The sequence below is a fragment of the Schistocerca serialis genome, chromosome 6, assembly GCF_023864345.2.
Source record: "Schistocerca serialis cubense isolate TAMUIC-IGC-003099 chromosome 6, iqSchSeri2.2, whole genome shotgun sequence".
Classification (NCBI taxonomy): Eukaryota; Metazoa; Arthropoda; class Insecta; order Orthoptera; family Acrididae; genus Schistocerca; species Schistocerca serialis.
This window is the reverse complement of record NC_064643.1, coordinates 261,761,769-261,905,947: the sequence shown is the minus strand read 5'-3', so window position 1 is coordinate 261,905,947 and position 144,179 is coordinate 261,761,769.

The following is a 144,179-nucleotide window of genomic DNA, read 5'->3' as shown; positions in this document are numbered from 1 at the left end:
GCACACACTGACATAATCGTATTTCCACCAGCTGGACGACCTGGCAATGAGAAGTCCATTAACTCAATCCATAGCCAACCTCATTATGGTGAAATTTAAACACTGCTTTGGTCATGGCTCCAGATAAGCAAAGTTACTTTTATCATTACATTGATGACACTTTTATCATCTGGCCCCTTGGATCTGAAAAACTGGGAGAGTTCTTAGACCACCTGTACAGCATTCATGACCACACTAGGTTTACAGTGGAAGTGGATATAGATGGTGCATTGCCCTTCCTTGATGTCCTCATTCACTGGAAAACCAATGGATACCTCAGCCACAGTATGTACAGGAAACCTACACACACGAATCAGTATCTGCACGTTCTTAGCCACCACCATCCAGCACAAAAATGTGGTGTTCTGAACATCCTCGTCCACTGTGACAAAGTCATCTCAGATGTTGAAAATCTATGACTAGAACTAATCCACCACTGAAAAGTCTTCTAGGAAAATGGCTACAATCACTGCCAGGTATCAGCGGCTGTTTCTGGTGAGACATGCAGGAAAAACACCACTGAAAAAGAGAACAAGAGACTTGCATTTTTGCATTTCCATGGCACAGTGTTGGGAAAGTTTAGCCAGATCCTGAAGCGACATGACATCTCAACACTGTTCAGGCCACCAACAAAAATACAACAGCTCAAGAGGCCCGTGAAGGATGATCTTGGGCTTAGAATGCCTGGAGTGTACAAAATACCATGTCAGTGCGGCTGCTGCTACAGTGGACAAACAGTACAAACTGTGAATCAACGCCAGAAAGAACATCAGAAGTCTTTAAGCCTCTGAAGAACATGCCTGACAAGAGTTGGAAAATAGTGATCGATAAAGATCGTCTGCTGATTGGGCAGCACATGCTACAATGAACTGGCCATGGCCATGGTCATGGGTGCTGACGCCACCACCCCAAGGGACATCGTTCTGCGCAAGCACGATGACTCTGTCACCCGGATCGCAGACATGCACTGCTATTATGATGCTCTAGAGTATCCCATTATGTTTTGGAAAGGGGAAGAAAGATATCATTTTAGTACTCCTCAAACAAACTTGGTGACTTGGTGACTGAAGCCAAACAAAAAAGTGACAGGCATGGATTTCTATGCCTTTCACCCGATGGTCATGAACACAACTTCATCTTGCATTGTGGTGCAGGACACTTCTGTCACAATTTTTGGTAGACATGTACACTGAGATCAAGAGTGAGTATATAAGAGTCATGGCATTAAATCAAATTAAGCTGCCACCAGAGAATTATGTCCACTTGCAAGACGCAATTGCGAAATATGGCACTGTAAATCCAAATTACTTAGGTCAGATGGCCATCCTCCCATGCGTTCTCCTTTATCTGGAACTATGGTCGGCCAGATTTATTTATCACCTTCATGTGCAACCCAACCTGGACCGAAGTCAGGGAAGAACTGATGGTCAGGCAGAAACTGACAGACTACCATGACACTGTTGCATGCCTTTTTAAGGTTACAGAGCAAAAGCTGGTGGCCCACCTTACGAAAGGGCAAGTTTTTCGTGAAGCACAGTGCTTCATGTACTCTACTGAGTGCCAAAGATGGCTTGCTCCATGAGCACTTGCTGCTGTGGTTAAAACAGAAATTGCGGCCTAACCAAAATGATGAAGTGATATCAGCAGAGTTGCCAGACTCCAATGCAGACAAACAGCTGTACGACACTTGCAAATACATAAACAAAGGCATGACCAGGTGATATTTATTGTGCAACAGCAGGGCTATGCTAACATTTTCAATAAGACAAAGTGCAGATGTTTTAAGCATGTTGATATGTGAGAAACAATGAAGCAGTGTGATGGATATTGGGCTTGCCACTTCACGAGAGGCATCCAATAGTGACACATCTAGCACTGCAATTTTCCAACAGTGAGTGCATGTACTTCAAGGAGGCCAATTTGCATTACTGAATAGTAACACTGCCACCACCACCCTCACCACATTTTTCCGTCTGTGCCAGATAGATGACTTTGCTAGAACTTTGCTGTACACCAGTGTGCCAAAATATTACACACAGAACACATAACTGGCGAAGCGTGAGGGTGCCAGATGCCCTGGACATGATTTACACCCAAGCATGTAACAGACTTTGAGTGTTACTGTGTATGGTTGCTTCTGACCTGTGCCTGGGGTCCTCATTAATTTTCAGGCCCTGAAAACATATGACAGAGAAGAAAAAGGCATGTTCTGGGAAGCATGTGAAGTAATGGGACTTTTAGAAGATGATGGCCACTGGGATGCTACAATGGAGGATGCCATACTGTGCCAGTCATTAATCAAGTAGAGAGATCTGTTTGTAGTTATTGAGGCCTGTGGACTCCTGAACCCTATGGCACTTTGGAATAAGTATAGAACAGCATTATCTGAAGAAATCACACATCAGTACCAAGAGACAGTACAGGTCAGTGGTGACATATATCTTAATGAAGTGCTGAAGCTTACTGAGGACAAAGTTTCCTGATGGTGGGAAAATGACTGACTGATTTTGATACAACTACCCCACACTGAGCGGCAGGGTTGTCCACTGAGTTGCTCAGGGAACTCAGTTACGACATGGCACCCTTGGAGGCCAAGGTGGCCAGAATGAGCCCCTGCTAGTACCAGAACTAAAGCACATTTCAATGAAATTTTGAGCCACATGGGGACTGGAGACTTCAATTCTTGGATACATCTGAGGGCATTGGCAAGACTTTCCTGTTGAATTTGCTGCAGGCTCACATATACAAGGATGGGAATGTTGTGCTAGCTGTTGCATCCCCTGGGATAGATGCGACCTTGCTCAGCAGAGGAAAATTGCCCAATCAGTGTTCAAGCTTCCTCTCAACCTTGCGAGTGAGGAAATGACCAATAGCAATGTAAGCAAGAGCAGTGGCTGTGCCGCTGTGTTGCAGCAGTGCAAATTGTTTGTGTGGGATGAATGCTCGATTTCATACAAGCATATGATCGAGGCGCTTGACCGAAGCTTGCAAGGTATCAGTGGTAACTGAATGTTAATGGGTGAAGTAGTTGTCCTACTCACAGATGACTTCCAACAGACACTGTCAGTAACTGAGCAAGGCAGTACACCACTGTGGGCACATGTAGAAAGTTTACAACTAATAAGAGAGTCCAACTCCACAATGACCAAGAGTTTGGGCTCTTTGCTCAATAACCACTTGAGATTGGCGAGGGCTGCATCACAATGGATGCGGAACACCTAATAAACTTTGAAAGCCGCTTTTGCAATGTTGCAAGCTTGTAAGATAGCATAATTAATAAGGTTTTTCTGAGCTTATATGAAAACTTGAGCAATGGGAAGTGGTTTTATGAAAGAGTTATCTTGGCACCTAACAATGAATCGAACAATGAATCGGTGGGAACATTGCTAAAGTACATGGTGAGGTGATACCTGTATGTCAATTGATACAGTGATGACAAGAGATGACACTACTTCATACCCTGTACAGTTTCTTAACTCATTAGAGCTGTTTCAGGTGCTGTCCCACAAGTTGAAGCTGAAGGTGGGTGTGCCTGTCTTACTAATGCATAAGCTGGATGCACCATGATTGTGCAATAGCACCAGGTTATGCGTCATAGACCTGAGAAGGCATATCATGTGGGCCTCCATCATCACTGGCACAGACAAGGAACAGACCGTATCATACCACAAATTCCTATCATCCAAACAAACTTACCATTCCAGTTTAAATGCTTGCAGTTCTCAATGAATGTGGCCTTCCTGACCACTATAAATAAGAGTTACGGACAAACATTAAAGGTAGCAGATATTCATCTGGGTATCCCAAGTTTCTTGCTCGGAAGGTCTATGTCGGCTACTCGCCTGTATTGACAGCCAGAGATCTCCTCGTATACACAGAATAAGAAGTTTTGGGGTGTTGTTTACAGAGACGTATTGCAGTAGAGTTCTGGCTCTCCATACATACCAAGATAAGTATGATATTTTCTGTGCTAGCCATGTCAAAAACAGTCATGCAATGATTTACTCCCCTTCCTGACACATTTTGTACTTTGACACTCAACTGCATACAAATCTTTTCCTTAAGTAAATGAGTAAGTTTTGAGGGACCAGTATTCTCTTTAGGAAACAAATGGAAACTAGTATGAAAATGTTGACAAGGACTGTCATTGTTTAAAAGAAAATCTTAGTATAATTCATAAAAATCATCACCCAGAATGTCTGAAGTTAGGTGGGTGATGGAGCCCCTTAGGGAAATAGCATACAGGGCTGGAAAGAATTCCAACGTGCACTCAGTTAGTCTGCTGGCGGACGTCATCCAAGATGTGGAGGCGGCCTTGCCTGCGGCAATCGAACATACAGGGTGCAGTCGTCTTCAAGTAGTTGCTCACTTCGGCATCAATGATGCCTGTCACTTGGGTTCTGAGGCGATCCTCAGTTTGTACAGGTGGCTGGCGGATTTGGTGAAGACCGCTGGCCTCGCACGCGGGGTGCAAGCAGAGCTCTCTATTTGGAGCATCGTTCCCATAGTGGATCGAGATCCTTCGGTTTGGACCCGAGTGGAGGCTCTCAACCAGAGGCTTCAATTGACACTGTGACGGTCTTGTCCGCAGATTTCTAGACTTGCGCTATTGGGTGGGGAATTGGGAATTGTAGGACACCCCTAGATAGGTCAGGGGTGCACTACACAAAGGAAGCGGTTACTCGGGTAGCAGAGTACTTGTGGCGTGCACATGGGTTTTTTTTTAGGCTGGGCAGTAGTGAAAGGTGTCCTGATGAACACTCACCAGTCGACATGCAGGCAGGGAAATCAGGACGTGCTCAGTGTAAAGACACTTCAGCTATCAAGATATTAGCAGTAGATTTTCAGTGTTCAGAATAAAGTTCCTGAATTTACTGCCCAAACACTGAGATAGGACGTTCTGAAATATTTAGTGAGGGTTGGAACGTGTATCGGAAAGACAGCTTAGACACCGTAGGAGTTGGTCTCTTCATTGGAGTTGACAAAAATATTGTGTCTACTGAGGTCGAAGTACAGTGTGATTGTGAAGTTATCTGGACACGTTTAACAGGGCTAGGAGAAATAAAGGTAATTGTTGGGTGTTATTACCGGCCACCAGGTTCCACCGTGATAGTTCTAGAATCATTCAAAGGGAGTTTACACTCTGTATCGCAGAAGTACCCAGATCATGCTATATTAGTCGGAGGCAACTTCAACCTACCTAGTATAGATGTCTATGGATTCATTACAGGTGGTACAGACAAGCCAACGTGTGAATTACTTTTGAACACATTGTCCGAAAACTGTCTTGAGTAGCTAAATTGACAGCCAACGCGTAATGGAAATATTTTAGATCTGGTAGCCACGAACAGACCAGACCTCATCGACGGTGTCAGTGTTGAGACAGGGATTAGAGACCATGATGTTGTCATTATGACTATGTTTACGGAAGTTAAAAAGTCGGTCAAGAAGGCTAGGAGAGTATTCTTACTAGAAAGAGCAGATAAGCAGTTGTTAGCATCCTACTTAGTAAATGAATCGACTTCATTTACTTCCGGTATGATGGACGTGGAAGAATTATGGGCAAATTTTAAACACATTGTAAATCACACATAGGAGAAGTATGTGCTGGAAAAGTGGGTTATGGACAGAAAAGACCCACCGTGGTTTAACAGTGCAATTCGGAGACTGCTCAGGAAGCAAAGACAGTTGCACTCGCGGTACAAGAAAGATCAGGAGAATGAGGACAGGCAAAAGGTAGTAGAGATTTGTGCTGCTGTAAGAATAGCGATGCACGAAGCATACAAGCACTACCACCGTAATACCTTAGCAAAAGATCTTGCTGAAAACCCAAGGAAATTCTGGTCTTATGTAAAATCTGTAAGTGGGCCGAAGGCTTCCATCCAGTTACTCACTGATCAGTCTGGTCTGGCAACAGAAGGCAGCTAAACGAAAGCTGAAATTTTAAATTTAGCATTTGAGAAATCTTTCAAGCAGGAGGATTGTACAAACATACCGCCGTTTGAGTCTCGTGCAGATTCCCATATGGAGGGCATAGTGATAAGACATCTCTGGGGTTGTGAAGCAGCTGAATGGGTTGAAAATAAATAAATTGCCAGGTCCTGATAGGATTCCAATTCGGTTTTACAGAGAGTACTCTACTGCATTGGCTCCTTACTTAGCTTTCATTTATCGTGAATCTCTTGCCCAACGTAAAGTCCCGAGCGACTGGAAAAAAGCACAGGTGACACCTGTATATAAGAAGGGTAGAAGGACGGATCCTCAAAATTACAGACCAATATTCTTAACATCAGTTTGTTGCAGGATTCTCGAACATATTCTTATTTCGAATATAACGAATTTCCTTGAGACATAGAAGTTGCTGTCCATGCATCAGCACGGCTTTAGAAAGCATCACTCCTGCAAAACGCAACTCGCCCTTTTTTTACGATATCTTGCGAACCATGGATGAAGGGTATCAGACGTATGCCATATTCCTTGACTTCCGGAAAGCGTTTGACTCAGTACCCCACTGCAGATTCCTAGCTAAGGTATGAGCATATGGGAGTGGTTCCCAAATGTGTGAGTGGCTTGAAGAGTTCTTAAGCAATAGAACCCAGTACGTTGTCCTGAATGGTGAGTGTTCATCGGAGGTGAGAGTATCATCTGGAGTGCTCCAGGGAAGTGTGGTAGGTCTGCTGTTGTTTTCTATCTACATAAATGATCTTTTGGATAGGGTGGATAGCAATGTGCGACTGTTTGCTGATGATACTGTGGTTTATGGGAAGGTGTCGTAGTTGAGTGACTGTTAGGAGGATACAAGATGACTTGGACAGGATTTGTGATTGGTGTAAAGAATGGCAGCTAACTCTAAATATAGATAAATGTAAATTAATGCAGATGAATAGGAAAAAGAATCCCGTAATGTTTGAATACTCCATTAGTAGTGTAGCGCTTGACACAGTCATGTCGATTAAATATTTGGGCGTAACATTGCAGAACGATATGAAGTGGGAGAAGCATGTAATGACAGTTGTGGGGGAGGCGGATGGTTGTCTTCGGTTCATTGGTAGAATTTTGGGAAAATGTGGTTCATCTGTAAAGGAGACCACTTATAAAACACTAATACGACCTATTCTTGAGTACTGCTCGAGCGTTTGGGATCCCTATCAGGTCGGATTGAGGGAGGACATAGAAGCAATTCAGAGGTGGGCTGCTAGATTTATTACTGGTAGGTTTGATCATCACGCGAGTGTTACGGAAATGCTTCAGGAACTCAAGTGGGAGAGTCTGGAGGAAAGGAGGCGTTCTTTTCGTGAACTGGTACTGAGGAAATTTAGAGAACCAGCATTCAAGGCTGACTGCAGTACAATTTTATTGTCGCCAACTTATATTTCGCGGAAAGAACACAAGATAAGAGAGATTAGGGCTCGTACAGAGGCATATAGGCAGTCATTTTTCCCTCGTTCTGTTTGGGAGTGAAACAGGGAGGGCAGATGCTAGTTGTGGTACGAGGTACCCTCCGCCATGCACCGTATTGGCATACAAGCTTCCTTTTTCTTCAGATGCAACTTATGAAATAAAAACTTGAGGTTCCAAAACAGAAATATTACTGGCACTGCAAGAAAAGTCTGTCCCAGATACTTGTTTAGAAAGCTGTTGTGTCAACCATTAAAAAAGCATAAATTTAAAAGTGATACGATTAAAAAAATTGCAACCCAACTTAGTGGTCAACACAAGAGCAGAAACAAAGCAATGTAGAATCTAACCTCTGAGATTTCCAGGCTGAAATTATCTGAACTCATTTGTTTTACCCTACATGTTTGTAATAACTCACACATAAGTATGTTGATATTTCCTGTCAGATGTCAGTAAGAGAATCCTAGATTAAAACTTCAAACTGTTGATAAGCTTTGTTAGTTTCTCTCAAATAGATTCTACTCAGTGCTTTGCATTTCAACATTATTTCTCTTCATAACCATCTCTTCTCTTCATAACCATCTCCAATCATTACTAGTCATAGGATGAAGATTTTTTACAGGAACAAGTTTTTAGTGATCTGCTCACTAGCTCAGATACAAAAATATTAACAACTTTTTGACATTTAATTTTATTTTTCAGTTTCAATAATGTCTTCCAACTTTGTAGAAGTTTTCTGGCTGCCATTCAGACTGCAATTTTGCCCAGTTACCTCTGACAGCTGGTAATCAAGAGATACCCTGGATTTCAGTGAGTGAAGAGGTGATTCATAAAATAGAGCAATATTGGCACAGCTGGCTCACCTGCACGTTAGTGCTCCATTGGCTCTATTGGTGGACATGAGCACCTTGGCAATTTGCTGCAACAGTGTGTGGATGCAAATAACCTTTCAGGTCGGGCAAATACAGCTAAAGAACCTGTACATAATGTGGAGGACAATCAAGCAATTTAAAATCAAAGATGGTAAAATAGTCTATATTAAAAAAAGTGAAAGTCCAAATCTGCAATTTCTCTTTATTGTATTTTCCCCTGTATGACGACCAGTTTCGTACCCTGGAAGTATATCTTCAGCTCGTATAAAACTAATACTTCATGTCCCATGACTTCCAAGGTGCAAGTGCACATAAAAACCTGTAACTTCTTCGTAAAACCATGGATGAACTGGCAGATGGGCATCTACTCCGAAATGTGCATGACAGGTACAACATCTCCAAAACTCAGTCAAAAGATGACAGAGGAAGACGTTTTACACTTTTTACTGACCACAAGCCACTAACTTGTTTCTTCCAATGCACATTGGATCAGGGCTCACCGCGACAGTGTAGACAAGCAGAATATATAGCCCTATTTACAACCTATGTATGTCACATTTCAGGTAGGAACAACATTGTCGCAGACTGCCTGTCGCGATACTGTGCCAGCCTACAGGCAGTGCCATGAGCTGGGATAGCAGCCAAGCAACAAGAGGACACTGCTGCATGACTTCTTCCAAAGTGAACACATGGCCCTGCAGCTGCATCATATTTCTGTTCCATCAGCTGCATCATATTTCTGTTCCATAATGTGCCACGAATATTCCTGGACAAGTGACACCCATACATTCCCAAAGAATTTCGGCACGTAGTTTACTGAGCATTGCATAACCCTGCGCATCTGGCATTGGCAAGGCTAGTGGCAAGCAAGGTGGAGTGACCAGGAATCCAGAAGGACTGCCGAGAATCGGTATTTTTCTGCCTCATTGCTACCGCAGCAATGTTGGCTGATGTGCCTTCACACCACTTGCACATTATCCAATGCTAAAAGCAAGATTTTCATGTAACATGTGGACAAAGGAGGACCCTTAACTGATTCAGACGGTCGTTGCTATCTAGTTACTGTAGTGGATCATTTTATGAGGTGGCCCAAAGCTACTCCCATTCCAGACATCTCTGCTGAGGCAGTAGCAAAAGTACTGTTGCCTACATGGTTTTTGAGACTTGGCATTCCTAAAACTGTTAAGATGAACCGTGGATGCCAGTTCGAGTCACATGTGTTTAATGAGCTTCTTCAATTACGTGGATGCAACTATTTGCCCTCCACTAGCCACCATCCCACTAGTAATGGAATGGTGGGGAGGCTGCAGCAAACACTAACGATGGTGCGGATGCGTTACTCATCAATGTGGACAGCCGCATTGCAGCTGGTATTGTTTGCCAGCACACATCAGTAAAGGAGGATCTGAATGTTTTCCAGCCCATCTGATCCATGGTGAGCAGCTTCATGTATCATGTGAACTCATTGTACCAGTACCAGTTCAGCCAATCATTCCAGAAACAATGACAGAACTTGCATGACAGTTCATCTCCCTGATGAGACATTTGCTTGCAGGCCCACCTGTCAAGCATGTACAGAGAAAGGTTTCCAATCACAAAGATCTGCTTACAGGATCTCATGTCTGGCTCAGAGATGATACCATGTACAAATTGTTATGCCCACTAGATACTGGTCCTTACAGAACACTTTCACGATCGATCATAGTGACAGGCATGGAAGTCTCTACAGAGTGACTAAATGTGGCCTACCTTTACAAGGAGAAACTTCCACAGCCAGTCTTTCCCTCTGGTGCTGTAAGTCTCACATGCCCTGGGGTGCTGCTCGACTTTTCTGAACTCTACCTCTTTTCCTAAACCTCACCAGTCCTTTTCCTTCACCCCTCTTCTTTCCCCTTCAACCTTTCTGCCAGAAGGAGGAACCATTGGCTCCAAAAGGTTGCAAACTGTAATACTTTTTTATGTGTGTTCTCCTGCTGCCGCTTGGTGAGTACGTTTTTTACCTATCCAAATACATTACTCTTATCAACTTAGGAATTCTGTGCTTTTCCAAAGCAGGTTGGTGATCCCCAGAACTTCTGTGTTCACATCCAAGCAGTATCTCCTCTTGAAAAGTTGATTTGATTGCTGTCCCATCTTGATGATGTGTGTCTCACCCTTCAGCATGACTCAACACATGCAAATAAAAAAAAACATGTGGTGTCACCGCCAGACACCACACTTGCTAGGTGGTAGCCTTTAAATCGGCCTGGCCCATTAGTATACGTTGGACCCGCATGTCGCCACTATCAGTGATTGCAGACCGAGCACCGCCACACGGCAGGTCTAGTTTAGAGAGACTCCCTAGCACTCACCCCGGTTGTACAGCCAACTTTGTTAGCGATGGTTCACTTTCTACATACACTCTCATCTGCAGAGATGGCAGTTTAGCATAGCCTTCAGCTACGTCATTTGCTACGACCTAGCAAGGTGCCCTATTCAGTTACTATAAGAACTATCTTCAAGAATGTATTCTGAACAGATAATATTGTGAATCATATACCGTCAAGAGCGACGTTCATCATTAATGGATTAGAGTTAAGTATTAAACTAATTACATCTGCTTTCTGAATTCTCATTCCCTGTCACGTTCCAGACCTCACATCAGTAAAGTTCTTCCCTCCTCATGCCAGCCTGCATGAGCTAAAACACGTGCATTTCGGCCTCCACCTGTAACACGGTGTTGGCTTCTGCTAACACAAAAGAACAAACCTGCTCAGCATTTGTGATTTTTACCTATGGCAACTTATTTCATAGTTTTCATTCGTGAGTATCATTCGTCAGCAAGAAAAAATAGGAACACACACCACTCCTATGGGTACAACAAAGTAATCAGGACATATCATGCAGGACATGCGCATGCCCAGGCATGTGACAGCAAATGATTCATGCATTGAAATGACAGTCTGCAGAATTTTCTGTGATGGGCAGTTCACCTGATCAGTAACAAGGCTCTATTTCTAGTCAGTCTAATAAATATTTTATGGGTCAGTTTTATATTCATGATATAATAAAAATTCAGATCTCAGCTGCAATTGGGCACTGAAATAAATCCAATGGTGACAAGTTAAAACTTGTGCTGGGCTGACACTCACAACAGGATTTCCCACTTTCCCTTTAGTGGTTCAGCTATCCGAGCATGCTTTCCACATTGCTGAATCAAAAAGTAGTGTCTGCCCCTTTGAACGTATCCGAAAGAACAGATGTCACCTATATAAGTAACAGTTTTCCTTTGACAACCCTGTAGTTCTGTAAGCTAGGATAATGTAGTAAATATTTTTCTTTATGTTTCTACTGGCAGTACTAAAAACTTCACATCCAGAAGATAAATACTGACCAGTAACTATATCCCACAATGTATTAATTAATTTTGTTTCTGATTACAGGTTCTTTATAAAAGAGAGCTGTAGTCTGGAAATAATTTAATAAATTTCATTTCAGTTTTTTTAGAAAAATATGAATGTCCAATATTTTGATGCTACAATTTAGTATTGTTTGTATTTTCATCTCTGTTCATAGCTGTGGCAATGATATTCTCTAAAACATATATTTCACCTAAATAAGTTCTATAAACAACAAAAAGAACAGGAAAACACATGATTTAAAGTTGGTGGTCGTAATCTGACAGACTCCGTGAAAACAGTTATAAAAGTCTATGATACCAGATCAAGATACACAAATCTCAATTTGTATCTGTTCTTAGTCCATGTACTTTCTACTGGCTGCTCTCACAAACCAAGATTCAAGGAGCACTCAAATTTATGTGTATGTAAAGCACAGGGTGTTGTTACTTCATTCATAGTGCTGCCAGCAAGAGAAATGAGACCTTGTTGGCTAAGAGTCTCATATTCAACACAGAGAAACTGCCAATATGTAAGTAACACTCTTAATATTCTTCTACTCTTTGAGTGCAAGTTATATTAATTTACCCAATGTGTAAGCATTCTCAGGAGAAACCCTGTATTGAGATCTTTACTCCCTGGATGGCATTCATAGAGTTAGAAACATGAGTGTTTGGCTGAACAGCAGTTTATCCACTCTCATAGCAGTGAGTCAATTAGGTGTACTGGCTGCTATTAGAATTTTGTTGTCTGAAGTATGCCATTGTTGAAAGGGACTACCTATGACTGGAGCTTCCATGGCCACAACAGTAATGCTTTTTGCTGTGTTTCCACCAGATGCAACAGATTTCAGAGTGCACCACACACCAGGCAGTCTCAGCATGATGCCACAAAAAGTATGGTCAGCCATCTCACAGATGATGTACATATCAGGAACTATTTTACACTTTTGCTACAAGACACTCAAGTAGTCCATAGTCTATTCATCCATCAATGGTTATGACTGCTGGCAGAGAGAGCACCTGGATCTATTTGATACATCTGTCAAATAGACCACAGCGGGACACTATTACACCCCGGACAATATTTACATGGCCACAAGACAACTCTCGGCCAGCTCCAGTTGCCTGCAGTGATTGGATAGCTCTCATGTGCTGTCATCAATTGCCGACCAGTTACAGTTGTTGGACAGTTAACATCGAGTGGAAAGATTTGTTGAAGAGCTAGTCAAAGTGTGCATCTACTGGCAGACTGAACTTATAAAACGTCTCTAATTTCAGTCCCTGCTGAACTTCAGGTAGTCTTGTTAGTAATCATCTACTGTGTGGCATCAGGTTAGTTTCAGAACTTTACATCAGTGCTACACCTTCTCACAAAGTAAAAGTTGAGTACATTTTGTAGTTGATTAGACCACTGCAGTGTAATATATTACCCTGGTACGTGTGCAAGTAGGCTGCTTTCCTATACCCTCGGAATTTTTCAACTTGTTGTCAGCTTCCTGCTACCTTTACCTTGGGCACCTAATTATTGGTAAATGCAATGCTTCTACATTTCCTTGTCAGGAAGCAAATCATAACACCTTCATATTAAACCTTGGTCTCACTGGTCGAGGTGGTATCCCCTAAGACCCTCTTGTTATATATACAGTGAAGGCTGCAGAACTATAAAATCAAAAGACAGCAATGGAAAGGATTTTTGCTGTCGATATTGTAGGCTATTCATACAGGGTCAGATGATGGTAGAGCAGAAGTATAATAATGAACATACATGACAATCACAGATGTGGATTACACTGATGTTACATAAATATATGATAATACTAAAGAACTTGTAACATATGTCAAAGGGAATTAGAGTTTATTCATAATGGGAAACTAGGACGCTGCCATTGGTGAAGCTAGAGAATGAAAAATAATGAGACAACTTGCCCCAGGAAGTGATGTGAGAGGGAACAAAGATTAAAGGAATTCTTTGTTATACACACATCAAAAAAAGTTTTGCATCACCCTGATTCTGAGAGTTCCGAAACTTGTACAGAAAACTGGACGAGAGATCAACATAAACATCATTTCTGCCCTTTTTATTGCTAATGAAAACCACATACTGCGTGTAGTATCACCATACATTGTGACCTTCAGAGGTGGTGGTCCAGACTGCTGTTCACACCGATACCTCTAATACCCAGTAGCATGTCTTCTTCCATTGATGCATGCCTGTATTCATCTTTGCATACTATCCAAAAGTTCGTCAAGGCACTGTTGGCCCTGATTGTCCCACTCCTCAACGGCAATTCGGCGTAGATTCCTCAGAGTGGTTGGTGGGTCATGTCATTTATAATCAGCCCTTTTCAATCTATCTCAGGCATGTTCGGTAGGGTTCATGTCTGGAGAACATGCTGGCCACTCTAGCCAAGCGATGTTGTTATCATGAAGGAAGTCATTCACAAGATGTGCACGATGGGGGTTCGAATTGTCATCTGTGAAGACGAATGCCTCGCCAATATGCTGCCGATATGGTTGCACTGTTGGTCAGAGGATAGTATTCACGTATTGTACAGCCATTATGGTGCCTTCTGTCACCACTAGCGGCGTACATCGGCCCCCACATAATGCCACCCCAAAACAGCAGGGAACCTCCACCTTGCTGCACTCGCTGTACAGTGTGTCTAAGGTGTTCAGCCTGATCGGGTTGCCTCCAAACACGTCTCCGGCGATTGTCTGGTTGAAGGCATATGCGACACTCATCGGTGAAGAGAACATGATGCCAATCCTGAGCGGTCCATTCAGCATGTTGTTGGGCCCATCTGTGCCACACTGCATGGTGTCGTGGCTGGACCTTGCCATGGACATCGGGAGTGAAGTTGCGCATCATGCAGCCTATTGCGCACAGTTTGAGTCCTAACAAGACGTCCTGTGGCTGCACGAAAAGCATTATTCAACATGGTGGCATTGCAGTCAGGCTTCCTCCGAGCCATAATCCGAAGGTAGTGGTCATCCACTGCAGTAGTAGCCCTTGGGCGGCCTGAGCGAGGCACGTCATTGACAGTTCCTGTCTATCTGCATCCCCTCCATATCTGGACAACATCGCTTTGGTTCACTCCAAGATGTCCTTGTTGAGAGCCCTTCCTGGCACAAAGTAACAATGCGGATGCGATGGAAGCATGGTATTGACTGTCTAGGAATGGTTGAACTACAGACAACGTGAGCCGTGTACCTCCTTCCTGGTGGAATTGATTGGCTGTTGGACCCCCTCCGTCTAACAGGCACTTCTCATGCATGGTTGTTGACATCTTTGGGCGGGTTTAGTGACATCTCTGAAGAGTCAAAGGGACTGTGTCTGCGGTACAATATCCACAGTCAACATCTATCTTCAGGAGTTCTGGGACCCAGGGTGAGGCAAAAATTTTTTTGATGTGTATAGATGAACTAGCCATTGCAAAAGCACATTCAAAGAACCATTTGAGAAGGAAATGCATATGGAAGAAGCCACCAGATTACAGGTAACAAACTATTTTTGGTAAAACAGAGTTCAAGAATCAAGTTGAAGACTGCTAAAGTTGTGCAGGTGCAGACACTGTCAATCACTAGCACTAATAATATGGCAGTTTAAATTAATTACATTAAAAAGAAAGCAACTGAAGCATTGGTATCTACACAAGTTGAAAGAACGACAAATTCATATTACCTTGAAGAACATGTTGCAAAGCACATGACACTTCAATGAGTTACTGGATGGAAAACAAATGAAATGATCTTAAAAAAGGTTATGTCAATGCAGCAGAAAAAATACTAGGTTTGAAGAAGGCAGGTAATTTTAGAAGTTGCTTATTGAACTTGGACAGGCAACAACTGACGAGGTGAATAAATTTCACTACCTCAGAAGTTCAATAGACAGATGCAAGAAAAACATATTAGTAGGCCTGTGCAAGGCAAAAGGGTCACCTATAAAAATTAAGAGTTACTAACATTCAGAAATATACAACTTACAACGAGAAAAAGACACATGAAGAGTTATGTCTGGCTCACAGCTCTATATAGGTGCAAAACATGGACAACTGGAAAGACAGAAATGAAATTGTTAGAAGCATTTGAAATGTAGAGTTACTAGCAGATTAGAGGGATTAAATGAGTAAGGAGAGAAGAAGACAAAGAAATTCTGCAATGAGAAGGGGAAAGATACAATATCATATTAAGGAATATGATGAACAGATAGAATGGTTGGGCACATGTTATGACACTTATAGTTCCTGAAAACAGCAGCTGAAGGGATGTTGGGCAGAAAGAATCACAGTGGCAAGCGTAAATACGAACACATAAGGTATATCATCAATAATTTGAGATGAGACGATTGTGCTGCAATTAGCTGATAAGTGACAGGAATGAAAAGCTGCAAAAACCAGTTGTTGGGTTGATGACCAAAATACCATCTAGGTAAAGCTCCAAATTCTGGCACTAGATGGTGCAATTGGGCCCAACCAACTGCTGTGTCATCCTCTTCCAATGGGTTTACTGCATGTGGTATGGAGGACCGTGCGGTCAGCACATTGCTCTCCCCATCATTATTGGGTTTCTTGACCTTGGAACTGCTCCTAATTGGTCAAGCAGCTCCTCAGTTACCCTCACGAAGCTGAATGTACCATGTACCAATCCTCCCACTAAGGAAAAATCCCTGCCAGTAACAGGAATCAAACTCGGGTCCTCTGCATGGTAATCAACCACACTGACCACTCAACTACAGAGGCAGACAAAACAACACATAACAAACACAAATTACCTTTCAAATACCTTTATTATTCTAGACATTAACAAAATAAAATGTAGAAACTGTTGTGTAAGTAAATTTGTTATATGATTATAATAATAACTGAGAGAGGTCTGTAAATCATAAACTTTATAAACAGCAACCGCACAAAAGTATGGTTTAAAAAAGGTTATTTAAATCAGACCGTTACCTCTTTGGATTTATTACAAATCCATCTTCAGTTGGTTCAAACAGATTTCGTTATTTTCCTGGCAGGGGTCTTATTTTGCACTTGTTCATATTTTGGTCAACTTACAAGAGATTTTCCTTTTCTTTTTGACTTACACTGGAAAATTCATGACATGATTTTATATTTGATAAAACATGAAATGTGGCAAAAACTTACAAGGTGTACATTTCTGTGTGATGAATTCATCTTGTGTTTATGTTATGCATTTTAAAGTTCATATTTTTATAGCACTCACATAGTGCACAAGTAAAGAATGTAACTTCAAAATGCATAGCAAAAATATAGAATAAATTCATTGCACAGAAATACGCACTGTGAAAGTTTTTGCCTCATTTCACGTTTTACTATCTTCAAAATCATTTCGTAAATGTTTCTGTAAAGCTTAAAACAAATGTTTTGTAATTTTACTTAAACGTCAATGAAAAACTCTCCTTAGGGCATCAAACTAGTAAAGAGTACAAAAAAGGCCCCAGCAGGAAATCTGTAAAAGCCATCTGATGAAGGATTTGTACTAAATATGGTACTGGCAATAGTCTGATCTAAATAAACTTTTTTTAAACCATACCTGTGACTGCTTGCTGTTTAAACTATAAAGATTATAACTGTACTACAGCCACAGTTCACAATATGTCAGCTTTCAACAATATAGCGCTACATGGTAAATCTTCAATAACTTAGTATCGATTTCCATTACGTTACATTACCTGAAAATTCAAGTACTGTGTTTCTGGTAGCAACTGCACAGCACGGTGAAAATGAGTTGATACAAACACATGAGGGCAATTGTCACCACGACTTAAAAATTGCTCCAAGCTACCTACTAACAATCCTAAGCCATCTGATTCAACTGTCCCTTTACCAAATTCATCAATGATGATAAGGGATGAAGGTGTAGAACAGTAAAGTGCCTTTGACATCTATCAAACAAACAGAAATGAAGTTAGAATGAACAGCAGTCAAAAAATTTACACAATGGTATAAATAGAAATGGTCAGCGTAATTTCAGTATATCAAAAAAGGCAATATCCAACTAAGTTTTGCCATGAAAAACAATATTCTCAGCATTTTTCTTACCTGCTTAAGATCAATCATGAAAGCTGATAACCTTGTAGCTATTGACTCCACTGTTTGTATCCTCGTCAAAATATGACTCAAGCATCCAATTGTTGCACTAGTGGCAGGTACAAAACTACCTATGTGAGTCAAATATGCAATCAGTGCCACCTGTAAATGCACATAAAATAAAATGTTTGTACACAAAGATCAGTTTTCTATGTGAAGCAGTATATCACTGACAATAGCTTGAACTTCCATCTTAGAACTATCACAGCGTATGAAGTCTCGAAAGTGAGGGAACATCTGTTGACAGATAACATGTGCTCGTAGTTAAAAAATCTTTCACCATCTGCTGAAACAGCTGTAGTGTGCACTTGATAGTTTCCTTTAGATTCAAAAATGAATCTAAAAAATCAAAGAACTAATATCAAAATTTCACAAAAGGTCATTATGTCTGGCACAATGTCAAAAGGAAATAGCAATATTTTTATTTCAGTACCATACCTGGTACAAGCTAACAACAGTAAGTGACATGATAATGACAATAAACAGAAGAACCATCAATTTATTTTCATCATTCTTGAGCAACATTGATGCATCTTGGAGGCACATGCATTGTCTGATCTTGCCAACATTAAAAGAGTGAATTGTTGTGTCATATATGCACGTTAAACACAAACATCTAAAAAATGAAGCAAAACTTTAAAGATGACGTCATCCTTGAAAAATTAGACAAAGTACAGTACCCATATGAAAAAAAAGGCAAAATTAGAATTACATTTCTATAGCCTCAATATTCAGGGTTTTAGTAGCTGTGAGCAATGTGTAGCTCATGAGGAAGGGAAGACTACATTCAACAAACTCCTGGAGTTGCAAGTAAACTATAATAAAATGTAAAGAAGCAGCTGACTGACTGAGTGATGAATCTACTACACATGTACATGACTACATCTATGTGCATACTCCGTACGCTACCATAAGGTGTTTGTGTGTGTGTGTGTATGTGTGGATAGGTGGGAGGGGGGGGGGGGGTGTTTACTGCTCCTAGTCATTCTTTGTCCTGTTCCATTTGCAAATGGAGAGAGCGAAAAACACCTATTTTTTTGTCACTGTGAGAACCCTAATTTCTCATATCTTGCCCTTATGGTCCTTATGCCAAACGTACGTCGACAGCAGTAGAATCTTTCTGCAGTCAGCCACAGGTGCCACTTTTCTAAATTTTCTAAATAGTATTTCATGAGAAGAATGTGAAATTTAGAACTTCATCTTTACTTATGCTTTCTTCTATTGCCACACCAGAGTAGTCAGTGAGTGTCTGAATAGTAGCCTTCAAACTGCTTAGTGATTTTACATAGGACCAGAATTTTCCCGGGTTCTCAGTGTGATCTTTCATTAACACGGTATGAATGAAAGTGGAAGTAGTAGTATGTTTCATGCATCAATCTTTCGCAGATGCACTAATTTCTACCATCTTTTGGCTGTCGCTTTTTTGCACTCTTCTTTTTTTTTGAACCGAGAATGCACTAATTTCTACCATCTTTTGGCTGTTGCTTTTTTGCACTCTTTTTTTTTTTTTTAAGCGAACATTTTCTGAATTTTGTTATTAAATCACAGCGGGTGTTTTCCACCATTAAACCATTTACTCTGTACTTACTTCTCCCATTTTGAAGGATATCCATGGTGAGCGTTCCCTCTCATAAATGTTGCCTTCAGAGGCAACCTAAAAATTCACCCTCCCAGTTACCATGTCACTAAAGTGCGCGTCATATATCTTGGCAGCCGAGTTTAGGTTCGTTCTGCGCATCTGACGTCACAAAACACAGTCAGCCAATGAACAGAGAACGACGTTGCCAGATCTCGACAGCAGTGCAGAGCACGGACGAGTGTCTCCAGTTTTAGAAACGTTCAGTCATAAATAAAGTAATAGAACAAAAGCAATCTCTTGATAGCAGACTTTCTTTTACAGAAAGTTTGGAAAAAGCATTCTTTATACCAATTGCTTCATATTCTATTAATTAATTAAACCAAACAAGCAATAAGACTCCTAATTCAGGCGATAGCAAGGAAAGGTGTTTGTTTCAATCTCACGAACTGCTTTTTCGCAATAAAGAACAGCGTTAATTGTTTATTTCCTATTGTACTTCGACGAAGCGTGAGTATTTCATAGTCATACCAACAGTGGTTATAAGTAGTTGCGTGAGGTGTTAGAGTCCTTATGGAGTTACACCGTTCGTGAAGCTGAGGTAGCGGAACGGTTAAGGTGTTGGGCTGCCAAGTGGGCAAAAATTCATCGCAATCATCCATAAGATACTAAGTACTGCAAGATCGACAGTAATAATCAATAGTTGGGAAACAAAACTGATAAAACTGGACAGATCCGTGAGGCAAGGCTGTCCATTGTCAATGGCTCTATTCGCTATAGCACTGGACCCACTCCTGCGGAAACTCACAAACGACATCAGAGGCTTCTCCGTAGGAGGCAAAGCAGTAGCATGTATAGCCTACGCTGACGACCTAGGCATCTTTATTGAAGACCAGGAAGATATTGGGATAGTAGAAACCATCATGAATACATTCCAAAAAGCGTCAGGCGCCCAAACCAACCACAGAAAAACAGTGCTACTGCCGATAGGGAATCAACGACTCAAACCAGACAGCCAATGGTATAAAATAGCAGAAAGCCATAAAGTTCTTGGAATATATATATAGTCTTGTCCACTTAGAATGGCCGCATACAACTGGAGGGACGTGCTACACACCATAAGAGGTCTCTCCAGACAGCACGCAAACCGGAAGCTAACAATCCACCAGAAAACAGAACTGATAAACACGACGATCCTGTCGAAAGCTTGGTACCTGGCGCAAATCTTAAGCATCCCGACAGAAATTGCGCGAGCACTAACGAGCGCAGTGTACTACCTGTTGTGGCGTCGAAATATATTCAAAGTGGCGCAAGCAACGTGCTCGCTGCCAACAAAAGAAGGGGGACTAGATCTAGTTGATATAAAGACCAAATGTGCAGCCCTTCTACTGAAACGAACGCTCGCCATCCAGGACAAAAACCCTGACAGCGTCACAGCCAAGATAATTGGAAGATACAAGCCCGCATCACAAGAAGCGCCGGTCGACACGAGACACATTCCCTGCAGAATGCGACACGTCAGGCTGCACTACGCCAACAAAAGTTACGTTCTGGACACCGTGGCGAACCCCAGCCACAGAACAGCCAAGAGAATATACTGGGCCCTCAGGGGGAAGCCGGAAAAAAACAAATTGAACAAAAACTCCCGCAATACAATTGGAAACAAATATGGGGGAACGTCTCTGAAAACGTGTTACTTAAACATGCGAAGGAGACATGGTACAAAATAATTAACAGAACGGTACCAACCAACCAAAGACTGGCGGAGATAAAACTCGTCGCAAGTGACAAGTGTGACGTATGTGGCATGACCGACACCCTCGAGCACCGATTCACGTGCGGGAATGCCATCAACATCTGGGAAGCGTGCCAGCAGATGGTGGCCCACATCAACAGAACAGCGCCGGGAAGCATCACAGTGGAAGCAATCACCGCCCCAGATTGCAACCCATTTCCACGACCCAAGCGACTGGCGACTCTCTGGATCCTCGCCATGACGGCACACGCCATCGTAGCGCGGAGGCAGACCGACCGGCTGGCCTTCCTGATGGACCTCTGGGAGGAGAACAAGACGGCCCAGCAGCACAGGCGATACCACGAGAACTTCAAAAACTTCCTGCAGATTCCACTGCAGACAGCAATCGCCAGAGTCCTCCCCAGCCTGTGACCCTCAGCACCGCCACCAGCCACCTCACCACACTCACCACAAGAATAACGTGTGCAGTGATAGTGAACAAGTGCAACACAAAAGATAAAGAGCTTTCTCTTCTCGCATCAAATAGTGAAGTATAGTAGTATAAAGTGTTTCTTCCTAGTGGAATCAGTGACACAAAGTGCTCCCTAGTGGAAAGTGCCAACTACTCATTATTATTAGATATTTTGATTTCCTTTACTTTGTGCCTATAAAATTCTATTGATTACTCACACTATCCTTTCTGCTTCTCTTATGTAATATGACAAAATTTTCTCTCTTCTTCAATTAGGTATATTCTGTAGTATATGTAAAAAAAAAAAAAAAAAAAATGTTTCTTCCACTTCTGTTCCACCTATCATGGTGACGTTCCTTCATACTGTCCCACTAAACAGTGTAACTAGAGGAAGAGATCAAACCAGAATACACAATGTGCCTGTGTCATCACAAGTGCATCACATACAGAAACATAAAACTCAAATCAATGCAACGATGCCAAATATAAACTGTTATGCCTGTCCTGCAATGTATACCCCCCTCAAAAAAAAAAGACGACAAATGGCCATGTAAAAGGGTTTAAGGAACAAACAATAAGAGAAAAACGAAAAAGGAAAATATAAAAACGAAAACATATAAAATGACAATAATATTAACCATCACTAGGATAATAGATTAATAGAATAAAATGTCTTTTTTTTAAATGTATCGTTGTTAAAATATTTAAATAAATATATATGGTTACAAAAAAAAAAAAAAAGTTCAAGCCTTGTGTGATGCTTAATATTTTCTTTATTAAAAAACAATATTGGAGTGCCTTACTTCACGAATTTTATTCGTTTGAATGAAATTTCCAGTGCTTTGCCTCTTCATTAACTTTTTCGCTGCTGCAGACACGTGCTCCCCGCATTCCGCGCTGTGCGCGATTTTGGCATCAATGCACTTCTCGCATGTGCAGACACGGTGTTCCCACTGCTTTGACACACTTATCATTCGATTTCACAAAAACTATTTGGCCAAAAAATTTGATTTTTACGCGTCTTCTTGCCTGATACCTTCCCCCCATAAATGACTTAATTTTGTTTCGATGTACAGCATTAAATGTAGTAAACCATTGCACAAAATTGTGAAGAGTTTGCAGAGGTAAAAGTCCATAGCGTATACTTTCCGTATGGTCGATTTTAGTTGCCACAATGTTGAGAATGAAATGTGGACAAGATACCTAAATTTCATATATTATTTACTGTATAACAATATCTCATTTAATTTAAGTACCACATAGGTGTCGTATGTAATATTGAGAAATATTCCGTCTTTCGCGACTGTAATAAAAGTTTTATATACATACGGCGCGTTTGGCTTTATTTTAAAGCACTTCCATCGGTGAAAGGTATGGCACATACACAATGGTATTCATGTTCTATTTCTTGTTTTTGTTCCAGAGTCGCAATTTTACCAATGGTATTGAAATATATCCCTCTTCTGCAACTGTAATAAGCGACTTATTTAGACCAGACGCATTTCTCTCTTTTGAAGCATCATAAGAGGACTGTATTTTGTGTACTCCATTGCCGAGTCACCTTTCGTAGTTTTGTGCTGCGGTAGCACGATATTCAACGTTTGTGTTCGCTCATCAGTGTTTTAGCAAATAAATGCTGTTTGTTTGTGCCACACACAAAATTATATTTGACATAGCTCTGAGCACTTCACTGACAGACGGTATATTCAAGTCCTAATGTTTTTGCAAGTCCACAGTTTTGTTTAATGTATTTTGTCTACTTCCTTTTGATTGATTGGATTGATTGAAGTGCTTTAAAATAAAGCCAAACGTGCCCAGTGTAAGTAAAACTTTTGTTACAGTCGCGAAAGGTGGAATATTTCTCAATATTACATACGACACTTATGTGGTACTTAAATTAAATGAAATATATAGGTATCTTGTCCACATTTCATTCTCAACATTGTGGCAACTAAAATCGACCATACGGAAAGTATACTCTATGGACTTTTACCTCTGCAAACTCTTCAAAATTTCGTGCAAAGGTTTACTATATTTAATGCTGCATAATAACTGCGTTGAACATCGAAACAAAATTAAGTCATTTATGGGGAGAAGGTATCAGTCAAGAAGATAGGTAAAAATCTAATTTTTGAGCCAAATAGTTTTTGTGGAATCGAATGATAAAGAGTGTCAAAGCAGTCGGAACACAATGTGTCTGCACAGGCGAGCAGTGCAGTGACAAAATCGCCCACAGCGCGGAATGCAGGGAGCACGTCTTTGTAGCAGCGAAAGGGTTAATGCGGCCGTGGTGGCTTTACTTCATGAACTGCGCGCTCCCCCCTACACGTAAGCTTGCGAACTATGCTATACTATGGCGCTGCTTCTATTGACGCGTGCGTTGTGTGCAACTGGCAACGCAGCAATCTCCCGTGTCTGGGCGGGCATGCGCGAGCTGCCAAGATAAAAGAATTGAACTATAGTTGTGCCAATCTTCATAAACTGCAAATGGCTATTGGTGTAACAAATCAGCTGCACATCAAAGCACACTCAAATAAATCTACTCTGTCAAACTTCAAATAATAGCTAACAACTGTTAGATGCTACTTTAAAGTAGCACATTGTGTCATATTTCTTTTCATTTGCTGAGGGGGGGCTTTCATTTACACTGTGTGGCTGGTGACTGATGCTTGCTGCTAGAGGTGGAAGTCGTCGTCATTGGTACTATAGCCCAACATATGCAATTCAACACTAGGAGGCACTCACTGAGCAACCACAACTGCAAATAAGCACCATAACTGGGCATGAATATCTCTATTATGCTATGTCACAAAACTCATCTCATTGGTATGGAGTGAGAACAATGAGTACAGTTAATGAAGTTATCCCTAAATTTTTTCATAGTCAACAATACATTGTAAATGAGTATGGTGCATAGATGTGGTTTACTCAGAATCTGGAGCACTGTGAGGTGTAAAAACTTATTGAACAGAGTGAAATATGACAGATATTGTTCAGTGTTTTATACTTCATAAACGAACAAAAACTGGAAATGAAAGTGAAAGAATTGAAAAATATGCTACCCACAATGAAATATCACAAGAAATGGATGAGTCAAACTCAAATATATCTATTAAAAATTCTAGTAGTTGTAATGACTGAGAAAATTTAGACCTGGCCAGAACTTATGGCTTGACTGATGACCTCACTGTTTGGTCCCCTCCCCCAAATTAATCAACCAACTTCTGGCATCAAGTACTTTTATGAAAGCAATGAAATATCATAAGAAAGGGATGAATCAAACTCAAATATACCTATTAAAAATTCTAGTGATTGCACTGATAGAGAAAATTCAGACCAAGCCAGAACTTCAAGTACTTTGTCGGAAAGGGTTGTAGTCTCCTGATTGCTATTTCCAATGTTGGAAATTCTTTTGAAGACAAGGAGATTGATGAGTCCCTAAAATATAAGGTTTTACTGAATCTATGGTAATATGCACAAACTGTAATTTCAGGAATGCTGTAGATGGCATAATGAGAACATTTTCATTTCAATGGCTGTGAGGGCATTTTGATTTGACTGGCTGTCATTATATCCATGGTTGATTTATTCTAAAGTAGTTAATGGTGCACTTTTTAAATTATGTGTGCTTTCTTGGTAACATACAACACATAACAGTCATCATGCCACCTTCATAAGCCGTCCATTCACCAATTTCAAAGTTTCACAAATCTGCCAAAATGCATAAAGATGCAGTTGGAAAGTCAAGTAATTTCATCAATATTATAACAAAACAATTAGAAGTGCAGAAGAAATTGTCAGTGTGAATCTTGTAAAATTAGTACAAACTAATCATGCTAAGTTGAAATAAACTGTTTCCTGCATTACATAACTTCCCTTTAAGAGGGCAACCCCCCCCCCCCCCCCCCCCCCCCCCACGACCCCTCAATATTTCTTTCCAAAACTAAAATGATTTGGATTCTGAAACATCATACAGATTTATATTTGCGTTATTCTACAGGCAGAGCATAGTTGAGAAAACAATGTAGTTTCCACATAAATTGATTTGAAAACCAATGTTGAAGCTTATGGTAATGGTTCAAAGTGCATAATGTTGTCTATATTAAATTTTTCTTAGTATGAAAACAATTAAATGACAAAGTAGACTTATGACAGAATGTAAAATCTAAGAATGTAAAAACAATTTTTTCTATAATCACACTGTTAGCTTGTTTATGCTTGTAATATTGACTAGGTGCCTTAGAAAGCAATAGGAGAAAATGATGAACAGATCACAATGCCCTCAAAATTTCTAAATCACATGTATGACGAAAATGTTTTGGCCCTATTGACATAAAAACCCTCAGTGCCACTGTCCTAGCTGTCAAGTAACCATTATGGCTCCAGCAACAGCGGGGGGTTGGGAGTGGTGGGCCAGTACCTTGGCCACCACATTCTTTTCATGTCATTCCCGTAGATTTCTTTTTGTGGGGGAAGATTAAGTGCCTGGTGAACAAGACACCGACAGAACTAATTTAAAAGAACAACATTTTCAGCGGACAACATTCATCACACAGCAGCTTGAACACCATCTCTGAAAACCACTAGCTTCAAAACATTCTTGGAACTCTAGTGGGGAAATGGTGCACTTTACATTTTTGTCACATGAGAAAGTGTTTCTTTTTTATCTCTTCCAAACTCTAAAATGTTGTAAATGTAATTTGTTTCTACCCTGTATATCCACACAGTGTGATTCAGGGGAATGTGTGTTCAATTTTTACTGTGTACAGAAATACAGCTGTTGGAATGTAATGCAAAGAAAACTATATTCCTAAAAGGCTCATATGGGGCACAGACCCTGTTGCAGTTTACCTATCTAACAGCTTCCATGGGCAATAAAAATTTTATTTTCAATATTTCATACAGTTACTGACCAAATTTTAAAAACTGTCATAATTTACTCATTAAGAACTGTAATCACAAGTTAAATGTTTCACACAATAAGTCACGTATTACAATTGGTTATGAACTGTAGATTAAAACTGAAGAAACTGCAAAAAGGTGTGACTTTAAGGAGATGGGACCTGGATAAACTGAAAGAACCAGAGATTGTAGAGAGTTTCAGAGAGAGCCATTAGGGAACAATTGACAAGAACAGGAGAAAGAAATACAATAGAAGAAGAATCGATAGCTTTGAGAGATGAAATAGTGGAGGCAGTAGAGGATCAGGTAGGTAAAAAGAATAGGGCTAGTAGAAATCCTTGGGTAACAGAAGAGATACTGAATTTAATTGATAACGCAGGCAAAAAGGAACACAAATGTGTCAAAAATGAGATCAACAGGAAGTGCAAAATGGCCAAGCAGGGATGGCTAGAGCAAAAATATTAGGATGTAGAGGCATATAACACTAGGGGTAGGATAGATACTGCCTACATGAAAATTAAATAGACCTTTGGAGAAAAGAGAACCACTTGTATGAATACCAAGAGCACAGATGGAAGATCTGTTCTAAGCAAAGAAGGGAAGGCAGAAAGGTGGAAGGAGTATACAGAGAATCTGTACAAGAGTGACGTACTTGAGGGCAATACTAAGGAAATGGAAGAGGAAATAGATGAAGATGAAATGGGAGATATGATACTGCATGAAGAGTTTGACAGAGCACTGGAAGACCTGAGTCGAAACAAGGCCCCAGGAGTAGACAACATTCCATTAGAACTACTGATGGCCTTGGGAGAGCTTGTCCTGACAAAACTCTACCATCTGGTGAGCAAGATGTATGAGATAGGCAAAATACCTCAGACTTCAAGAAGAATATAATAATTCCAATCCCAAAGAAAGCAGGAGTTGACAGATGTGAAAATTACTGAACTATCAGTTTAATAAGTCATAGCTGCAAAATACTAACACGAATTCTTTACGGACGAATGGAAAAGCTGGTAGAAGCCAACCTTGGGGAAGATAAGTTTGGATTCCGTAGAAACGCTGGCACACGTGAGGCAATACTGACCTTACGACTTATCTTAGAAGAAAGATTAAGGAAAGGCAAACCTACATTTCTAGGTTGATTGGAATACTCTCTTTCAAATTCTGAAGGTGGCAGGGGTAAAATACAGGGAGCGAAAGGCTATTTACAATTTGTACAGAAACCAGATGGCAGTTATAAGAGTCGAGGGGTATGAAAGGGAAGTAGTGGTTGGGAAGGGAGTGAGACAGGGTTGTAGCCTATCCCCAACGTTATTCAATCTGTATATTGAGCAAGCAGTAAAGGAAACAAAAGAAAAGTTCGGAGTAGGTATTAAAATCCATGGAGAAGAAATAACAACTTTGAGGTTCGCCGATGATATTGTAATTCTGTCAGAGACAACAAAGGACTTGGAAGAGCTGTTGAATGGAATGGACAGTGTCTTGAAAGGAGGATATAACATGATCATCAACAAAAGCAAAACGAAGATAATGGAATGTAATCGAATTAAATCGGGTGATGCTGAGGGAATTAGATTAGGAAATGAGACACTTAAAGTAGTAGATGAGTTATGCTGTTTGGGGAGCAAAATAACTGATGATGCCGAAGTAGAGAGGATATAAAATGTAGACTGGCAATGACAAGGAAAGCGTTTCTGAAGAAGAGAAATTTGTTATCATCGCGTATTGAATTAAGTGTTAGGAAGTCATTTCTGAAAGTACACTCCTGGAAATGGAAAAAAGAACACATTGACACCGGTGTGTCAGACCCACCATACTTGCTCTGGACACTGCGAGAGGGCTGTACAAGCAATGATCACACGCACGGCACAGCGGACACACCAGGAACCGCGGTGTTGGCCGTCGAATGGCGCTAGCTACGCAGCATTTGTGCACCGCCGCCGTCAGTGTCAGCCAGTTTGCCGTGGCATACGGAGCTCCATCGCAGTCTTTAACACTGGTAGCATGCCGCGACAGCGTGGACGTGAACCGTATGTGCAGTTGACGGACTTTGAGCGAGGGCGTATAGTGAGCATGCGGGAGGCCGGGTGGACGTACCGCCGAATTGCTCAACACGTGGGGCGTGAGGTCTCCACAGTACATCGATGTTGTCGCCAGTGGTCGGCGGAAGGTGCACGTGCCCGTCGACCTGGGACCGGACCGCAGCGACGCACGGATGCACGCCAAGACCGTAGGATCCTACGCAGTGCCGTAGGGGACCGCACCGCCACTTCCCAGCAAATTAGGGACACTGTTGCTCCTGGGGTATCGGCGAGGACCATTCGCAACCGTCTCCATGAAGCTGGGCTACGGTCCCGCACACCGTTAGGCCATCTTCCGCTCACGCCCCAACATCGTGCAGCCCGCCTCCAGTGGTGTCGCGACAGGCGTGAATGGAGGGACGAATGGAGACGTGTCGTCTTCAGCGATGAGAGTCGCTTCTGCCTTGGTGCCAATGATGGTCGTATGCGTGTTTGGCGCCGTGCAGGTGAGCGCCACAATCAGGACTGCATACGACCGAGGCACACAGGGCCAACACCCGGCATCATGGTGTGGGGAGCGATCTCCTACACTGGCCGTACACCACTGGTGATCGTCAAGGGGACACTGAATAGTGCACGGTACATCCAAACCGTCATCGAACCCATCGTTCTACCATTCCTAGACCGGCAAGGGAACTTGCTGTTCCAACAGGACAATGCACGTCCGCATGCATCCCGTGCCACCCAATGTGCTCTAGAACGTGTACGTCAACTACCCTGGCCAGCAAGATCTCCGGATCTGTCCCCCATTGAGCATGTTTGGGACTGGATGAAGCGTCGTCTCACGCGGTCTGCACGTCCAGCACGAACGCTGGTCCAACTGAGGCGCCAGGTGGAAATGGCATGGCAAGCCGTTCCACAGGACTACATCCAGCATCTCTACAATCGTCTCCATGGGAGAATAGCAGCCTGCATTGCTGCGAAAGGTGGATATACACTGTACTAGTGCCGACATTGTGCATGCTCTGTTGCCTGTGTCTATGTGCCTGTGGTTCTGTCAGTGTGATCATGTGATGTATCTGACCCCAGGAATGTGTCAATAAAGTTTCCCCTTCCTGGGACAATGAATTCACGGTGTTCTTATTTCAATTTCCAGGAGTGTATTTGTATGGAGTGTAGCCACGTATGGAAGTGAAACATGGACAATAAATAGTTTAGACATGAAGAGAATAGAAGCTTTCAAAATGTGGTGCTACAGAAGAATGCTGAAGATTAGATGGGTAGATCATGTAACTAATGAGGAGGTACTGAACAGAATTGGTGAGAAGAGGAATTTGTAGCACAACTTGACTAGAAGAAGGGATCGGTTGATAGGACATGTTTTGAGCCATCAAGGGATCACCAATTTAGTATTGGAGAGCAGCGTGGAGGGTAAAAATCGTAGAGGGAGACCAAGAGATTCAGAGGATGTAAGTTGCAGTGGGATGTAAGTTGCAGTGGAGATGAAGAAGCTTGCACAGGATAGAGTAGCATGGAGAGCTGAATCAAACCAGTCTCTGGACTGAAGACAGCAACAACAACAATTACAATTGGAAGCAGTGTAACTCATGGAAAGCAAATTACCTAACTGTATTCATCCAATATTTGAAAATCAGAACTTTTAACAAACTATACTCATCAAGTTTTTCTTGCTGACACCTGCACAAAATCATAAAAGGAATATTTTTGCTGCTCATACAGCAAACTGCAGCATCAAGCATGATGTTTTAATTTACTGCTTCTTTACTATTAACTCTACTCAGACACGTTTTGCTGGCAATATCCATGAAATACCACTGAATGTGGCTGCAAAATTTTTGTCACTGAGTGACACATAGCTCTGTAGACCTGAACACTTCATGCAGAGGAGCTCAGTTCTTTAAAGAATCAGTGTTGGGGGTTTACTGGTACTCACAGGAGGTGTTATGCAAAGGCAAACGATTATGGTGAAAGTCGATTTTCATAATTTCCACCTGTGATTTTGATGCACATTTGATTTCTCTTGATAAAATCTTGTGTAGCTCGTCTGAGGTTGTTTTGATGTTCTTTCATGAGCATTCAAAATCCAAATGATCCTCTCTTACCTTTTCTTTGTAGATTTCACCTTTCAGCTATTCCTGGAGGCAAAAATCTAAATTGGTAATGTCTGGGTACATTGGGGGCCAAGAAACATGACCATTTTGACAACGCATCTTCCAGGGAATGCTGGGTATAGATGACGTGTCACCTGACAGAATGCAGGGACCCCATCTGCAAGAAAATACTTATTCTTGTAGCCAAAGCAACCTTGTTTAAAAATGTCAAAGCTCATTTCAAGAAAGCCGACATAATAGGGACCAGGATGACAATGCAGTAACACAAGAGGCCCCATCAAGTGATTGTCTATTGAACCATACAACGCATTTACATAAACATCTATTCTCTGCAAACCACTGTGAAGTGCATTTCAGATGGTACGTCCTTCTGTACCAGTTATTAGGGCCTTTTCCCATTCCATTGATGTATAGAGCGCAGGAAAAGTGATTGTTTAAATGCCTCTCTTTGTACTGTAATTAATCCTTTCTTATCCTTGATGATGATGATGACGATGAAGTCTCATACTCCTCTACAGAGCATAGAGGATGACGCGGGATACCCGCACCACTGTACTAGGCAAGGTCCTAGTGGAGGTGGTTTTCCATTGCCTTCCTCCAACCGTAATGGGGATGAATGATGATGATGAAGATGACACAACACCCAGTCATCTCGAGGCAGGTGAAAATCCCTGACTCCACCGGGAATCGAACCCGAGACCCCATGCTCGGGAAGCGAATACGCTACCGCGAGACCACAAGCCTTACAGGGGTGATACTGAGGGAGTTTAGTACATTCTAGAGTCATTATTTAAAGCCAGTTCTTGAAACTTTGTCAGTAGACTTTCTTAGTGTAGTGTCCATCTATCTTTAAGAATCTGACAGTTCAGTTTTGTCAACATCTCAGTAACATTCTCCTGTGAGTCAAACAAACCTGTAACCATTTGTGCTGCTCTTCTCTATATATTTTACACATCTCCTGCTAATTCTATTTGTTAGGGTCCCATACACTTTAGCAGTATTCCAGGATGGGTCACATGAGCAATTTGTAGACTGAATGTATTTCCCTAGAATTTCACCAATAGACCCAAGTCTGCTAATTGTTTAACCCATGGCTCAGCCTATGTGATCGTTTCACTTCATGTTTCTACTAAGTGTTACAACCCCGTTCTCTAAGAGTTTACAGATTCCAACTGTGACCCACTAATACCATATTCATAGGTTACAGGTTTTTTTTTCATTTTGAGAAGGGCACAATTTTACAGTTTTGAACATTTAAAGGAAGTTGCCCATCACTGCACCACTCTGAAATCTTATCAAGGTCTAACTGAATATTTGTAAGCTTCGTTTAGACTGTACTTCATTGCATCATTTGCAAAAAGTCTGAGGTTGCTATTAATATTGTCCGCAGCATCATTAATATACAACATGAACAGCAAGGGACCCAACAGACTTCCCTGGGGTACACCCGAAGTTACTTCTACATCTGCCGATGTCTCTCCATCCAAGATAACATGCTCATCCTTCTTACCAAAAAATCCTCAATCCAGTCACATATTTAATCTGATAACCCATATGATTATGCTTCCAGTCATAAGTGTAGGTGTGATACTGAGTGAACAGCTTTTTGGAAATTGAGCAATTTGAAAATTTACAGAGTGAGAAGCATTCTTGAAAATGTCTCCACAAAGACATGTGGGTTTTTGCCAGACCACTGATGTTAGTTATGAGTTACACCATCATGAGTGAAAGTGGCTTATCAGTAAATAAAATTAATGGAATTACTCAGCTGTTTGCAATTAGCCACCTCCTTCTCAAAGATGTTGAATCTGCCCATATTCTTGTATGTGGAATACCCAATATTTGTAGAAATTCTGCATGACCAGACTACCAACTGAATAATATCTTCCACTTCAAACATATGTTGCTCATCTGCATATCAAGAAAGAATATAACTTGGTCACTGTAAAAGTCTCACACAGTTTAGTGAAAACATGAGTTTTGAATCTGGTACCCTGCAGTTAGAAAATAGTCTATCACATTCTCTACACACGGCAGCAGCGTTTTGATAACAAAACTTGTACACAAATACAATATTGGCATATTCAGCATTTGCATACTTTTTTTTTTTTTTTTTTTTTATTTGGACATGATGACGATGAAAAAAGTACACGAAAATTGAGTTCAGCAAAAAATTTAAAAAAGAATGAGTCTTTACGTATTCAGTGTAAAAAAAGTATCGTGGTTTTACCTGGAAAATGTTACTGCTGTGAAATTAAAGCAAAAAATGCAAACGAAATCATTACAAGATCAAAATCTAAAGAAAAAACCATGGCAAATGTAAATTCAGTGGCATCCATATGTAAACACTGCGATGACTTTCGTCTCATTTTAACTATGAAAAACAATGAAATAAGTGAACTTAAAAGGACTGTAGCCTTATTGGAGAAAGAGCTGCAACATCTTGATTATAAAACTCAACAAACAGAGCATCGACTCAACCCTAAAGAAAGATCGGCTACCAATGACATAAACAAAGGAAGAACGACTGTGGAAACCAGCGCAAAACTTGGAAATATAAAAATGAGTGCATCATCAAATAGCTATAATGACAAACGTGTTTCTGCAAACAATGTCACTCAGAAACATATTAGTTCAGATAATAATTACAAACAACAAAAACTGTGCGTCGAATCATAAACAAAGTAACGTGATTAAAAAATCAGTTGATGGCCTCAAGTGTGTAAAAAAGAACTAAAAGTCTTAATTTCTGCTAATAATCATGGACATCAAATAACAGAATAAGTGGCAGACACAAAAACTAGAGCAAGTATCCACGCCTTTGTCAAACCAGAAGCAGGCATTACAAAAGTGACAAAAACAGTGCTGAAATCGTGTGGAAACCTTGATTCCAAAGCCTGTGTTGTAATTTGTGCACATGAAAATGATATTGCCAGAGATAAAGGCAGTGAAGTCATCACTGTTCTTGAAAGCGTGCAACCCAAAATAGACATCACAAATGTAGCTGTTGTAAATCAACTGCACAGATTCAACCTACCTCCTTGGTCATGTGTAAATAAATCAAAAGGAAAAGTGAACAACATTCTGTATGTGAACTTAATTAATGCACACATGTTAGACAGATACATGCATACCAGCCATGGCCTTCATTTAAATCACAGTGGGAAACAATTTTTGGTTGAAGAACTCTATCATTTAGCAAATATGAGTCACAACAGGCATAGTATAGAAGCAGTCCAAAGTACCTTGGGCAAATGGATCATAAAGAAAGATGCAATGGCTTATAAAAAGGGCAAAAGGCATTGTTTAGGGAAGTAGACTGTACCACAAAAAAATTTGATGCAGAATTAAATTGCAAATACACACTGAAGATTCTACACCAGAATGTGCAGTCATTAACAAACTAAGATGGTGAAATAGATATACTTCTCAATAGTGAATGGAAAGCTGTTTTAGTTTTATGTTTTTGTGAGCATTCGTTACAAAATGAGTATTTTCAATCCTTACAAATATTGCATTTTAACCTTGCAAACTGCTTTTGTAGAATGGGATTAAATCATGGGGGAACTTGTACAGGGTTATTACAAATGACTGAAACGATTTCACAGCTCTACAATAACTTTATTATTTGAGATATTTTCACAATGCTTTGCACACACATACAAAAACCCAAAAAGTTTTTTTAGGCATTCACAAATGTTCGATATGTGCCCCTTTAGTGATTCGGCAGACATCAAGCAGATAATCAAGTTCCTCCCACACTCGGCGCAGCATGTCCCCATCAATGAGTTCAAAAGCATCGTTGATGCGAGCTCGCAGTTCTGGCACGTTTCTTGGTGGAGGAGGTTTAAACACTGAATCTTTCACATAACCCCACAGAAAGAAATCGCATGGGGTTAAGTCGGGAGAGCGTGGAGGCCATGACATGAATTGCTGATCATGATCTCCACCACGACCGATCCATCGGTTTCCCAATCTCCTGTTTAAGAAATGCCGAACATCATGATGGAAGTGCGGTGGAGCACCATCCTGTTCGAAGATGAAGTCGGCGCTGTTGGTCTCCAGTTGTGGCATGAGCCAATTTTCCAGCATGTCCAAATACACGTGTCCTGTAACGTTTTTTTCGCAGAAGAAAAAGGGACCGTAAACTTTAAACCATGAGATTGCACAAAACACGTTAACTTTTGGTGAATTGCGAATTTGCTGCACGAATGCGTGAGGAACGGAAAAGCCTTGAACTAAGCCTCTTAGGATTATTGGCTCAACATGTTATGCACACATTCCAAGTTAAAAATGAAGGAAAATGGACAAGAAAGCTGTGGAAGGACATCTCATTGGTTATGATGGTGATGAACACTTTAGGATTTGGATAAAAGAAAGTAATTCAATTGTGCAATTTGAAGAAAAACCGTGATGCTGTACTGAACAAGTTGCACTACCATTTCAAGATATTGAAAAACCCACTGCAGGTCCAGATTATATTAAAAATCAATCAGAGAGTGAGGGAAATGCACACTCAGAAGATAGTTTGGAGCATGAAACTAGTTCAGACAAAGAATCTGATGATGGCATTCTGGACACTTGCAAAGAGGAAATAGGAGTGAAGTTTAGAGATCATTCAACATTAAAGAGACCAAAATACCTCAATGATTACGCAATGATAACAGAAGATTTCTTTGTCACAGCTGAGGTTCCTGAAACCTATGAGGATGCACTTAGGCATGAAGACAGCATCAAATGGAAAGAAGCAATGGACAGAGAAATGGAATCTCTGATCGAAAATAAAACCTGGGAGCTTGAAGACTTACCGAAGGGCGCAAAGGCAATACCATGTAAGTGGGTGTTTCAAATGAAAACAAATGAAGAGGGTCAGATCTAAAAATTTAAGGCTCGACTTGTTGCAAAGGGTTTCAGTCAATGAGAAGGTGTAGATTACAGTCAGAACTTTTAGTCCAGTTGCACAAATGACAACGATTTGGTCTATTCTGAATGTTGCTGCAACTAAAAGAATGTATCTTGGACAGCTCGATGTGTCAATGGCCTTCCTGTACAGGAAACTCAAGGAAACCATTTATGTGGCACAACCATGAGATTATGAAGATGTACCAACAGAGTTTTCAGGTTGAAGAAAAGCCTGTATGGTTTAAAACAAGCACCAAGATGCTGGAACAAGCGATTCAAATAATTTTTGGTCGGTCTAGATTTCAGAGTAAGTGCTTGTACATTCTTGTACATGCTTGTACATTCAAAATAAAATTGGCACAGAAGTTCTGGTAATTATGTATGTTGACGATGGGTTGGTAGCTGCCACTGATTCAAATGATTTGAGCATTTTCTTTCAATAATTGCAAAAGGAGTTCAAGATCACAATGGCACCTGCAAACTATTATTTAGGTCTGCAAATTGAACATGGCAGGGATGGCCGTATCAAGATTCACCAGAAGGCTTATGCACAACGAATTTTACAGCGTTTCAACTTTTCAGAGCGTAAAGCAGTTTCTACCCCAATGTTGAAAGTTACAGATGTTTCACAGTCAGGGAAAGAAGACATGGTAGAACAGGCTTTTCCATATAGAGAAACAGTTGGAGCATTAATGTATCTGATGCTTGGCACAAGACCAGATCTAGCCTTCAGTGTAAGTGTTCTGTCAAGATCTCTAGAGAATCCCACCAAAGAAGACATATTAAGAGCAAAAAGTGTTTTTAGTTATGTATCAGGAATGACTGAACATGAAATCACATACAAATCAAGAGGAAAGAGCACGACTCTGGAATGCTACAGTGATGCAGATTTGGAGGCTGCTCAAAGACAGGCAGATAAACATCTGGAGTAGGCATCAACTACGCAGGATGGGCGATATCATGGCTAAGTCAGCAACAAACCATGGTGGCAAAATCTACAACTGAAGCTGAACTAGTTGCCACAAATGAAGCTGTCAATGAGATTATTTGGTTAACTCATCTATTCGGAGGAACAACAAGACTATCTGAAATTCCAGTCCTCCAAATTGACAATTCAGCAGTAGTGAAGTCGGCAGAGAATCCAGAATTTCATCGCCGAACCAAACATATAGCCGTCAAGCATTTCTTTATATGTGAAAAACTTTATGAAGGAAGAATTAGAGTTCATCAAATCCCATCTGAAGAGCAGGTAGCGGATATAATGACCAAAGCTCTACCGAAGACATGTATGAAGATATTGTGTAATCAAATGGGACTGTTGTAAAACTCAGTTTTGTTTTGTTTTGTGGGTTTGCCTGTTTGTTGATTTCTATTTAACAAGGGAAGATGTTAAAGTAAATTCTTTTTATTAATGTATTTAAAAATAAGTTTTGTGTTAAATTATTAATCAACATCATATACGAGCATAATGTTTTCTTCTTCTTTCCTTTCACTCTCTTTGGTGTATGCTGGATCAGTCATTTCTTTGTGCATTGTTCCCAAAAAAAAAAAAAAAAAAAAAAAAAAAAAAAAAAAAAAAAAAAAAAAAAAAACCTGTCTTCAGGCCACGAGTGGCCTACCGGGACCATCTGACCACCGTGTCATGGAGGATGTGGATAGGAGGGGCGTGGGGTCAGCACACCACTCTCCCGCTCGTTATGATGGTATTCTTGACCGAAGCCACTACTAGTCGATCGAGTAGCTCCTCAATTGGCATCACGAGGCTGAGTGCACCCCGAAAAAAGGCAACAGCGCATGGCGGCCTGGATGGTCACCCATCCAAGTGCCGACCATGCCCGACAGCACTTAACTGCGGTGATCTCACAGGAACCGGTGTATCCACTGTGACAAGGCCGTTGCCGTTCTTTTCTTAGGTTCCAGTATTTCTTCACTCCTTTTGATTTTCTTTTTCTCTCTTCTTCGGAGATGAAGGGTTTGGACTTTTGTGTGGATTTGTCTTGGAACCTTATGTTCAATTTGCAGACCTAAATAATAGTTTGCAGGTACCATTGTGATCTTGAACTCCTTTTGCAATTATTGAAAGAAAATGCTCAAATCATTTGAATCAGTGGCAGCTACCAACCCATTGTCAACATACATAATTACCAGAACTTCTTTGCCAATTTTATTTTGAATGTACAAGCACTTACTCTGAAATCTAGACCGACCAAAAATTATTTGAATCGCTTGTTCCAGCATTTCGGTGCTTGTTTTAAACCATACAGGCTTTTCTTCAACCTGAAAACTCTGTTGGTACATCTTCATAATCTCATGGTTGTGCCACATAAATGGTTTCCTTGAGTTTCCTGTACAGGAAGGCCATTGACACATCGAACTGTCCAAGATACATTCTTTTAGTTGCAGCAACATTCAGAATAGACCAAATCGTTGTCATTTGTGCAACTGGACTAAAAGTTCTGACTGTAATCTACACCTTCTCGTTGACTGAAACCCTCTGCAACCAGTCGAGCCTTAAATTTTTAGATCTGACCCTCTTCATTTGTTTTCATTTGAAACACCCACTTACATGGTATTGCCTTTGCGCCCTTCGGTAAGTCTTCAAGCTCCCAGGTTTTATTTTCGATCAGAGATTCCATTTCTCTGTCCATTGCTTCTTTCCATTTGATGCTGTCTTCATGCCTAAGTGCATCCTCATAGGTTTCAGGAACCTCAGCTGTGACAAAGAAATCTTCTGTTATCATTGCGTAATCATTGAGGTATTTTGGTCTCTTTAATGTTGAATGATCTCTAAACTTCACTCCTATTTCCTCTTTGCAAGTGTCCAGAATGCCATCATCAGATTCTTTGTCTGAACTAGTTTCATGCTCCAAACTATCTTCTGAGTGTGCATTTCCCTCACTCTCTGATTGATTTTTAATATAATCTGGACCTGCAGTGGGTTTTTCAATATCTTGAAATGGTAGTGCAACTTGTTCAGTACAGCATCACGGTTTTTCTTCAAATTGCACAATTGAATTACTTTCTTTTATCCAAATCCTAAAGCGTTCATCACCATCATAACCAATGAGATGTCCTTCCACAGCTTTCTTGTCCATTTTCCTTCATTTTTAACTTGGAATGTGTGCATAACATGTTGAGCCAATAATCCTAAGAGGCTCAGTTCAAGGCTTTTCCGTTCCTACAACTCGTAAGGACTGACATCTTATACAAGTGACTTCCATGTTCTATTCAAGATGTAAATTGCTGTGTTAACCAGTTCAGACCATATCTGTTCTGGATAAGTGACATCTGGATTTGAATACTTAAGTGTCCTGGCCATCTTAACAACTGTTCTGTCATCCTGCTCACAAATACCATTTTGCTCAGGAGTATAGGTAGCAGTCAATCGCTGTGTTATACCATTTGAACTTAAGATGGATCTAACCTCTTTGTTATCAAACTCCTTCCATTGTCAGTCAGCTTCTCTTTAACAGAGTACCTCAATGCCTGTGTACGTGAGAGAAAATCTTTGAGAATTTTGCTCAACTCTGATTTTTCTGCAGCAAAATAACCATAACATAACTTGGTGTAATTGTCTTTGATAAAAACGAGGTAACATTTTTTCTGAAATGGCTCATCAAAAGGTCCACACAGATCAGCTGATATCAACTCAGCAGACCACCTTTCACAATTACTAACCACACTTGTAAATTGCATTTCATCCTGTGTACAAAATATTATCTATGAAAGGATTTATAGTCAGAGAAATATTCAAAACTTGCAGTATCTAATCAGCGAACAACCTTGGTGAGAAGAATATGATACCTCTATTACCAATGAAAGGCTGGGAAATTTTTTTAACATTTTCAAGCATAGCTTTGACATAGCTTTTCCACAAAAGAAAGTGATTTCCAGAAGCACAGATAGATTCAGAAACTGGATTACATCAGGCATCAGAGTATTTTGTAAAAGGAATCAGGACCTTTTTCTAGTCAAAAACTGACAGCAGTCCAGAATTTCTTAGTTATTAAAAAAAAAAAAAACTAGTTTTGAAACTTATCATAAAAGAGGAAAAAATTAAGGAAAATCACAAATATATTATGAAGTCATCCAATAAAACTAAGTCCATCTGGAAAGCTGTGCAGGATCTTACGGGGAAGAAGACAACTCACAAAAATATTGTGATATCGCATGATGGCAATAATGTCACTGACCCTAGGGCAGTTGCAAACAGCTTCAATTCTTATTATGCAACTGTGGCTGGAAAATGAAGGAAAAATTTGGAAATGCGCCTAATACATGATTTAACTGTCATCTATCGAAATAAATAATATATCTATGTTTCTCAGTCCAATAGGCCCAACAGAGCTCCTAAATACCATTAACTCACTGAAGAGTAATTATTCAACTGGTATTGATGATATTCCAGATTATGTTATAAAAATAACAGCAAGACAAATACTCTCTCCTTTATTAGACATATGCAATTCTTCCTTATCATGTGGTGTCTTTCCACAGCAACCGAAAATGGAAAAAGTAATACCCCTATCTAAAGAAATGTGAGTAGCAATGTATGGGTAACTATAGACCCGTGTCTCTACTGTCAGGGTTTTCGAAAATTATTGAAATAGTGTTCCTTTCACAACTAACTACATTCTTTGACAAGAATAATATTATTTCTGGATGCCAACATGGCTTCAGACCACAGCAATCAACTGAAATAACCACTTCCAACCTGATAAACCACGTCTTAAATGCAGTGCACAACCACATAAACATCTCAGCTTTATTCCTGGACCTAACAAAAGCTTTTGATTCTGTGCTCCCACGGAAGCTTGAACAATATGGTGTAAGAGGTGTGCCAAATCAGTGGATTAAATCATATTTAGAATATGACTCCCAGGTAACTGAAATTAAGTACGTGGAAGAAAATGAACTCCAGGTACACTATGTGGACTAATTCGTGGTGTTCCACAGGGGCCTAATTTAGGTCCCCTTCTTTTTTTGGTATACATTAATGTTTTCCCATCACACATTAGGGATTCTGAACCTGTACTGTTTGCAGATAACACTAGTCTATTGATTGAAGGAAATAAAGAAAATCTTACTGCATCTGCAAAAGATATTCCGAAAGAAGTATCTGAATGGTTTACCATAAACAGGCTAATAGTTAATTCCCAAAAAATGGTGCTCATGAATTCCCACGTAGATCAGAATAAAAATGAGGCACAAGTATAATATGTGTCGATAACTAATTCATTAGTACTGTCAAAAATGAGCTATGTAGTAAGAATTCTTAGCAGCAATACTAGTGCAGAAACAGTTAGGGCAGTATACTTTGCTCATGTGCATTTAATACTGAAGTACGGTATCATTTTCTGGGGAAATGTACCAGAGTGTATACGTGGACAAGGAAAAAAAATTCCCGATTTTTCCCGGATCTCCCGGATAAAAAATACACTTTCTCCCGGATGAAAATACACTTTTTCCATGTTAAGTGACAGTACACTGTTATTCGGCACTGTAAAACTCATCAATCCTATGAATGTTTATGGTTTTATATGCCAGAGTAGAATTTCCCGGCACTTTAGAAAACGAAACTCAGGAAGAAAAATAAGTTTTGAAAGACCTTTGATGTGCAGCAACATGTACGCTGCATATTTTCGTATTACGAAGGTATAAATTCGAATTCCACCAAATACTGCATGTCACTTTCCGAAGCATTGAAATCGAGATTGCGATGCGCCATTGTAAGCCAGTCATAGCTCATGTCACGTGATCTCGCCAGCTGATGACAGCACAGGACACGTGATGTAGTCAGCCAATAGCAACATCACTGTGCATTTTCAACTTCTCGCGGCGTAATGAATAATCCATTAAATTTCGGGCATGCAGCCGCGCAAATAAAATATCAGTAGAAGAAATTTTATTTGCACGGCTGCATGCCCGAAATTTAATGGATTAGCAAGATCACTGTTACGTAGCGCGCTTGTTACACTTAAAGATACATCACACAAATTTGCAAGTAAAAATTTTAATAACGACGTAAATGTCTTATCTTCTGGGCTCGAAATTCTTCTAAACAGTCGTCCTCAAAGAGTTGATTTTTAAATGAGAATCAAACGCTTTGTGATTTAAGAAATTCATCATACATTCTCGCACATACCTCATCTTACGTAAAAGGAAATCTGCTTTCAATGTAACGCTTTTCAAACCACCATTCGCAATATTTTCCCGCGACCTGTTAGAAATACGTTCGTTTCAGCAGTTGCAAGAGAGCGCCAGATAACAAGCTTCACCGCACTTGGGCAGCTACGATGATGCAGGAAGCCCATATGTTCGTACGTGTAAGATATTAAAAGATCTTAAATTATGTCATAAAAGAAACAAGACATCAGAGGATACTTCAAGAGCGATGGAATTTCGTGAACCATACTAAAACGCATAGTTTGGCTTAAAATGCACATTAGTATGTAAATATTCTTGGAGTACCAGTACTGTATTATCTCATGTTTGGTCCTTTATTATGGCATAATGCCATACGTGCACTTGAAATGCAGCTAACAGTTGAAACTAGCCAATATTGTCAAATTGAACACTTCATTTCAAATAAATTGACTGCCTCAACAGAAAAGATTAATAAGAGCCAAATCTCTTTAGCAAACCGGCAAAAATAACTTCATTGTTCTGTAAGGCGATTAATATTTGACCGTCAGAAAGGTGAAAATAAAATCTAAAACTAATAACATATTTTAGCCTTCCGTAATTACGCGAACGTATTTTAATTCATTTGATAGCTCCCGGCCACAAAAATCCGTTTTGTTATCATTTAACGTGAGAGCAATAAACAAAGAGGAAACAACAAAAATCACTAAACGTAAACACAGGTCACGTGGAGACGACCCACCTCCCCACCACAACTCAGACTGCTCTGTGCATCAGCCCCTGATTTACTAATTTCCGAACTGGGGCAATATTAAGTAGTGGCGCCCAGCCACACTTCTGTAACGAGAAGCGGGAGAAGGTACTACTCATACGCGACTTAATTGCGCATGCGCAAGAGCCCTCCCGCGACTGCTCAAACGAATCTAATTTAAACAATTATCACGCCACGCTCATCGGAGGCAATTTGTTGTTACAAAGCATTGCATAGTCTTCCTAAAGCCTTTGACACACTTTGCTGTTTGCAGACGCTTGTATGAGTACTGTTTTGTTGTTGTATACGACGCATTTCCTTAGCAACTTAAGTTTTATTTTCCTTTTTCTTTTTTTCTCTCGTTCATGTTTTGTTGCTGCAGTATTATTCTGCAGTAGCGGGATACAGTAATATTCTTTGTTAGAGTATTGGTTCTTACCAGTCAAAGTCACAAAAATTTAACTGAGAACTAAAACAATGAAAAATTCCCGGAACTCTAAACAATTCCCGGGTTTTTCCCAGTTTTCTCCCGGATGAAAAAATTCTCGGGTTTTTCCCAGATCTCCCGGGTCGTATACACCCTGTGTACACCAGGCCTTGACAGTTTTCAGCAAACAAAACGCAATTATAAGAATAATGAAACATGTGAGTAGCAAAAATCCATGAAAACCTTTCTTTATGCATTTACATACTGAAAGTAGTCACACATGTCAAAAAAAGTACACTGAGAAAAGAAAACATATTACCTCAAATCAAAAGTGCCCGTGATTACATGCATGTTAATCATTGTAACACCACACTGTGCCAAAAATGTGTATATCATGCTGGCACAAAAATATACAACACATTACCAAGACACATAAAATCGCTTCCTGAACTATAGAGCTTTAAAAAGCCTGTGACAGTCTACCTTCTGAAAAATTGTTACTATGCAATCTCATAGTATCTCATGCAAGAAAAAATGGAATTTGTATCTTTAATTGTAGAAATAAGTTAAAAATATACAGTTGTAATTATTAACTGTATAGATCCAAGTTGTTATAAAAATTTGGATAATGTAAGTCTGATGATTAAAAAACCAACAGATAAAAAGGTTTTCTGTCCAATATCCTGCGTACGATATATGTGCTGAAAACGAGATTTATATGGACAAATAAATAAATGACATGCTTACACTATAATTGGACAACAAATCACAATTACAGTTCAAAAGTCAGTTATGAAAACTAAAGCACAACTGCATCACTTGAACCTCAAAACAAAAATGACAATCCTTTACTTAAATTTCTGAACCCAGTTGCACGTAACACAACTGTGACAGAAATTTAAATTGGGAATTATCAAATCTAAGATGCTGCTCCTCTCTCAACAAAAGACAATCAGAAAATAACACATAGTAACTGGAATACCAAAAAGTGAAATAACCAGCTATATCTCTGCAACCAATAAAAACTGGATACATGCCATAAACTCTCTCTCTCTCTCTGTGTGTGTGTGTGTGTGTGTGTGTACGCGTGTGCTTTTTTTTTTTTTTTTTTTTTTTTTTTTTTAAGGAGGGGGGGTGGGTGAGGGGGGAAGTTTGTACAGAAAAAGAGCAAAAACTCAAACCATAATGTGATTTAATGACCTGTGTCTATGTACCGCTCATTATTCACTTTCAAATAAGGTGGCTGGCCCCTTCTCTATTAATTTTTGATTATGAAACTGAAGAGAAAGTGTGTCATATGGAGCTGAAGAAGTGGAATACAGAAATTATTCTAAATTACATTACTGAGAACAACTGAAAATAAAATGAAATGGGTACTAACCTGTTTCAAGTACACACTCTTCCCAGATGCATTAGGACCTGTCAGTACTTTCATCAGGCCATTGCACTTACTTGAAAGTGTATCATTTGGAACAAAATCATTAACACACTTTTCTTGTAATGGATGGCGACCATCTTTTATTTTAATTATTCTTTCCTCAGTCAGAATGGGTCGCACATAACTGTTTTCTTGAGCAACAACAGCAAGAGAAATCATACTGCAAAAATTAAAGCAAGTGCCCACACACATGTAAATAACTGTACCACTTAGCAATCTAACTTCAACTAGTTAAATTTTCTTCTTGTATTACCAATCAAGTTCAGCAGCCAACTGCACCACTTTACAGACCAGTTCCAAATATGGCTGAATATAATTTATAAGCTTGATCATTATACTCGTTTCATGCTCTGTTATCTGAACAACGACATCACCAAGAACAATGTCCAACTCTGAAATTTGTAGAAGTTTGTGACATATTAAAGTTTATAATAAAGACGGAATTTATTTGTCAGCATTCTTCTGAATGGTATACTCTTAGCAAAAAGTGTTCAATTGAAGAGTTTACAAGATTAGTTTAACGGCTTGTTGCAGCTGGTGTCTACAGAGATGGAGAACTATGTTAACTAGATAAGGTCCAGAATCATTTGTAGCATCATGTAAAGAACTGTCTTGGCACTTGTTAGGAGTGCTTTAGGCACACTGTGAAAAATATAAATCAGGATACATGGATGGCAATTTGAAGTTCCACTCCACTGTCCAGAAGTTTATACCATAGGACAGAACTGAGAAAAAGTATGGAAAGTGTGCCAGGAATCTCGTCTGTAAGTTAACATAATGAACAAGATTACTAACAGGAGAAACTCTACAATGCACCCCCCTCAGATCCCGACACTAATATATTCTTACCACGACCCATATTCTATAACCAATAACAACACTGTGATTCCTGAAGTTCACTCAGTGTTGCACATCTTCAGCCTGGGCTGTTCAATGTTTATATCTTGCTTCATTTTTCAGAGTTCAGTACACCTTTTCCCTGTTTTCATGCTTGACCTGTGTTCAGTTTTTGATGGGCTATCCACTGGGCCATTTTACCACTAAATCTGTGGGGGATGCAATGGGAAGTTTTCCTTGTAAGTGCAAAGCAGTTGGAACTGAGATTTGTCATTAAATTACCTACGTGCTGGTGATATACCAGTCTTTTATTCATTCAAGTCCTGTAATTTTCAAACACTGAGTTTCATTTAGTGCGTGACCATTATACCTTCTTATGGTACCAGTAACATAATGTAAAATAGTATAAAATAAAATGTACTTTGTTCTATAGCTTTGCCTCAACATATAATATTTAACTAAATAACTGAATAACATATTTTCACTGAATTTCTGGGAGATGAGATGAACAATTTAATTCCAAAATCTAATGAGGTTTAACTGCTGGAACTCAGAATATTTCTAAAGCAGGTAACAACTCTAATGAGGGGGTTGGAGAATAATGTTTGAAATTGAGCACATGGCAGCTAGGCAATTCTGGAAGGAAGAAAGTATCTTCAATGACAGGAACAGGCTATTCTCTCCAATCACAGAGAAAACATTAATCAAGAGTGTAGTAAAAAATAATATGGAAAGAACACTGTAAGGTAAGGAAGATCACATCCTGCAGTGGCCAACTGCAAAAGTGTTGATATCCACAGGTTGGAATCATACTTCCTGTCAACTGAATAGCATCCAATGGAATTCCAGTCAGACCATATACGCAATTTGCACCTAAGATTCTTAATGATAATATGCCACAGATCTCTCAAACAAAAAACTGTACCCAGTGGCTGGAAGAAAGCACAGGTCACATCCACCTACACAAAGGATAGCATAAGTGTCAAACAAAACTACCATTTGATATAACTGACATCCATCTCTCGTAGAATATTAGAACATATTCTGAGATCAGACATAAGAAAGTATCTTAAACAGAATGACATCCTACATGGCACTCAGCACAGATCCTGTAAACCCAAAACACTACCAATGTAAACACTTTTCCTCCTGAAAAACCACTCTTTCAAAAAGCATTTGACTCAATATGATAGGATTGGCTTTCATACATGGACAGAGAAGTGCATGCTTGTGAATAGCAAAATGATCAACATGTATGAAAATTATAACAAGTATGAAGACATGTTTTTATACAAATATTGCTCAAAGAGCAATAGAGGGAAACATTCCACGTGGGAAGAATATATCTAAAAACAAAGATGATGTGACTTACCAAACGAAAGCGCTGGCAGGTCGATAGACACACAAAGACAAAGACAAACTCTTTGTCTTTAAATATGTCTGCTTGTGTCTGTATATGTGTGGATGGATATGTGTGTGTGTGCGAGTGTATACCCGTCCTTTTTTCCCCCTAAGGTAAGTCTTTCCGCTCCCGGGATTCGAATGACTCCTTACCCTCTCCCTTAAAACCCACATCCTTTCGTCTTTCCCTCTCCTTCCCTCTTTCCTGATGAGGCAACAGTTTGTTGCGAAAGCTTGAATTTTGTGTGTATGTTTGTGTTTGTTTGTGTGTCTATCGACCTGCCAGCGCTTTCGTTTGGTAAGTCACATCATCTTTGTTTTATATATATATATATATATATATATATATAATGGTTGTAAAGATGGACAAGGAAATCTTTGAGAAAACCTCATAACTAGAGACCAGATTATATACATCATAAAAACCTTAAATATGCATGAAAAAAGCTTAAAAATGCATGAAAAGTGTCAAAATATGCAAGATCGAAAAATAAAAAAACATGGTAGCTCTGCGTGCATTATATCTCAAAGTTGAACCTGTACATATCAAATACAGGAAGAGTGCCAGCCACACGAAAAATTGGTACATTTGAATGCTGATAACATTTTCTGAACACTTCCTGGTAGAGGTTAGGAAGGAGGCCTTTCTGGGATTATTTTCTAAAAATTTGCAAAATGGGGACACATACCATGTTTCAAGAACTGTTCCTTCATCGCTATTGTTGCCGGTAACAAGGGGATCTGATGCAAGTGAGTAGCAGCAAAACAATTGATATGTACAGGACCAACTTCAAGATATATTGCTTGCAGAGGGGCATGCTCAAAAACTCTGTAATATTTTTTATTTATTTTTTTTTTAAAGGAAGAAACCCATACAATCTGAATTTTTTTGAACAGCATTAATTTTTAATTAATACTATTGGACCAAAGCATCAATTACAATTTATTTTACATTTTTTTACTACTGTAAACATAAATGACCAATTACTGTTCCAAATGTTTGGTAGTAAGATTGTGTCTACAATCTTTCAAAACATTTTTATACTCAGAAAACGACCATTCTACATCAACTGAGGTAACTGGGCAGTATTTGAATTTCGGTGCTATGTTGGCATTTCCTGTTTCTGGTAAAAGTCTACACGTCCCATTAAAAAAACTACCAATTGGGCACAAGGTTCAAAGCCTGGGTTATTGTTTAAAATGTTTTCAAACTTTTCTTTAAGCTTTTTTGGGAATACCTCCGGCAATGAGGACTTCACTAGAATAATTTTATTCATTAACTGAACAGATTCACTCAGTGTCTAACCTTGAGTTTTAAGCTTTTTAATACTTGCAAGTGTATGGGGGAAATGTGTGCTAATCATAGCAAAAAAAGTGTGCAAATCACAGCAATACCGGAATCATTAATAGCTTTCTTGCACTGGCAAACCGACACAGCCTCTGCAATATTGGAGTCATTTACTATCCCTCTAATGGCCTCAAAATGTTCAGTGTAAAACAACACAGCTTTGATCCACATACCCCAATGAGTTACTACTGGTTCGGGAGGTAAAGGCACATTTGGTAGTTTTTCCTTGTAGGTCTTGATGCGAGCAGGGGCCTTTAGAAACACTCCCTTTGTGGATGAAATCAGTTTATTTACATTCACAAATGTGGAACATACTTCTTCAGCAAGGCGACATACTTCATGAGCAAAGATCATCACATGAATCAAATTGGGATAAAATACTCAGAGGGCTTTCTTGCTTTGATCATACAGGGAGCACCTTATGAAATAAACACAAACACCTTTTCATCTGCAGAAGATTCTGGAAATATTTTCTAACACCCTCATTCACCAATCTGGTGATCTTAGAATGATTTACTTTTTCAATTTCTTTGCAGGCCGCTAAATAGGAAGAGGAAGGATCTTCTTTTAAAGCACCAACACAACTAAATTTGCAATGTAATGGCCACAAGTATCTGCAGTTTCATCAACTGAAATCCACATAATGCTGTCCTTGATTTCATTGTGTATTTCTTCCAGAACATTTACGTAGATTATCGGTATGTAATTTCTACGCAATGTTGATTCATCTGGTATATTTTGGTTTAAGCAATATTCGTGCAGGAAGCCTTTGAGGATAGGGTTTGTAAGTTTGTGAAGATGAATATTGCTTGAAATGAATGTTTTACATAGATCCATGTTAAACCGACTTTTTTGGTGACCTTTGGACAAATCTCTGCTACTGCAACTTGCTGTTGTCAGAAGTTGTTGTCATGGTCCTTTATTCTGCACTGCTGCAATATGAAGACTTGTCTTGACATGCTGGTCTCTTTGAAACTTTTTTTTTTGCACGAAATGTTTTTCTTGCAAACTCGACAATATAAAACAATTCCATCATATGTAAATGTTCCAGGATGGTTAGCTATTCATGAAACGTCATTTCTATTTTTGGGCAGCATGGCGCACAACACGTTACACACTACATGTTGTAAACATGTTCAACTGTGTACAGGTAAACAGAAAGCTAAACACTGGATATGAGACTAAAAGCTTGCGTAGTTTAATTTAATTGTTGCCAATGAGGGGATTAATTGGGGGCACGTGTGCAGGAGCATAGACTCTGTCTGCCTGTTCCTGTTCCTCTTCTGTAATGATTTCGCTAGGCAGTGGCCTCTGTACAATAACCGGTGAAAAGGAGCCATATATGCAACTGCATATGCAAAATGCAAACGCATATAATCTGGTCTCTACTCATAACATTGTTTTGGGCACCTCGTTTGTCTGACATTATCTAATGTAAATCCCTAATAAAATTGAAGAACTGGGATTTTTAAATTATCCCAGCTGGAACTACCTCAGCCTATTCCAAGTCTGTCCATTAGTATGTACACACCACCTGTTAACTTTCGCAGAACGTCCTTCATTGTCATCATAGCTCTGTGGCAAACAGTACTCGAGTGTCACTGAGTCCTATGTGATCAGTGAGAACTCAGACTTCTTGCATCTGGTTTTTATCACTGGTTGCTGCCCCACTGCACGTCATGGTTGTGATTATGCAACACAGTGGCGACGAGGTTATAAATGAGTCTGAAGGCTGAGAGGACCAGCTCTACTGCAAAAACATCATATACTATCATCCCATGAAGTTTCATGAGGTTTTGTCCTCCTCTTCTGGGTCCTCACCACACCAACTGTAGTGCAAAATAAAGTTCTAATATTTAATGCTATCTGCCAGTAATTTCAAAACACTTGCCTGCAGCACGCTTGATCCTACTCACTTCTATCAATGCATAAAGCTCCAATCACTGTAACTTTCTGTGTCAGTCCTTCCTGGAAATCTTTAATTCGGTAACGAATTTCCAGTGAGCTCTATACAACATACTTTCATTAATATATGTTAGTATTTATAATATAACTTGAACTATTAATGCATTATGGTGGAAAGATTTATAACTGTTTCTGTGGGCACAATATTAATACTTCATAAAATTACAAATTGCAGATATAAATTAACAACCAATCTTCTTTTTTAAAAAAAAAGAAAAAAAAAGAAAAAAAAAAGAAAAAAAAGAAAAAAAAAAGAACAAGGTCTGCAACAAACATAAGGAAAACACAGTTTCTATCTGTCACTTAACTTCAATGAAATACATTTCAATCAATGCCACATAATCCAACATTAAACGTTATGTCTATCAAAGGGCCAAATGGCAGTGTAATACACGATATTCTTTCAAAAACGAACAGGATACACATGCTAATGCATGAGCACCCAGAATGTATTCAGATGTCACTCAAGCATGCTATAGATGACAAATGGCAGAGTAACTGTGTTTTCTGGTTACATTATTACAATGGATCCATCGCAGTACATTATTCTAGACATCACTTATTCAAAATTGTTTGACGGGCTGCCACAAGTTTCCCCAAGTGAAATTCCCTGATTTCCAGACAAGTTTTAGCATTCTTCCCTGACAAATTCTGAGATCTCAAGAGTAAGCAAAGAAATAAGTTAACCAAAAAATGTCGGGGCTATGTAATTCTAAACATGCAAACAAAAATCTTACATACTAACATCTACATCTGTTTTTATATGGAGAAAGTAAGCCGAATGGTATATGTGCTTCATGAAGACCACTGATTTTATTTTATTTTGACAGAACGAAACATATTTGGTGACAAAAATATGCATTTCATTGTAGTTGCAAGACAAATTCAAAATACGTTCACTGATTTCAGAAATAACCTTAGAAAAAAAATAGACCCCTTGAAAGAAGTGTATAAGGTAGCGCTACACTATAGGTGACCACCAATAAAATGTTGGTTCTACTATGTTCGCTATTGTCAATTATTACACACTGTGTTTATCTATTATTTTACAGGTATTGTGTGGTTTTTCTTTCAAGAAATACATGAGTGCATAGCATACAAACTGCCACAATTTTTCTCCTTTTTGTCCATACTTTCTAATATATAAACTACTTCTAAAGTGCCAAAATGTATCACAATAAATAAAATGTCTATAAAACACCACACTGTATAATGTACATGCGGCGAGACAGTCACAATTCCTGAAACCCATTACTTATGGCCTCTGGCCTGCCGGGGAGCACCCAAGTCCTGCATTCATGGATATACCACAAAAGTCCACCACATTATGCCACTCACAAACAGACCTGGCCTGCTGGCAGATCGGTGAGACTAGTGGGAAACTATGGGCTTCAGATCAGCAGGCCCGATCTGTTAGATATACCCACAGAAATGGCCTGATGTTTTGGCCTGTCATACAAGTCCACTTGTTTTGCCAGCTTCTCACATGTCACAGACTCCTTGTTGAAATGAGACTATGGTGTTCAATCCATTCAACAGATAACTTGCACAAACACTCAGAGAATCAATACTAATGAGGATAGGTAGCAACTCACCATAAAGATGATTGCTGAGCCACAGACAGGCACATAGAAAAGACAGTCACACTCCCACAACAAAATTTTTGACCACAGCCTTTGTCTTGTCAGAAAATGAGAGCGCACACACATTCACACAATCACTCAGACACAGCTCATGCACAAGTGACATCCTTCTCCGACTGCTGCGTCAACAGTCTCTGAGAATCAGATCCAAACAAATGACTCATCACGACTCTCTGCCTCTCATTGGCACCTGCTAGCTTAGCAGCATGAAGTGGTGGCAGCACTGACTGCATGCTGAGGGGAGTGGTAGAAAGGGAAGAATGAGGGAGTAGAGAGGCAGTACACATACTCAGCTGCACCAAGTCAGCAAGGATGCATGACATCTCAGTAAACAAACGATTTAATCTACTGAGACAAAAACAAGATTTTTCCAGTATTTTTCTCAAATTTTCCCCAATTTCCCTGACACGTTTGAAATTCCCTGATTTCCAGAACTTGTGGCAACCCTGTTTGAAATTCTGCATTAATAAATGCACTGATGTTAATGTAGAAACAATATCCAGATGTATCTGCACATAAATGGAATAATTCATTTAAGTCTGGATGGTACAAAATCGGTAAAGTACATAATTTTAATGTAACTCATTGTTGTTTTCAAATTGTAAAACACATACCATGTCTATTTTCAGCAATTACGATAATTCTGGACCCATTAAACTCTAAACATTGGTGAAGCAACAATAAAAACTTGAAAACCCACACGAGACTTATAGCTGTTTCTTACAGTTTGGTGACAGAAAGTTCCAGATGAATTCTATCTTTTCTAAGCCCTAATTCAAATTAAATGCCCCAAGAATTTAATTGGATTCTGAGAGATTCTGACTTGTTGTAGTTGTTGTGATCTTCAGTCCTGAGACTGCTTTGATGCAGCTCTCCATGCTACTCTATCCTGTGCAAGCTTCTTCATCTCCCAGCACCTACTGCAGCCTACATCCTTCTGAATCTGCTTAATGTACTCATCTCTTTGTCTCCCTCTACGATTTTTACCCTCCACGCTGCCCTCCAGTACTAAATTGGTGATCCCTTGATGCCTCAGAACATGTCCTACCAACCGATTCCTTCTTCTAGTCAAGTTGTGCCACAAACTCCTCTTCTCCCCAATTCTATTTAATACCTCCTCATTAGTTATGTGATCTACCCATCTAATCTTCAGCATTCTTTTGTAGCACCACATTTCGAAAGTTTCTATTCAATTCTTGTCTAAACTATTCATCGTCCACGTTTCACTTCCATAAATGGCTACACTCCATACAAATACTTTCAGAAACGACTTCCTAGCACTTAAATCAATACTTGATGTTAACAAATTTCTCTTCTTCAGAAACGCTTTCCTTGCCATTGCTAGTCTACATTTTATATCCTCTCTACTTCGACAATCATCAGTTATTTTGCTCCTTTACTACTTTAAGTGTCTCATTTCCTAATCTAATTCCCTCAGCATCACCCGTCTTAATTCGACTACATTCCATTATCCTTGTTTTGCTTTTGTTGATGTTCATCTTATACCCTCCTTTCAAGACACTGTCCATTCCATTCAACTGCTCTTCCAAGTCCTTTGCCGTTTCTGACAGAATTACAATGTCAGCGGCGAACCTCAAAGTTTTTATTTCTTCTCCATGGATTTTAATACCTACTCCGAACTTTTCTTTTGTTTCCTTTACTGCTTGCTCAATATACAGATTGAATAGTATCGGGGAGAGGCTACAACCCTTTCTCACTCCCTTCCCAACCACTGCTTCCCTTTCATGTCCCTCAACTCTTCTAACTGCCATCTGGTTTCTGTACAAATTGTAAATAGCCTTTCGCTCCCTGTATTTTACCCCTGCCACCTTCAGAATTTGAAAGAGAGTATTCCAGTCAACATTGTCAAAAGCTTTCTCTAAGTCTACAAATGCTAGAAACGTAGGTTTGCCTTTCCTTAATCTTTCTTCTAAGATAAGTCGTAAGGTCAGTATTGTCTCACGTGTTCCAATATTTCTACGGAATCCAAACTTATCTTCCCCGAGGTCGGCTTCTACCAGTTTTTCCATTCGTCTGTAAAGAATTCACGTTAGTATTTTGCAGCTGTGACTTATTAAACTGATAGTTCGGTAATTTTCACATCTGTCAACACCTGCTTTCGTTGGGATTGGAATTATTATATTCTTCTTGAAGTCTGAGGGAATTTTGCCTGTCTCATACATCTTGCTCACCAGATGGTAGAGTTTTGTCAGGACTGGCTCTCCCAAGGCTGTCAGTAGTTCTAATGGAATGTTCTGACTTAACTGTGAAAAAGTTCAGTGAAGATATTCAAGTGTTCCTCCCTGGTCTTGGTGAAAATTGGAATATAATCTACATAAAAGTTAATTTTGTAAGCAGTTCATCATCTAGTACCTTATCCAAAGAGTGATGCTGCTATAACAGACAGAAAAAGGGCACTATTTTAAAGCAATAGCTTCTGCCATAAAGACAAAATGTATATACTCTCTCACTTGTGTGCCAAATTCCAGTTACCTGTAATTAATAGTAAGCTCTAGAATAGTCAGATATCTCACACATTTTGAATGTGTAGCAATTCTTCCGGGCTCTGTGACTGATCCCGTTGAGGTAAAATTATATGATTAATCACTCTCACAACAATGACAAATGTCAAAAGTCAATCTTTCTTTGGAATTACATGAAATGGGCTGGAATTACTGCTGCTAGATTATGTTTCGACATCTTACTGTAGCATATGTTGTATTGCAGCTCCTGTGGCAGATCTTTCAGAGGATGGTACAGAGTTCAATTTAATGTGAAACAGGTCATATTCATGCACTTCAGAATCACACATGCAGCCATGCATTCTTTCTGGTTTCTTCAAAAAGGCTGTTTAATCACACCTCAGCACTTTAGCGAGCTTGTGCCCCTGTGTTCACTCTGTTTTGTGATCTTTTTCACCAATTAGTGTACAAATGTCATCATCACATTTCCCTTCAGATAAATGAGTCATATCTGTAGCCTCCAGCGTTTTCCTTGAATAGTTGACGTCCAGGCAGAACACTCAGTATCTTATATTTGTTTATCTATGAATCCTTTAGATGACATCCTACATATTTATCAGCATCTTTCAGAGTTAAACATCTCAAATATCTGCTCTCACCTTGGTGAGCAAGTCCAATACTTCACATGAACTCATGCTAAATCTAAGTAGAAACTTTTGATATCACTGTTGGGTCAATCCATTTAAAATCACCCAATATGAATAAAATTTGTTGCTCAACATTTTTGATTTTCTTGATTTTTTTATCATGAGTTCCCTATAGGCAGGCATTCACAAAACACTGTTTTAAAAATTTTTATAAGACATAGTTTTTTTTCTGGCAGCGATTTTTACAATGGCGGTTGGGCAAATTTTAGTGGAAATCAACATTTGCGGAAAGTTTAATTGCCAAGTTATTTTAAAAGATATCAGAATAATTCAAAACCCAGTGTGCTCAGCATGAAATGAACTTCAGGCATAATTTTTTTAAATTTTTCTATCATGCAAGAGAGTCATTCAAACTCTTTCTGTAAAGACTCTGAAAAAATTTATCAATCTTCACTTTTTAAGGCCTTCAATTTTCATGAAGGAAGAGAGACTCACTAATAATATGTTATCTCTGTGTTGTGTACTTACATAACTAAATGCAGTAAAAGTTGCAGTCCTGAGAATGCACTCCTGTTTTTTCTAGAGCTTTTCAAAAATGGCCAAAACCCTTCTAACGTAAATTTTTGCAGGTCAATATCTAAAAAGGGACCGAATGAAAACAAGTGAAAATTTTACAGAATGTTCTTTATTCTCGTGGTAATATCTGACAAAAAAATTATGACTGAGACTCAACTACATTGAGAGTAATAGAGCAGCAAATTTCAGTAAAAACCTACCCCTCTACGTGCTCGTGCAGTGCCAAGTTAGCAAACAAGAGCTTGAAATTATTACAGTTGACATTGGTCAAATGATGTTTAAATCATTACATACAATAAATGATCAAGTATTTCTACTTTTAAATAACAATGGGCAGAGATAACAATTGGTAAGAGTTCTAATTCTTAAAATTAACGGTACATTTGTTGTACTACACTCGCGTACAGTATACACATAATAATGTTTCTCCATGTATACAGATTTAAAACTTCAGTTGTAACTACTTGCCAGCTGCAATTTTCATTAGGGAGTTAAACAAACACGATATTTCATTGCATAGTTTATCAGTTATGTTGTGTGTTCTACCAGACACTGTTGTTAGTTCCAGTGGAGTCAGCCTTCGTACTATTTTACTTGCAGTGTCATTTTTGGAAAGTTGAAAGGCAGTTCTTGGACCAGAAGGGTGAAAGAAATGCATTAAAACATCATTGTTATCTTCACTTTTCTCTTCAATTTTTCCAAGCCACCACTTCTCATCATACATACAAACAACAAAATCATTATTTGTAAAAGATGATACATTTGTAAAAAGTATTGAAATTTGATGACCATCAAAGTTGGAGCCTTTGGAAGTAACAAAACATCTTATTTGATTGTCGCTTATGGGAACATATCTGTGAGAGCTTCTTGTTCCTTTCAATGGTAAACAACAACCAAATCTCTGAGTCAGCTTTGTTTTGATTTGTTCAATTTCAGTTGAAGAAACAAATATATATCTAAGTCCAGTAATATTCTGTTGACAGTATTTGAACAAATCGTGTGGAGTCAGGATCTGTTCTGTGTAAGGTCTTTGAGGGGAAGCTCGTGTAACTTCTCTTTTTGTTGTTCCGCCTATCCCGTCGCAAGAATTCTTTCCGTGTGATGAGGCAAAGAAATTCCACTCTGCTGGTAAACCAAAATCATTTTTGTGTTGGCAGATATTAAAGAAGTTTTTCTTATTTTTGTACTGGCTGCTTGCGCCATCACTAAAGTAGATTATCTTTTCAACATTACGTACGATATTCTTAATTTCTCTAATGAGGTGATGTTGAAATGCATACACAGTCGTGGTATTATGTTCTAGGTGGTCACTAATTACACAAATAGATTTGCAACACACGTTGTCTTCTTTTTTAAAGTAGATGACAAACGGATGCAGTGTCGCTTGCGCATTAGTCCAGTGAAAACTTTGAATTTCATCCTGTACTGTAAATGTATAGTTTTCTGCAAAATCACCAATCACTAAACAGTGGGTTTCTTTCAGGTTTTCTTTCGTTTCCTTAAAATATTGAGCTTGAGCTTTTGAGATAAAGTGATCGGATTTTAAAAGCACCAGCTTATCAACAAGAGACTGTAAAAATTCCTCACTGGGCATTACCTGTGTAATAAGCTCAACTCTTATCAGTTTGTACCCATTGTTTGAAAACTACTTCATCAGGCAAGATGTCAAGTTCATTTTTTAAGATATCAAGTAGGGTATCTGCTCCTGGACATCCTGCACATATGTCAAGCATACATTTTTCATTATCAATATCACATACCATGAAAGCTATCAAGTATTTATAATTTGCATTAAGCTTTGCTCCTTCCATCATAAGCTTTGTGTTTTGATGATGCTTGCAAATGCATACAGTACGAGTTCCTGATGAACCCAGAAGAACACACCACTTTGGTAGTAGAACACAAAACATAGAGCAGCCAATTTTGTTATCTGGGTATTTTTGTTTATAGAGGCTGTAGAGCTCATTCAGGGAGAGAAGAATTAACCTTTTCTGCTTCTGCACCTTAACATTGTCAATCACAGTTGAAACACATTCCTTTTCACCAGGACACATGTGACTATTGTCATCATCCTCGTAAAATTCTTTAACACTATTAATAACAACTTCACTTATTTTGTTGGCACCTTGTCTTTTCGAAAGATGTGGTAAGATACCTTGATCCATAACTAGCTGCCTAGTTAACTTCACCATGTATTCAGATGCACCAAATTCCTCGATTATTTTTTTCTTTGACCATGATCTTGGCAAGAGGCTAATTATCTTAATTTTGTCATCTTTACTGGAAACTTTGAATTTTTCTTTCATTTTGGTAATACGTATATCATACTACTTTGTACATTTTCTGTATAATTTCCATTCTGAGCATCTAAGTCATTATGGAAAGATTCTTCCAATTTTCACTTGACAGCACTTATAAGTTTATCAGTTTTTCTTTGTAAAGCTGATAGTCGCTGGTCTTTGTTGAGCTTTGTTATTTTACGTAAAGGAGATAATTCCAAAGATTCAGAGATTGATTCTACTTGATGCAAAGGATCATCCTCAACCAATTCAAAAGGCCCAGGAACAAATTCAGGATCATTATCAACACTAATTGCCACTTTTTCAGTTGGTTTATTTACAAATATTCTTGATGCGCAAGTTGGGCATAGAGCTTGTCCAGGAATTAGGTTAATATCCACATTTTTTTTGTTTAGGTGTTCAACTAGTATTTTATGCAAACCATTTTTAACTGGCTTTTTGTGAGTACCAAATGGGTCACAACACTTTTTACCAAAAATTTGGTTGTATTTGTCTAAATATTTATCTCTGTGGTAATAACAAATATTAGAAATTTCTTTTGAAATTCTTAATTTTAACAAACATTGTTCTTCAGCTGGCAAGTCACTCACTCTTATTAATTCTTGATGCACTTTCTTCTTGTAGGGTTGTTTATGGCACTGTTCACTTATTAGTTCACCCACAAAACAACTCATTTCAATACTTGAAAAATCTACTATTCTTGAAGACAGTTGAAGATGGGAGACTTCAGATCTACACTTACAAAACTCTTATTCACTTGTTTATTGTCTTGGGTCCTGCAAAGAAAGTATATGAAAAGTAACTCCAATGGAATTCACAAAGTGTCTGGTAGAACACACAACATAACTGATAAACTATGCAATGAAATATCGTGTTTAACTCCCTAATGAAAATTGCAGCTGGCAAGTAGTTACAACTGAAGTTTTAAATCTGTATACATAGAGAAACATTATTATGTGTATACCGTACGCAAATGTAGTACAACAAATGTACCGTTAATTTTAAGAATTAGAACTCTTACCAATTGTTATCTCTGCCCATTGTTATTTAAAAGTAGAAATACTTGATCATTTATTGTATGTAATGATTTAAACAGTATTTGACCAATGTCAACTGTAATAATTTCAAGCTCTTGTTTGCTAACTTGGCACTGCACGAGCACGTAGAGGGGTAGCGTTTTTACTGAAATTTGCTGCTCTATTACTCTCAATGTAGTTGAGTCTCAGTCATAATTTTTTTGTCAGATATTCCCACGAGAATAAAGAACATTCTGTAAAATTTTCACCTGTTTTCATTCAGTCTCTTTTTAGATATTGACCTGCGAAAATTTACGTTAGAAGGGTTTTGGCCATTTGTGAAAAGCTCTAGATAAAACAGGAGTGCATTCTCAGGACTGCAACTTTTACTGCATTTAGTTATATAAGTACACAACACAGAGATAACATATTATTAGTGAGTCTCTCTTCCTTCATGAAAATTGAAGGCCTTAAAAAGTGAAGATTGATAAATTTTTTCAGAGTCTTTACAGAAAGAGTTTGAGTGACTCTCTTGCATGATAGAAAAATTTAAAAAAATTATGCCTGAAGTTCATTTCATGCTGAGCACACTGGGTTTTGAATTATTCTGATATCTTTTAAAATAACTTGGCAATTAAACTTTCCACAAACGTTGATTTCCACTAAACTTTGCCCAACCGTCATTGTAGAAGCAGCTGCCAGAAAAAAACTGTGACTTATAAAAATTTTTAAAACAGTGTTTTGTGAATGTCTGTCTATAGGGAAGTCATGATAAAAAAATCAAGAAAATTTTATTTGATTTGAAATGGATTGACCCGGTTCCAATGTCTATTTCTCATAATAACTGTCAGTTTGCTGACAGGCTTTATATTGCGGTGATTACAAAACTGAAACTAACAACAAACTCAGCAGTATCAACCTGCTTATTAGTATGGAGTTGCACCCCCTCTGCCATGGATGAGAAGAGCATCATAAAGCTGTTGTATCCTCACCTGAGGAAAGCTAACCCACAACTGTTTAACTGGTCCTTATTATCTTTTTTTTTTATTTTTTTTATTTATTTTTATACTAACATTGTGATGGAGTTGACATCCAAGCTGGTCACAAACATGTTTTATCAGGGTCAGATCTGAGGATCTTGCTGACCACTGAAGTACCTCAGCATCATGCAGACAGATCACAGAGACGTGTGCCATGTGTGGACATGCACTATCCTGTTGGAAAGTGGCACCACAAAGCAGTCACATGGGAGGTAACATGAGGATCCAGAATGTCTGTCGATACCACTCTGCCATCAGAGTTCCCTCAATCACAACCAGCTGTGACCAAAAGCAATACACAATGGTTCCTCAAACCATGATATCAGGAGTAATACTTCTGTGCTTCCACAAAACAATGGGAGAATGGAACCTCTCAGTGATCACTCAACATCTGATGCTGTTCATGCCCCTTGTACAACAAGCCTGGTAACAACATTAATGCACTCCAGTGGCCATTCTACCTCTCACAGAGAACTGGAACTCTAATCATTTACATACTCGCTGATAGTGTGTATACGTACAAAGTTACATTGACTTCCAACCATGTCATCTGCTGGTGCATTTTTTTGTCATACACTGAATAACACTCCCCTCAGCAGCTCAACTGCTTGAACTACTTTTTATTCAGTGGCAATAAGTTGCTGAACTTAAGTTACTGCAATAAAAAACTTAAGTAACAAACAAGATGTCTGAATGTTTTTCAGAGGGCCAGGTGGTATTATAAGGGGACAAAGACATGTATTTGGTGGTAAGTTCCTATGGGACCAAACTTAAGACATGTATTAGAATCCTAATAAGTGCAAGTTTTTTACCACAGAGGGACAAAGCAGAATAAATTCACATCTTGTTAACTACAAAATAAAACTCATTATTACTGGTACTGAAGGAAAAACAGACAAAATACAAAGACTTGTTTCAACAAAAGATATTCATTGACATCTTTTAAAAACATGAACTACAGTGCTCACATTCTGACAAGGACATGGAAGATCTCTAACGAGTTACAGAAAGTAATAAATGACAGTAAATGCTGCTACCAGGTCATATTGGTAAATCTTAGCACAAAAATAAAGTACACAGTCCAGAATGAAATTTTCACTCTGCAGTGGGGTGTGCACTGATAAGAAACTTCCTGGCAGATTAAAACTCTGTGCCAGACTGAGACTTATACTCAGGACTTTTGCCTTTCATTTGCAAGCGCAGTACCAACTGAGCTACCCAAGCATGACTCATGATCCTTACAGGGTGGTCCACATAAAACTGGTACGTCTCATGTACTGGTTAATCATCTCTAGTATAATTGCTTGTGAAATGGCAGCACTATCTCAAAGGTTAGTTACAATGCATTTTATCGGAAAGTTGAATGCAGCTGTATGTTCGTGCATCAGTTGTTGTGAGAAGCTTGTGTTGTTCATTTGTTGCACAAAGGGGGCATTTTGCATTAGAACAGCAAATTGATATTGTGGGGTACTACATAAAGACAGGCTCCATCAAGGAATGTTAAGAAATGTTTCAAGCGAAGTAACCTGGTAAGAAACTCCCCACTACCAGCACTATTCAAGATCTGTACAAGAAATGAAGAACTGTAGGATGGGTTCACAATGTACAAAGGAACAGGCGACTGACAGTGAGGACTCCTGAAACTGCAGACAGAATTCACATGGAAATTATGAGAAGTCCTTGCAAGCCAATAACAACGTTGTTGCAGTAAGCTGGTGCATCTCATACATTGTGTCACTGTGTACTAAAAGATATGAAATTAAAAGCCTACCATGTGAGTGTGGTGCAAGACTTGATATTTGAGGATCGGGAAGAAAGAGTTCATTATTGTAACCGGCTGTTAACATCAATTGTAAATGGTGACTTGGACCTCTTGCTTTACTTCATGTCAGATGAGACCCGGTTCTGTTTGTCAGGTTACGTAAACTCCCAGAACTGTAAATACTGGTCACAGGACAACCCACATATTATGAATGAAAAAACTCTCCACTTACAGAAGATAGGTGTATGGCGTGTCTTGATGGAATGCACATATTGGCCCATATTTTTCGGTTACACCTTAAACAGTGCCAGATATCTAGAGATCTTTGACTCTTCTCATGCACAATTAACAGATGCAGACATGCTGGAACAACCACTCACACATCCAACCAAAGTATGGTCCACATCACCAATGAGTTCCTTGAAGACAGATTAGGCAGTAGAGGCCTCTGGTCCCAAGGTCCCCTTACTTAACACTGTGTGATTTTCTTTTATGGGACACACTAACAAGCACAGTGTACTGACAATCCTCACACAATTGACTATTTTAAACAGAACGTTACTACAGAAATTAACATCATGCCTGTAGAATTATGGCGTGTAGCTGGTAACATCACCACGTAACGTCAGCAATGCCTAACTGCCCATGGTCAACACTTCCAGCATCTCTTATAAACAGGTAAACATGTTTCTTAATGTTACTATTATCTATTCTTTTTTAGTTAGTTCATTGTTACTTCAATCCCGGGCATGAGGCCTACTGGTTTTATGTGGGATTCCTTGCACAAACAATACACAATTCTTCAGTGGAAAAATTCGGATATGATACTCCTTGTATCCTCACACAGATGGATGATGCCATACTACAGATACGCCACATTATAACAATGTCCAACGGGGCTACTGTGAGCAATGAGCAAACAGCATCTCTGGCCAGTAGGTCACAACACCAACTGGATGCAAGCTTATTCCCACTTTTTTCCCCCCTCCAAAAGCCAATGTGTTCCACTCCACTGCTGATTAATTATTAACAATGACTTCATGGTCTATCTGTTATTCTTTGAATTATTCATGTTCTGTCTACGTCTGTTTGGGATCCAAGTATAATGTTTTTCAGCCTACTGCTATCAAGTTCTACTTTAGTGGACTGTATATTGTTTGGCAAACTGATTGATTTCAGCTGCAGCTATGAATAATTTTTACCACCGTAATTCAAATGGTGTTAATTCTGATTCTTTTACATTGTAAATCCTGAAAAAATCACAATATCAGTTACTCTTATGAACTATGCATCACTTATTTTGTGTTTCAGTGTTTTGAACAAACTGTTAATAAAGGACTCTTATTGGAATAAATTGAGGACTACAAAAGTACAAGAAATGACAAGAGGTAAGAAAACTCTGCTAAGAAGAATAACACATTTGTGCTGAACATATTCTTACAGAACAAAACAAATAGAAAATGGACTTTGCAGGAACTAAATGGAACTAAAGATGAAAATTATTATTTTTTATCAAACAATAAACAAATGGTACTAGATGAGCCATCTTAAATGCTTCAGGATACCAAGTGATCATATGCTAGTAAGGCATAGAGCAAAAACAAAGCTAAAAATATTCAGCTGGTTCTGAAAATCTATCAGGCAGGAAGTCAGCAATGTAAGTTATGAAAAATATTTATGAATTGGGAGATGTACTACATCAAAATAAGCAACAATTTCAATCTCTTCAAAAAGGATGGTTCTGTAGATGTAGACAAAAGAACAGTTATTTAGCAAAAGTAATGATGCAAAATGTGTCATACTAATGAGGAGGGAAAAAGATAATAAGACTTCAAACAGAACAAGTCACCTATTAAAGGGTAGCCAAGAGTTTTGAATACACATTAATCAAAAATTGCTGAACAATACACAAATAATACTTTTTACTATTATTGTTATAAACCAGAAATGTATTTCAATAGATGCCAGAAATTCAATAAAATCTGTTACAGAAACAACTGGAAAAAACCAAGAGCATGAAACAAACAAAAATTCATATCTGGTAGCCACCATGTTCCATCAATTATGGCAGGCAGCATAGCAACTAACAACAAAATGGGTACTGAACAGACATTCTAACATTTCTTTAAATGCTTGTATAGTTAAAGAGAGAAACACACAAAGTTAATGACATTAAGGAAGTACTGCCCAATAACTTGTAAAACTAATGAAGTTTGAAGAAAGGGCAGGTATTTGGAGATAATGGTGTCTCAAAACAGACGGTTAAAGCTGGAAAAAAAGTAATACAAAAACAAATTGTACAATTGTTTAAAGAATGTAGAAGACAAGTTCTCAAGACTGTAGACATTTCAGCCTTGTCACCGCAATACACAAAAATTCATTAACATCACAACCAACTAAATAGAAAAACACTGGATTTTAATCATGAAACAAAAGTTGTCTTTCAAAAAGCTCTATGTACCATCTGACATTAATGTGCAAAATTATGGAATGAGCAGTGTGTGTTTAGTGGAACACTGACCAGGATTCATATGTTTTGAGTCATTTTGAATAAATTCTATACTAATTGCCCTTCAGAAACAAAGCATTGATATTAGTAGAATGAAGAAATATATGTGTCAATGTTTCAACTTCTATTACATTTTATCAGTATAGTGGAACATTTAGAGTGAAAGAGGAATCAAGCATGTGGTTTCCATGCCACTAAATCTGTTCTCAAAAGCCCTATAGCAAGATTTCAGATCCTTTAACTGGGAAAAAGAGGATGGAATTTTGTCAAAGAAATGTATTTAGATCATCTTTGTTTTGCTAATGACTTTTTCCTGTTTGTCTCCAGTGCTGACAAGTTTCAACAATGAATGTAACAAATAATATTTTACACCATGAAACCATTTGTGAAACGGAAAAATAACTTATCAAGCATATAAAAAGCAATAATGAGAGAATGCAAGAAAGGCTAAATGTTAATTTATTTTGCAGTGGTATGCTATAAAGCATAATAAGAATATAATAATTCCAATCCCAAAGAAAGCAGGTGTTGACAGATGTGAAAATTACCGAACTATCAGTTTAATAAGTCATAGCTGCAAAATACTAACATGAATTCTTTACAGACGAATGGAAAAACTAGTAGAAGCCAACCTCAGGGAAGATCAGTTTGGATTCCGTAGAAACACTGGAACACGTGAGGCAATACTGACCTTACGACTTATCTTAGAAGAAAGATTAAGGAAAGGCAAACCTACGTTTATAGCATTTGTAGAAAGCTTTTGACAATTTTGACTGGAATACTCTCTTTCAAATTCTAAAGGTGGCAGGGGTAAAATACAGGGAGCGAAAGGCTATTTACAATTTGTACAGAAAACAGATGGCAGTTATAAGAGTCGAGGGACATGAAAGGGAAGCAGTGGTTGGGAAGGGAGTAAGACAGGGTTGTAGCCTCTCCCCGATGTTGTTCAATCTGTATATTGAGCAAGCAGTAAAGGAAACAAAAGAAAAATTCGGATTAGGTATTAAAATTCATGGAGAAGAAATAAAAACTTTGAGGTTCGCCGATGACATTATAATTCTGTCAGAGACAGCAAAGGACTTGGAAGAGCAGTTGAATGGAATGGACAGTGTCTTGAAAGGAGGATATAAGATGAACATCAACAAAAGCAAAACAAGGATAATGGAATGTAGTCTAATTAAGTCGGGTGATGCTGAGGGAATTAGATTAGGAAATGAGGCACTTAAAGTAGTAAAGGAGTTTTGCTATTTGGGGAGCAAAATAACTGATGATGGTCGAAGTAGAGAGGATATAAAATGTAGGCTGGCAATGGCAAGGAAAGCGTTTCTGAAGAAGAGAAATTTATTAACATCCAGTATTGATTTAAGTGTCAGGAAGTCATTTCTGAAAGTATTTGTATGGAGTGTAGCCATGTATGGAAGTGAAACATGGACGATAAATAGTTTGGACAAGAAGAGAATAGAAGCTTTCGAAATGTGGTGCTACAGAAGAATGCTGAAGATTAGATGGGTAGATCATATAACTAATGAGGAAGTATTGAATAGGATTGGGGAGAAGAGAAGTTTGTGGCACAACTTGACCAGAAGAAGGGATCGGTTGGTAGGACATGTTCTGAGGCATCAAGGGATCACCAATTTAGTATTGGAGAGCAGCGTGGAGGGTAAAAATCGTAGAGGGAGACCAAGAGATGAATACACTAAGCAGATTCAGAAGGATGTAGGTTGCAGTAGGTACTGGGAGATGAAAAAGCTTGCACAGGATAGAGTATCATGGAGAGCTGCATCAAACCAGTCTCAGGACTGAAGACCACAACAACAACAATGCTATAAAGCATAGCGACAGGCCTCACTTTCCTTTTTACTAGACCAATGAAATATGTGTGTGTGAGAAAACAAACTTTCATTAGTAGTAGCTCAAAGGATTTGTTGGAGTTTATGTACATATATGAGAAAGAAAAATGCTCATGGTTGCTAGGGAAGCAGGTACATAGGAACAGGTGGCTGGCCATTGTGGAATCAAGGAGGCAGTGAGAAATAACAACAATTTTATTGATCACAGTTTGTAAAGCAGACAAGGCATTGCCTCACTGTGGTCAGTAGCCAACAGCACGAGCTGGCCCTGGACAGTTGGTTCTTGCTTAGCTCAGCATACAGTAGCAGAAGATGGCCTCTGTACAGACTCACCATGCCAGACATGCATGATAGGGCATAGAAGCCAAATCAGCTCCTCCTGAGGCATATACAGCTGTGTCTGGCATCAATGCATAACCAGCTAACAGCCTGTGGTAAGTCTGGTGCAGGACGCACATGAGCATAACTCTGAACCAAAAACCCCTCAGGTACATTACCATGTCAGCGGCCCACATATACACTCGGCACAAAGTCAGGTGTGGGTGGCACTGGAGCCTGAGCTGGGAACTAAGGACCCAAAGGTACGTACCCGAAAACTGATTGAAGTAAGCAACAAGACGGCCTTAGCCGGAAGGTGCCTGTTCAGCTCCTGGCAACAGACGGCCCCAGCCGGAAGGTGTCTGTTCTGCTCCTGGAAACAATATGACTATGCAGAACCCATAGGCATGCAGCTACAGGAGGCAGTGATATCAGTAGTTAAGCTGGATGACTCACATAAGGTCCATGGCTGGTGTCGAATACTTCTCAGAGCTGGCTGTGGATGATGAGATATACAGTATCTTTGCTTGGCTGGAGTGGGCAGTATTTATGACTGTGTGACCCACCCTGCTGTGACAGGACACCATGTATCTGATCATGTATATCACAGATGTGACACTTGGTTACTTTTCCTACACATTATTATCTGCAACTAATATCCACAATAACACAACATCTTCCATTTGCACAAAAACTACACACTTTTGTTCCTGGGCTACAATACACAATACATACAATTACAACAACAGATAAACATCTTAATACACTCCTAATTTTTTTGTGATCTTAACGCATACGGAAATACGTGCGCAGTTTGTGTGAGGGCATGTGGTTCTCCTTTTCCTTTTTATCTCTTCCCCCTTTCTTGGGAGGTCTGCTATTACTGATAGCAATGAATCTAGTGCACCCCTAAAAGGACAAATACACCAAAATGTGAAATGGTCGAACAAACATGTTGGTAACTGTAGTTTTATATTCACTAGTGTGGTCATTTCAGTAATCTGATATGGACCTTTGCACAAGGTGAATAATTTTTCCATTTTAGCAACTGGGATATTTTGGCTTATTAGCGTCACCAACTGACCCCCACAATATTCTTAAAGTTTACCATTATGTAGTTGCACTCTTTCTTGATGCTTGACAGCCTTAGTATTAGCTCTTTGTACTCATTTCCACATGTCTCTGAAGTGCTCTTGTAAAATTTCTTTTATGTTTTTCCCATACTTTTGGTTTGATCATTCAATTGGTGATGAGATTTTCCGACCATATACCACTTCGCATGGTGATAGGCCTGTACTTCAATGAGTTTTAGAATTATAAGCCGGTGCCTTGTATGGCAATAAAGCATCCCAATCAATGTGATTGCTATTCACACAGTGGTTCGGCATTCTCCCTATTGTTCAATGTGCACATCCAGTTCTTCCATTATCTCGTGGATGTAATGGGTTCATTCTCAATTTGTGACTATGCAGCAAATGGCAAACTACTTCAATAATTCTGACACAAAGTTGGGGCACTGATACACGATTATCATTTCTTGAAGAAAGAATTTGAGTAACTATTTATTTACTATTGTCTGTGCTACAGTATTAGCTTGATTATTCAGGATCACAACAATTACTACACAACATGAGAAATGATTCATAATAAACAGAATGTAGTGGTTTCGCACAGGTCCCGGCTAAAGGTCCTAAAATGTCCATCATTATCATTTCAAAAGATTTACGGGCTTCTGGCAACTTCCACAGTGGCACACTTTGATGATTTAATTATGCAGCTTGTATGCAAGGCACACAGCTCTTAATATACATTTCCACATTTTGCCTATGGATTCTCCTCCTGTAATGTTAGGCTGCTCTACAGTATGTTGTTCTACGCTCCACATGAACTATAACACATGATCAAGTACTTGTTTACATACTTCTCCTTGCAGTCTTACACAATCCACCATCATGAATGGCAAATTTTGGTTGCACTTCAAATAGTTTGCAATCCACATTAGCAGTTTGTGCTCTTTGCCACTCTACTATGCTACAGTCTACTGTCTGTATCACAAGAATCTTTCTGCTAAGGCCATCTGCATTAATGTTCTTCTTACAGGATTTATGAATTATTTGGAAACAAACTCACTCAATTCTAATGCCCAACACATATGTCTACTCAGCTGACCCTTCAATCTCTTTAACTACTTCAATGCTGTGTGATCTATTAGCACATTAATTTTTTTTCCCATCATGCGGTATAGTAAGCTTCACATATCCTTTACTGGGACAGAATAGTTCTTTTCTACTTTGTTCAATTGCTGTGATGCATAAGTGACTTGATGTTCCTTATCTGTACCTCTTGGTTTCGAACACAACCTAATGCATGATTGAATGCATCACACAATAATACAAATTCTTTCACAATAATACAAATTCTTTCTTGTATCCTGGAAAGCCCAATACTGGACTAGTTGTAACCGATTTCTTCAATTTTTAAAATGCAGATTTTCACTCTGGTGTGCAATGGAACTACACACCACGCCTTTCTTTATTACGTGTGTGAGCAGTCATGCTATTTTTGCAAACCATGGGACAAGTTTCCTATAGTAATCTGCTAACCCAAAATGACTAATTCCTTGCTTGTATGAGGTGATAGAAAACTCCGCACAGCATTCAACAATCTTGGATCGCTTCTTATTCCATCTTGGCTAATTGTGGGTCCCATGTAATTTACTCCATGTAATGCAAAATGACGCTTCTCTGCGATAAGTGTTACATATGCTGCGTGCAGTCTCTTAAAAAACGCTTCTCAACTGTTGTACATGCTCTTTCACATCACTAGCAAGCACAATAATATAGCATAAATACACCATATACTGTTTTGGCTTTAATCCACTCAAAACTCTGTCAAAGAACTGTTGAAGCATGGCTTGTGCATTTTTCAAACCATGCAGAAATCACCAAAACTGGTAATGACCCTAAGGAATTGTAAATGCAGTCCTGGCAGGGTCTCTGCCACTACTTCTAGTTGACGATAGCCACTTCTTAAGGCATATAGCAAAGAAATATCTACACTGCCCAAATTATCAAGAATTTCTGTTCTATCCTCACTGGTGCACCCTATTGCTGGTACTTTCCTCAAACCAAAGCATAATTGTTGGTTAATGAATTACTCTATTACCAGTATAAGTAATGGGGCACCCTGTAGGGCTTACAGTACTCATGTGATCTGATTCCCATTTGGGATCCTGTTCAACGTGAATAGGGTTACAGCCATGAGGATTAAGTAGGTCCTTGAATTCTAATGGTAACTTCGCCATTGCTATTCTCTCTGTTCCTTCCAAATGCTTCACTTTTTTACATAATGCAGTTATAGTCATGGCTTGTTCATGATTAGGATCTGAACTTGTCTTTCTAGAAAATTTCAATTAATAATCAATAATTTCTTAGACAAGCCGACACCTTCAGGCCCCATGGTTCTACCACAAGTCTTAACATGTAGTTCCATTCCCCTGTTCGCTCACAGTGGTTTCCCTCTATCTTGCAGTTCTTCATCATACGATTTGGTCCCTAGTGCTCGTACACACAGTTTTAGTGATTCATCTTTCATGAGAGATGAACCTTGCAACACTGACAAAAGTTTTTCCCAGATGGAATAATGTTCCCCTGTGTTGTAGCATGTGCTGTCCAAGGTCAATTTTAGCTTGATGCTTAATACAGGAAAACTAGCCCTAATATCACCTATAAGGGAGAAAACTTCTATGTTTCCCAGAATTGCTTTGTTACCACATGAATCACTGAATCTAATGATTACACATCATTACCCCCAACTCTATGTAACATATGACACAGTGAGTTTAACCGCCTCTTTCCCATAAGGTCCAGACTTGCCATGGACACGTGGGCATCTGTGTGTAACAAAAATCTGTGTCCCTACTGTTCACTATGCCTATCAAGCAACATTCCACTGCTACATATGTGTTTGTAGCACGGAAATTCACTGAGAGCACTGCACATGGGCCTGGGGCTCCTGTTGCTGTTTATCAGTTGATTATTCATATCCTTTCCATTATGTTGTTTACTTCTATAATCTTGCTCTTGGTGTCTCACTGTCCCACACTGTGGCTTACAACAACTTCTACATATGTGATCTGAACATCCACAATGATAATACACTCCTGGAAATGGAAAAAAGAACACATTGACACCGGTGTGTCAGACCCACCATACTTGCTCCGGACACTGCGAGAGGGCTGTACAAGCAATGATCACACGCACGGCACAGCGGACACACCAGGAACCGCGGTGTTGGCCGTCGAATGGCGCTAGCTGCGCAGCATTTGTGCACCGCCGCCGTCAGTGTCAGCCAGTTTGCCATGGCATACGGAGCTCCATCGCAGTCTTTAACACTGGTAGCATGCCGCGACAGCGTGGACGTGAACCGTATGTGCAGTTGACGGACTTTGAGCGAGGGCGTATAGTGGGCATGCGGGAGGCCGGGTGGACGTACCGCCGAATTGCTCAACACGTGGGGCGTGAGGTCTCCACAGTACATCGATGTTGTCGCCAGTGGTCGGCGGAAGGTGCACGTGCCTGTCGACCTGGGACCGGACCGCAGCGACACACGGATGCACGCCAAGACCGTAGGATCCTACACAGTGCCGCAGGGGACCGCACCGCCACTTCCCAGCAAATTAGGGACACTGTTGCTCCTGGGGTATCGGCGAGGACCATTCGCAACCGTCTCCATGAAGCTGGGCTACGGTCCCGCACACCGTTAGGCCGTCTTCCGCTCATGCCCCAACATCGTGCAGCCCGCCTCCAGTGGTGTCGCGACAGGCGTGAATGGAGGGACGAATGGAGACGTTTCGGCTTCAGCGATGAGAGTCGCTTCTGCCTTGGTGCCAATGATGGTCGTATGCGTGTTTGGTGCCGTGCAGGTGAGCGCCACAATCAAGACTGCATACGACCGAGGCACACAGGGCCAACACCCGGCATCATGGTGTGGGGAGCGATCTCCTACACTGGCCGTACACCACTGGTGATCGTCGAGGGGACACTGAATAGTGCACGGTACATCCAAACCGTCATCGAACCCATCGTTCTACCATTCCTAGACCGGCAAGGGAACTTGCTGTTCCAACAGGACAATGCACGTCCGCATGCATCCCGTGCCACCCAATGTGCTCTAGAACGTGTACGTCAACTACCCTGGCCAGCAAGATCTCCGGATCTGTCCCCCATTGAGCATGTTTGGGACTGGATGAAGCGTCGTCTCACGCGGTCTGCACGTCCAGCACGAACGCTGGTCCAACTGAGGCGCCAGGTGGAAATGGCATGGCAAGCCGTTCCACAGGACTACATCCAGCATCTCTACAATCGTCTCCATGGGAGAATAGCAGCCTGCATTGCTGCGAAAGGTGGATATACACTGTACTTGTGCCAACATTGTGCATGCTCTGTTGCCTGTGTCTATGTGCCTGTGGTTCTGTCAGTGTGATCATGTGATGTATCTGACCCCAGGAATGTGTCAATAAAGTTTCCCCTTCGTGGGACAATGAATTCACGGTGTTCTTATTTCAATTTCCAGGAGTGTACGTCACATCTTCATCAGAAAACACATTTCTCCCATCACGGGCTCTACTTACCGCATCTATTTCCTCCACAGCCATAGCTATGCCTATGGTATCAGCCAAGTACTTTGGAAATCCTGCATGCACTGTTCTCGACACATAGGGTGGCAGTTCCCGAATAAATGCCTCTAAGGCCCTCTGTTCCGCTTCCTGCAGAACAACCTCATTTGTTTCATCACTGTCAGATGATAATTACATTACTTTTTCCTATTCTATGTACAAAACTCTAGCCACTGGCCTTGCCGCAATGGTAACACTGACTCCTGTCGGATAACCAAAGTTAAGCACTGTCAGGCTTGGCTAGCTCTTGGATGAGTGACTGTCCAGGTCTGTCAAGCACTGTTGGCAAGCGATGTGCACTCAGTCTGTATGAGGCCAAGTGAGGAGCTACTTGACTGAGAAGTAGCAGCTTTGGTCAAAAACACTGACAACAGCCAGGATAGTGATGTGGTGACCACATGCCCCTCCATACCAGCATCCAGCGATGCCTATTGGCTGACGATGACACAGCAGCCCATCTGTACTGTTGGGTCTTCCAAGGCCTGTTTGGACAGAGTTTTATCTACAAATTTCTCTACAGATTCATTTTGCTTCTGCAAACCCCGATTTAACTCTCCACGATAGCATCTATGGCTATTATATCTGCTGTATCACTGTTTCTGACCTCTCCTAAATTCATTGAATAATTGAGCATTCCTTAGGTCTTCACTGTACATAAGTTTTTGTGTCTCCTGTCAAATGTGTTGGTCATTTGCAGCAGCAGTTCACCTGTCCAAGGTCCAGTTTTACATCTATCAAAACATAAGTTACCTGGTCCACTAAAGATTGCACCACTTTCTAGCTAGTAACTACCTGTGCTTTTGACTCAGATGTTATGAAACCATAATCTAATGCACAAGAATAACAATAGGAAAAACAAAATTGGAACAACAGAAGGACACTCCTTTCTAATACTATTGCAACACTTCTTGCTACAACTAAGTTTCTCCACCTGAGAGGTTGCTCATAGTTAGTACTCCATACATTTCAAAACAAACAAGTGATGACTGAGCCGTGCCCCTTGCTCACAGTAAGTTACACTGTCCATGCTAACTGGGCGCAGACTAACATATGCTCCTTTCTATGTTCAGGTTACAAATCATGGACCACCAGTGAGGCACCCTGCAGCTGGTTGAAATCAGCCAAAAGATGGCCACCAGCTGGAAGGCACCAGTTCATCTCCTGGCAGCACAACAACTAGCTGCAGGCCATAGACCCACAGCTAATGGAGGCAGTGTCTAGCAGTAGTTAGGCAAGATGACCCACAACATGTCAATGACTGGCATGGAGTACTCCTCAGAGCTGGCTGTGAACCATGACAGATACTGCACGACTGGAGTGGGCGGTATTTATCATGAATCGACGCTTCTGTTCTCCAAGGCATCATTTTTTGACTGCTTAGACCAAGGAAGTGGCATGGTTTAATCCAAGTCAATACTGCTATGGTCTAGCTTTTGCACGAATCTGCGTTGACAATATTCTAGCCTTGGCAGCAGAAAGTGGGAATAGTATTGTGGCAACCAGATTTGAGATTTGCTTTAGTGCCAGGACGTAAAGTTTCATCACATCAACTAGACCCCCCCCCCAGCATTCTGCCCACTTGGACACAGGTTGTGGACGCCAACATGAATGGCAGTGGCAAACAGTAGAAATGTTAAACAAAATAAAAGGTTGATTTTGGAAGGGGGAAGAGAGAGAGAGAGAGAGAGAGAGAGAGAGAGAGATGGGGGGCGGGCACACAGGAAACAGTTTCCAATCCCAAAACTGCAATATAAAATATATCTAATGCAAATCTGGAGATCTCTGATGTACTTTTGCTACAGTATTGCAGAAGTTTATAACATGTGAGATTATCCTTCAGCAATTAGTGCGGCAAGAATGCCAACGCAGACAATAATGAGAAGATATCATTCCAAATGTACGATTGAACATGATTAACAGTGACTATAGGACTTAAATAATTTTACTTTAAGTGAATTAAAATTCTTAAGTGAATACTGATCTTTAGCACTTAACATAAAAAAGATGTATGTTATTATTATTTAGATAATGACAGCAATTACTCACCACGACAACGAGTGCTCTTGTAATGTATTACACCATCAACCTGAAACTAACACAACAGTTGTTATGACATTGAAAATGTACAGATTGTGCATGCTTGTGTGTAAGCATCAGCACAGTTTGATGCAGTCATGCATTGTCATCCATAAAAATGAAGTCTGGACTGAATGCACCCTTGAAAAGATGCACTGGTGGAAAATGAATAGTGTCACAATAATGCTGATTGGTGAGTGTATTGTGTTCAAAAATTTGGAGGAAGTCAGTACACCCATGCAACATGATGCCTCCCCACAACACAACCCACAGACCACCAAAATGTCCAACAGTGATGAACATACCCTCATATGGTGAGAGGTGGAAAATGTAATGACAATGTATGACCACAGTGAACTATGTAGATGGAGTAATTCTTGGATGAGAGGATATTCCGTGAATGAATTGGCCTGCCCTTTCTTCTGACTGAAACCCCATAGAGCACATGCAGGATGCATTGGTGAGGCATTTTGCAGCATGTCCACATGCACCAATGACCATCCAGCAGTTCCAAATGCACTGATGGAAGAATGGAACACCCTACCACAAGAACCTCTGCCAACATTGTTGGAGCAAATTGCAGAGCATGCACTGCTGTCCACGGTGATCACGTACCATATTAAGAACCTTCTGTAATGTCCACAAGACCATCATGAACTGCTGTCACTTCAGTATAATTGTTATCTTTGAATAAAAGTGTCATTTCTGTTCGTCTAATTGCATATTTCTTTCAGATACCTTCTGTACTGTGCTGCAGCAGTTGGTTGTATGTATGGTCCAAGTTTCATCGAGCTATGATACTTGGCAGTGGCACATCATGTGAAAGTTGATTACACTCTTACATTTTGCACACCACTGTGATATACTACATTAGCAGACATAATATTGATCCTTATTGTATACTCTGAAAATGTTCTTTAGTTGTGTACACTTCCTGTTGTGTAAGCTCCCTAAGATTTCTAATGTGGCACACTTTATTTGTTTAGTTAGACAGGATAAAAACCAGTTATCAGCAAGTCAGTGACAGCCAACACTGCTGCAAACTGTAAGTTCGTGATCTGTGATTTGTGCTAAATTCTATCAGACATGGTTTTTTTAGGGGCATTCAGTATGTTATTCAACATTTTTTTCTAGAAGCAGGTAAGTTTTATTCAGGATTCCAATACAGGTCAACTTCAGAGCCAATGTCTTGCTGCATCAACCATCATCCACAGACTGCTTCCCACGGAATAATCCTTCATTGGACCAAACAGATGTAACTTGGCAGCTGCAAGATCCAAGCTGTAGGGTGGATAAGGAAGAAAAATCCAATGAAGTTTTGTGAGCTTCTCTTTGGTGCACAGGCCTTATGTGAGGCCTTGTGTTGTCATGGAAAAAGAGAAGCTTGTTTGCGTTTTAGTGGTGATGAACATGCTGAAATCTTTTTTTTAATTTCCTAAGGGTAGCACATTACATTTCAGACCTGATCATTGTACCATGAGGGAGGATATCAAACAGAATAACCCCTTCAGGGTAGTGTTGATGATAAAATATTGATATTTTTTCCAAAAAATATTGATAGGTATTGGTAACATTTTTTTTTTTTTTTTCCCACCAATATATTGATGCTGATGTGATGATATCGAGTGCTGATATTTTCATTTTATATTATTTTTTTTCTGCAGTTTTCAATAAATATTTTAAGTTGTTCTTTTGAAATTGTAGTACAACATAATTTTACTTTTACTGTGTGTAGGAGTCTTATTACTTTTTGAGCTTTCATAACTTCCACACTTTCTCTTCGACTGTGTGAAGCAAGTATATGCCACAAAGAAGAAGTCCGAGCACAAAGAAGAAGTCCGATTGCACTTGGGGATGGCAGTGTGAATGGAATAACACAATATCCAATGCAAAGAAACAGCACACCAGTTATGTTGAAAAACAATTTTCAATATAACTAGTGTGCTGTTTCTTTCACTTCGGCATTCTTCAAAATCAGTTGCTGAAACTGATGAACAAAAACCTAAATAACAAGATTGGTCTTTGCGATGGGCAAAGAGGTGTGAGGAGAGATGCTGATGTAATTGGCATTCGGCACTACGAACAGAAACTGCAACGCTTAACTTCTCTGTGCTATTTTGACACTACAAGTGCTAGGTCGCTGAAATTTGCAGAAATGAAAAAAACATGGAAGTTGACATAAAGTGTTCCAGTCAAACCAATAAGTGATGAAACCGAATGATGGACCCATTGGACACCCTTTATTGTGCCACTTACCTGCAGCTGCCATTGTTGCAAAGTGATTATTGCCATGTGTGATGTGCATCGTTTTCATTTCAGTTCTTGCTCTACGGAGGGCAAGCAGGCTATACTAGCTTGTTGATGTACAGAGTATCTAATAATAAATCAGTACTTAAATATATAGCTCTATAGCTAGCTGTATATTTACAATGTGCAGCTAATATTTTTTTGCCGACACATCTGTATTTTTTTCGTCGATAATTTTTTTCGATTTGTCGAAGGTAGATACTGATATTTTTTAAAATACTGATATATCAGATTCCCAATATTTTTAAAAACATGACTTTACCAGCTGAGGGTGTGGCTTTGAACTTTTTCTAAGGAGGAGAGGTGGTCTGGCACCACTCCACGGACTGCTGTTACATTTTCGGTTCAAAGTGATGAACCCATGTTCCATCACCTGTGACGATGTTCAACAAAAGATTGTCATAATCAGTCTCAAAATGTGCAAGCAATTCTGCACAGATGATCCTTCACTGCTCAGTATGTTATTCTGTCAGGCAGTGAGGAACACAGTGAGCATGCACCTGTGAGTGCCCCAACTGGTGGACATCCAGTTGAGCGGTGAGGCATCTGATTGTAATCTGTCAATCACATCGAATGAGAGTGTCTGCACATTCCAACACAACAGGAGACATAGCTGCATGCGGCCAGCTGGCAGATGGGAATTGGAGTGATTTGTGCGACTTCACTGCTATTATGTCAGATGCCTTACCCAATGGCTCACCATGCTTTTGTTCCTGCCAGGTCTCTGCAGGCATTCTGGAAATGTCCATGAATATTTGCGATGCTCTAGTTTTCTCCCAAAAGAAACTCAATGACAGCTCTCAGCTTGGAACACATCTCCATCACAGATGTCATTTTGAATGCTATGTATAGTGCCACCACCTATCAGGACTTCATGGGACTCCAGGGGCTGAAGAAGGAATATTTCACAATGTCCAACAACAAATTCCGCATTTTTCAACCAAAATTGGCGGAGGAAAAAAAAAATGTATTTCATTACTTATTGAATGCCCCTCATATAAGTAACTTGCTGAGTCTTAAAGTCACTCTTAGTACAAATATCTATGTCCTTAAAGTCCACAAATTGGATTAACTAGCACTGTCAACTTTGTCCCTGTCTTAACTAACACAGCTCCCTCTTCATTTCCCTCATAACACCGAACTAAACCACCTCCCTCTATGAAGCGCTTATGTAACCGCTACCCCATTATTATTATCCACTCACACTAGATGAGAACTTAAGTTCTTTTGCAACATGTAAACTATAAAAGTTACGTTAAACCTAAGTACTTCAAGGTGACGTTGATGTTCCAAATGAAACAATACTAACATCATATTTCTTATTACATCATGTATTTTAGAATATGTTTCATTCCGTAGACAGAAAACAGTAATAAGGGAAATCAGCCTTATCAAGTATCAAAAGATGTAAATCTGATGCTTTATAAACATTACTGTACGGGGTGTATCATTATTAATGGTGTAAATGCATACAGTTGAAAGTACTAGAAGCAAAAAAGTCTTAGTAAACATAGGGTCGAAAATGCATACCTCAAGAGCTACGAGCTATTTTTCATGTTCGATACTGGGAGGCAAATCTCTTTTATTGAAGGCTCTTTGCTTTCCAAGAAAAAAATGTCCAGTAAACATGTGCTCTAGAATGCATACCTTAAGAGCTAGGAGCATTTGCTCATATTTGCTACTTGGAAACACAACTCTTCTAAGGAACAATTGCTCATAACTTTTAAGGTACACATTTTAGAGCACATGTTTACTAGACATTTTTTTCATATTTTGGTCCATGCTACTGCTTTCCAAAATGTGGAAGTATCGAAGATGAAAAATTGCTCATAGCTCTTAAGGTATGCATTTTTGACCCCATGTTTATTCAGTCTTTTTTGCTTCTAGTATCGTGTACTTTCAGCTGAATGCGTTTATGCTATTAATTATGATACACCCTGTGCACAAATAAACACATTGGTGTTTATATTATAAATCACTTCTGAATTAACGACAAACAATCATTAGTGGTATGCTGCATTTGACAGCTAATTCTAGTTTGAATAAGATAACTTCGTGACTGACGGATGGCAGTGGAGGAGGAGGAGGGGGGGGGGGGGGCTGTGTTGCAGGATGATATACAGCAAGCCATTCGCTCATGAGAACAATAGTGTAATGCACACTGCAAATGTAATAAAATGTGTGATTTTGTCATCACTGTCTTTGTTCGCAGTGGGATGGACGCTATTTGTGGTGGCAGTAGGAACAAAAATTGTAGACACTGCAGTCTGTACATTAGTATTGTAACTACATGATTATGCACGAACGACACCAATAATACAAGTGTTCATCCTCAATCAGCAAATGCTGTGAAGTAAAAAAATTTGCCAATCAAACAAAAGAAAATTGCAAGCTGAGAACACAACTCAATATTGGGTCCAACATGTTGCACCACCAAAAGGATACAAGTAGAGAAACACTTGCACTACTGTCTGTGTGGTCACTAGAATAACTGTCAGAATTTAACACAATAATGAGTTACTCAATGTATTTTCCACTATACATTCATTCTTCCCATTCCAATATTATTTTCTTTGTATGGTTCACAACAATATGTCACTCTGGTGAGGAAGTTTTGTTTACAGTGCCTGTTATCAACCATTTTACTTCTGCCAATTTATATTTTTATTGGACTTTGCCTAACATACTTCAATTTGAGGCCTCCTGAATTCTATACAATTAAAATGGTAGTGATAATGGTGCTGCTCTTAAGAGTTTTAGAACAGCATTTTTTGGACTGTTCACACACAACATTAACAGGCCACTATGGTTCATTCTGAGCCATAAGATACCATAATTTTTGTTCTTTTTCAATGTTTTATTTATTTCATTTTAGCCAGTTGCAACTCTCCTGTGTTCTGAAACACCTACAGACACTTCATCAAGTTCTGTAAAATGGAGGCTGTGTTTGTGCAACTGTCCTTAAATCATTGCTGAAACATGTTTTCATTTGCTTCTTTATGTTAGTTGTGGGTTGGAAATGACCAGTTTACAAGCTATCAAATGCTGTTAAAAAAAGTTACAAAACAGTACAGAATGAATAACACAACAGTTTCAAGTATTAATATGGAAAATAAATGCTCCTCAGAATAGACTGACAACCTCATTTTGATATCTCAGACCAAATATGAAAACCATGGGCATTATGACTTATATGACTTGTTCTATGGATAAAGGAGACCATGTATTCACAGTAGCCAGTCTTTAACTGATTTCTAAAGTAAAGAACGTAATCCCGTGTCAACTTACACAGTGGCTGGGAGTCTTACGATAACATGTATGTAAGATATGACAAAAGACATCAATAAATTCGGCATAGTGGGTGAGTATTATTTTGAGTGCACAATGGCATAACAACATTCAACAGATTATTACTCACAGATGAAGCACTGAACTACAGACAGGCACAACAAAAAAGAATGCTACAAGTGTTTCAGATTGTGGACAAAGTCCTTCTTCAGAAGTAGAAAACTCACACAAGAACAACTCAGACACAAGGCCACTGTCTCTAGGCGCTAAGGCCCGACTGTAATTACTTGTGTGTGAGAAGCAATGTAACTGATGTGCAGTAGGAAACAAGTAAAGAAGATGAAAGGACTATATAGTAGCATTGGTGGGATAGGAGGTGCATGTGGTTCTGCATTGAATGCAGGGAATGGGATGGCCAAAAAAGGATAGAGACTAGCAAAGATTGAGGTCAGGGGAGTGACAGGCATGAAGGATTGTTGTACGGACAATTCACACTTACTTTTGCAATTCAGAAAAGCTGCTGTTGGTGGGAAGAATCCAGACGGCACAGGCTACAAAAGAGTCATTAAAGTGATGCATATCATGTTGTATGGTATGTTCAGCAACTGGGTGGTCTAGCTGTTTCTTGGCCACAGTTCAGCAGTTGGGAAGGAGATCGCAGTGACAGAAGTGAAGTAGGTTGTAGTGGTAGCATGTATGTGACACGTCTATTGCCAGGATGTTAGCCATGAGGCAAGGGGTAGTGAGCAGGGGTAGAAGAGGCAGACACAGATATTGCAGAGGTTTGGTGGGAGGCAAAATATGAATGTTTGAAGGGGTGGGGAGGATATTTCTCATTTTGGAGCAGGCATGATGACTGGTCATTGTCATCGATCATCCTCTATACAGTCCCCATATGGCATCATGCGATTTTCAGCTGTTTCCAAAACTTAAAGAATACTGTCAAGAACTTCACTTTTAAACTGATGAAGCAGTGCAAGCTGAGGTGAGGCTGTGATTCTGTCAATGGCGTCAGACATTCTACAGCGACAGCATCAACAGACAGGTCTCTCATTGGGAAAAACGTATTCATCGCCAGTATAACAATCTTGGGAAAGAAGTATGTACAGGAAGAATAAGGATGTAGAATGTTAAAAAATTTGTTTTATTTAAAAAGCTTTTAGAAGTTTTCACACAAGAAATTCAGAGGCATTACTTTTTAGCATTCCCTCATATAAAACAAACACATCAACTTATTACCTCTACATCTACATATATATTCCTCAAGCTGCTGTATGGTGCACGGTGGAGAGTACCTTGTATCACTATTAGCCGTGTCCTTTCCTGTTTACTCACGAACAGAGCAAGGGAAAAACGAGTGCCTATAAGCTTCCGTCTGAGCGCCAGTTTCTTGTATTATATCTTCGTGGTCCTTAGGCGAAATGTATGTTGGCAGCAGTAGGATCGTTTTCTACTCTGCTTCAAATAACAGTTCTCTACATTTTCTCAATAATGTTCCTTGACAAGAATGTCCCCTTCCCTCCAGGGATTCCCATTTGAGTTCCCAAAGCATCTCCATAACACTATGTGTTGTTCAAGCTGGTAATAAATCTTGCAGCTCGCTTCTGGATTGCTGCGATGTCTTCCTTTAAGAGGACTTCATGTGGATCCCAAACACTCAAGCTGTACTCAAGAACAGGTTGCACTGCATTCTGTATGCAGTTTCCTTTACAGGTGAACCACAATTTCTCAAAATTCTTCCAATAAATTGAAGTCAACCATTTACATTCTCTACCACAAATCACACATGCATGACCCATTTGGTATTGCTTTGTAACATTTTTCCCAGATATTTAAAAGACATGAATGTGTTGAGCAGGACATTATGAATGCTTTATCTAAAAATTATGGGTTAGGTTTTTCATATTCATCGTATTAACTTACATTTTCCTACATTAACAGCCAGCTGCCGTTATCACACCAATTAGAAATTTTGTCTAAGTCATCTAGTATCATCCAACAATGACTCATCTCTGACACTTTCCCTCTCCCCACAGCATCATCAGCAAATAACCACAGATTGTTTCCCACCCCATTCCACTAGATCATTTATGTATGTAGAAAAAAATAAATATCTGGGAACATATTCCATAAGGTTATACTGTCACTAACAATTTGCATTGACGTACAGTGTCAAATGCTTTTCGGAAATCTAGAAATATGGATTCTGCCTGTTGCCCTTCAGCCATACATCCCATGTATATCTAGTGTGGAAAGAGCAAGCCGAGTTTCACACGAGTGATGCTTCCTAAAATCATGCTGATTCAAGGATATGAGCTTTTCCATCACTTGGAAATTTATTACATTTGAACAAGCAAACCAATGTATTTTTGCCGGTCGGTTCTTTTAGCCTTCTTATATTCTGAAGTCACCTCCGCTTTTTACCAGTCACCTGGAAATTTTTGCTGGGCAAGAGATTCACAATAAATGCAAGCTAAGTAAGGAGCTAACACCATTGAGTACTCTATGTAAAACCAAACTGGGATCCCATCCTGACCTGGCAACTTATTTGTTTTCAACTCTTTCAGTTGTTTGTCTACACCAGGGATGCTTATTACTGAGTTGTCCATACAGTACTCTGTGTGATGGTCAAACAATGGTATGTTTGTACCATTCTCCTGTGTGAATGAATTCTTAAACACAGAATTTAATACTTCGGCTTTTGTTTTGCCATCTTCAACAGCCACACCAGACTGTTCAAAGAGTGATTAAATGAAAAGCTTAGACCTGCTTAGCAAATTTATATCGTTACACAAGTTTCTTGGGTTCTCAGCCAGATCTTTTGGTATGACTGTAGTAGTTATTGTATGCTTCACACAGAGATCTTTTCACAGACACATGAATCTCTACTAACTTTTATCTGCCATCATTTGTGTATTCTCTTTTGAACTGAGAGTACAACAGCCTTTGACTCCTCAGCATTTTCCGAATTTCACTGCTAAACCAGGGTGGGTCTTTTCCATCCTTAATCCACTTACTAGGTACATGTATGTCCATCGTACCGGAACTAAATGACTGAAATTAATTGTTTAAGTGAGATGCTAACAACTGTTTATCTCCTCTTTTTAGCAGAAACGCTCTCCTAGCCTTTTTGAATGGTTTATTAGCTTTTGTAACCATAGTTGCTATGATGACATTATGATCACTAATCCCCATCTCTATGCTGATGCCACTGATAATGTACGGCCTGTCTGTCTATTTCCATGTCCTGTGGGCTGCTGAACAAGGTGCATGAGACAGTTTTGGAAAATGTGTTCTACAGTGAAGTTAAAATCTTCTGGTTGTTAGGCCATGTCACATTTCTTCAAATAATCGATGCTTCAACCCTCTGCTGAGATTTTCTTCTGGGTCTTGTGGTATCCACTACATTCAACACCATCAGAGATCAGTGTCATCTTCTATTATAAAGGGGAGTTATCCTGGACTTGTATTGGAAAAGTGGGATTATTGGGTAAAAATCTTGGGCTACCATTGATAAGCCATTGTCACTGGATAGTAAGACAAGTTTTCCTGTGATAATGCAGAAGAAGGAGGTTATTGGCATGGAAAAGCTCCCATAAGAAAAGGTGACATTGGTCACTGACAGTGCTCAATCTACAGCAGAGGGGTTGAAATGTTGACTGTCTGAAGAAATATGACACGGCCTAACAACCCAGGAGATTTTAACTTCAGTGACAATGGCCAGGAAAGCCTGCAGACTTAAGTGTTCTAAAGTACTCCGCAAAACTGTCTGACTGCACTCCGTGCAATGAAGCCACAGATGTCCCAGTCTATACTTGGTAGGTTAAAGTTGCCTTCAACTAGTATTGCGTGATCTGTGTATTTACACACTACTGACTGTAGACTCTCTTTGAATGACTCTAGAACTGTCACAGCAGAGAACAGATGGCCAGTAAAAACATCCAACAATTAACTTGGCTTCACCTAAACCTGTTATATACGACTAGATAACTTCAACAGAAGCATTTTTTGGCTAAAATAAACATACTTTTCACATAACTATAAATTTGTAATGTAAGGTGTGGTCAAGACAAGGTTCTGAGCATAAACTAGTTTTTACATTACAGTTATTGCATACCAGTTAAGGAATAGCCACCAAGAAGGACTGGTAATTCAATTGCTTCTTTATTTAGAGTAACCTCACATTGTTTTACTTCATCACTAAGTTACTGGTCTGGGTGCTACCCCTAGAAAACTCCTATAAACCAAACCATGTAGCTTAAAATATTATATAAAGGGTATAAATTCCCCTGGTATAAACAATCAACAAACAAACATTTACTTCTTGTGCAAAAAGCATACAAAACTCTACAAAACGAAGTGAATCCATGTTCGTACCTTTGCCTCCACAAGGCATTTTAAAAATTGGGTTATTTCTTGCTGTTAAACTCATTTTTATCCAGACCCTCTCTGGGATACACTACAGTAAAGAAAAATGGAAATGTAATCCTTTATTTCATTATGACCCTGTCATCAAGCCAAATAAGTAACACTCTTTGAAGAACTAGCAACTTTTGCTACCACACTGCATACCAATGTGAATATGAAATTCTCTAAATTCTCCAAATTGTTTAAATTGAACTTTGAAAAGGCATTTCCAAAAGTATGCATGTTTATATCAACATCTCACAAAAACAGATGAATAACAGCAGGTATTAAGAAGTCCTTCCAAACACTTAAACACCTCAGTTCCATGAAAAAGATTTGCAATGATCCAGAATTATTAAATTTCTATCATAGGTACAAAAAGATCTATAGGAAACTGCTGACTGCTGCAAAAAAGTCATTTAATGACAAAATAATATATAATGCAGAGAATAAAAGCAAAGCAGTCTGGGATGTTATAAGAAAGGAAACGCGGAGAGGCAAACAAATACAGAATAACATACTGCTAAGGGAGGGGGATAAAGTAATAAATGATCCACAGAACTTAGCAAACTATGTAAACAAGCATTTTTCATTCAGAGAAGTTACAGCAAAAATTCCTTCAAACAAATATAATACCTGTAAACAATGTTGCACTAAATACAATGATGTTACTTCCAACCACAGAGAATGAAGTCAGTAAAACAATTCAAAAGACAAAAATTAAAAAGACAGTAGGCTTCGATGAAGTACCAATGTGTGTACTGAAACAATGTATAGGGATCCTTCACATCAGGGACATTTCCAGAGCAGTTAACACAGGCAAGAGTTGTACATTTGCTTAAGAAAGGTAATGCAGAAGACATAGAAAATTACCGGTCCATTTCCCTGCTGTCAGCATTCTCAGAAATAATAGAAGCAATTATGAAAGACAGATTAATGAATTCCTGAATAAATACAATCTTTTAAGCGAATTACAGTTTTGTTTCCGAAGTGGCAAAAATACGGAGTCAGCCATAGTAGAATTCACAAAAGTTGTACTTGATGCTCTTGATAAAGATGAGTGTGTCACAGGCATATTTTTGGATCTTTCTAAGGCGTCTTATACAGTTGACCACACGATTCTATTAAATAAATGAGAAGCATTAGGAATAAGAGGGGTAGCTAATGACTGGTTTCGATCATACCTAACAGATAGGGTGCAAAGAATAGAGATAACACACACTTCAAATAGATCTAAACATTTAGTAAAACACTTATCAGAACCAAAAAGCATTAATATAGGGATTCTGCAACGTAGCATATTAGGACCAATGGGCAATTCCATAGTTACGGGTGTTACATGTACACACCTTAAAATCAGGAAAAATAATGTAAGGACAAATATTTATTGAATTTAATATTGAAAACTTTTAAGGCTTACATTATATTTCATGTTAAAAATGTTGATACTGGAATTGTTTTATTGTTCTCCTGGTTATTAATCAAAAAAGTAGTGTTACGGGTGTTACCAAAAGTAGACCTAGTCCCTGTTATGAGTTAGGGAATTCTCTAATTTCTGCAAACTTGATGAAGCTTTTATTCTTGTAAAACAACTGTCAAGAGGTATTGCCCCAAATTTTATTTTGAAATATAAATTTTTATTTTTTTGGACATCATAACTCAGTATATATATTTTTTTTGTTGTTACGGGCGTTACATTAAATGTTACGGGTGTTACATAGATGCATCAGATTTGATTCTTGAAGGAATAAATCTACCTCTTACAATTGCATAAAAAGAAAAGAAGTATTGTAGTTTATTTGGAATAAAAGTATGTACTTAAGAGAACATATTTGAAGGATAAAGCTATTTATTACACAAAAAATTTTGTTACAATTTTATAGTACAACTAGGCCAAGATATCGTTACTTACTTAACATTTACCTCATTTTGTAGGCCTAATAAATTTATGACAAAAATGTTTTCTTATTATTGATAGGTTTAAAAACTTCATTTAATAAACTTTTCCAGCAACATCCAATTCAAAATTGAACTCATAGTACAAATGGTTACCTTGTTTGATTTCTGGTGCTGTTGCCTTAGATAGTACTTGACTGAATTTCACAAAACAAACATCAGTTTCATCTAGTTTAGAAAGTGTTTTACTTTTTCCTACTGACTTCAGAAACATTATTTTCACATCCTCCTCTTCATCAACCTCACTCTGGCAGATTCCCAAGTAACGGTGTTGAATTTTGGATAGGGTTGGCTTCTTTTTGTCACTTGGAATGTCAACCAAGACAAATAACCCAAATTTTAAATCAGACTTTTCAATTTTATTAGTTAGGCTTAACTCACAAGCACTTCCAATATTGTCTTGCGATTCAGATGGTGAAACAGTCTCCTGATTAGAATCATTAGAACTGCACATTTCATAGAAGTTTATGCATCTTTTTGCATGTAATGTTTTAACTTTGGCATCCTCAGTAATAAATACTGACATCCTTGTCATTAATGACTCTGCTGTTTTTGAACCCAGCAAATCAGTTGTGTTATAAGCCCGAAAGTGATGGCAGCCCTGGATTTGAGGAATTGCTTGTAAATTTTTCCACCTTTCATCCAAAATAGGAATGTTATGCTCCACTGTTATCTTATCAACCCATAGTACCTTAATTTTAGAAAAGTTCTTCAGAGTGTAGTCATAAAAGTCAATTGCGTTGTTAATAATAACTTTCCTAGATCTAACAGCTGTCCACACACTCCTCTTCAGTGCACCTCCTATGCTCCTTTACCATGTGAACTGGCAAAAAAATTCCATTCAACTGTCAATCCAAAGTTTCAGAGCCAATTATATCGGAAACTATCTTTTTAATAACACCAGATTTTTTACTGGGGCTTTTTGGAAGTACCTTCAACACTTTCTTCACAGCTTTACCAAATGTCTGTTTACACTTGTAAGTCCCAATAGGAGAAGATTCATTTGGAACTTTTGATCTTGCGAGTTCTAGTTTTTTCTTTTCTCTGATTGCTCTCTCTCTCTCTCTCTCTCTCTCTCTCTCTCTCTCTCTCTCTCTCTCTCTCTCTTATTTTTCTTCGATTCTTATCTCTAAGACGTTGATTATTTTTCAATTTTTTTTTAACCTGCAATCTTCTTAATTCGTCTTGTTCTTTCTTCAAGTAAGCTTCTCTGTTTTCATGGTTATCTTTAATCTTTTCTTGGTACTTCTTCACTCTTTCCCTTGCTGGTACTGGTGCCACGGTCTCCGAAGACAGAAATCATGATAATGTAGGCATATATATGTATAAACATAACGCTGTCCAGAGAGATAAAAGTAAAAGACATTGTTAAGCATAGGCTCTTATGAATGACTAGAATCTGCCTCAATGAGCTGTTTACTGGGCCTATATAAAATTTAAAACTGAGGTTAGCAATATTGTTGTTCTTGGAAAAGTTAGAATGGAAAACATAAACTATATGTAATCTAATTTTGGGCTTAATTAACGTTTTAGGAGGATGTCAGTTGAGTCAGGTTAATGCCCTAATTAACTTTTATAATGTAGGTGTAGTGCTTAAACAAATGTATGCAGTGGAATAAAAATTTTAGTTTTCATGCTTAAAACTGTTTTCAAAAATGACTCTGAGCACCATGGGACTTAACATCTGTGGTCATCAGTCCCCTAGAACTTAGAACTACTTAAACCTAACTAACCTAAGGACATCACACACATCCATGCCAGAGGCAGGATTCGAACCTGCGACCGTAGCGGTCACGCGGTTCCAGACTGAAGCGCCTAGAACCGCACAGCCACACCGGCTGGCAAAACTGTTTTCATATGTCATAAACATAGTTAAGAAACTTTATTCATTAATAATAATACCATTTGGTTATAATTTAAATGTAGGGCCTAGGCCTACTAAAGATTGAGGTGGCATTAAACCTTCCAATTCAAGTTACGGGTGTTACGCATGTGTTAAGTAACACCCGAAACAAAAATTAGTAACACCCGTAACAGCTCTAAGAGTGTTAAATAAGATTTCAAAATGCCATGTAATGGTATGATATTGTAAAACATGGGTATAACCTCACTTTTACAGAAAGGTATTGTACAGAACAAATTTACTAGATTACAAATTAAACTTTTGTATCTTTTTTGTTACGGGTGTTACAAGCTGCATATATATTATAAAACTAACAAAATAAAGAAATGCAATTAGCTTACCTCAGCAAAATGAATTATTATGAGCTATAACAATGTTGACTTCAATATTCTTTGCAACAATAGAACAATCAGCTATGGATAACACAACTAATATTCATCTGGAAATAGCATAAAACATACCTCTCTTTGGTGCCATAGAATAGTGCACTTTAAACACTTAGTGAAGGTAGAAATTTATTTTTTTCATATTCATGATTATTTTGCAATGAACAAATGTACTTTTAACTTGGCATTTTTAAGGTTATATTTGTAATATTGTCATTTTAATTTTTTTGTCACAAAGTCTCTTTAACATGGAATGACCCCAATACTGTTCCTGATATACATCAATGACGTTCCCAGTAGTGTTACTCATGGTGAAAAAATCCTCTTCGCTGATGACAGCAATATTATAGTCACTGAGAAAACAAGAGAACTCCTTGCCAAGAAAGCAAATGAAACTCTCAAGAATGTTTATGATTGGTCAATAAGTAATAAAGTGACACTGAACATAAAGAAAACTAATGCCATGAATTTCAGTTTGAAGAGGAAAAATGATAATGTTAAATTAAATGTAGATGGCACCTCTATAGACTGTGTAACAAATGCAAAATTTCTAGTAATGAATACTGACTCTAAGTTGAAGTGGTGTGAACACACAAAGGTAACTGCAAACAGGATGTCATCAGCATGTTGTGCCCTTAGAATCCTATTATCAGTGTGTAACACGCAATGTCTTTTAGTTACATATTATTCATATGTACATTCAATTCTTAGCCATGGCATTCTTTTTTGGGGAACAAATGCACAAAATACGAACAAAATTTTCAAACTCCAGAAAAGAGCTATACGAATAATAATCAAAAATACTAGTCGAGCTCATTGTAAAGATCTGTTGAGAACACTGGGGATTTTAACTGCTCCACATGAATACATTTACCAGTCAGTTGTACACATCAAAAATAACATTGGTATTTACTGCACAAACAGCTCTGTACATGATAATGCAACAAGAGATAGACTCAACGTACATTTACCAAGAAAAAATAAACATAAAACTCAAAACAGCATTTTCTACCAATGAATAAAACTGTACTATAAATTACCAAATGAGATTAAAGAAATTGAAAAAATAGACTTATTTAAAAAGGCTGCTAAAAAGTACCTGTTATGCAATACGTTTTATACACTGAAGGATTACTTAGCTAAAACAGAATAGGGGTTTGATAAAATATGTTATACAAATAAATAATAATAAAAATGGTTATAAAATATCCACCATTCCACATTAACACCTTCATTTTGTTTTTTCCTTTCTAGAACTACTTACCCCCAAGCTATGCACAGCACAATACTATCACCTCTTCTTCTTTTTGAGCTCAACATTTCACTCATTATGGAGGGATGCTGGCTCAGTTTTTCAGGATAAATGGGAAGTTGCGGTACAAAAAACAGCCCAGAGATCACCAGTGTGTGTGTGTGTTTGTGTTATGAAACAATGTGTGTATAGTGTGTGCAGTGACTGTTAGTGAGATAAGAGTGAACAATGTGGCATTACTTTATTTAATAAGTTATTTGCAAAAAAATTATTGTATACCAGGAGTAAATCTAATTATCATCTCTTACTAGAAGTCTGTAAATATATGTGTACACGAATTAGATTATTTCAAATTGATCTAAATTTGTAAATACATTGACATGTCCTATATCCTTGTAAAAAGAGATCCATGGATGAAAAAAGCTACTATTACTACTACTTATTATTCCCCACGTCACGAATAGCATACAAAGCTCAGACTTAAAAAACACAGGTAGATTCATCTACTTTGCAGATTTCAAGTAAGCTTCAAAACCAACAGTATTCCACCTTTGAAGGAACCATCAACCATTCACCATTCACTGACACAGGTTTGCCAAACCGTCATTGACTATTTACATGGATAGTATCCCTGTAGATATTCTATTACTTCAATTTGTGTCATCCTTCCTTGGATCCACCCAACCTAGTAATTATGCATATTCGTATATATACATGGGTAAATTATTCTTTATAATATTATATATTTCCAACTCTCCCCCTTTCTTGATATATTTTGAATGAGTCACATCTCATGGCTATAGACTGCTTATCGGATTGCTGAGCTCACTCACCTACTGTATCTTGAGTGTACTCCTTTGTACACGGTTTTTTATTTTCCGTTAATACGCTGCAGTAGCTCCAAATATGGCTTTTTATTTCCCATTAATATGCTGCAGTAGCTCCAAATATCCCTATTTAGGCTGGATGATAGCACATCAATCTCTGTATTACCTTCCCATTCTTTGTCCTGTTCAATGTGATGTCGCTAACAGCCAATCTGATTTGTGCCATAGACTGGTAGCTTATTTGTTGCTCATTGTTTGTTAATCTACGTATTTAAGTCCATGTGGTTATAATAAATAACACAAGGAATTGCCACTATTGTATCATCATTGAAAATTTCAGCAAAACACGAAATCTCAACATGCATTTAACTTTGTATTTGTACTTAACGAAGCTGAAATTACCTGCGAGAGAGTGATCATACCCCATATAGTTAACATACCATTTTTCCATGCTTCCTCTTCTGCTTATTGTGATGAATGTAGATAGGAATGGATTCTTCTGTCATGCTGCACAACTTGTACACCCATTGTATTTCAATTAATTTATGTTTGAAACATACACAGACCTTTAACCATAGTAATCCTAAATTTCATTACACAATATGTGGTTACACTGAATGTCTAAGAGACAGAGCATGTATTCTTCTTGTCATATATTGGATAAGTAACGAAAATATAGTTTTAAAGAATACAATAAAAGAGTAAGAGACTGTTACGCAAAATCTAAATAAGAAAAAATATAACAGATTGTGTGCCTAGCGAGCGTCACTCCACTTAGTCCATCCAAAACATAGACTCCCCAGAGGCTAATGGCATTTAACGTATCATTCTTGTGTACATGTGGCCTCGAAAAGAGAACATTCTGGATTCCCACAGTACTGAGTTTGTTTAACATATACATAGGAACAATTATATACATAACACAGAAGGAAAAGGACATTCATTACTCTGCTCCACATTAAGGTTGTCTTTAGCACAAAAAGCGGTGCACAATGCTACAACTAAAATTTTTCATAAGTTACCCAGTGACATAAAAGTGTCTGACAGAGAGCAAAGTAAAATTTGAAAACAAAAGAACATGTTTCTCCTTAAAAATTCTTCTATTCACTAGAAACAAATTCTTCTATTCACTAGAACAAATTTCTGTTATTGTAATATGTTAAAAGGTGGTGGGTAGGAATTACTAAATCACATCTTTATATTCAACAACAATAATAATAAAAACAAAAAAATATAAATGCTCAGCATTTAGCCATACTTACAAATTAATTTGTTGATGTGAATGTAAAATTACTTCTTCCACATCAATACAATTTAACAATTAAATGAATACGAAATTAACTAACTAACAAGGTCGCCTAAATTCCAGCACAAACTTACATTTTTGTTTCTTATCATTGACAAACACTTAAAATCACTACAGTATTTGATCTATATAGTGGCAGACTCTGCAAGAGAGGCGCTCTGCATCGCGATGCAGCTTGCTGTCCAGGTTTCGAAAGGGTGTGTTTCTGGATGAGGTATCGAATATGTTGTGGCGTAGCAAGACAGCCACGCCACGGAAGTAGCCGAAAGGCACGCGTTTAGTTCACGCAGGCAAGAGATAGGTCTGTAACAGGATACGTAACGAATGCTATAAAGAAAAGTACGTAGCTTCTGGAATACTTAACTTTAATCCATCCTTGGTACATCGCTATTGACATTATAAGTGAGACTCCATAGATACATGCAATGTTACTAATGGCGCCTTGCTAGGTCGTAGCCATTGACTTAGCTGAAGGCTATTCTAACTATCTGCTCAGCTAATGAGCTATGCTTCGTCCGTGTAGTCGCTAGCAAAGTCGTCCGTACAACTGGAGCGAGTGCTAGTCCGTATCTCGAGACCTGCCTTGTGGTGGCGCTCGGTCTGCGATCGCACAGTGGTGACACGCGGGTCCGATATGTACTAATGGACCGCGGCCGATTTAAAACTACCACCTAGCAAGTGTGGTGTCTGGCGGTGACACCACATTCCTCCCCCGCAAATCGGCGAACGGTCGTGTTATAAGGCTTCCGCCCGCCTTGGGGAGGACCCCATGTTGACGTATGCGATGAGGTGGGGAGCCTAACAACAGGCGAGGCTGTGCCACCCGCACCCGGCCATTCGGTCCGAGGGGAGCTAGGAAACGCCTGAAAACCTAGTCCAGGGTGCACGTCAACATTCGGTGTATGCGCCCGTAAAGAGACAGGAGGGGCCAAAGGGTCGACCTCCATTGCGTCGGGGTATCCGATGCGCGATGACGTCATGTGGTCCGGAGCGGGCCAGAGTTCCATGGCGGAGGACAGCTGGTCACGGGAAGCGATCAGCGGCGCGTGACCCAGGGAGGCGCTTGGCGGCTGCAGCGAAGCGTCCACTGCTGGCGGCGCCGGCGGGAGAACAGGCGGCGGCGGCGGAGGCGGCAGCGGCGCATCGCCATGGGGCAAAATGGAAGGCATCGTCGGTAACACCTGGGGATGAGGCGAGCCAGTAGATGGGTCCCCAGGGCGCTGACCGGACGGCACCGTCGCTGAAAGCAGACGGGGAGTGGCAGAGCCCGTGCGACGACAGAGGCGCAGCTGATTGAGATGCCGACGCACCTCACCAGAGGCCCCCAAAACCAAATACATCGCGCGGCCGAGGCAGCAAAGAATGCACCCTGCGAGCCAACGCCATGAACCTCGATAGTTGCGATAGAATACAACGTCGTCTGGAGCCAAAAGCAGAAGTCTGCCGCTGCACAGGAACCTGATGCGGCGGGTGCAGCAAAGACATCAAGGTTCGATGAGGACGACCGTGGAGCAACTCAGCCGGCGAGCGACCATCTCGGGGCTGAGAGCGATACAATGACAAAAAGAGCAACAATGCGTCCTCCCGAGAATGCGACTCTTTCAACTTTAACATCTGTGACTTGAATGTCCGGACCAATCGTTCAGCGACACCGTTTGACTGAGGCGAAAATGGCGCGGATGTCAGATGTTGAATACCATTGGCCTGGCAGAATGACTGAAATTCTGTGGACATGAATTGTGGGCCATTGTCGGAAACAATAGTCTGCGGAAGACCTTCAATGCAAAAGATAGCAGACAACGCTTGGATGGTGGCAGATGACGTCGTGGAAGACATCCGGACAACAAAAGGAAAATTACTGAAGGCATCTACCACAACCAACCATCTAGCATTCCAGAATGGACCAGCAAAATCGATGTGCAAGCGTTGCCAAGGGGAAGTGGCTTGTGGCCATGCAAAGACTTTCTGCAGCGGTGCGGATTGTTGTTCGGCACACGCCATGCAAGAAGAACACATTTTCGTAATCGTAGCATCGATTCCGAACCAAGTACAGTGCTGACGAGCAAGTTGTTTCGTTCGCACTATACCCCAATGTCCTTGGTGAAGAAGCCATAAAACAGAGGACTGTAACAAACATGGGAACACGACTCTGGACTGAACGCAACAACAAAACACCACGTCGAACAAAAAGTCTCTCCTTGTGAGCAAAAAATCGGCGAACCAACGGATCCTCGATCCGAGACTTTGACAAAGGCCATTGCGTAGCAACAAAACGCAAAACGGTAGCAAGGACCGGGTCAGCAGCTGTGGCTGTAGCTACACGACGAAAATCAATCGGAAACGATTCGACCACTTCATCGGTTTCCGAATCAATGAACATGCAAGCAAGTTCGGAAGAATCGAATGCTCTATCCTCAGCAACAGGCAAACGGGACAACGCATTGGCGTTGCCGTGCTTAGCAGTGGACCGATACAAGATATCGTAGCGGTACTGCGAGAGCAAAAGACACCAGCGAATGAATTTCTGCGCTGTACGGGGAGGTACAGGCTTGTTCGGATGAAAAAGCGACGTCAAAGATTTGTGGTTTGTGATGATGGTAAAGTGACGACCATACAAGAAATCATGGAACTTAGTAACACCAAACACGAGAGCCAAAGCTTCTTTTTCTATCTGTGAATAATTTCTTTGCGCAGACGAGAGCAACTTGGACGCAAAGGCAATAGGGCGATCATGCGACCCATCTCTGTGCGCAAGCACAGCACCGATCCCGAAATCCGATGCATCTACCATCAACAAAAGGGGTTTCTGGGGATCGAATGGCGTAAGGCAAGTATTTGAAAGCAACGCTGATTTCAACTGGCGAAAGGCGCGTTCGCATTCCGTCGTCCAGACGAACGGAACACCTGTACGGCGTAAGCGATGAAGCGGAGCTGAAATGGAAGAGGCATTGTGCACATTCACTCACACCTTGTGATTCTAAATCGTTTAATGTTCTTGCGACCGCATCACGCAATGCGTGGGGAACATTGCGCGCTCGAAAAATTTCGGTTGCGCGTTTACTTTCAGTTCCAAATGTGTTTCATAGTTTGTAGCGCAACCAAGGCCCGGTGCAAAAATGTCTGCAAATTCTTCACATAGCCGAGAAACACTGGCGGAAGGCACAGTCTGATTCACTGATAGGACCTGATTTACAATAGACAAGTTAAACAACTGAAATAAATCTAAACCAAACAAGTTCACTGCAGTAGAAGAACGAAGAACGTAAAATGACACAAGTTTTGTTTGTCCCTTGTATGTTGCAAGAAGAGTGCACTGTCCTAACACAGGGATATTCTGACCTGAATAACTATTTAACTGAACATTTGCGGCACGCAACGGAGGTTTGCCCAGTTGTTTGTACGTGTCATGATTGAGCAATGAAACTGCAGCTCCGGTATCGAGCTGGAATGGTATGACCTTGCCATTAAAGTCCAAATCTACAAAATGTTTATTGTCCTGCTGACGACAAGAGCGACTGTCTCGTGCAATTTGAACCGATACAGGTACAGAAGCACTTGCGACTTGACGCGATTTCCGGCGACATCGACGCACAGTATTTGTGGGACGAACACAGTCACTGTAAGAGACAGTGGCACTGGACGAAGTGGAATTAACTACATGAATGTCCATGGGCGAAGGTTCACGAGCCTGAGTATTCTCGCTCCGGTTCCGGCGCGAAGCAAAGGGCTTGGAATGGTTGTGATTGTCTGATCTGAGCTTTTTCTGGCAAACACTTTGAACATGTCCTTTTTTATTACAGTAAAAACAAATAGCTTGGCATGACGGGCAATTTTCACGCGAATGTCTAGTAGCACACCGCGGGCATGATTTCACTGCATTTGTATGCTGGTGCGGCACACCTGGTTTAGAGAGTGGCGGCAGCTGCGTGGACGTGCGCGAGGGCAGTCGACCGTTCTGTGCAGCGCGCCCGGCAGGCCGGTTAACTTGACACACGGCTGGCGAAGTTGCAATTGATTCCTGAGCAAAGTCAAGTGTGTCTTGTCTATCTAATGTCTATCACTTGCTGAAGGGAGGGATTAACTAGTTTCAAAATCTGTTCCCGTATACGAACATCAGTAACATTCTGTGCAATTGCATCACGTACCATTGTATCTGAATAAGGGAGTCTACATTCACACTAAAAAGCACAATCCCTTGTAAGGCCTTGCAATGTTGCAACCCACTCCCTATTAGTTTGACCGGCCGTACATTTTGTACAAAAGAAAGTATACCTTTTTGCAACTACATTAACTGTTTCCTTGAAATAGGCATCCAATGCCGACAAAATTTATTCGTAGGACAGAGTTGCTACGTCGCGTCGGGGAAACAATTTCACTATCACACGGTACGTTTGCACCCTCACACATGACAATAAGTGAGGCTGCCGCTCGTTACCTTGAATTCTGTAGGCGGCGAGATGAAATCCAAACTGGCGTGACCACTCCGTCCATGTTTCCTGAGCTGGTTCATAGGGACGAAATGGGGGTGCAACTGCATGTTGTGGCTGCGGTAGTGGTGAAGCGGCGGCGGCCGCATCATTTTGCAGTGCACGTTGACCCTGGACGAGCTGTCCAAGGGCATCCAATAACGCCTGCGTCTGCTGATTCTGCAAGCGATAAAATTCGGACAGTACATCTGGCGAAGCTATGACACAAGTAAATGTAAGCAATTAGAAAGAACAAGACCCTTTCCGTTGACTAGTCGCCAACTGTTGTGGCGTAGCAAGACAGCCACGCCACGGAAGTAGCCGAAAGGCACGCGTTTGGTTCACACAGGCAAGAGATAGGTCTGTAACAGGATACGTAATGAATGCTATAAAGAAAAGTACGTAGCTTCTGGAATACTTAACTTTAATCCATCCTTGGTACATCGCTATTGACGATATAAGTGAGACTCCATAGATACATGCAATGTTACTAATGGCGCCTTGCTAGGTCGTAGCCATTGACTTAGCTGAAGGCTATTCTAACTATCTGCTTGGCTAATGAGCTATGCTTCGTCCGTGTAGTCGCTAGCAAAGTTGTCCGTACAACTGGGGCGAGTGCTAGTCCGTATCTCGAGACCTGCCTTGTGGTGGTGCTCGGTCTGCGATCACACAGTGGCGACACGCGGGTCCGACATGTACTAATGGACCGCGGCCGATTTAAAACTACCACCTAGCAAGTGTGGTGTCTGGCGGTGACACCACAGAATATATTGCTTCCCCCTACTTGTACCTCCCAAGGAGATCACGAATGTAAAATTAGAGATTCGAGTGCGCATGGAGGTTTTGTGGCAGTCATTCTTCCCGTGAACCATACGCAACTGGAACAGGAAAGGGAGGTAATGACAGTGGCATGTAAAGTGCCCTCCGCCACACACCGTTGGGTGGCTTGCGGAGTATAAATGTAGATGTAGATCTATACTACTGTATAATGGCAAGTCGTTGTTTAATGTTGTTACCAAAAATCTTGAAAAGTTTACTTCAAATCTTTACACAATACCCTAATAAACATTTGGACGGACATAGACTACATCTATTTTTAATATATAAGGTACATAAATATAAGTACGCTACATTCAGGGTTAACACTTCAAGTGAAAATCTCAAAAGGTTCTTGAGTGATTTACTTCAGATTTTTATGCGATAATATAACACAAAAATCTGGAAAAGTGCTTGACCAATTAACATCAACTTTTTACACAATCCTCTAATAAAAATTCACAGAGACATAGGCTCTATATTCTTTTAAACAATGATTTACAGGTTTTCTGTTAAAACTGCCAGTAAGAAAAAAATCTGTGCTGGGTTGTGAAAATGTGTGGATTCATTAACTTTTACACAGTCAGTTTTAACTACTGTAGCAGGGAATTTAAACCACTTATGTATGTTTTAACAAAGAATAGGAAAGCAGTATTCATGGTGTATTGGCCTATGATTTTCACTACTGCAGAATCTGAATGGCATTGTAATCTTACCCATTCACAGATTAAAACTGTGCAAAATACTGGATTTCCAGTCAAGTTTTAGCATTGTTCCCTGGCAAATTTTGAGATCTCAGGGATGAGTAAAGACATAAGTTAACCAAAAAATGTAGGGACTTCTGTAATTCTAAAAGTACTAACATCAACAGCTTTTGTAATGAACTGTATTTAGATGAAGAAAGCAAGCCATATGGTGTATGTCTTTCATTAAGCCCACTGATGTTATTTTATTTCAATAAAATGAAACACATTTGGCAACAAGAAGTTGCATTTCCTTGGAGTTGCAGAACAGATTTAAAATATCTGCATCGATTTCAGCAATAACCTCAGAGAAAAGTAGGCCTCTTGAAAGAAGTGTATAAGGCGGGGAAGAGTTGTGTAAATCTATACTATAGGTGACTGCCAATAAAATGTTGGCTCTACTATGTGTTATGTCTGTTATTTTAGAGGTATTGTGCGTCCGCCTGCTAAGCTGGGTGGTAACATGTTTGCCTAACACGTAGCGGGCCTGGGTTCGATTTCCAGCCAGATTGGAGATTTTCTCCACTCATGGACTGGGTGTTGTGTTGTTCTGATTATCATTTCATGATCACTGACACACAAGTCAGCCAATGTGGTGTCACCTGAATGAAGACTTGCAACCCAACGGCCAAATTTCCCTGGACTCCCGGCCATCAATGCCAAATGATTATTTCATTTTACAGGTGTTGTGTGATTTTTCTTTTCAGAAATACACATAGTGTACAAACCGTCAGCGACTGTCACAATTTTCTTCTTCTCATCATCCATACATTTTAATATATGGACTACTTTCAAAGTGCCAAAATGTGATAGGATAAATGAAATGTCTATAAAACATTGCACTGTACAATGTGCTTGCAGTGAGACAGTCGCAATTTCTGAAATCCACTGCCTGTGGCCTTTGTCCTGCCGAGGAGCACCGCAGTCCTGGGTTCATGACAAAAATCCGCCGCATTACACAACACACAAACAGACCCGGCCTGCAGACATATTGTGAGATGAGATCCAGCGGGCAGCGTCTGCACATTAGTGGGAGACAATGAGCTTCAGATCGGCAGGCCCGATCCATTTTGAGATACCCACAGAAATAGCCTGCGGTTTTGGCCCAGTGTGGAAGTCCACTTGTGTGGCCAGCTATTCACATGTCATAGACACCATGATGATGAAATCAGACTGCAGTGATTAATCCAAGCAACAAATAACTTGCATGAATACTCTGAGAATCAGTACTAATGAGGATAAGTAGCAACTCACTGTGAAGATAACTGCCGAGCCACAGGCAAGAACATAGAAGAGACTATCACACTCTCACAACTAAAACTTCGGCCATAGCCTTTGTCAGAGCACACACGCTTTCACATAATCACTCAGACACAACTCATGTACACATGACTGCTGTCTCCAGCCACTGCGTCAATAGTCTCTGAGAATCAGATCCAAACAAATCACTCCTCACGCCTTCCTGCCCCTCGTCGGCAACCGCTAGACTAGTGCAACAGATGGTAGCAGCACTGACTGTGAGCTGAGAGGAATGGTAGGAAGGGGAGAAGCAGTAAGAATGTGGCAGTAGGGAAACAGTACACATACTCAGCTGTGCCCAGCCAGCGATGCACCGATGATGCATGACATCTCAGTAAACAAACCATTCCATCTACTGAGGCAAAAATGAGATTTTTCCAGTATATTTTCAAATTTCTCTGATGTCCCTGACATGTTTGAGATTCCCTGATTTCCAGAACTTGTGGCAACCCTCCTGTACGAATGTTGCAGGGTATGTTGGGCTAATAAAGAATTGTTAAGGACAAGATCGACACATATCCAAGTTAACTATGCCATTTCCAAGTTAACTAGTATTGAAGCTAGCCAATCACATTGTTGTGCACACAAATTCAAGTGACCCATCAGATACAATTAATGACAGTTATTCTCGTAGTGTAGGTGATAAGTGCACAAAACTGTCTTTGGATTAGTTTTGATCCTTACTACTGTATCATGCCCAAATTTTGTATCACTCTCTTGTTCGGTTTTACGAAACTAAATGAAGAACAGGTCTGGCGACATAATCTATGGGGGGGGGGGGGGTCACTTGAATTTGCACACGTAATGGCCTGACAGGCCAACTTAAATGCTAATTCACTCAGAAATTGCACAGTATATCACATTTTTTCTTAACAATTATTGCTCAGCACAACCTACACTGCAATACACTTACAACCTTTATCCTACCACCCTGCATAGTGGAGTTATTTCCAGTTTATTAAATGAGTATTTTTTGCAGGTGTTAAGTGAACTATTACGTAACATGTGTTTCTGTAAACAATGGCTGAGAAGTGTTTAATTTGTAAGTAAGATGTTGTCAGAGACCTATGTAGTGTTGGTGGCAAAAACGATTGGATTGTTACATGTGACATCTTGCTGTCTATCACTGACATAAATTGTAAAACTGTACAGTTGTGTCATAGTCAGTTGGTGGTGAATTAATGAATTACCAGAATGGTAATGCACTTTTCTCATCATTAATTGTGTTACTGATAGGCTGCACAAATCTTTTACATGCAGGAACTGCTGACACCTGGAGAATGGACAGCAATGAGAGCAGTCACTTAGCACACATCCACAGTATTTCTTCCAAGATGGGTGTGAATACACCTGACAGAATGGGACTCATCACGCTGAATGGGACTGATCATGTTCAAGTCTAGAACAGTAATCTGCTATAATGCATTGCTCAATTTATGTTAAAATATCTTAAGTTCTGTAATACCTATGTAACCTACCTCTGTTGCATAAGGATGCAATTTAAGCCTCTGGGTCTCCTCAGATTTTGTGAGGCCTGAGGCTGGGTGATGCATTTGATACCCCTCACACTGTGAAAAGTTTTCCAGACAGTGATAGTGCAGACAATTAAATCGACATTGTTGAATACAAACTGAAGGAAGGTTACACTTGGGATCAACTCTTCGATGTGTTAAAACAATTGACAGCTCCACAGTTCCAACTGTCAAGATTTTTTACTAACAGCTCACTTAATAACTGCAAATATGTACTCATTTCATAAACAGAAAATAATTCCATCACACAAACACGAACTCTGAGAAGTTATTCTGCCTATTCACATACAACAACTGGACAGGAAATGCAGAGAAGGTATAGTCCATCTGAAAAATGAAAAGCGAGTGTTGTGACTTACCTGTAAAATCAAAAGCAAGTGTGGTGTGGGAAGTTATCTCTTCTCGATGAATGTTACAGCTGCCTTACAGGATGACACGATCAGTTTCCCCTCTAGCAGTATAGAGCAGTAAGCAGAAATTTGCATGGATTCTGTCGATATGCATTCCTTGTCCATATGCTTTTCTTGTGTTAGTTTTATTGATAACTCATGTAATGTTAACACATTTTGTGGAAAATAAATATCCCCCAGGCAAATCAGTGCACTCCGTCATGCGCGCTGTGGCGGATCAATATAACTTTGTTATACAACCTATAGTTGTTTCTTGTGTTGTAGTGAGGTAGGCAGAATGGGGAATCACCTCCTTGTGCTCCAATTTGCAGACCTATGAAGGAGGAAAGTTTATGAACACAATGTGGCACATTCTACCTTTTCTCTACCCCACAGATTGGTCACCTTCGGCACATTACACCCTCTGAACACAATTTTGCCCTCAATATGGCTCTATTGCCCTTAGACAAGAAGTTTTCAACTCTTTTCATTTAAAGATAAACATGAATTTTATACCATTAAAACAATATGTTTAATAATCTGAGACTTTTCCATACCCAGCAATGCAGCAACTACTGATCCTAGCAAAAAATTAAGGAACAGGACTTTTTCGTAAATAATTTGGAAATGGGAATGAAGTCCCACGCATCTTGACAGAGCATAGAGGAATGATGCAGGAGACCCGCACCGCCGTACCAGGCAAGGTCCTAATTGGAGGTGGTTTGCCGTTGCCTTCCTCCAACCACAATTGGGATGAATGATGATGATGAAGACAACACAACAATACCCAGTCATCTTGGGGCAGGTGAAAATCCCTGACCCCGTCGGAAATCGAACCCGGGACCCTGTGCTCGGGAAGCAAGACCATGAGCTGCGGACTGAAAATAATTTAGTGTAGTTTAATTGTGTACTTGTAAGCTTGATTGCCAGAAGCCAATGTTTTAGAGTTATTCAAGAAAACAAAAAAGTTACCTTTAAACAAACCCTCCCCTCCATTTCAATGATCACACCACGTCAATCATGGTTTTTAGTATGTTCTACAGCTAATTCCTTCTTAGCACTGTGCAAAAATTTGTTGCTGAATGATTTTTTTTACCCCTAATTGACCATTTTTGGTCTTCGTTGACTGGACTAACATATTTAGCAACTGCATAGCATTCCCAGGTAGTGTAGTAACAAAGACAGATAGGGGAAAGAGTTGAAGGTACTTGCCAACAGAGTAAAACTACAGGGTGACCCTTCTGAAATGTCAGAAAAGTGTAACATTATATTTATAATGTGAATGTTTATGTCTCAGAGAAATTTTCTGTAATGCACATGAAAATAATGGGGGTTAACAATGAATGACCATGATCTGGTAGGCAAGGTAATAGCACGTAGTTCACAATGTAAACATCTGATGTATGCTGGTGGCAAAAGTTAGCATGTTCAGTGTGCCTCAATGATTAAGTGAGTGTGGTCATTATGCCACAACGATGGGCACATTGTCTCATAGGATATACAAAATTTTCGAATGTGGGAGAGACAAGAAGACTTTCAGATGTCAGTACAAAGTTATCAGCCCATTCTTTTGTGCAGAGAAGAAAATGTTCAAGCTGTCAATTACTTTGAAATGACTGGGCAGTATGTGGTCCCTCAATTACAGCAAGATGGGACACTGGACACAATTATATATCAACAGGATGGTGCTCCACTGTACTGAGCTCTCATAGTGGGGAGCAATTGAACCAGATATTAAAAGACTGCTTGTGGAGCTGTGGTGGACTTATCCCATGGCCTCCTAATAGGCCTGATCTAATGCTACAGATCATTTATTTATTTTAATTTTTTTTGTGGGGCTATGTCATGTCAACAGCATACACAAAAAGACCACAGAATCTGACTGACCTACGGAGGTAGATAATAACAGCATTTTTTCAAATCACTCCATATCTTCCGTGCGCTACGTGGCGCAACATGGATACGAGATATGATATGTGCTGCATTCGTGATGGTGGACATGTTGAGTGCTCATGTGCTGTGACACTAACTTCAGACATAAACTCCAGACTATCCTACCCATGTATGTACGAGGGTTGGAACTTAAATAGTGGCAACTATTTATCCACAACTGATACAGAAGATTTACATGTTTGCACCTGTTACCGTCCTTCAAAAGTAGCCACCAGCATTGTGTAGAACCCATTGCCAGTGATAGTATACTGTTAGCAGAGTCTGTTCTGTTGATGATGCGAATGGAGCAATCTAAAGTTATGGTGATTCTCGTGTATGACTGTGATGGTGTTATCCTAAAGCATTACATTCCTCCATGGCAGACCGTCAATGCACAGTATTATGTTTTTGGAACATCACCCGTGACCAGCTCTGTGAAAGAAGCAGCGACACTTTCTGCAAAACCCACCCATCATTTTGCACAATGACTTGCTCTGTTAGGTCGATGGGACTGGGAAGTACTGTACCATCCACCATACTCCCCAGACTTAAGTCCTTGTTACTTTGATTTGATTCCGAAGATGAAGGAACCACTTTGTGGCATTTGCTTCAGAACTGTTTGTAGTGTTGGCAAAAGAGCCAACACCGTGTAGCTAGAGGAGGCCGAAATGCACGCTATAAGCTTACGCAGACTGGCGTGAGGTCTGGAACAGTTAAAGGAGTTGAGTCTAATAAATAAAGTACGAAGCTCTTGGAATAATTAACTTTAATCCACAATTGGAGAACATCGGTCTGACGGTACAGGCATCCATAGATAAATATTAAATGATACTGGCGCCTTGCTAGGTCATAGCAAATGATGTAGCTAAAGGCTATGCTAACTATCGTCTCGGCAAATGAGAGCGTATTTGTCAGTGTAGCTTCGCTACAATGTGGAAACAGAGGAGTTCATCTCGATCGAAAACCGGGTCGGGGCCCATCGGCAAATGCGACAACGCGTCAGTGTTGGCATGCTGGGCGATAGTGAATTTCATAGTGAAAACGAGACGAGTATAAGGCCCAATGTTGCAGGCGGTGAGCTGCCTTATCTGGAAGCGATGCCGAGGGGCTGAACAGAGAGACCAGCGGCTTGTGGTCGGTGATGAGGTGAAACTTAGAACCATACAAAAAAACGCTGAACTTTTGTAGAGCATAAATGATAGCGAGCGCCTCCTTTTCGATTTGAGAGTAATGCCGTTGGGCATCGTTGAGGGTCTTGGAAGCGTAGGCGATGGGTCGTTCCGACCCTTCCTCATACCGATGGGCGAGAACAGCCCCTAGGCCATACTGTGACGCGTCAGTCGCCAGAACTAAGTGCTGACCCGGACGGAATGTGGCAAGACAAGGCGCCGACTGCAAATGAGCCTTCAGGCAGACAAAAGCCTGCTCACACTCGTCGGACCAGCAGAAAGGAATGTTTTTGCGTAACAGCTGATGCAGAGGATGAGCCACCGCCGCCGCGGAGGGAATGAATTTGTGATAATAAGCAATCTTGCCTAGAAACGCCTGAAGTTCTTTGATCGTAGATGGCCGGGGTAGAGCGGTAATGGCCGCAACGTGCTGTCATAGAGGACGTATACCATCACGGGACAAGTGGAAACCAAGATAAACAATGGAGAGTTGGAAGAACTGTGACTTGTCCAGATTGCACTTCAACCCAGCCGAATGCAGAACCCGAAACAGTGAACGCAAATTGCGAAGGTGCTCCTCAGCGGAGGCCCCCGTGACAACAATGTCATCCAGGTAGTTGATGCAGCCGGGAACGGAGGCCGTGAGCTATTCCAAAAACCGCTGAAAAATGGTCGGCACGCTAGCGATGCCAAATGGTAACCGCTGGTACTGATACAACCCACAAGGAGTGGTGATGACGAGAAATTCCTTGGAAGACGCATCCAACGGCAACTGATGGTACGCCTCTGCTAAGTCAAGTTTGGAAAAGAACTGGCCCCCAGCGAGCTTGGTAAATAACTCCTCAGGACGAGGAAGAGGGTAAGTGTCAATGAGGCTCTGAGCATTGACAGTGGGTTTAAAATCACCGCACAATCGCAGACTCCCATTTGGTTTAGAAACCACCATGATGGGCGATGCCCATTCGCTGGAGGTAACAGGAAGGAGAATCCCTGAGGTTGTTAACCTGTCTATCTCAGCCTTGACAGGCGCACGCAACGCCATCGGAGTAGGGCGTGCCCGGAAAAACTTAGGGCGAGCTGTAGGTTTGAGAGTAATGTGGGCTTCAAAATCCTTGGCCCGACCCAGACCAGCAGAGAACATGGACAAGAATTCAGAACACAATCCATCCAGCTGTTGATACGGAATATCCTCAGATATGAGGTGCACATCATCATCAATGGAGAACCCGAACAACTGGAAAGCATCATAACCGAACAGGTTTTCCGTGCCCGCATGATCCACCACATAAAACGTGAGGGGCCTAACAACAGACTTGTAGGCCGTGGAAGCATCATCAGTGAAAGTGAAGAAGAATCCATATCTCTACTATTTCCAAGGCAGAGATATAAAAAATGTTTATGCCACGACATCTTTCACATGCAACTTTTGCAAAGGCCTCAGCACCAGATAGTATGTGTTTCCCAGCTTTGCAGATATTCCAGACTGCATGCTTTACAATTTCACCAATCCCATTTATTTATTCCATAGCAGTCTCTGAAATATGTCAAGTTGGTAAACAGGAAATGCTGGTTAAACTGATTGGCTGCACCATCACTCATGAATGTGACAGATTCTTTTCCATACTCCCTCTGATGAACCACTGCTTTTTTACTTGTTTTAAACATGTAGACTTTTTACTGATGTAAAAACAAAGAATTTGTTTCAGGAGAAGTTTCCAGAACATTCTGTGCCAGCAAAAAGCATCATACTGAAACTGACTGAAAAATGGCAACGTAGAGAATTGGTTCAAAATGCTCCCAGGAACAGACCAACACCTGTCTGCAAACCTGAACTAAAGAGGCAGGTGCACGAGATAATGACTAGAAGTCCTCGTGAGTCAACCAGCAGATTGAGTCAACAGGTTCATGCAAGTGAGAGAAGTTGCAAATGTATTTTATGGGGACTGTAGCGGATGAGTGTTGTACAAGAACTGAAGGAGCCTGACCTGCAGAAGAGAGTGAATTTCTGTTCACAACTGTTGAGAAATGTTGCCAGTGGTGTCTTCGACCCACTAAGGCTCATCACGAGTGACAAAACAACCAGTATTGGTCAACAGAAGACCCACATGCGATCCTCCAGGTATACTTGCATGATGAAAAGATCAGTGTTTCGTATGCCATTTCTGCTACATGCATTATGGGGGCCATATTCTTTGAGACAACAGCAAACAGTGACATGTATTTGGGAACCCTGGAGGAGTTTTATTCAAACTTAGCAGAAGAGGAGTGTCAGTTATGTTACTTTCGGCAGGTGTCAGTTACGTTACTTTTGGCAGAATGATGAGACATACTGCATCATTGTCTTAAGTGCATGAGATGTCCACACCAGAGAGGATAATCAGCAAAGATTTGTGGCCTTCTTGGTCACCTGACTTGTCCACTAGTGACTTTTACTTGTGGAGACTGTTAAGGGAAGACTATGCAAAACAAACCCACACACAACTGAAGAATTGAAGACTAGAGTCCAGGATGTCATCAGTAGCATCACAACACAAGAGCTGACAAGATTATATATGAATCTCCTCAAGTGTACTCACTGAAGCTGGCGAAGGACACTTTCAGCAAGTACTGTGAAGATGAGTAATCATATTCAATGTGTGGTGTCACCGCCAGACACCACACTTGCTAGGTGGTAGCTTTTACAAAAATAAAAAAATCTGTGGTGTTGACAGATTGCCAACACTACGCACATTATTTAAGGGAGGCGGCCATTAAGCAAGCAGGCGGACAGATGGCGACGAGGATTAAAAGAGGATTTCGCGTTCGTATTGCTCTAATTTATGGCGCCGACGTTACAAACCGCCTTCTTTCTCTTTGATTGATTTACTTGTGTCATGGCTCCGCCACATTCCCCAGTTGTACGGACGACTTTGCTAGTGACTACACGGACGAAGCATCGCTCATTAGCCGAGCAGATAGTTAGAATAGCCTTCAGCTAAGTCAAAGTCTACGACCTAGCAAGGCGCCATAGCAATTGATAGTTTGATAGTTATCGTATGAAATGTCTCATCAAGAACGCTGTATACAAATGGTGGATTAAAGTTAAGTATTCCAGCAGCTACGTACTTTTCTTTATAGCATTCATAAGTATCCTGTTTCAGACCATCAAGTCCGCCTGCTTGCTTAATGGCCGCCTCCCTTAAATAATGTGCGTAGTGTTGGCAATCTGTCAACACTACACGATGCATTATATTTCATGTCATGTTCATGTGTTGACTTTACAGGCCATATTTATGTGCCATGCTCCTATCAAGTGCCTACAATGCAGTTTTAAATATGTGGAGCAGACTGCAGAAGTTTTCACACCAAGCCCAAGGAGCACTGCAATGTAAGTAAACCCAAATTGCATTATCTATGCATCTTACACTTCATGATCACAGACCGGCTAATATTGCAGACAATCTTTCAGTACTGCCTGTCTGTCCTAGAAGAGATCGAGAACTTCAAAGGTAGAACCAGTAATCCTGAAACTTCCCTGAGAGAACAGGTAGAACTTAAACATAAAAATATTTTGAATAATTTTTGCAATGCATGCAATATCCAATTAACTGTTTACTTAATTATTTCTTTGTGGCACTGTTCCACAGTTGTTCCAGGGTTCCCGTTTCTAGTGTTCTTCATCCATTTTTATATAGTTGGCCATTTTAAGTCTGGTTGTATGGGTACCAATTTGATTGCTCATTGCAGTTATTTATGTTTTTGGTTCTGCTGCCATGAGGTTTTCACCTATGTTATTAGTAATTTTTATGGCACCATTGTGGCAATTTTCTTACTGGTATTTATTATTTAATATGTTTTAATTATATTACATAGTGGTTTATTCAGCATTATATGTACTTTGTCAATGTTTACATTTATAATGCTTCTGGCATGTGTTTTAATTGTCACATTCATTATTTATTGGACTTCCACATGCTTCTTGCATAGGGTGCTGGTTTGACATTAGATGTGATGTGTGTAAATTTTTGTTTTTGTTGATTTTATTGATTTTTAACTCATGTTTTTTATATTTACTTTGTACTTGGTCCATTATGTTATATATATGGGCACTCATACCTCATACAGGTACCGTTACCTCCAGCTGCTCATTACTATTTTTGTCACTTTGAACTTTTATCTTTGTTTTTCTTATGATTGGATGGAGCACTTCTCACACTACGTTTACTTTAGAGTGCTTGTAGTCACATTAACCAGTCCCCGTTCCACATTATCTACTACTTTTTATGAGTAACTGGTAAGTGGCAGATGTTGCAGTCACATTGTTTTTCAGATGTTTAGTTGGTTAGTTATGGATACTTAACAGCATTTTCCTTTGTTTCAATTACATCAATATGCATGCTGCCTATCAGTGATAGTGCTGTGCAAACTTGGCACCAATTGGCCTCCCATACATGCAGCTATTTACAGCTCTGTTTTAGCCTTACTTCATGGCTCATGGCGTTTCATAGGGTCTGCAATCTGGCTCTGTTTGGGCTTATTTAGATTCTAGGCTCTCACCAGTACTTGCAAAATATTGTTGACTTCCATCAGGGGCATCTGAAAGGTGATTTTAGTGTGGTCACAATTCCATAATCTCTCTGAAGAGCCATTAATAGCTGATGTTTCATTTTTAACTTACAGGATTGGGCTGATACCCTGATACCCCAAAACTGCGTTTTGTAGGACTTCAGTAATAAAAAATTCTGTACAAATGTAGCTGAAGTTTCAATTATGACAATTTCTTTTATTCTTCTGGCTAGCCAGAAGACAGGGCTAATTTCTTGTCTGTTTAGGATTCTTCCTATCTTAGTAATTGTTGCACAGCAGAATGGAAGCCATGGTGTGTGTTGGTCTTCCTGGCTTGGCTGAGCAGCATTGTGCCTTGATTTCCTCGACAGCATTGAGCTAATATCGTGGACAGAACACCGTGGATAGAACACCCGAAGGACTGCTGGCAGTGATGACCACTTTGACACCACTCTGAAGAATCTAGTGCACTCAGCGTGTGGCTGGTGGTGACAGGCCGGAACCCCAGTGGAAACACTGTTGACAGTAAAAGAATGTCTTTACTTAATTCTAATACATGATGTGTCACATCTCAGCGAGACAAACATGCCTCACTATGTTGTCCCTGGCCAGTGCTTGATGTATAGGTGCCAGCTTCTGACCAGGATACTAAGTAGGAACCCTGTGATGTTGGTGGAAGGCGCGTGATAGATCGGCAGTTCCTTGGAGGCCATGGGTGTGACATGAGTGGTGTCCCAGTTTCCTCTAAAATCACTTTTCATTTGCCCCTGACGGAAGTCAACCATATGTTGGAAGTACTGGTGGCTTACAGCCCTAGCGGGCCCTTGGCCCCACATGCACCTTCCATGCTAGCATTTGGAACTGGTTGCGTGCAGGTTTTGACTCACTGCCCTCTAGTAGGAGTCGAACAGAGGCTTATGCGGAGGCACTGTCATACCTGGAACTCAGTGCTGGCAGCAGCAGGCATGGACAGCAGATTGGTGAGGCTGTGGTACCAAATCCCATGAGGAACTTTGTGCTGGTGGCAGTAGGCATGACCCACCCTCAAACCTATGGCTGCTGCCAGTTGACTCACTGCCCAGCATGGCCCTGGCATAGTGGTGGTGCTGCTGGACTTCAGTGACGAGCAAGCGCTTCTCCCTCAAAATTCAGCCATATCACTCCAAGGCACATTTGTTTCACTAAAACCTAGCCCCTAGTCATGTCGCCCACAAGAAACTTGCACTGGTGTGGTTACGTCGACTCACCTACTGCCGCCATTACTCCTGTGTGGTGCAACTAGGCTCAGCTCGCAATCCCCTTATGTGTATGTTATTCTGACACACATGCCACCAACCTTGAGGCTATCAGCATGCAACTGGTAATGCAATACTTCACGGCAGCTTTCTCAGTACTTCTTATTACCTTTCGATAAAAACTTGGTAGGGCAACACACGACCCTCCTCCATGGAGAATATCTGGCCTCTTGGGTCTTACTTTGACCAGGTTTCCTGCTACAATTATTTCCCTCCTTAACCAATAAACAAATGAAACTAACACTAGACATCTTACTCCTACTTACTACACAGTTACCATATTAATCCTGCTCCTAACGACCTATTTTCCATCCCTCACTTTGGGAATCCAGTCCATGGACTTGAATCGTCTCTGAATGGCTCATTATCTCAAATATGTAAAGGCTAAGACTACCAAAACTAGAGTCATTGTGGTGCTAGGAATTTCAGGGTGTATACATGGACAAGGAAAAAAAATTCCCGGATTTTTCTCGGATTTACCGGTTGAAAATACACTTTCTCCCGGGTAAAAATACACTTTTTCCATTTTAAGTGACAACATACTTTCCCTCGGCACTGTAAAACAGACGTAGAATTTGCCGGCACTTTAGAAAACGAAACCCTGGGGGGGGGGAAAAAAAACACGTTTTGGAAAGATCTTTGATGTGCAGCAACATGTACGCTGCATTTTTCGTGTTACGGAGGTATAAATTTGAATTCCACCAAACAGTGCATGTTACTTTCCGCAGCAATGAAATTGAGATTGCGATGCGGTTTTGTAAGCCAGTCATGGCTCATGTCACATGATCTCACCAGCTGATGACAGCATAGGACACGTGATGTAATCAACCAATAGCAAGATCACTCTTAAGGAGCCTGAACACACAAAAAAAGTTAATGGTTTAAATTAATACACATAGTGTTGCTACAAGAAAAACAAAGCTCTCATACATAATATTGGTCTCTAAGATTAATAAGCTCCAAGTGAAGCTAAGATTCCACATATAATGCTGATCTTTTTGCGTGTGTTACACTTGAAGATACATCACACAAATGTGCCAGTAAAATTTTTAATAACGACATAAATGTCTGATCATCTGGGCAGGAAATTCTTCTAGATGGTTGTCCTCAAAGAGTTGATTTTTAAATGAGAATCAAACGCTCTGTGATTTAAGAAATTCATCGTACTTTCTGGCACATAGTTCATCTTGCGTAAAAGGAAATTTACTTTGAAAGTAACACTTTTCAAGCCACCATTCGCAATATTTTCCCGTGACCTGTTAGAACTTGGTTCGTCTGAGCAGTTGCCAGAGAGCACCAGATAACAGGCGTCACTGCGCCTGCACAGCTACGATGATGCAGGAAGCCCGCATGTTCGTACGTGTAAAACATTAAAAGATCTTATGTCATAAAAGAAACAAGACATCAAAGGATACTTCAAGAGCATCGGAATTTTATGAACCATACTAAAATGCATAATTCAGCTTAAAGTGCACAATCGTTATGTGCAGATTCGGATGTAAATTTTCTTGAGTACCAGTACTGTATTATCTCATGTTTGGTTCTTTATTATGGCATAATGCCATAGGAGCTAGAAGATGGAAAATGTGCACTCGAAATGCAGCGAACAGTTGAAACTGGCCAACAGTGTGAAATTAAACACTTCGTTTCAAATAAATTCACTGCCTCTGCGCAAAAGATAAAAAAAAAAGCCAAATCTCTTTAGTAAACCGACAAAAATAGCTTCATTGTTCTGCAAGGCGATTAATGCTTGACTGTCAGAAAAGTGGAAATGAAGCCTGAAACTAACAACATATTTTAGCCTTCCCTAATTATTCGAACGTATTTTAATTCATTTGGTAGCTCCCGGCCACAGAAATCCATTTTATTTTCATTTAATGTGAGAGCAATAAACGAAGAGGAAACAGCAAAATCACTAAACGTAAACACAGGTCACGTGGGGCTACCCAATTCCCCACAACAACTCAGACTGTTCTGTGCATCAGACCCGGATGTACGATATTTCTGAACCGGAGAAATTTAGATAGTGGCGCCCAGTCACACATCTGTAGCCAGAAGTGCGAGAAGGTAGTACTCATACGCAACTCAACTGCGCATGCGCAAGAGCCCGCCCGCAACTGCTCAAATGAATCTAATGTAAACAGCTGTCACGTCACGCTCATCGGAGGCAATTTGTTATTAGGAAGCATTGCATATTCTTCCTACAGCCTTTGACACACTTTGGTTGGCAGACGCTCGTATGAGAACAGTATTTTGTTGTTGTATATGGCGCATTTCCTTCGTGACTTAATTTTTTTTTTTCTCTCTCTCTCTCTCTCTCTCTCTCTCGTTCGTGTTTTGTTGCTGCAGTATTATTCTGCAGAAGCGGGATACAGTAATATCCTTCGTTAGAGTATTGGTTCTTACCAGTTAAAATCGCAAAAATTTAACTGGTAACTAAAACAATGAAAAATTCCCGGAATTCTAAAAAATCCCCGGGTTTTTCCCGGTTTTCTCCCGGACGAAAAAATTCCCGGGTTTTTCCTAGATCTCCCGCATGTCCCGGGTGGTATACACCCTGAATTTGGATACTCAAGTTCATGGTTACTTGCTGTCTGCCATTCCAATATTGTCTTATATGCTGCAACAATTGTTATGCTGTCATTCACCCCTCCTGTGCAGCTATGATCTGACTCAATGAATGATTCGGGCTGGGTTCCCAGACATTGTTAAGGAAGGTAAGATTTTGTGTGGACAACACATCGAGAGATTTGTCTGGCCAATATACAGTTGTGGCTGTGTTATATTCAACACAGTAACTCCTGTAATGGTGATTGATAAATGAAATGCAAGTCCTGTAACATCACACCTTCTGCTTCAACATCTGCAACACCACTCTCAGTAACTTCTTTTTGCACTCCCTGTTGTACCTAAAACAACAGCACTGACTACAGTTCTACTCTGCAAAATGCAGAAATCACTGGCGTATGCACACCCTGTACATCTGGTCCTGGCTCGCAGCCTTAACACAACATCCATTATAGCAGGAATGTGGATGGGCTGTACCAAAGAGTTTAAGTGTACGATTAGCAATAAAGGGCTTTAATTGCTGTAATAGCTACCCATTAGGGCAGGTATTACAGCAATTAAACTCCTTCATTGCTAATCGTACACTTAAACTCTTTGGTACAGCCCATCCACATTCCTGCTACCTCAGACACCAAAGCTCCAGTGGATATCAGAGAGGGTACTTCTACATCAGTCCCCTTAACTTTCAACATCAGTTATTCTATGTCTTGCCTAAATTCCCTGGAATCTGCATTTTGACACCATACACAACTGATTCAATCTTCCCAGGACCAACAGGTTCAACTACATTAATAACAGGTTCAACTACATTAGTGGTACTCAGACATCCTGCAGGAACAGGGAAACTATCCACAAGCTTGCTCCTCTCCTTTTTGGGTTCCTCCTCCTCCTTCCTCTCTTTCCCTTCACTGCATAGTAAACATATCTCCCACTTCTTGATCATTTTGATCATCCATTCATTCATCAAATGGGGACCTTAGGACACGGACCATCATCACCTTTCCTCCCTCTGTCACCCCAGTCCAACAATTTGAACAGTCCACCAGAAGGCATGGACATAGATGACAGCCACTAGTGGCCGCCCCTATAACCTACGAGCATTGCTGAGGCTGCCACTGATGTGAGCAGGCCACACCAGCCTATTGGCACTCACGGGGACCCTATAAAGCCGGTGGTGCAGGGGCTCAGAAGTCAGTCGTGTTCCGACTGCACTCTTATGTTGTTTATGGTACGCATAGTTGTCAGATCCTGATCCCGCTATATTTAGGCTCTCTATCTGGTTTACTCTTCGGACTTATATACTGACATATCCGTTCATGGTTGTTGTTGTTGTCCACAGCTGTCTTTGTCTTTCTGTGGGTTTTGGCGACTCACTGTTGACGCCCCTGGCCATTTTTACTGCATCTCCCGAGTGTGTCAGATTTTGGTTACTAGACCCCCCTCAGAAGCCTGCAGTCTCCACCAGCACATCTCAATGCACTACAGATTTCTCCTACCCTAATAAAACACACAACCTTATCCGAAACCTAAATTCACAACAACACAATACACATGAATTATTTCTTTGGCATCAATTCATGCTGAAATGAGGTATCTGGACCTCCTCCTCCTGTTGGTCACCTCCTCATTTCTTCTTTCCCGGATCTTTCCTCAATTTCATTCTCACCTCATGTGGAATCGCTTCTGGTGCATCTTTGAATGGGAGTAAATTGTCAACAAGCACAATTTTTGACCTGGTTGGCAATTGTAGCTTCACATTTACTCATAAAGTGGTCTCCATGATTTGGTATTGGCTCTGTTAGTAATTTCTTCATTTTCAGAGTGTATGGACTCAATAAGACCATCCATTGCCCTAACTTGTAAAAAAAGGGGGGCAGGCCAGGAACCAGGAAGGACCAACAGTGCCGACCAGCTGTCGTGCCATCCTCATGCTACAGGCATCACTGGATGCGGATATGGAGGGGCATGTGGTCAGCAAACCTCTCTCCTGGCCATATGTCAGTTTATGAGACCGAAGCTGCTGCTTCTCAACCAAGTAGTTCCTCAGTTTGCCTCTTGAGTGCTGAGTGCATCCCGCTTACCAACAGTGCTTGGCAGACTGGATGGTTACCCATCCAAGAGCTAAAGTGCATTTCACATAGGAAGGCAGCCTAATATTTAGCCGTTCTGCGCATACCTTTCTATAAAGCGCTGGCAGCCAATAAGATTCATTCTCTTTCTGAGTGACTAGCCGTGATTTTTGAGAATTTTTCTCCTGCAAGCTGCACTGTTGCCATACTTCGCAACAGTGTAATCCAATTCACAAAGCGAGTGAACTATTCATTCAATTATCGGTGTTATTTCCTTGTTGCCTTACAGCTGTGAACGTCTCTCTTTAAATGTGTTAGAGCGATTTCCAAATAAATATGTCGGGTGACGGCAATAAACGTGAAGTGCTTCACAAACAGGTGAGGGGGATTATTTACCGAGTTTACAACTTCCTCAAATGAGAATCTGGAAGTGGGGCTCCCATCGTTGACATTTTGAAGACACAAGAATGAACTGAAGAAGTGTGTGATATATGTAAGAGAACTGTACAGCAAATTATAAATGAAAGTGTCACAGCTGTAGGGACATCAGCAGAAGTTGATTTCGTGTTCCCTCAAAAGCATCGAAATCACAAGAAACCTGTTACACAAATGGATGGTTTCGACAAGGATGTTTTAAGGTGCTCAGTCTTTGAAATGTATATGAATGGTAAATATCCGACTTCATAAAAACTTTTTAAAATTGTAAATGACAAAACTGGCTTCAAAGGAAATGCTTCATCAGTGCAAGGATTCTGAAAGCCACTGGTTTCAAATAAGTTGAAAGTAATGATGGGAGAAAATTTTTAATGGAACGAAGTGACATAGCTGCAGTACAATCCAATTCCTGAGAAAGATGCAAGAAATAAGAGAAGGTAGTTCAATAGCGTAGTACCTGGATGAAACATGGGTGAATCAAAATCATTCCAGGAAAAGCTGCTGAAAAATGAGTGATGGTAGTGACAATTTTAACGTTCCCATAGGAAACGGTTATCGAATAATTATTCTCCATGCTGCCTCTTCTTCCGGTTTTGTTCCTGAGAGTAAATTTGTTTTTAGATGTAAGAAAAATAGCAGTGACTATCATTCGGAAATGAATGCTGTCACTTTCAAGGAGTGGTTCACTGAACAGTTCTTGCCATACCTGGCTCCGCAATCTGCCATTGTAATGGACAATGGCAGCTATCACTCAACTGTGACAGAGAAAACACTGGAAATTTAAACAAGTCCTGTAAGAAAACGTATGAACTTGTCTTACTTGCATGTGAATGTGGTTACACAGTTCTGCGTTTACCACAGTACTACTGCCGGTATAACCCGATGAAATTAATTTGGGCATAGGTTAAAGGCTATGTGGCAGAAAAGCAGACATTGAATCGCTTGTGCATGAAGCAATAGAAAACATATCCCCTTCAGCATGGGCAGATTGTGTGCGGCATGCTGAAAAGCTTCAGAAAGATGACTTTTATAGGGAGGTGAAGGTGGATAGAAGCCTTGAAACCGTAATTGTAAATCTGCAGTCAGATGGTTCGGACACAGACTCAGATAGCAGTGATAACGGTATTACACGATGTAGACTCAGGAACTAAGTAAGGTAATAATAGTTCTTGTTTTTAAAGACTCATAACTGAAAAAAGTATTTTTGTGTTTCAAAATATCAGTTGCATTTATAGTATATGACAATGTCTTGCCATTTATTATATCCTAAGAAGTATGCAGACATTAACTTTTTATGAGTGACACACCCATAATTTTCAATGTATTATCAAAGGTGAATTAGCTAGCTATTTTGTTAGTTGTGAACTTTTAAGCTTTTCCCAGCGTTTACAATGCACTTGCAGCAGCCGGATAAATTTGCCAAAAACTGCAATATTTTAACAGGTAACAACTAACAAACTGTCATTTTCAAGGCACAAATTGGAAAATGTGTTAAAATAACAGGGAGGTTTACCTGTTGAGATATTGGTTGTTTTTGATGTACTTAAAGGGCAGCATTCCCTCGAGTTATTCGAAGATGATGTAAGTTGTTTGGTTGTTCCGTGGATAATAGGTGTGGTCTCTAACAGTACTGAGGAAAGTGTTAGTTTATGCTCATGGTGTTTTTCAGTGAAAAATATGACAACATACTGACCATTTACACTATAGTCTTTTGCATTAATCTTTGGTACCAGTAATTCCTTTTTGCACACAGTGATTTAGATTTAACTACATTCAAATACACCCACATAAACATATTATGAACTTTCACATTTTTAAAACATTCTATAGAGAAGGAGTTGTCAAGCAAATATAATGGTTTCAGTTTGTGTTTGAAGTTAATTTTGTTACCCATTAGATTCTTCGCTTCAATGATTAAGTTGTGAAATATTTTTATGGCAAAATACCTTTCTCACTTCTGCGTCCAGTATTACGGATCATTGGTTAGTGTAAAGAATTTCTCTTTCTCTTATTGTAATGAAGAATGCTGGCCTACTTTGTCACCTCTGGTGACCTCTGCAACAGCATCCACCCTACTGGACAGGTCTTTCAAACCCTTTCAAACCTAGTAACCAGTTGAAAGCAGCATGGTCCGTCACTACCTCAAACTTTCTATCATATAGGTAACACCAGAAGTACTTTACTATGTTTACCAAGCTAAGCATCTCTCTCTCCATTGTAATTACTTTGTGCTCTGTCCAACTGTGTTGATGAAAAAACAATAGGATATCCTTGACAACTGACTGCCTAACTTAAAACAACTCAGGAGCATGATTTGATGCATCACATGATACTGTGAACTGCTCCTGAAAGTCTGGAAACACTAACACTGGATTCAACGTTAACACATTTTTCAATTCGACAAATGCTCCTTGGCATTCATCTGACCACACAAACTTAATCCCCTCTGTCTACATCTGACTAAGCAGTCAAGCTAAATCCACAAATCCCATCACAAATTTCTCATAACAATTTTCGAGACCCACAAATAATTGTAGCTCCTTGATTGTTTCTGGTACCAGAAACTCTTACACTGCTTGTATTAATCTACTATGATCAGTGCTCACACCATCCCTACTAATGATACAGCCTGACTGGTTAACTTCTTCCACTGCCAAGTGACATTTTTCTGTATTTAGTGTCAAATGAGCTGCTTGTAACCAAATGTTGCCTATGCTCTTGCATACCCTAGACACTGATGCAAGTTTAACACTTTCAGTACATCATTCAATAACAGCTGGAAAGTTGCTGGTGTGCTTTTAAACCCAAAAGGCATTCTTCTGTACTGATAGTGTCCCCAAGATATTGAAAATGACATTTTTGGTCTATCCCCTGCGACAACTTTTAATCGATGGCATCCACACTTCAAGTCTATTGTCGAGAAGTACTAGTGTTGCCCCAGGTTATCTACAGTTTCCGTGATGTTTGGAATTGTGCAGGCATCTGTCATAGTTTTACTATTCAAATCTTCTTTCATTATCGCATCAGCCAATTGTTATAAAATCCTTAAAAAATGGTTGCAGTGATTGTGGTATTCTGTACAGTCTTTGATACGCCTGTGTTTTTATTTTATTTTCATTGGGAACATCTATCGGTGACCCTAGGGTACCCTCTTTAACAGACATTTCCTGTCCCTCCTCCCCAAGACCACCTCTATCACCACTGCTACACCACTGTCGATGACGTACACTACCCCAACTACTATTCTCATTAAATCATTGGTAGTCCATGCTTCCCCATCACTCCATGGCTGGTAGCACTGACTTTGAATATGCCCTGTATGCCTACAATTAAAACACTTTACATCTGAAGCAAACTCATGTCCTTGATCCATTACCCCTGCTGACTTATCAATTTCCTCATGCTCTAATGCTCACCTTTATATGGGAGATCATTAGGCGCACCCTCCTTGACATTGCTGGTACTAAATCTCTCAGAAAAATCATCAAATGCTTATTGCTAGACCCCCTATAGCACCACTTTGTTCACCTCCTCACTCTGTTACAATTCATAAGTGTAAACATTCAACCTCCCAGTTCTATCTCTGTAGTCCTCTATTTCCTAATTATGCCTTCTGGAAAAAATACCCAGTTGCTCGTGAAAAAATTGTTTACTGTTTTGTTTCCTATATCTCTGCTCCAACCTTGTCTCAGCTGATCTCATGTTTCTGCATTGCGTACCGCTTCTGTGTACTGTATGAACAACTTCACCTCTCCCGTTAAATGCAACTCTGGCATCTGCAATAATTGTTTATCCAATCACTCCCTATGTCACACGATGACTTGAGCTCCTCTATAAATGCTAACACATACTCAAATGACCAACCAGGAAAAAGAGAAACAAGGTTAGCAAGAGCCACTCCTAGAGTCTGTGACTTCAACAATTCTATCTCCTCTTCTTTCTCTGCCAGTTTATTATCTGCAACCATTCTATTTGGCCTTAGCTGAGCTACGTGATAGACGAATGACTTTATAGCCTCATCTCTGGTGACATGCTGTGTCTCTAATTTTGCTACTGCCTCACAGTTACTTGTTTTTTTGACTTAAAAAATAATAAAAACATCCAACATCTATGGACGGGAGCTTCCACCCTGGATGGTGAGTAGGTGTCCTTCAATGCTGATGGAAGGCAGATGGCAGGCCGGTGGCCCCTTGAGGGACAGGCCATGTTGTCAGCAGCGGCGATGTGGAGTCTTGGTGACGACTCTGTCCTGCATGTGTCTTCCGCAGTAGCACATGGAGTCAGCTGTGTGTGGGGTTCACCTTGCTGCCCTCTGGTAGGGGTCAGATGGTGGCTGGTGCGACACACTTGTCCCACTAGGACCTCAGTGCAGGTGGCAGCAGGCATGGACAGCAAGTTTGCAGGGCTGTGACACCAAGCTTATGCACTGGTGGCCTGGCAGCCTAGTCTCGAACCCACAGCTGTTGCTGGCAGTGCCCAGTAGTCTTGCTGTCTAGCATGGAACCAGGCACCATGGTGCTGCTGCACTCCAGCAACAAGCAAATGCTTCTGCCTCAAAAATCGCCCATTTGATATCACTCCAAGTACATCTGTTTCACTAAATCTTGGCCCCGAGTCATGTTGCCCATAAAAAGAGACTTCCACTCATGTGGTGACACTGAACTACCTGCTACGACAATGACACCGTGCAGTGCAGCTTTCTGCTGAGTGCGGCTAGCCTTGCCTTGCAATCCCCTTGTGAGTATGTTATTCTGGTCCAGATGCCACCAAACTTATGGCTAACAGCCTGCGCTTACTAATGCAATACCTCACGGTGGCTTCCTCACGACTCCTTATTACGTTTTGCTAAAAACTGGGTAATGTAGTTACAACCCATTTCATTTGAGCTCCACTGTCAGATGGTTGATCTTGGAACTAAGGGCAAGGACCACTGCCAAACCCAACCTCGTCTTTGCCAATGATGTACCTTCAGTGTGATATCTACTGCTCCCGAAGCTGGGGGCAGCGAGTAGGCCAGGTATGATGTAAGACTTATGTTTTATGTTTGACTAACTACAGGTCGAGCACTGTTATTCAAATCATTTATCTGATCCTCTGACTAATTTACAAGGCTTTTGTGCCTGTGTGATATAAGAGTGAGAGTAATTCTGGAGCACCATTAGAGGGCCTATGAGATCCATACACACAACGATGTAATTTAATGTTTACAATGGTACACAATAGGAAAATGTACAATGACATCCAAGAAACAAAAATGATGTATATCCAGATAATAGTCATAAGTGAGGAGAGGTGGCCTGTTTCTAACTATTGTGACATTGCTGGAGAGATAGTTCACTACTTGGGAACAAGTGACATAGAATATCGTCAAGCAGTAGGTGTGATAGTGAATAATGCATTACCAATTTCATACCAGTATCACAAATGATATTGTTGCTTCAAGTAAATACTAAGCCAGCACAGATAAATACTGAACAAGTATAGGCTCCTTCCACTCAGCATAGTGATGAAGAAACAGAAGACTGTAGGGGTCACAGAAATTACCAAACTAGATGTATATGTGGTGTCTGTTCTGTTGGAGAGGCAAGACTTACGTCAGTTTGGCCGGTAGTTTAGCCGCCATAGTTTAGGACTTAGAAGTTCAGTCAGTGGAAGCTTAGGTAACTGCAACGAGTCTTGAATTTCTTTGCATTAGAGCAAATATAGCACTGAAGACTTAGTTGTAAACAACATGTGTTTTTCCAACTAGTTTATTTCCAACTAGAATATTTATATGTTCAAGCTACTTTCAATTCACTCAATTACATAGCAGAATTTATCACCAACCTATGAATTTTGTGTATAGTTTAAACAATAAAGTTTTAAAATTAAACCTCAACCATTTGTAATTGGAGTATGATATTTAGATTTGTTGCACCTACAATAAACTTGATGTTATTTTTATCATACACAGCATGAACTTTAATTTTAGCTCCAAAAATATATTTGGTATGAAAGGTTCAACAACAGGAAAAATATTGCAAAAATTATAACACTCATTTAACTGTATGAAATTCATTATTTAATCATGCTTTCAGACACAACTTAATCTTCAACAAGCATCTGCACAAGAACGCTTCAAACAAGAAATCTTTGAATAAATATATTTTATAACTCAAACATTTTGTGTTTTGTGAGATGTTTAGCTATGAATTTAAATTTCATATCTCTGATCTTCAACCACATGTTGATTTGAAATAAATCTGAAGACATTAAAATTACTCTAGGTGATAGTGAAACAACTTCCTCCAAATGGTGTAGCAGTGATATTGATATGAAGTAATTATCAAAGTAAAGCTTACTCCAAATAGTGTAACAGTGGTATTAAAGTGTAGTAATTATGAAAGTTAACTTTGTGATTTACATTTCTCTGGTACATTCCAGCATGATCTAACAACCAAATTGCTGCTGGCTCCAAGATCAAGAGCTGCACCATTCTTATCCCATTCATGTACATGTCTTGTATACATTCCCATACTGGAGGCATACCCAGATACACCACACATTAAAAACAATTTAGAAACATGTGAAACTGCCTGGCGGATTAAAACTGTGTGCTGGTTCGAGACTTGAACTTAGGACCTTTGCCTTTCATGAGCAAGTGCTCTACCATCTGAGCTACCCAAGCATAACTCACGACCTGTCCTCACAGCTTCACTTCCTCCAGTACGTCTCCTACCTTCCTGGCAGAAGTGAAGCTGTGAGGACGGGTCATGAGTTGTGTTTGGGTTGCTCAGATTGTAGAGCACTTTCCCGCGAAAGGCAAAGGTCCTGAGTTTGAGTCTTGGTCCAGCACACACTTCTAATCCACCAGGAAGTTTCAAATCAGTGCACACTCCACTGCAGAGTGAAAATTTCATTCTGAAATTTATAAACAATATACCTGGTTTATCTGGCAAACATATTTTCAGATGACACCTGACTTTACTAGCACACATCTGTTCATCTACAGTCAGTGACTCCTCCTCTGGAACTGAATCAAATCTTCCACTCAGATATATAAAAGTATTATCTTTCTCAGCTTGTCTTGTGCATTGGCATTTGATAAATTGTCTTGAAAGTACAAAAAGCACCTCACTTGCTCAAATTTGTTGATAGTAAGTTACAGCCGATATGCTACTGGTTCATATCAAAAGCAGTGTCTTAGAATTCATTGAATAAATATTAACATTCTTCTATTAGAAAAGATGTTAATTTATTGTCAAAATCAATCCCCTTATATGTTCTGAGGGAGTGTACCCAGAACGGATTTTACCAACTACTGAAACATCAGAAAATTTCCACAACACAGGCTCATGGGGTGCATGGAAGCAGGAGATGGTCACTTTGAGCAATTTTTGTAAACATACATGTATTTTATAAAATGTATAATTATTGTACCACTATAAAGAAGGATTTTTGAACCCATGTTTATACAAACTTTTTGTAATGTTTTGATGTCAAGAATAAATCCCTGAAGTTACATGTTTTCATATGCCCTGTGTATGACAGAACTGTGTTACATGAATGCATGCAGCATGTAAAAACTGCACATATGCTGCAAAAATATCACAATTCAAAATATTCTTTTTTTATTTATTTTTGCAAATAGGCTGTGTACATACTCCACATACACTTCATACAAAACACTTACCATAAATTCAAGGCCCGGGATCTTGATTTCATCATCATTAATTTCTTCTTTCCAAACTGGTATAGCTAACAAATAACCAATTTCCGGTATATATATAACAGAGCATTCTTTTACATAATCTGGAAGGTCATCTAACTCCTCCTGTGCCATTGTCGTCATGAGTGCAGGAAGACAACCATATTTATGTTTCTCTATTTAAAAAAATACAGTATATAGGTCAGTGAATGCAATAGTATTTTATAATTTTCATAGTGTCTTTTTTTCATTGTCATAAATATTTTATTTGGAAAAAATGGAGAAAAGTTATGGACATCTCATACACTACTTGGGCACAAACACCAAAACCAGTAATGATTGCAATCAAGATATGTAAGTCTGTCAAAAATAATAATAACTGCATCAACATTTCATTTAATTTTGTTAAAACACTGTCATGTATTTCAAGTTCAGTATTCTAAATCTGATAGATATTGCAATAACAACATAATTATTACCATAATGGCTGCTACAGATTTTTTTTTCCATTTCTATGGACTAGTTGCAAACTTGGATCACTGTGATGTGGTACAACTGGAAATCAATCTATTACACAAGCTCAATCCTACGGTCACACCATTCAGGAGACCATAGTTTTATCACCATACTTGTAACAGTATCTGCCACAATGTACATATAGCCTCATTTGTGATGTCAATATATCGTGCATATATGACAAACTAGGGCAGCGTTATACCATTTCCTGCTCACAGCTCTGTTGTAAGTCAGAAATAAAATGAACTACAATTCATAGTTTAGTACATAGTACATAGAATACCCTGATGCTGTACCATTTGTACTCCTTACTTATCGCTGGCTTCTGGAGCTTTCAAAGTGCACCTTTTCTCTGAAAGTACCCAACAATGCCCCAGCACTACTGGTCCTTTGCTGTCTTGGTGTGTGCCGAAGTCGTTGTTGGGCTTCAGTGCAGCATGGTTGCACAGTGCCATATAGTGGATAAATCAATATAAAGAATTTGCTAGAAAGTATAATTAATTATTTGAAGTGTTACATCAATTCGTAAGAGAAAGTGTTTAATTATAAGGTTATTTCATGGAAAGGCAAGCAGAGTTAGTTTTATGATTTATGGTTGACACATGTTGTATTTGTGAATCAGTATTTTTTTGGAGGAACATACTGATAGTACACTGTCAATGAAAATGCTTCCAGTAGTTAGTGATTATCTGTCGAATGAATGTGGAAACACAATGTAGAAACAGTTACTTCAGTATGAATGTGAAATGAGCTTAACTGCTAAATACAAGACTGGATGAGTTTAGGCATTCTTAGGGGAGTGTGTTATGTGATAAACGTACATTAAACAAAAAGTAATTTAACTAGTATTGATATTATTGCAAAGTGAATAACTTTAATATTTGAAAAATGTACAATACATGTGTTCATATTAAGCATATGGTCAGGTTTATTTGGTAACAAAGCTCCCATACTCGAGCCTGACAGCCACAAAATTAACCTAAAAATAAACTGAAAAGACTTCATCGGAGTTTACACTTGGCTTACCATGAAATATCAACTGCCCCTCAGTGAAGAATAGCGAGTGCAACTGCCATAATAATAAATGAGAATAGAGTGACGTGTCCATATGCAGAGAAAGTAATAAATCATTGATAATACTGTGTGTGAAGCAGGATCTACAGTATCTTGGATTGCAGTGGTTTGAGATGATCATCCTGATGAAACAAGGGAGCAGTGTAGTTTGCAGCATCACATTATGACACGGCAACCAACATTTGCAGAAACATAAGTGTTGCAATAATGCCAACTGCACATAGTTTGGAATTGTTACTGTAGGATAAACTTTTGCATTATTTGGCATATCATGATTCTGTGCAGAGGAAGTTAGTTATGGAAACTGGTTATGGTTGTGTTTTCAAGTGTAAAAATGTCACCAAAGGAACAAGTACCAGTAGTCAGTGCTGCTGCAGGGGTTTATTTCAACAGTGAGAAACAAAAAGTGGATGTAATGCGGGTAATCAATTTTAGCAACACATGGATGTCAATATTAAATGGATATGACGAGGAGAAGCATAAAAAAAATTGAAGAAGCATGTAAATTAAGGATTAAGGAGGTAAAGGAGATGGATGTAGGAAATGAGGAAGAGGGTTAATGAGAAAATAGGGGAATATAAGAAGAAAAAGGAAAAAAAAAGTGATTTGGAAGTTGCTGCAGTGAGCCCAGCAATGAAACAAGCAGACACATATAATTAATTGCAAAACCCTCCTATTTCTACTCCAAATTCTCATTATAAACAGCTGAAAGTGACACCAGACACTGAGTTGCTGGTTGAGGTACCTAATTTGAAAGGAAGCCAAAAGAAAATTGCTTTTGAAGTAAAATCAATGGTTAAGGAGGACCAAGAGAAATTGATGAAGATATTTGAAATGACACAACAAGAGAACACATGGACTTAGATAATGAGACACAAAACACAACTATTTCTTCCAGAATGTTCAACACTTATGGAGCCAGGTTTTGAGGACGTGAGTAATATAGAATCTGTAGACATGGAACTAATGGCAGAATTAAATGCAAGTAAAACCTCAGCACCACTGATACAACTCCAGATACCAACTTGTTAATTGAAATACCTAGCTTCAGACTTAGCTTCTCATGCAGAATGACAGTTACTGCAATACTAGATAATGAAATGACTAGTATGAGCACAAATGGTGATAGTTACTTTATAGGATGTACACATTCCCAATATGTATTTAGATGTATTGTCCATTTTGGTATGGAATGTGCAAGAGGAGGATACTGATATTTCTGTCACAGAAAAGATAGGGCAAACTGTTACACAACAAAAACAAGATTTAGGAGGGCGCATCCACAATACTGCGTGTGCGTGAGGCTGAGTGCAACATATTATTTACAAAACAATCATACAGGCAGCATAGTATGGTCATTTTGTAAATAATATGTTGCCCTCAGCCAGCCAGCCAGCCCCCCCCCCCCCCCCCCTCCACTCACACAGACAATGTGGCCAGCATTCCCCTGTAATGAATGATGCTGAATGACATATGTGAATGATTTGCAAACAGAATGAAAAGATCTGAAACTAGTCATCTGTGTGTAAAGACAAACATCTGTGCAACTGCACCGGTTTTTGCAATCTTGTTCAATCATTTCCAGTTGCTGCCTTGTTGCTATACAGCATACTGAAAATAAGTACATATTCTGATATTTGTAAACTCACCCATAAAAACCTGTACTGGTTACTTCCCATTGACCTAGAATCATAAAATTTGGCAAGAAGATAGGTTTCACAGTAAAACTAAATACAAAAATCCACAAAGTGTTAATTTGTAACTGAATCACATTTTTTAAAATTTTTTATTATTTATTTATTTATTTATTTATTTTTTTTGCTGTCTATCTGTCCAGTCTCACCCATTAAAATCCCATTTCTCAGGAACAGCTGTAGGTATCAAGTTGAAATCATGTCAGATACTAAGGTCTACGGTCCCTTGGTGGTGAAAAAAATTTAAGCTTCTAAATCAATGCACTCAAAATATTCGGCCTTCTGCAAAGACCCCTTTTTCTCAAGAACAGGTATAGGTATCAGGCTTAAATTCATGTCAAGTACTAAAGTCCATAGTCCCTTGGCAATGTAAATAATTTAAGCTTCTAAGTCAATGCAATCAAAAGATGAGGCCATATACATATTTTGATATGTGTAAACTCAGTCATCATAACTTACAGATGAACCATCTATACACACATCGAGGCAGGTTGTTTAGTGGTAAAGCATATGTGTGGAAATCATGTAGCCTTCACTTTCAAAAATGTGATGAGTTGCCAGAAAAAATACATGGTTCGAATTCCACGGTAAACTTTAGATCGCCTTTCTCCAGTTAGACAATTGTGGTTGGTTATGGACATGCAACTCACCAAAGTGGCATCCAATGAAAAGACTTGCACCAGGCCAATGAGCCTCATGAAATTATTATTATTATCATCTAAATACATAATTAAGGATGTACTGAGCCCTGAGAGCACATGTCTTACTTGCACTCATCCAGTTTTTTTTTACTTTTGTTTACACAAATTTCCCCAACACACACAAGAAAATCTTCCTCTTTTCCATGGTTTGTTTGCATTCATTTTTTAAACTTCCAATACACACGAGTCATTTATCATAGCTTGTTGCACAAATAGCACATTTAAGGTTCTGTTGTGAAATAATTTTTCACAAATAATTGACTATGAAAAATGTGGGAGCTGTTATAGGTTAGTAAGTTATTAGATTTGTTGTGAGTTGTGGTATAAGTGGTTTAATATGGGGGTGGGGACTGCTGTCAGAAGTCAAATAAGCCCTCTTCTAAGCCCTCTCCTGGCTATGCATCATATGTCCTAGGAAAATATTAATAGAGGCACAGAAAAAAAGATCTGTGTCCTTCAGACACACCCAGAGGACGCAGAGCACATGTGTATTATATAGGATTGGAAGGAGGGGTACTGGCAGCAGGTAAGAAGGTGGGGAAAAAGAGATTGCCCCCTGAGGGTTTTATTTTACACACACACACACACACACATACACATGCACAAAAGATTCATCAGTTGTAAGGTCTGAGGTTAACAGGTAAGGAGAAAAAGGTACTGCTGCTAGGGAGTACCATGTGTGAAGTGTAGGTATACAGGAAATGCTAGGTACTGAGTTTCACATCAACTGGATCTTCAAACATAATACAGTACCCAGCTGAGTGACAGAACCGAAGATCTAAGGGCTCTATGTAAGAAATTCACAAAGGGGTATAGTGGATGGGGCAGGCCATACTGCGGACAGGGCAGGACTATAATACATGTGGTGTATTGGATATGACAGCTCCCTTAACTCATGACACCAATGTGTACTTTGTTGAATTTTTTCAATGCCATGGTCAGGCATTTATCAGCAATGCTGCGAAGAATGTTAAAGTGAAGCTGAAAGTGGCACTGGTGATAGCTGACTTCACACACGCTGCTCTGGTACCAATTGGGGCAATCAAGAATTGGTGTTTCAATATACACAGTAAGGCAAGATCAGAAATGTGACACACAAATTCTGGAAAATATAGGTGATTAGAAGAAGTGTCAGCAAAATAAAAGGACAAAAATAATTAGTGAAAATATACAAGGAAGTCAAATGCAAGCTACCACTTGATGGTAGTAGTAATACATGAGTCAGGAAACACGATGATACCAGTGTAGAGTGAAACATTAAAGTCTCTGCTATTTTGTTAAATACAATGACTGTCATTTATTAATTCTGAGATGAGTTCATAGTTCAGAAAACTGTGAAGGCACAAAAAGGAAATAAAAGCAAAGAGTTGCAAATCCCCTTTTTAAGTTTTTTTTTTAAATATGGAGGAAAAGAAGGAGTGACAAAGACTGCTTTTATATTAAAAGAAATACTGTGCTGTTTCAAGAAAATGATGAAAAAAATGAAACAAAAACTCTGTATAATGTCTAAAATAAATAATTCTGATGGTAAAATTAAATTTATATGGGGAATAGAGAAAAGAGAAACTGATAACTGCAGTGACGCATGTACGAACTTTGAAAAGGCCGTGTGTGAAGCAGTACTATGTCTTCTGCAGATGGTGTCAGATGTGTGTGTGTGTGTGTGTGTGTGTGTGTGTGTGTGTGTGTGTGTGTGTGTGTGTGTGTGTGAGGGAGAGAGGGAGGGGGAGGCGGAGAGAGAGAGAGAGAGAGAGAGAGAGAGAGAGAGAGAGAGAGAGAGATCACTGTTACAGCCTGGTTTGGCCCCAGGCTATTTAAGGTTAGCCGAGCTACACTTGGCCTCAGTTCTCTGTGTGCATTGCTACAGCTCTTCGTGTATGTAATTGGTTCCTGCTGAATGTTGCTTAAATACCGTGTTCAAGTTGTTAATGAAGTTGCGCTCAGTCTACTGGTCATGTTACAGTTCCCCTAATTACAACAGCACTCAATTAAGGAAAGTGCAGACTTTGTTACTACAGAAAACAGTCAAATAATATTCAGACAGTCACTGTACTTATAAGTACTTCCTGAAAGTAACTCAATAGACTGGTGCAGTTTATTCAAGGGAAAACACAATAGAATACATGCCAACATCAAAGAGAGTGTCACACAACTCATAATTACTCCATGCTTTGTCAACGCAATTAAGAATATAATTAACTTACCCAACAGCAAAATCTCTCAAGGAGTTGATAATACCTTAAGTAAGTTACTAAAATCCTGTTCCTCACATATAACCAATTCATTCAGTCACATACACATCATTAACACTGAGAATACTTCCAGGCAAACAAGGAAGATAGTATAACAAATATTCATGATTACCAACAACTCTGACTGCTTGCCCCCTTTCCAAGGATAATGGAAATGATTATGTACACATGACTAATTCCGGTGACTTAAGAAAAGATACATAAGTAGTAGTATGTCATTCTGCTTTACGCCAGATCTTGTCATGGGTTAAGCCTCTTCCACTTTAGTCTGTCCGTAGCCAGTCTTTTCATTTCTGAATATTTGTCTCCTTTGATACTGTCCAGCATTTGATATTTTCTTTTTCCTCTACCCCCTTTCCCCTACACCATTCTTTCTATTCCTTCCTTCAGTAAACAGTTCCTCCTCAAGCAATGTCCAATCGAGTTCTGTTTTCTTTTTCTGATGACTTTCAGCATGTTTCTTTCTTCTCCAGCTCTTCTTAACACTTCTTCATTCCTTACTCGGTCTTCCCATTTAACTTTTTCCATTGTTCTCCATATACACATCTCTAGTGCCTCCAATCTTCTTTCATGCTCCTTCCTTAATGTCCAGGTCTCCGCACCATACAGTGTAATGCTCCAGATGTAACATTTGGCAAGTCTTTTCCTCAGATCTTTGTTTAGTGGTCCACAAAGTAATTTCTGTTTCCTCTTGAATCCTTCTTTTGCCATTGCAATTCTTTTCCTAATTTCTGTTGAGCAATACATATAATTTATTATTACATTTCCCAAGTAATTGAAGTTATTCACTTGCTCTATTTCCTCTCCCCCTATTTTCATATGGCATTTTCTCCCCTTTCCTCCAATTATCATGCTTTTTCATTCCATATTCTTCTAGTTTTGTGTTTAGACCATACAACATTTGTTCCACCTCTTGCACATTCTGCCATCACAACCATGTCGTCTGCAAATCTTATGTACTCCACTCTTCGACCCCCAATAAAAATTCCTCTCCTTCCATCAAAACTTTCATTAATAATTTCCTTCACATACGTATTGAACAGTGTTGGTGATACACAACAACCTAGTCTTACACCTCGTCCCAGTTCAATTTCTTCACTCATCACATCTCCTATTCTTACTCTTGCCCTCTGGTTCAAATATAAATTTATAATTGCCTGTCTACCCCTCCAGTCAACTCCATGTTTCCTTAGGATTTCAATAGTTTGTTCCATCTGACACAGTCAGAAGCCTTCTCAAGACCATTGAACACAACATACACCTTCCTTTTCTTCTCCATGTACCTCTCCCCTATCACTCTCAGTAGTCCAATGGCATCTCTAGTTCCCACTCCTCGCCTGAAGCCAAATTGTTCATCTCCTATTGCACAATTCAGCTTTCCATACAGCCTTCTGTTGGGCTTTCTCAGCAAGACTTTGGATGCATGCAATATCAGGCTAACTGTTCTATGTTCCTCACACTTTTTGCTTTGTTTTCTTTTCTATAGAAATGATAAAATAAAATGATAAAAACGATAAAACGATAATATTAAAAAATGAAGAAGAAAACACCGAAGTCCACTTGAAATTGGTTTACAAAGTCTGTATGCAGTACAAGCAGATGTAGTAGGACTGTCAGTAATCAAAAAATCACCAGCTCCAAATACAGGGCTATTACAAATGATTGAAGCGATTTCATAAATTCACTGTAGCTCCATTCATTGACATTTTGGAAAGATGGTGGCCACTGAGTGACGCGCGTTTCTTTGGCTCGCGAGTTTTTCCGCTCATTGAAGGTGTTACAGAGAAGTGTGGCAGTCCACAACGGGTACATCCGACTAAACAAGTGTTACTTGCCGTGGTGTGTTGTTCTCCGTTGATTACCACAAGTGATAAGTGATAAGTGAGTGAAAAATGGGAAGAGCACGAGTAAGCGGCAGCAGGCGAGGCTACAGGGGCGCAGGCAGCGCGGGCGCCCGGTCTCCGGCGGCAGGTGAGGCCTCGCTTCCCGACATCGGGGAGCTCGTCCGGTCCCAGGTGAGTGCGGCGCTGCACAGTAAAGACACGCTAGACGTAATAGTGCAATCCATCACGGACTCTGTGACGGCCGCGGTCATGGACAAACTGCAAGAGTCTGTCGGGCGCAACAGCACCGAAATCCAGTCTCTTAAAAAGTCCCTGGCCGCACAAGAGAAAAAAGCCGCCGACCTAGAAGCTAAACTGTCTGCGGCCACCGATGAAATTGAGCAGTATCAGCGAAGGAACAGCTTGCGCTTGTTCGGGGTAGCTGAAAACGATCGAGAAAACACCGACGACCTGGCCATTAGCCTCGTGCATGAGAAACTTGGCGTGCAGATCGACGTGGCCGATATTGACAGAAGCCACCGTGTTGGGCGCAGGATACCAGGTGCGATGAAACCCAGGCCCATAATAATTAAATTTGTGTCATACCGGAAAAGAGCTGAAGTGTTTGCTCAGAAAAGGAAACTCGCCAAGAGTGGGGTTACCCTGAGGGAAGATCTGACGCGCGAAAGACTAAAAGTTTTGAACACTGCGATCACACAGTTCGGCCTTCAAAATGTATGGACCCAGGATGGCAGGATCGTAGTCAAGACGGAAGGAGGGAGGAAAACGGTGACGAACATGTCCGAACTGAAAGACTGAGCGAAATCTCGCGAGACACAAAGTCTCATATTTTACTCTGTCTAATATAAGTTAATTTTTATTCTTTCTTTTCATTTTTTTACGTAAATATTGCTTCGTTATTTCTATATGTACCATAAGTACTCTATTTAAAATCAGTCAATTGTTTCACATAAATATTGCTTCTTTAGTTGCCTATCATAAGTGCTCATTTATATTCATATTGTCAGTCAAACGGGAATTAACATTCTCCATTAACAGGAATCTCCTTAAAACCGCCTTTCTATATCTGTTATTTTCATCCTCGTCACTACCACTACTACTACTATTATCTTTATCGTAACCACTACTGCCACTTTCCATCTTTCTTTTCGCTCGCTTCTCCGATACCACCAGCCTGTCTTTCACCTTTAGCCCACAGACGCTTGAGTCAGTCACGACCTTGGACACACCTTTAAATATGTCTTCCCCCGCGAAATCCAGCTTTTGTCCCTCTTCCGGCCAGCAGGTAGACGGAGCGCGCTCGGTCCTACAGGCGGCCACAATGGGACGGACCGGTTCCGGCGGCGGGCTCTTTGTGGCCCACGCGAACGCTCAGTCGCTAACGGCTCACTTCGACGAGTTCTGTGACCTGTTCTGCCAATCGCTGTTCCATATTATCCTCGTCTCTGAAACTTGGTTGAAACCAAACATTTCTTCCGACGCTATCCGAATCACTGGTTACTCTCTCCTGAGGGCAGATCGTGAAACACGACGCGGGGGTGGTGTGGGTGCCTATATTCGCTCTGATCTGAGACCTACTATACTATGCACATCGGATGCAAAGGGCGAAGGAGAAGCAGAGTTCTTGTTTTTCGAAATAAATACATCAAATCAGAAACTGCTAATTGGAGTAATCTATAAACCTCCAAACGTCGGTGCTATGTCCTCCTTTCAGTCTGCCCTGTCCTCGCTCGTGACACTGTATGAACACATAATCATTATGGGCGACACAAACATCGACTTACAGTTAAAATCTCCCTCTGCAGAAAAACTTAGGAGACTGTTCCACTCCAATGATATGAGTTTAGCACCGCTGGACCCAACTCATCACACGCCACACAGCCATACACTCATAGATATAATAGCAACAAAGCGACCAGATAAAATAATTCGCGCCAATCAGACATCCGCTCCAGGACTCTCTGCTCATGACGTGATTTTCTTAAATTACTCAGTACATACTACCAAAGAAAAATCTCACCTGGTAACCTACAGAAACCTAAAAAATGTTAACCATGACGCTCTTCAAAAGGATTGCTCAGACATCCCTTGGCATGATATAAGCAATGAACCGACTTTAGACGGAAAAATTCGGGAATTATGTCGCAAAATTATTGCACTGTATGATAAACATGCTCCTCAATGCACTGTCAAGGTAAAGAGAGCTCCCGCTCCGTGGCTCACCACTGCATTACGCCAGTTAATGAATGAACGTGATGCTGCACATAGGGCCTTCAAGCGTAACCCAACTCCCGAGGCGTACGAAGCTTATAGGAAACTCCGAAATAGAACCAAGCAAAGCGTGAGGAATGCCAAAATCAGACATGCCCGCTCTGTCGTATGCGGCATATCAAAACCTGCTGCACTGTGGAAAAAGCTGCGCAGTTTCGGTATAGGGAAGCGAAGATCTGACGCTGTTTATCAAGCGTCTGCAGAAGAATTAAACGATTTCTTCTCAACAGCCGTAAACTGCCACGCAGCGACAAATTACCAGCCCCAAGATATCAATCTCTCGAGAGACAAGTTTTTCCTAAAACATGTCACTACCGGCACAGTACACAAGGCAATTATGAGAATCTCTTCCGAGGCAGTAGGAAATGATGGAGTGAGCATTGGCATGATTAAGAACGTCGTAAACACTATTACTCCAGTTATCACAGACATCTTCAACCTGTCTCTTGTCAGTAGTACATATCCTACTGAGTGGAAGCAAAGCTTAATTCAACCTATACCCAAGACTGACAACCCTAAGTCGCCAGGTGACTACAGGCCGATCAGCATACTTCCTGCAATATCTAAAGCCCTAGAACACATCGTCCATGAACAGCTGACGGATTACCTCAAAACTCATAACATCCACGACAAATATCAGTCAGGTTTTCGAAAGCACCATAGTACAGCAACTGCATTAATCAAAGTAACTGATGACATTAAACATGCTATGGACAGACGCGAAGCTACCATCCTAACACTGCTTGACTTTAGCAAGGCTTTTGATACAGTTGACTTTGATATATTACTAATTAAAATGAAGCAGCTGAATTTCTCAAACAGCGCCATACACTGGTTCGACAGCTACCTCAAAAACAGAAATCAACAAGTCATTTGTGGGTCGGAAAAGTCATCATGGAAAAACGTGCGCTCTGGAGTTCCCCAAGGCTCCGTCCTTGGTCCATTACTCTTCTCACTGTACATTAATGATATTTCTTCAGTGATTCACTCCTGCAACTACCATCTATATGCCGACGACATCCAACTGTACATAAGTGCAAGCCCCAAGAACATTGCTGACGCAGTAGCGAGTATGAACGCAGATCTTTGCTCTGTTTCTCGATGGGCACAGAACCTAGGTCTGAAACTAAACCCCAAGAAATCCCAGGTCATACTTATATCTCATCCAAACTTAATCAGTCGGTACTTTTGCGAAACAGTCCCTCAAATACTCCTTAGTGGTACCCAACTACCATACCAAAAAACAGTAAAAGACCTTGGAATAATCTTGGATGAACACCTAAACTGGGAAGAACAAACAGTCACAGCTTGCCGGAAATCGCTCTCCTCCCTACATGCAATTCAAAAATTTAGAAAAATATTTCCAACCCATGTTAAACAAAAATTAGTCCAAACACTAGTCTTGCCTAATCTTTACTACTGTGATGTAGTTCAACATGGCACAAATAATGAAAATTCGAGATGCCTCGAGCTAGTGATGAATGCTTGTGTTAGATACGTATGCAACATACGGTTGTATGATCATATCAGTCCTTCATACTCCCAGCTAGGTTGGATACGCCCACATAAGGCACGCGATCTCCACACGATGTGCTTACTTCATCGATTTCTTAGCCACTGGTGCCCCCAATACTTATCTTCTCACATTAAACACCTATCATCATTCCACAACCGCAATACCAGATCGGATACGTCTAGCATCTTGGCTGTACCTTTACATAACACAAAATCTTTCTCCGTGTCATTCTCCATCTCAGCCATACGACTATGGAACGCGCTCCCCTGTGATCTGCGTCTTATCCAAAACCACTCAACATTCAAGATGGAACTTAAGACTTACATATTAGGGACGGTATAGCCACCATTGTTGTGCCCCCCCCCCCCCCCTCCCCCTCATCTTTTTCTTTCTCCTCTCCATCATAGCTTCGAATTTTACCATTCTATTTCTCTTCCTCTAACCTATCTACCTCTTCTATATCTCTTTCACCCCATTCCATCGTCTTATGTCTCTGCTTGATGAGAATAACTCACAAGCTGCAAGAATATAACGAGAAAATTCCCAACTAGCAATAGGACTGACACTCATATAAGAAAAATATGTTTACTTTCATATACATAGTCATTATTATTATTATTATTATTATTTTTGTTATTCTTGATTGTTATAATTATTTTTTGATTGTTATAATTATCATTGTACTACTTTTATAATCTCTATTTTTTTTCTTTAACATTAATACTGTATAACATGTTATATGTCCTAATTTTCTGTAGACACTGAAATTTGTTGAATCTGAGTATGCCTGGTTAGGTGTAAGAGAGGGCCTGAAGGCCCTAATCTTGCCAGGTAAAATAAATGCATAAATAAATAAATAAATATGGTCATGACACACTACAGATACGTAGAAAAACTCATAAAGTTTTGTTCGGCTGAAGCCGCACTTCAGATTTCTGCCGCCAGAGCGCTCGAGAGCACAGTGAGACAAAATGGCGACAGGAGCTGAGAAAGTGTATGTCGTGCTTGAAATGCACTCACATCAGTCAGTCATAACAGTGCAACGACACTTCAGGACGAAGTGCAACAAAGATCCACCAACTGCTAACTCCATTTGGCAATGGTATGCGCAGTTTAAAGCTTCTGGATGCCTCTGTAAGGGGAAATCAATGGGTCGGCCTGCAGTGAGCGAAGAAACGGTTGAACACATGCGGGCAAGTTTCACGCGTAGCCCGCGGAAGTTGACGAATAAAGCAAGCAGGGAGCTAAACATACCACAACCGACGGTTTGGAAAATCTTACGGAAAAGGCTAAAGCAGAAGCCTTACCGTTTACAATTGCTACAAGCCCTGACACCCGATGACAAAATCAAACGCTTTGAATTTTCGGCACGGTTGCTACAGCTCATGGAAGAGGATGCGTTCAGTGCGAAACTTGTTTTCAGTGATGAAGCAACATTTTTTCTTAATGGTGAAGTGAACAGACACAATGTGCGAATCTGGGCGGCAGAGAATCCTCACGCATTCGTACAGCAAATTCGCAATTCACCAAAAGTTAACGTGTTTTGTGCAATCTCACGGTTTAAAGTTTACGGCCCCTTTTTCTTCTGCGAAAAAAACATTACAGGACACGTGTATCTGGACATGCTGGAAAATTGGCTCATGCCACAACTGGAGACCGACAGCGCTGACTTCATCTTCCAACAGGATGGTGCTCCACCGCACTTCCATCATGATGTTCGGCATTTCTTAAACAGGAGATTGGAAAACCGATGGATCGGTCGTGGTGGAGATCATGATCAGCAATTCATGTCATGGCCTCCACGCTCTCCCGACTTAACCCCATGCGATTTCTTTCTGTGGGGTTATGTGAAAGATTCAGTGTTTAAACCTCCTCTGCCAAGAAACGTGCCAGAAATGCGAGCTCGCATCAACGATGCTTTTGAACTCATTGATGGGGACATGCTGCGCTGAGTGTGGGAGGAACTTGATTATCGGCTTGCCTAAAAAAACTTTTTGAGTTTTTGTATGTGTGTGCAAAGCATTGTGAAAATATCTCAAATAATAAAGTTATTTGTAATAACCCTGTATATACCAGGGGAAAAATTAGAAATGAAAAAATAATGACAATGGTAAACATTATACACTGTATTTTGCAGGTCATTCAGAACTATATTTCTTAAATAGTGGCCAAGCATTTGTACTGCAACAATACCTGTCAGAACTAAAACCTGAGTTTATATTATAAACAAAGATAAAAAAACTAGAAACAGTAAGATAACACACAAAATGTTAGGAATTTGAAATAGGTGTAATTCTACTTACTTCTGTCAAGTTCTTCATCAATACCAAGCTGCACAACAAATCTATTTTGCTTCTCTGATTCTGGAAAGTCAATTATGCTACCAATCATGTGTCCCGCTTCATACAGATCATCTGTAATGCAATCTGCAAACTTTTAAATAAAAATGTCGTCAGTCTTCTTGCACACATATTATTACCAAAATTAAAGTCAAAAGTAAGCCATTAAGTACCTTTCTAAACAAATCAGTCTTCTCTTTATGCAGTGAACACAATTCTCCTAGTGTTGTAGAGTAGAGTATGGTCTGAAAAAGTTGGAAACATGATTTTTACGTTTTTGGGATGTAACTTGATATCACAAAATGGGCAGATATAAGTCCACAGATAATGCTTTCGACACAAACATGTTTTCAGTTCCATCTCTACTGTAGTACAAACATTTATTACTCTCCCAAAACGATTGACTGTCATTAATGTGTTATCTTTACAAGGAAAACTATAGCTTATAAGATCCAGAACAGGTCTGATGATAGCTGCAATAAGACAAGAGGAATCATTCAGGAATGGTGGCAGAGCAGCAATCACATGTGATTTTCTGCAATCCCGTAACAAACATGATGGAACCATCAGACATTCTGAATACAGGAATCTTATTTATTATTCAGATAAAGTGGTCATGTCAGTATCATATTCATTATTATTTAAAATTAAAAATATCTACATCCACATACATACTCTGCAATTCACCATACGGTGCACGGCGGAGGGTACCTCATACCACAACTAGCATCTCTCCCTGTTCCACTCTCAAACAGAACGAGAGAGAAATGACTGCCTATATGCCTCTGTACGAGCCCGAATCTCTCTTATCTTATCTTTGTGGCCTTTCCGTGAAATATAAATCGGCAGCAGTAAAATTGTTCTCTAAATTTCCTCAGTAGCGATTCACAAAAAGAATGCCTCCTTTCCTCCAGACACTCCCACCCGAGTTCCTGAAGCATTTCTGTAACACTCGCTTGATGGTCAAACCTACCAGTAACAAATCTAGCAGCCCGCCTCTGAACAGCTTCTATGTCCTGCTTCAATCCGACCTGACAGGGATCCCAAACGCTCGAGCAGTACTCAAGAATAGGTCGTATTAGTGTTTTATAAGCAGTCTCATTTACAGATGAACCGAAGTAAAATGATGCCCACTAATCCAACAGAAAAATGTACGAGGTTTGATCCTACATAATATCAGTAAGTGGATCAAAGTCATCTATCCACACTTAGTGATTACACAGAAAGACCAAAATACCGAATTCAGTATTCTGAGAGGAAGGAAAGACTACAGAATACTTTCTCATCATCATTTTCCAAAACTGTTTCCTTGATAGAGATTCTACCATATTTCTTTTTGTCAATCAATGGACAAATATCAAAATGAAACATGTATGACTAAGTGATTACAGAACAGAAAATCAACTTAAGTCATTGAACAGGGGAAATTCTGCTAGTGCTGGGAGGGCAGCTGTACAATTCTATACCAGGGTGTATACGTGGACAAGGAAAAAAAAAATTCCCGGATTTTTCCCGGATTTCCCCGTTAAAAATACAGTTTCTCCCGGGTGAAAAAACACTTTTTCCGTGTTAAGTGAAATATTTTCCCTGTGAAACTTATCAGTCCTTTGAATGGTTATGATTTTATACACGGGCATTAAATTCCCGGCACTTTAGAAAAAACGAAACTCAGGGAATAAACCAACAAAATGTTTGCTGCGTATTTTCGTATTACGAAAGTATACATTTGAATTCCACCAAACACCGCAAGTTACTTTCCGAATCACTGAAATCGAGATTGAGATGCGGTTCTGTAAGCCAGTTAGAGCTCATGTCACGTGATCTCGCCAGCCGATGACAGCAGATATTCAGAGCATGGGATACGTGACGTAGTCAGCCAACAGCAACATCACTGTTACGTAGCACTAACACACAAACAGGGAAAGCTAATGGTTTAAATTAGTATATATTGTGTTGCTACAAGAAAAACAAAGCGTTCACATATAATATTGGTCTCTAAGGTTAATAAGCTGCAAGAGAAGCTAAGTTTTTGCATATAACGTTGATATTTTTTGCGCGTGTTACATTTTAAGATATATCACACAAATGTGCCAGTAAATTTTTTTAATAGTGACATAAATGTCTGCTCTTCAGGGTTTGAAATTATTATAAATGGCTCGTCATCAAAGAGTTGATTTTTAAGTTAGAGTCAAACGCTCTGTGATTTAAGAAATTCATGGTACATAGTTCAGCTTACGTAAAAGGATATTTACTTTGAAAGTAACGCCTTTCAAACCACCATTCACAATATTTTCCCGCGACTTGTTAGAAATAGGTTCGTTTCAGCAGTTGCCAGAGAGCGCAGATAACAGGCGACACCGGGCTTGTGCAGCTACCATGACGTCGGAAGCCCGTATGTACGTACGCATAAAACACTGACAGATAATACATTATGTCATAAAAGAAACAAGACATCAGAGGATACTCCAAGAGCATCGGAATTTCTTGAATCATACTTAAATGTGAACTTTTTAAGTGCATACTTAAAGTGCACATTCCTATGGCCAGATTCCCAGTGAAGTAGACCTCGACTTGATATTAAGTTTTTCAGCGTGGTTTTCGGGATTTAAATTTTCTTGGAGCACCAGTACTGTATTACATCGTGTTTGTTTCTTTATTATGGCATAATGACTAACTTGCTAGAAGATGAAAACGTGCACTTGAAATGCAGCGAACAGTTGAATCTAGCCAGTACTGTGGAATTAAATACTTCGTTTCAAATACATTGACTGCCTCTGCGGAAAAGGTTAATAAAAGTCAAATTTCTTTAGCAAACAGACAAAAATAACTTCACTGTCAGGAAAGTTGGAAATAAAATAAAATCTGAAACTAATAACATATTTTAGCCTTCCATAATTATGTGAATGTATTTTAATTCACTTGATAGCTCCCGCCCACAGATATCCGTTTTGTTTTCATTTGACGTGAGAGTAAACGTAGGAAAAACAGCAAAATCACTAAACGTAAACACCGGTCACGTGGAGACTACCCACTACCCACTAACTAAGACTGCTCTGCGCATCAGCCCCTGATCTACGATATTTGCTAACCGGGTCAATACCAAAAAAAAAATTTTCAAAAATATGTTCATCTTGTAGCGCACATCTTTCTGAAAAGTCTGAAACACAAAACATAAGAGTTCGAGGAAATGGAAGACATGTTGTTTGGTCGTAAGCGACTCAAAGTGCAGAGCCATGTCTCTTCAGACAGCATTCTTCTATCGCACGTCAATGTATTTCGCTCTGTGGAATTGAAACGTGTATATTTTGTAATGGATGCCATTAAACTATATTCAGGACAGTGGAAACTGAAATGTCCTGTGATGCCTCTCCTGCTCCGAGTCAGCCGGTTTGACAACCTGCCCTCTAAAAAAATCTCAATTAATAGCGAATGGGATTATTTGTAATCGGGAGAACAAGAACCCTTCAAAAAATTTGCACTCTTTATTGCCTATTAGCTAACAACTTGCTGTTTTGTGTGGCATAAAATTAAATATAGGATACATAAAACCAATAAAGACAAGGGCCAAACAATAAAGTACACATTTCTTCAATTAGCTCCTAGCATTTTTTTCTACCTAATCTTGCTACAGCTTTACATGGCGTGCTTTCCTTTCTGCGAAAGAATCTATTACCTCATCAAAGTTCAACAAACGTTTTGCTTCATGAAAAATCGAAATGTAGTTGTCTAATACTGAAAAAACTGTTAATACAAGTAATACCCAAGACTGGTGTGGTTTCTCGATCTGATTACGTCTATTTTGTCACCATCTGCTAGATAAAACAAAATAGGCCTTTCTAATATTGCAGCAATTTTGTAACACACATCTAATAAACGAGACTGTTTTGGCAGAAATGGTCATTTTTATAACATGACAGAATATAATTCACAAAGTACCAATATCAAATGCCTATGAGGCCTACTACAAACAAAAAGCTTTACGTTAGGAAATAGTTTCACATTTCATTCATACGCACCAGTGTCTCAAGCATGAGATCGAAAAGTAGTATTACGAAATTTTTATATAAATTTGGAATTGTCTTATTCTTCCATAATTTGTGTGATGTCCTCGTTTCTTCTCCTTCCTCATTCTAACAAACAATCTTGTCATCACCAATTCTGCAGGTATTCCTGCCATTGTCAAAATCTGTTCGCCGATTAACTTCACTAATCCGGCCAGAATCACAGGTTTAGTTATCCCGCGATTATTCTCCGGTTAGGCATTGTTACGAGTTCGTACAACACGTTTTCCGCGTTACTTCCAGAATAGAACTTAAACGGCTGCATGCCGGGGCCTGTACAAATGGTCCTCACTAGTGTAGCGATCTGGCCAAAAACTTTCTGTCAAAATTTCATTTTCTTGGATACGCCGAGAAGATAATACGTAATCTTTCTCACCTGTTATTCCTGTTAGTCGTTTATTTCCATTCTGGTAGTCTGATTCTATGGATTTCGCTACTAATTATAACAACGCTGATCATTCGCAAACCCAATCAACCACATAATCAGACGACGATTGGCAATCATCCGTTCGGCTTTACTCCGCTCAGCTCGTATATCCCCGTCTCCTATGTCTCCGGAAAGTTTATTTCTAGATGCAACGAGGATCCTCCTTACAGAGACATCAAGTACACTATGTATGCATTCAAAAGTCAACTTATGATTCATTCAGAAATCAACTTAAAACGTGTTCAAAAATGTTCAACATGGATACGTTTCAAAATCATATGAATAATCGATAGACCAACGTGCGCTGGATGCTAAGCGCTTTGTGAATCAAGCTTTTTTTTCCCTCAAGAATATGAATTTGGCCCCCCTTTTCCCGGTAGCATCTAGCTGCTTGCTGTGACTGCTTGTACAGCCAACAACTACATTCCTGTAGCTAGAAGCGGGAGAATCTACTGCTCAAACGCGATTCAACTGCGCATGCGCAACAGCCCGCTCGTAACTGCTAAAACGAATCTAATGAAAACAGTTGTGACTTCACGCTCATCGGAGGTAATTTGTTTTTATGAAGCATTGCATAGTCTTCCTAAAGCCTTTGACAGATTTTGCTGTTGGCACACGCTTGCATGAGCACTGTGTGTCGTCGTTGTATATGGCGCATTTCCTTTGCAATTTAAGTAATTTTCGTTTTTTTTCTCTCGTTTATATTTTATTGTTGAAGTGTTATTCTGCAGTAGCGGGATACAGTAATATCCATTGTTAGAGTATCGGTTTTTACCAGTCAAAATTACAAACATTTAACAGAAAACTAAAACAATGAAAAATTCCCGGAATTCTAAAAAATTCCCGGGTTTTTCTCGGATGAAAAAATTCCCGGTTTTTTCCCGGATCTCCCGGTTGTCCCGGGTCGTATACACCCTGTATACAGATTATGAGAATGAACATACAGTTTACCATCAGTCACTAGAGCAACAAAGGGCTTCAAAGCAATTTACTTAAGGCACAAGAAATCTCATTTTCAAGAAGAGCATTTGGACAGATGGGCATTACTATAAGCATATATTGCTGTCAACAATCTCTTCAAAAAGTATGGAGTGTGTTTTACATTTGCATATTACAACCTTTTTGAGGATCAAATATCTTGTCTTACGGGATAAAAATGAATTCCGCAAATAACTTTGTGAAACTCAGGTCGTTCTTTTCGTTCGTGAGATTACGAGCTCACTGGGCTATTACCTGAACAAGCAATCCAACTGCGCACTCACTGAGGTCCTGTCGACAACAATATGAGCAACTGGGTAAGCACACAACCTACAACAATAGTGATGACTCGACCTTATCTAATGGTAAATTGTGTACTGCTGACTTTTGTCCCAAACAACAATTGAGCATTGGTCCAACTTGGTATAATAGTTAGTGAAATATTTATATAAACGGAGGTTTTATATCACCTTTAAAATCAGACTGACTAATAATAAAAACAACAAGGACATAACCTAATGTTTGGACTCACTAAAAATATTTAACAGAGGACAGCAAAGCAAGCACAGTGGCGAGCAAAAGTTCTGAACGCTAACTGATCTCACAGTTTGTAGCACACATATCACAGTTTTAATAATTTTGGGTCATTCCATGCCAAACTGAGCCTGAGGCTTATTTTTTGAAAAAATGCCAAATTTAACAATGTTATAGTTTTTTGAATCTACAAAAGTTGAATTTTACTGTCCTGAAAAAATTATAAAAATTACATGATTAGCTGAGGAAATATAGTTAAACAAAGTTGGCGATTGTACAGATGAGGATGGAAAAGAAAAGGTTTGCTTTTTGTGTTGGCAGCTGTTTAAATTTGGGTTGCAGTGATTGTTGATGTTTTAATTGTTAAATTTCAAGATCAGAATCTTATCTTTCTGACAAACTTCAGTTTTTAAAGAAAGGTAAGTTATTAAGTATGCAGCTAATTCACAAAAGTTACTATGTATTTAGTGTCCCACCCGTGACAAAAAACATGAAAAAGTTTTTCTAACTCAGCAATTATAGTAATTCTATGCATTTTAGGTTAGAAGTAAGAAAAACAAATAAAAACATCCAATGAACCATAAGGCACCTTCTAAGTTGTAAATGATCATTTATAAATGTTAAAAGAAATTGTGTCCCTCCCGTGACAGGTTTTTGATGTTACTCAAATCTAAACCATTTGACACTTCTTGTTATTGTTAAGTTAAATTGGTTGATATAACAAGTGCTTTGATGGTTTACAATAAATAAAAACTTACTGTTTATTCAGAAAATGGGGAAAACATCAGCAGAGTGTATGAGAAAACTTTGCGAAAAACTGAAGAAAGATACCAGCAAGTACAATGTCCATAAAGAAAAAGAAAGAGAGCGGGATAAAAGAAGAAGGGAAAATATGAAGATGAAGGTATCCTCCGGTGAAAAACCTTTATTAGAATATCGAAAGAAGGAAGCTGAAAGAAAAAGGAAGTACAGACTTAAACTAAAATCCGTATTAATTAAAGATCAGTCTGAGACCTGTATTTCCCAGTTAGGATCATATAAATGTCCTCAGTCTCTTGGCAAAGCTGTTTCTCGGGTAAAGAAGGTGCTTCCTTCAAGCCCCTCAAAAAAATCAGCAGTAGTAAAAAAGCTTGTAAGTGAAAGCTTACCTAAAAAGGTAGTAAAGCAGATTTTCCCAGTAGTGAAGAAAACATCTCGTAAACTTACAGGTGATAATCTGCTCAAAATACAAAATTTTTTCACAAATGATGAAATCAGCAGGCAGACACCTGATATAAAGGATGTAAAGTCTATTGTAGACCATGAAACTGGGAAAAGAGTTAGCTTGCAGAAACGTCACATGAATATGACAGTTAAGGAAGCATTTTTTCTTTTTAAGCAAGACAATCCAGATATTGATATCAAGATTTCAAAATTCTACGAGTTGCGGCCTAAAAATGTTGTTCTAACGTCTCAAATGCCTCACAATGTATGTGTGTGCAGATATCATGCTAGCTTCAACTCCATCATTGAAGCCATTCACAAAGAAATAGCTAGTTTCCCTGCTACTCACACTCACCTTATGAATCTTGTTTGCTGTGATGTAGAAGTGGAATATGCATGGCAAGTCAGTGCAAGAAATGCATCATGAATTTATACACATTAATAGATGGAAAGTTTGATTTGTGTGA